At 44.0% G+C, this 105,000-nt stretch overlaps 2 protein-coding genes across 2 annotated transcripts; one reads left to right on the top strand and one right to left on the bottom strand.

Moving 5' to 3' along the window:
* Positions 1–18,723: 18,723 nt before the first annotated feature.
* On the bottom strand, positions 18,724–61,018 carry Chic2 (cysteine rich hydrophobic domain 2). The gene is made up of 6 exons (XM_052198435.1): positions 60,552–61,018; positions 45,276–45,330; positions 44,989–45,144; positions 28,238–28,294; positions 28,017–28,076; positions 18,724–24,316 (listed from the first exon to the last, which is right to left on the bottom strand). Exons 1-6 carry the CDS (start codon positions 60,668–60,670, stop codon positions 24,266–24,268), a joined length of 498 nt encoding a protein of 165 aa, XP_052054395.1. The 5' UTR covers positions 60,671–61,018; the 3' UTR covers positions 18,724–24,265.
* Positions 61,019–91,447: 30,429 nt separating this feature from the next.
* Gsx2 (GS homeobox 2) lies at positions 91,448–92,991 on the top strand. The gene is made up of 2 exons (XM_052198434.1): positions 91,448–92,024; positions 92,651–92,991. The coding sequence occupies exons 1-2, from the start codon at positions 91,448–91,450 to the stop codon at positions 92,989–92,991; spliced, it is 918 nt and encodes a 305-aa protein (XP_052054394.1).
* The last annotated feature ends 12,009 nt before the right edge of the window (positions 92,992–105,000 follow it).

Here is a 105,000-nt window from a genome sequence, read left to right as displayed (position 1 = left end):
TTGGCCAATTGTTCCAAAGAAGGGGGAAGAACGGGCAGGTGACCAGCAGTGTTCCGGCCTCTTCACTTCTCCCTCCCTGGAGGACACCGGGCCCCTTAAGTCCAGGTCCAGCTCGATTCCTGGGCAAAACAAAGGCCTGCTTCAGGGTGCCCTTCCCCCGCCCTGCAGCAGACAGCAGGCATGGCCCCCGCCCTGCAGCAGACAGCAGGCATGGTGCTCCCAGACCTCAGAGCCACCCCTATGCTGAAACAGTTTTAAGGCTAGCTCCAGTAGAGATGACACAGAATGGTAGACAATCATACTGCAGGAGCCCTCTTCCCAGAGAAACAGTCAACACAGGCAACCAATTCACGAGATGTAGCGACATTTTTCTTGAGAGTTGTGTAAGCATCTTGGGAGTCTATTGGGCCACCCACCCATGCTGCACTGAGACCTGGAGCCTGGAGTATTTATAGTGGGTTTCTCTGGCTATTGCTATGACCTAGGACACTGGTTGGCCATGACTTACTTTTCTCTAACCTCTGCCTCTGAGTGGTTCCTGGAGAATGAGTGGCAGGCACTGAGTGGATCCTTGAATATTCATCTTCTTCATCCTCTTTAGATTCATTTTAGTTTATATGTATGACAGTTTTTTCCTGCATGTACACAAGCGCACGGCATGCATGCTTGGTATCCTCAGAGGTTAGAAGAGGGGGTTAGTTCCCCGGGAACTAGAGTCCCATGGTTGTGAGCTCCCGTGTAGGTGTGGAGACTGAACCCTGGGTTCCTGCAAGAGCAGTGAATGCTCGTAGTTGCAGAGCCATCCTTCCAGCTTTAAAACTGCATAGTCTGGGGCTGGAGAGATGGCTCAGCAGTTAAGAGCACTGACTGCTCTTCTGAAGGTCCTGAGTTCAAATCCCAGCAACCATATGGTGACTCACAACCATCTGTAACAAGATCTGATGCCCTTTTCTGGAGTGTATGAAGACAGCTACAGTGTACTTACATATAATAAATAAATCTTTAAAAAAAAAAACCTGCATAGTCTGACGTGTCCTCTAGCCATATTAAGATGTTCTACATTTGTAAACAATATTAATTCATTTATTCATTTTTGCAGTGCTGGGAATAGAACCCAAGCATGCACTTTACCGAACAGAGCTGTAAACCCTCAGACCGTGACCAGGATTTACATTAGAGCAGTGGTTCTCAACCTCCCTAATGCTGTGACCCTTTGACACAGATCCTCACATTGTGGTGACCCCATCCATAAAATTATTTTCATTGGTACTTCCTAATTGTAATGTTGCTACTGTTGTGAATTGTAATATATTATACATTGATGTGCAGGATAGATGGCTGACTCCTGTGAAAGGGCGAGTCGATCTCAAAGGGCTGGTGACCCACAGGTTGAGAATGTCTGCATTAGTGGACCACGATGTTCTCAGGTTTAAACTGGAACCGACCAGAGATGGTGCCTAGCAGTGCGTGTTGTCTCGGGAAAAGGCACTGACTCCCGCCCTGTCCATCAAGACAAGGCCCCGCCTTCAATTCCAAGCTCCAGTGTGAGTCTTGGCTTCCTCTCTCCTGTTTCAGAACATCAGAGAGGCCCACTTTGGATTTCCAGGAACCTGGACGCATACAAACTTCCCACCACCCTGGGCTCTCGAAGTTAGAGGGCCCCTTTCAGCCTGTTGCAATTTCCCAGCTAGGAGGTCACCAGACAGCTCATCCTCCTAGCGTTGGGAGACAGGATGGTTGCTCTTCCTGCGGTTCTAGAAAGGCCTGCTGACAGAAAGGTCCCCGGCAGTCCTCCTCCTCCTCAGAGCCAGACCCATCCGGCAGGCCCCAGGACAGTTCTGATCACCTCTGTCACCTTTGAGTGGGGATTTCCTTTCCCGGACCCCATTCAGAGGCTTTCTGGAGGCCTTCTGTCCTGGTGCACTGAAGCAGAGCTGCCTCTTCCCCCCCACCCCACCCCCCCACCAAATGTCCTAAAGGGAAATGACATTCACCAAGAGTTTGGACAAACTTTTTTTTTTTTTTTTTGGAAGAAGAAATAGTGTGAAAATTGCCCGGATCTTTATTCCTCAAAGATTCTCAGAAGCAAACCGCAGGAAGTGGTGGATTCCGACATAAAGGACGTCGTTTGCCTGCCTTGTTATCTCATTCTCCAGCGGGGCTGACAGGACAGCTGCCTGTTATTACGGAGCACACCAGGAAGTGATTTGCTGCCAAACAGAAAAAGAAGGAGAGTGGGATTAGCGCGCTTGCTCATGCCACACAAACGGACCTCTTGCACCTGGTAGGCGCGGCTCTGTTCCTCATCTTCATAGGGTATGTTTCTTTAATCCCTCTTACAGAGAAACAAAAACAACCCCAAAGGGCGCCTTAATGTCATTGTAATTATGATAAGCATCAGCAACCATTTTTTGGTTTTTGGTCTAGGCTAAATGAACTGGCAGTAGCCCTCCGGTCTCATCATGCTAATCTCTTCCTTGGGTTCCATGATGTGGGGAATTTTTACCCTTCCAAGTGACAGACCTAACTGGTTCCAGCAAGATCAGTAACAGCTTAACCCTCCTCCATGGGCGGTGTCTCCGGGCGATAGAGTTCTCCCTGCAAGGTGGCAGAGCACCAACTGAAGTGACATTTCAAAGAAAAAAAGTAATTTCCTTCCCGGTTTCTCCATTTCTAATGCAAGGGGGAGAGGGGGCACGCTTCTTGTGAGGCATTGGACTTCGGGGGAAGACACAAAAGGGTGACAAGAGACCTTAAATGGCCTTCTTGTTCACAGCAAAAGTGAATTCAGTTCCCTCAGGCTGATCCCCAGGGAAGACTCCAATAAGTGAGGCTGAGATCCTTTGGGACTGCTGATAAGTTTTATGAAATGAATCTTTGAATTACTAAAAAGGGAAATGTTATAGGGGCTGGGGCTGGGGTTGGGGCTGAAGTGGGGCTGGGTGGGGCTCAGTTGGGACAGTGTTTGCCTAGCTTGCACAAAGCCCTGGGTTTGATCCCCCGCACCAAATAAACCTGGCCTGGTGAATCTTGCCTTTAGTCCCAGCACTCAGTAATTAGAAGCAGAAGGATCAGAAATTCAAGGTCGTCCGTAGCTAGGCCCTGTGGCAACCAAATAGACCCATTTATTGAAACAGAATTTAGGTCCAACCTTTCTACTCAGTTGCCTTGTGAAAAACTGATTAGTAAAACAACATAGCTTTTCAAAGTCCAGCAAAGGGCACGGAAGGATCCAGAAACATTGAGCAGAGAGGTACACAGAGAGTTTCAGAGTCATGAAGGGAACGTGTCAGCTCACAAGGCTCCCTGTGAGGGGTCTCAAGCCCACCCCCTTCCTACCATTCTCAAACAGGGCTCTCCCCTTGTGTGAGCACTGAGAACTGAGGACCAAACCTATGTTGTGAGTCTCCTCTACAACACCAGCTTTCCAGTGCTTTCAAACACCAACTGGGTTCTCTTTGGTTTTGTTTCTTTTAACATTTGGTATTTACTGGGGGGGAGAGGGGTCTGCATGACACCATGACCTTGGTGTGGAGGTCATCCTAGATCAGTTCTTCCTTCCATCTTTAGGAGCTTGAGAACTGAACTCAGTCATCAGGTGCGGAGGCAGCCCTCGATTTTGAAATTTAGAGCCAGAACTTCTCAATTACCAAAGCCCAGGTGACATCTAATGAGGTGCTGCATGTAGTTCATACGGACATTTATATGTTTCAAGGGGGAATGAGTTAATGTATTTGAGTATAAGAGAGAGCACGTGGGGATGTACTGGAGCACACACCACACACACTCACACACACTCACATATACACACTCACACACATACATACACACAACACACCACACACACACTCACACCACATATACACTCACATCACACACACACACACACATACACTCACACACATACACACACACACACATACACACACAACACACACACACATACACACACCACATACATACACACATATACACACATACACACACTCACAACACACACACATACACTTACATCACACACACACACACACACACGCACACGCACATGCACACGCACACGCGCACACACGCACACACACACAGGCCATGTGTGACTCTCCCATAATCTGAATTACAATTCTGAATTACACTGGCACCTGGTTTCAGGAGTGTATACAAACTATTGAATCCCTAGCAACCACCACCACCTGCTGAGCACGTGTTCCACTTTTGAACTACCCTCCCCACCATGCTCCACTTTGGCCCCCCTCCCCCATGACTCAATCCTTCTCCACCATGGGACCTTCCCTTTTTCCTTTCCATATGAATCTCCTCTCTTCTCTCCTACAGCTTCCGGCCCCACGCTGGGACCTCTTAAAAGTCCTTGCTACCCTGCCCCACCTAGGAAAGTCACAGGCCAGGGGAAACCTGAGACTGCCTGTTTTGGGGTAGCTGAACCAGCAAAAGATTCATCCTACTATGAGTTTCCGATCACAGGCCCCAGCGATCTTGCCCCAAATACTTGCACCACGAATGTTTGAGGTTCGGGTTTCTTTTATTTCAAATATTTTTAATATTTGCAGAGTCCATCCTGGTGGAAGACTCCCTAATGTAAAAATCTAGAATCTGAGCTTCTCATGAGAGTGAGAAGGTTTTGGATTTCAGGGATATTCAACTCATACATTGTCCACCCCTCTCCCTCTCCGTTAGGCCACGGTAGATGGTCACACTGCCTTCTCTTTCCCCAGACTCCAAAAACTCCTTCTCCCCTTTACTTTCACCTCTTTGCTAGCTGTGTCTGAGGCAGGGAGACACTTCCACAGGCTCCCACAACTCCACACGCCCACTTACCATACCCCGTCTTGGAACTCACTCTGTAGACCAGGCTGGCCTTGAACTCAGAAATCCACCTGCCTCTGCCTCCCAAGTGCTGGGATTACAGGCGTGCGCCATCATGCCCGGCTCTCCATCTTCCCAAGCAGGGTGTGTCTGTGCTGTCTCATGTGCTCAAGCTTCTCTCTCAGCAGCAGTCTCTCTTCTTCCTGCTCCACCAATCACCCCTCACCAGCGCCTTCACACACCAGGCCCATCAGTAAAGGAAGACCATCAGCCTGGGCTCGCTCTCATAGCCGCTTCGTGCCCTTCAGAAGTCCTCTGCCTGCCTGCCGGCTTGCCCATCTCACCCCAAGCTCTGGGAGCGGAGTCCTTGGCCTTGGCCATTCTGTGTCTAGAACCTATGGTGCTTGTCTGTCCTTGCATTTCAAATCTGTGCTCAGGCATCAGCCTCTACCCCGTCTACCCTCCCCTGCTGCAGATGCTTCTGGGCTCTGACATCCTTCTGCGTTAAAACTCTAACCTGGCACTGCTGTTTGGTGATGTCTCCCCCACCACCAGTGATCACTGATGCTTTGCCTGCATGTATGTCTGGGTGAGGTTGTCAGAAGCCCTGGAACTGGAACTACAGACAGGCGTAGCTGCCACGTGGGTGATGGAATTGAACTCACAGCCTCTGGAAGAGCCATCAGTGCTCTTAACCATCGAGCCATCTCTCCAGCCTCTTGTTAAGGCTTGTAATGAGTTAATTTTACAGTGTTGAGGATCAAACCCAGGGCTCTGCTGCTGCATCCCCATCCCTGCTCCCTATCTGTGCTTCCTATCCCTGCTCCCTATCCCTGCTCCCTATCCGTGCTCCCTATCCATGCTCCCTATCCCTGCTCCCTATCCATGCTCCCCATCCCTGCTCCCTATCCCTGCTCCCTATCATGCTCCCCATCCCTGCTCCCCACCCCTGTTCTCTGTTCCTGCTCTCCATCCCTGCTCCCTATTCCTGTTCCTGCTCCCTGTCTCTATCTGTGCTCCCTATCCCTATCCCTGTCCCTGCTCCCTATCTGTGCTCCCTGTTCCCTGTCCCTGCTCCCTATCTGTGCTCCCCATTCCTGCTCCCTATCTGTGCACCCCATCCCTGATCTCTATAGTGCTCCCCATCCCTGTTCCCTATCCGTGCTCCCCATCCCTGTTCCCTATCAGTGTTCCCCATCCCTGCTCCCTATATGTGCTCCCCATCCCTGCTTCCTATCTGTGCTCCCAGTTCCCTGTCCCTGCTCCCTATCTGTGCTCCCTGTTCCCTGTCCCTGCTCCCTATCTGTGCTCCCTATCCCTGCACTGCAAGTCTGCTCCTAACACAGCAATTTTTTTCTCTCATTTCATGTATGTTTTTGTCACATCTGTCATTTGCCTGTTTGCATCATCGTCACCCTCTTTCCTTCACTGAACTTTGTCACAGTGCAGGAAGGGCCCTGCTCCCCCCAAACACCCAGACCAGTGCTCAGCATAGCCAGCACTCAAGTCAAGCTGAAATCACACACACACACACACACACACACACACACACACACACACACACACACACACACACACTCACTCACACACATGCATTGGGCTTTATGTTATCTTTATTTTATACAGGAAAAAAAAACTGAAGCAGAAAGGAGTGTAAAAATCATGCCTGTAATCAAGTCACAAGGTAGGGAGAGCCCAGAAAGCCATCTTGTTTTGATTCCACAGGCTGCTGCCTCAACAGCCATTCTGTGCAGCCTCCCTGAGGTGCCGCCTTGTGGTTTGGAATAAGCATGTTGAATTAGGTCCACCATAACTAAGCCACCATTCAATGCAACCGTGTCTTACCACGGCCCCTCAGGAGACACAATAGCATGGTAGTTTTTATCTAAGATCAAATGCTGTTCAATTTGCTTACTCCGCAAATAATAGACCAAATAGCAAAGGGGTGGCTTTCTCTCAGTTGTCCACTCATTCGCCCCGAGCTGCTGAGGCTATCCTGGGGGCTCCTGAAATGGATGCAGCCAAAGGGCAGAGTTCCCTTTAAAATCACCGTGTAGTGAAAGGATGGCCGCATCAGTTTTAGAACAAAACCTAGCTCTTTCCTTCACACGTCAGACTTCTAAATGCTCTTTCCCCAGCTTGCTGCCCCTGGTCCCCATTCCCACAGGAGGAGGTGTGGGTTTGAGGCTGCTAGCTTGCTAATTCTGAACAGCCCTGCACAGGAATTTAGAAGGAATGTGTGCAGTGCTCAGTACAAAGCTCATTTGGCTCCAGGGACCATTTTAATTAAATTAATTATCTCTAGAAGAAACACTTAGAGCTTCTTAGGCCTAAACAATAGGTGCTTGTTCTCGGTTCTAATAAAAGTCCGTTGTTCAGAGAATCCTCCTGTGAGCTGAGGACATTATCTCACAGGATACTTAAAAACCGCACACCCCGTGTCTGCCTTCAACATCTCCTGTTCTGTGCTGCACGCAGTCGAGAGACATTTACAGACAGCTGATAGCCTGGCAGAAAAATGGTCGTGTAAACCTACAAACTCCTCCTACCCTTTTCTGTTGGTCTGCTTTGTATTCCCAATAGTCTCCTGGGCTACCTTCTGCCAAAAGAACGGAGGAGGAGGAGGAGAAGGAGGAGGGGGAGGAGGAAAAAGAGAAGATGAGATGGAGGAGAAGGATCCTACCCAAAATGGCCACCACAGCATTCCTGGAGATTTGGGGAGCATAGTCCTTGTGCTCTGGGCTGCCCATCACCTCCTCATGGACCCTTCAAGAGCATGAGTAGTTTAAAAAATATTGTTTGCATTCTGGATCAAGGCAAAAGAAAGGAGTGACAAGGCTGACTTGTGCCATCCTGTAAGCTCTTTACACTGGCAAAGCAAGGAAGTGAAATAAACTAACATCCTTCCTCCTATAACCTCTGATCCTTGCAACCAGCCATTGTCTCTGGACCTAGCCAGCCGAAGAGCCCTCCTAATGCTGAGGCCCACTTGGCAGAGCCATGCACTGTCTGGGCGAGTTCATTATACTTTTGTAAGGGCTTCGTGTTAATGTTCCCCCCCCCTCCCAAGATGAAGCCTTACAGTGTAACTCCATCCTTGTGCCCCCGCTCCCCAATTGCCTGGGACTATGGGCATGTCATTAGAAGTCCAGCTTGTGCTGTTCTTGATGAACAGAAGCTTACTCTGGGCCAAAGCTCTGCCCAGCTTGGCCATTCACAACTCTGCTAAGGAGTCCAGAGAGCTTGATGCAGTTTCTGTATAAAGAGACAGAGGAGAAGCGGTAGTGTATTCCATTCTCTTCAAGGGGAACTTAATGATATACACAATATAGAGAGGTGGCTTTTTTCCTGTCATTTCCAAACTTGGGAGACTAAGACGGGAAGACCGAGATGGGAAGACCTTGAGTTCCAGCCCAGAGTAAGCTTCTACAAGCAGCCAAGGCTTCACACTGTAAGAGGCCAGGAGAGGCTATTAATGAGGGTACACCCTTGAGCAGCAGTTGAACCCTAGGATTGAAGGGGTCACAAAGAGGCTTGCTTGGTCTCACAAAGAAAGTAAAGCCCAATTAAAGCAGGAGAAATCAGGATTTTGAAGATGCCAGGATCATCAAACAACTGGCTAGAACAGCAGAAGGCAGAACCAGGAAAGTGTCCCAGGCCCTTGGAGGAGCCCAGAAGTTCATGAGTCTAGATATTGGACACTGAGTTATTTACGTTCTTAGAGTTGGTATTGGTGTGTTCAGATTGTGACTGTGCCCTGTTTTGTTTTTTTCTTTCTTGGAACAATAACATATTTAGCTTATTTTAATTTTACAAGAGCCCACAGTTGTAAGAGTTTGAATTTTTGAAGAGTATTTGAATTTTGTGATTTTGGATGTTTTAGAGTGTGAGTTTCAAAGACTGTGAGACTTTTGAAGTCATCTATGTTTTATGTTATGATGCTGATATTGCTATCATGGGGACAACAAAAAAAGGAAAGGCCATGTTTCAACATTAATGTGTCTGGGATCAAGCTGGCTAGGGGTCGATTGTGCTGGCTAGATGGATGTCAACTTGATACAAGCTGGAGCCATTTTAGAAGTGACAACTTCAATTGAGAAAATGTTCCCACCAGAATAGCCTGTGGGCAAAACTGTAGGGCCAGGCTTGACTGCTGATTGGTGCGGGAGGCCAGCGTACTGTGTGTGATCCACTCCTGGGCCGGTGGTCCTGGATGCCACAAGAAAGCAGGGTAAGCCAGCCATGGAGAGTGAGCAAGTAAGGCTTCAGTAACAGCTCCTACCTCCATGTTCTTTAAAGTCCTGCCTCTTTAAATTCCTGTTTTGGCTTCCCTCCATGGACTGTGATCCTGGATATGTAAGCTAAATAAACCTTTTCTCCTCATCCATAAAGTCATGGTGCTTTATCACAGCAATAGAAACCCAAACTAAGACAAATACTTTGAAGTTTAATTTAAAAAAAAAAATCAAAGTTGAGGCTTGAGAGATGGCTCATGAGTTAAGAACCCACGTTCAATTCCCAGCACCCACCTATGGGGCAGCTCGTAATGTAACTCCACGGCCATCTGATGCCCTCTTCTGGCCTCTTCAGGAAACTGCACTCATGTATGTGTGTACACACACACACACACACACACACACACACAGTTAAAAATTTTAAATCTTAAAAGAATTATTAAGCTGAGCCTCGTGCCTGATACCTGTAATACTATTACTAAGGTAGGAAGATGGAGAGTTTGAGGTAGCCTGGGCTACAGAGTTAAGTTGGAAAGAACCCAGGTGTCCCTCAACAGAGGAATGGATACAAAAAAATGTGGTATATTTACACAATGGAGTACTATTCAGCCATTAGAAACAATGAATTCATGAAATTCTTAGACAAATGGATGGAGCTGGAGAACATCATACTAAGTGAGGTAACCCAGTCTCAAAAGATCAATTGTGCTATGTACTCACTGATAAGTGGATATTAGCCTAGAAACTTGGAATACCCAAGAAATAATCCATATATTAAATGATGTCCAAGAGGAATGGAGGAGTGGCCCCTGGTTCTGGAAAGACTCAGTGCTGCAGTATAGGGGAATTCTAGAACAGGGAAGTGGGAAGGGGTGGATGGGGGAATAGGGGGAGGGAAGCGGGCATATGGGACTTTCGGGGAGTGGGGAGCCAGAAAAGGGGAAATCATTTGAAATGTAAATAAAAAATATATCGAATAAAAAAACCAAAACGAAACAAAAAACAAAAAACCCCACCATGTATCTTTATGTATATACACATATACAATATACAACTGAGTAATGATGCTCAGAACACCCCTAGTATCAGTCCCTTAAAGAAGAAGGAATATTTCATGGGTTTCATGTGCATAGATATTTAGTAGGGTCCACTGTACTTAATGTTTCAGTTCTATATATACGTAAACTTAATACATAATATACTTATTGCATATTACTTCAATATACACTACTGTTAATATTTCAAATCATAAAAGAGCAAGTTTTGATCAAAAGGCACTGAGTTCATAAAAACACTTTTAGCAATGTAACTTCATGCCACTAAATAGTTAACATATTTACATTATACAATGTAGTCAGATTTAGATTATACACAAATGTTTTCAGAAACTATCTTACCCAATCATGGTGAATGGATATGTCATTATTACTGAAGACAGTCCCCAAGAGTGGGACCTTCCCTGTCATCCCTCAAATGGCAGCCTACTACACAAGTAGCTCCCAATGGTTTGGTGTCCATTCTTCCAACACTTGAGGCCCTTCGTACACAGCCTCCATGCCTCTCCACCACACTTTCAAGGGCTCTTTGTACTTTCACAGAACTTCCTCAACTATAACTAGCTTGAGAGAATGACAAGGTGGAACAGAATAATTCAACACAATACCCAGTGAGTGTGGACTGTTCACTGTTCCACGTGATGCTGCCTTTGTTCTCAGAATATTTCATTTCTATCCACATGGCTACAAAACCACAGGGCAAGTCTGTGGAGTGCCAGGCTAGTACCTGCCTGAGCAACAATGCTCGCAATACCCTTTATCACTACCGAGTCCTTATCATACACGATGTCTCATGGGGCTGCATGTGCACAGATCACTAGTGTGGCTCACTGGAATTAATGTTTCAGTTAGCTTAAACTGTAAAATAAAAAGCAAATTCAATGGTAAAAAAACAAAGGACATAGTTCACACCACATTACTCACTTGGAAAATTCACAGCGCGCACGCACACACACACACACACACCAATATCTGTGGACCTGTCTTTGTCATTTAAAATGTTAATGAAATGTAAATTTTTGGTACAAGCTTCATGAATGTTCATCCTTCAGCTGTGTTGTGCCCAACATTGTAGGAGTCCCTTTGGTCATTTGTGTCACCCCAGTCTCTCCTGTGCCTTTCCCTTCGGTTTGGGCATCTCCAAAGAAGATACACTTGACACTTACCATCAAACCAGGCACAACAAGACACAATTTCAATTTGGAAAACAAAACGCCCCTTGCATTTTTTATAATGAACTCAGTGGATTTTTTGGGGCTCCAAGCTAGTCATGGTGAACAGAATGTGTTTAATCTGATGTGAAGCTGGTTACCCAGCTTCTAGTCAGGCTGCAGAATGTTTAACGCTGGGTCTGGTAGGCTGCCAGCCATTTGAAATGTTTTCACACCACGAGCGAGAAGTAATTAAAGCTCTAAGTCACAGCTGATAGGGCTGTACAGAGGGCTGATCTCACCACTCACGGCCCAGCAAGCAGCCTTTGGGGGGAAAGCTACAGCTCTACCACGGTTGCTCCTGGGATGAAATGCCCTTTCAGTCAACTGTAGAAAGGTTTCTTTATAAATGAATAAATGAATAAATGAATGAGTGAGTAAATAAGTAAAAGGAAGAGAAGAGGAGGAGCGGAGGGGAGGGGAAGGGAAGGAAGAGGGGAGGGGAGGTGAAGGAAGAGGGGAGGAGAGGGGAGGGGAAGGGGAGGAGAGGGGAGGGGAGGGGGAGGAGAGGGGAGGGGAGGGAAGAGGGGAGGAGGGGGGAAGGGGGAGGGGAGGGGAGGGGAAGGGAGAGAGGATGGGAGGGGAGGGGAGAGGGGAGGGGAAGGGAGAGGGGAGGGGAGGGGAAGGGAGGGGAAGGGAGAGGGGAGAGGGGAAGAGAAGGGAGGTGGATGGGAGGGGAAAGGGGAGGGGAGAGGGGAGGAGGGGAGGGGGAGGGGAGGAGAGAGGGGAGGTGGATGGGAGGGGAAAGGGGAGGGGAGAGGGGAGGAGGGGGGAGGGGGAGGGAGGAGAGGGGAGGAGAGGGGAGGAGAGGGGAGGAGAGGAGAGGGGACGGGAGGGGATGGGAGGGGAGGGGAGGGGAGAGGAGGAGAAGGGAGGAGAGGGGAGGGGAGGGGAGGAGAGGGGATGGGAGGGGAGGAAAGGGGAGGAGAGGGAAGGGGAGGGGAGGGGAGGAGAGGGGAGGAGAGAGGAGAGGGGAGGGGAGGGGAGGAGAGGAGAGGGGACGGGAGGGGATGGGAGGGGAGGGGAGGGGAGAGGAGGAGAAGGGAGGAGAGGGGAGGGGAGGGGAGGAGAGGGGATGGGAGGGGAGGAAAGGGGAGGAGAGGGAAGGGGAGGAGAGAGGAGGAGAGGGGAGGGGAGAGGAAAAAGAAAAAAGGCCAACAATATGAATAAGCAGGTCAAGGTGCTTGCCAGCAGCCTGACAAGCAGAGTTTGGTCCCTGGGGCTCACATGGTAGATGGAGGGAGTGGTCCTCTGATTTCTGACCATCACCGCCATGCTCACATTACACCCACAAATAAATGTAACTCAAATTACAGAATATGTGAAGGCACATACTTCCCCGCTCCCCGCCCCCCCCAAACTAAAGACAACCCCGCAGAGTTAGTTCTCTGATACCTCTACCTCTGGAGACCAAACTCACTGTTAGGCTTCTGAGGCAACTGTCTTCACCCACTCCGCCATCTTGTAGATCCCAAAGAAAAGACATGGCTCAGGCTGACCTCAGACTTTTAATCCCCCGACTCTGCCTTAGCATAACCTACCACATGACACCACAACCAGCAAGGCTGTAAACTGTTTTTGTTGTTTTATAGTTGTATGGGGGTTGGACCACTCACGCCTGCCATCTTTGTAGAGTCAGTTCTCTCCTACTACCTGTATGAGGTCTGGGGACCGACTCAGGTCACCAGGCTTAGGTACTAGGCGCCTTACCCAATAAGCCACGTCACTGGCCCAAGGCTCTGCATGCACCCCAAGAGACAACCAGTTATTTTTATCATTCCATTCAGAAAAAGGAAACTCTCCAGATGGTAAGTACCACGGACACCTCTAGGCCCCACGTGTGAACTGGTCAAGATTCCTGGTTCACTCACTAAAACGACAGCCTCAGTTAACTTTCTCCATCTAACCAGGTCAGAACAGGAGAGAAAAATTTACCATACCTGAGAAAAATACATATGTTCTCCTTCATCCTCATTAAGTTCTCATGAGGTGGATGTGTATCAGCATGAGTAGTCAAGAGCAAAAATGAATGAATGAACGCTTCCTAGTTGGGTGTCGTTTTTCTTCCCCCCTTTGCTTTTTTTTTATTTTTTATTTTTTGGCTGAGGTGACATCCTGCCACGTAGCCTGACAATGGCTAGCTGTGACCTTCTTCCTCCTTCAGCTTCCCAGGCCCTAGGCGTAAACAACTACCATCAAGGATTAAAAACATATTTCTGTGTGTATCATAAGGACAAACGAGTAGATGCTATGCTGCACTGTCTAACACAGCCTTCAAGGTTGGTCCTCTTTCCTCTGTGCATTCTGTGAATACAACTGTGGGGTGTCAGGCTTGACGGCAGGTGCCTCTACCCACAACTATCTCACTGACCCTTAAAAAAAAGTTGTATGTATTTGAGTACACTGTAGCTCTCTTCGGCCACACCAGAAGAGAGCATTGGACCCCATTACGGATGGTTGTGAGCCAGCATGTGGTTGCTGGGAATTGAACTCAGGACCTCTGGAAGAGCAGTCAGTGCTCTTAACCACTGAGCCATCTCTCCAGCCCTCATTTTTTAAAAATGAGCATTATGGCTAAATAGCCAATGCTGTCAGAACTGGGCAAAAAGATAATGCTTTTTCACATATGCTTTCCCTGGACCAGTTTCAGGGTGCTAATTATTGATGGTTCTGACAAGAGTGATCACTCGTGCTGTCTGATATCAGATCTACCTCATCCTTGCCCCATATAAGGAATGCTATCTATCTCTGGTATCCTGAGCATCCCACAAAGGCCCACATGTGGGCTTGTTCCCAGAGAGGTAGCCGACTTTGAAGCAGTGAGAGGGATTTTCTAACCACCAAGGGTATCACTTACAGAGGACTGTGGGGCTCTAGTTTCTTCCTTTTCCTTCTCTTTTTTTTTCCAGTCATAAGCAAGGGGCTCTGCTCCACCATTTACTCTCTGCCAACGCGTTCTCTAGGCACGGACACATGGAGCCAACCCACTGTAGACTGGGGCCTCCCAACTGAGCCTAAATGATCCTTTTCTACGGTATGTGCTCTAGTGACCCAAGGCTAACAGACACAGACAAAAACACTTGCAAGACATCAAGGCAGAGTGGTTGATCTCTTAGTCTTAGTCTAGTTCATAAACTTTTAACCCAACAGGACTGGGATATACAGCTCAGCAGTGGAGTACTTGCTTAGCCAACAAGCATGACGGGACTTGATCCTTGGGTGCAGCCTCTACCCAGAAAAATTATCAGGAGTATGTTGCACACAGGAAGATTGAAAAGCTGGCTTTGCAGAGCTCAAAAATAAATAAACCTTGGAATATGTCTGTTAAATTCTACATATCTCTGTGAAATGAGTGGGCTTTTTGTTTCATTTGTTGTGCATAATAGCCCATGCCATGAATATTTTATGACCTTGGAGATGTATGTCTCCCTATGCAGGCCAGACTCTTCCAGTATAATTTTAAAGTACAATGTCAGAAAACTTTTAATGTTTTTAACACACATATCTTCATTATTTTAAATTTCACCTATAATCCTTAGCTGCCATTTCATCCTTAGAAATCTTAACTTCAGCTTTGACCCTGACCCTGTGTGGCCAAGGATGACACTGAACTTGTGGTCGGCCTGTCTCCACTTCCCAAGGGCTCCAGTTGCACGAATGCCAACGTGCCTCTCTTATGCAGTGCTGAGGACTGAACCCAAAGCCTTGTATGCAGTAAGCCAGAGTGCAGAGCTACATCCCCAACTTCAATGTTAGCTTTATGCAATAGAAGAATGGTCATCTAACTATACAAACCATTGACAGATATTACCAGAACTACCATGTTAGAAAACAAACTAAGTGTAAAAATATTACAAGGGAAAAAACCCAAACCACAGTATTTTTTTTTTTTTTTGACAATCGACAAAACTTGTGTGATTTTGTCTGGAAAATTGGATTTTAGGTACAGCAGTTGACAAGCATCTTGGATGTAGGAAAATGCACTAAAAAGATGGTGACAAGAGGAATTTCTATTTCTTAGTGACAACAGGATGTCTCTATTTATCTTGCCAGATTGTTATTAAAGAACCAATAGTTTATGCTTTACTTCTGCTGAATTAACAAACTATTAGAATTTTCTTCTCCAAATAGCATGAAGTGTTTCCTTCATGACCGATGGCTATAGCAATTTTTTCACGGTTTCCATGACTTTTGACTTTGGTCTCATGAGCCACAGGCTGGCCTTAACTCACTATATGGCTGTGTAATACCTTGAGCTTCTGGTCCTCCTGCCTCCACCTGCCCTGTGCTGGGATTATGAGCATCATTTGTGTGGTGCTGATGACTGGGCTCAGGGCCTAGTGCACGCTAGGCAAGCACTCTATCAACCGAGCTCCATCCAACTTCAACCGTCTTCAAGTTACACAGGGCTGGTTAAGACATCTGTGTTAACGTGCTGACAGGTTCAAACAGGTCTGCATAAACATGTGCCCCACAACAGTCCTTTGGGCTTTCATGTACTGCAATTAAGCCTGGGGTCCCCTGCTCAGAGTTCCTGAGTGCTGTAGTAATGAAGGGGTTTTGGTATCTGGGATGGGATATAAAGGAATATAAGACTAAACCAAATGTGATCGGTTAAAGTCTTTTTCCAAGGTGATTTGAGAATGCCGGTTCTGAGGACCAGAACTCACCCATGGAGAACTTCATTAGCAACTTAAGGTCAAAAGGTGGAGGAGGCCCGGCCTCTGCAAGCTCAGGACTCAAAGGACTAAGACTCCTCTCTTGCCTGCCTGGGAGCCTTGCTCACTTTTAAGTGGTCCTGTGCGGTGAGGTAATCTATGGTCTGTCAGTCTGGGCTCCTCAAGTGGGTGGTCTTTGCAGGCTGAGGTGCTCCCTCACTCTACCTCTGGCTGGAGCCAGTTCCTGCAGCTGGCCTGAAGGCAGCCCGCAGACTGCACTCTCTCGAATTTCTTCGTTTCTCACTTGAGTGCCCTTCTTTGGGTCCCTTTCAACTGCCCACTTTAGACTGGCTTCATTACACCGCAGCTCCATTTGTCATGTAAATCGGGGGACTCGGGGAAGTTTTTCTTTTGGCCTTGTCTACTGAAGAATACCAAGAGGTATTCAAAACGTATTAACACAAATCAATGGCACCAATAAAAGCGAAATCTCCTTAGCAACATAGTCTTGATTGCAAAAGGAGAACGGAGAGCATTTAGCAGAACACTGGCCCACATGGAAGACGCATTTGTCTGGAAGAATCCAGCACAAAGCCTAAAAGAGAGATTTTGAAAAAATCCAAAATTAACTCACAGGGAACAGTTACTCTTTTTTTCAAAAGTCCACAATTGGCTACATTAAATCTATCGTGTGCTTTAGGGTCAGCAACATTGTATCTCAGCGCTTTGCAAACTGAAATTACAACACCCTGCATGCTTCACATGAGTTACAGGGTGTTTTTTGTTTGTTTTGTTTTTTGAGGTTTTTTTTTCCCCTGGTTGATTTCTTTGGGAGAGCAAACAAAAAAGTCTTAAGAAATATTCATCACACACAATGTGAAGAAAACTGAATGGCTATTTAACAATATCTAAGACTGTAGGTACAAAAGGTCGAGCTATCTTAGGCTTTCTGCAATGGATTCTAAGATACTAACTGTATCTTAAAATGGCATTTTGCTGCAGTCTCCATTTGTGCAAAAAGAAGTAGAATACAATTCTTCGAGAATGCTCTCACTTTTGTTAGGATGAAAACAGTAAAAAGAATGGAACTTCAGAAAATAAGGTATCAATTAAAAAAAAAACAAGGTCCCCTAAACCCCTCTAATAGAGATGATTCAGCAAAACAAAAAATGCAAAACTTAAGCTTCTCTCTTAAAATGTTTCATGTAGCACTTTCATGAGGCATTTGTATCTTAAGTGAAACAATTCAGGCAATGGAGGTAAAAAAAAAAAAATCTTGTAGTGCATACTACATAATCTTGAAGTAAATGGAATGGGGTATTTCTGTCAGAATCATACCTCTACGTGGCTTACCCTACACACAAATGCACAGATGAAAACAAACACTGACCTTCTTATGTTTGGCAACTGCCTTGGTGTCTATGTGGTGTGGTGGGGAGTCAGAGCCTAATTACACTTTCTCTTGGGCTCCCTTTATCATTGGCCACTTGGTGACCATTTTGTAGCAGGTACAACCTTTCAAGTATATTAACACACCACTGGCTTCCACCAACTAAAAGGCTAAGAACGTTAACAGACAGCACTGCGCCGCACGGCTGACTGCTGTACCCCACCGACATGGTGTTCCCACCAATGCGTTTGATGACTTTCTTTGTTCTGTTACTGTAAAATGTTGAGAGAGCTGCCATATTGAAACGCACACTTTGGAGGGAGCTGCATTTGTGCTCCCAGGCCATGGCTGCTACAAAAGAAACTCACTCCCTTTGAAGTGAAAGTTGCTTTTGCATCGAATGTGTAGGTATGTCTATGTACTGGAATCTGGGTCAAATAGAACAAACCCTGTGTGGTAAGTCACTTTACACAATAACATACAGGCACGTGTGTGTGTTTACGGGGTAGTGGCTAGACTTGCTGCCGACTTCACCTGGGAACCTGAGAACCCAAACAGAGTAACTGACAATGAGAGACCTCTGCAGCCAGGGGTAAGATACAAACGACACTGTTCCACTTCTTCCTTTCTTTCACAGCAGTAGCCAGGGCCTCAAGCATGCTAGGCACTGTTTCACCACTAAGTGAAAGTTCACAAATGTCTGCTGCAAAATGTCCAAGTTCACCATGCCAAGTCCTCAACTCAAAATTCATATGGCTGTCCATGTATGTTCTCCACAGACTTTTGTGAGAAGGCTGTCGACTGTGGGTGTGTGCATGGGTGTGGACTTCACTCAGTCATGACCACAGACCTGCCCAGCCCATGAGTTTCCTTTGAAATGATCTGGACAAACTCAGTTTTACGTCATCTCCTATGTACGTTCTGCAAGAATAAAAGCTATGCTTTAGTTTAATTTGGCCACACCTTACCTGTTGAAACCACATCTTACAATTGATTCTGCTAAAAACAACACGTTTACACCAGCTGTAGCAGTACATGTCCACAACCCCTAACTTGGAGGCTGAAGCGGGAAGAGCATTAGTCTGTGGCCAGTTTAGACTAGAGTGAGCTTGTCTTCAAAAAAAAACAAACAGAACCTTCAGACGACCAGTCAGAGCAAGCAAACTGACATAGCATAAACTCGTAATTCTCCAGTTCATATTAGATTTGTCTGAATATTTAGTCCAGAACTCACTTTCGTAGCCCAAGCCTGGGCTAGCTTTGAACTTGAAATCCTCGTAGCTTAGCCTTTCAAATGTGGGCATGACAGGTGTGCATCCCCACATCGGATTTGAAGAGTTAATTTTATAAGAAAAGTTTATAGTTCATGACATTTAATTTTATTAAAATTGTTATACATTTTACTCTAACCTACAAGAGATCACAAACCACGCAACCGTGACGACAACCCAGCAACATCACCCATCTACGGAACTTCTCAATTATGGATCAAAGTCTTAACTAACCAAAAAGAAAGTTACTGAAGAAAAACAGACCATGTTTATTTAACAATGGCTTTAATTTGTTAGGAATGATAGTAAAATATATATGCTTTTAAAATTCACCTTTGGGTACTTTGTCAACTTTGAAAAGTGTTAGCAGCCTTCCTTCCATGCTTGAGTGAGCTGGACGCTTCAGCAGGAAAGGCGTCTTTACTCAGCAGAACCGCCCGCTCGGCGGGAGTTCTGAAAACTAGCTGATGCCCATTTGAACATCCAGAATGAGTTCCCTATAATCTACTTGAAGGTTTTTCTGTAAGTTATCACATTTAAAAAAAAAAAAAAACAATAAAAAAGTATTGTTTCCAAGGTGGCCACCTACTACCCCCTCAAAGGGCATCAACAGTGGAGGGAAACTCCGTCTGCAGCAGTGTAATTCCAAATAATTTCTGTTATGAGACAGTACAAAAGAAAGCAAAAGGCTTTGTGCACTCCTGGCCATCCTTGTAAGCTAGCCCAGGGTAACAGTGCAGGGACTTCTCTGGGTGGGAAGGGGGATTTTGGCATCCTGTCTTCTAGTTCTGCCAGCGTATTTCTATTGCCACTACTAGTATGTTTATAATACTGGAGTTTTGTTGTTGTTGTTTTGTGTTTGAGATGGATCCCACTATGTGGACGAGGGTGGTCTGGAACTCTCTATCCGGCTGCCTGAGTCAGACTACTCAATGCAGGGACTCTAATTTGTCTTCATTCCTGGTGATGGTTGGCTCTTCTGTGAAGCCATAACACTAAGAGCTTCAGCAAATGGAAAGAAACAGGATTGAAAGGGTTTGCTAAAGTAAGAGAAGGCAAGTCCTTTTTATGAAGACTCCATTCACAGCAATGCTATCACCTAGTTAAATCAATCTTAATGGAGGGAATGACCCTATCAATTTAGTGTCTTCTAGGGTTTTGTGGGGGTAATAAGAACCTAAGACAGGTTCTCACTCTGGAGCCTTGGCTGGCCTAGCTACCGCTCAGTACATAGACTAGGCTGGCCTCCAAGTCATAGAGAATTTCCTGCTTCTGCCTGCTGAGCTATGGCATGAATAGGCATGCACCACCATACCCAGCTTTTCCTTCTAGACTTTTAAATCTGCTATGTCAAGAGAAAAAGCTGGACGCGTCTCACTGCTCAGAACCAGGAGGAAGCGAGCGCTCTCTTGCTCACTGTGTAAGACTGTCAAGCCTGAACTACACCACTGAGCCACAGCCTCCGGCCTGGGGGAGGGAATCTTCTTTTGAAGGTTGGTTGACACTGCTTCTTTACACAGAAGTAACAGAGCAAAAGTTAGCTAATTCACCAAAAACTAAATACTTGGTGTTCAGTTCATTAAAATACTTGGGATACAAAGCTAAGAAGACATTATATTATTTTTCAAAAACAGAACAGTTAACTCTCAAATTAAGAACATTGTGTTTGAGACTGCAAAGGGAGAGCATAGTCTGTGTGTCTCAGATGCACCTACATTTTAAAAGATCACATTAATTTTCTTTTACTACTTTCCCAATCTTTAAACAATATAAAACATTTTAAGTACATATGGGGAGTGCCCCACTTCTAATTTTAAACACACAATTTAACAATAGTATGCTGACACTGTTAGGTACATCCAAATCATTACCACTAAACATCTAAGTAAGTACTCACACACACATAAAACTTAATAAAAAGAAAAAATAAGCAACCGCTGAACAAAGTAACATCATGAGGTAGTCAGCACCATCCTGTTCTGGCAAAGGAAGTAAAAATAAAGAGGTCAAATAATTTGATGACCTTGTCAGAAATGTCCTGAAACCAAGATGGGCCCCTTGCTGGCACATGGCCAATGCCTATAATCCTCAGTTGCATAAAAGGCTTCAGGCCACCCTGGACTACATGGAGCCCATTTCAAAACAAAACAGAACAGAACACAAAACCAGGATCAGCATCTTGAAATCTGTTTTCAGTGCTGTCAAAATAATGGAAATATCAGCCTGGCACAAACCTGTGATCCCAGTACCTGGTGGGGTAGAAAGGGGACTGAGAGGTGAAGGCTAGCTCAGGTTACACAGTAAGGCTATCTGAGAACAGAACAAAAGCAAACAAGAATGAACATTTTCAGTGTCTTCAGGAATGAAATGAAAAGCTATTCTCAACTATTCCCAGGTAGAGGTGTAAATTCTAGATTACCAAGAGGGCAGCAGTGCTTGAGAATATAGTTCAGTAACAGGGCTACGGATCACCAACCATGCCTTCGGAACACACCCAGCACCACAAGTTTTACGAGGACAGAAGGCCCACGACTGGATGCTGGCGTAGTGTCAATAGCAAGTCAAAGCAAATCTGTATAGAGAAATATCAGGCATGCAGCTAAACTTCACAGGGCAAACTGTGAAGCCAAACACCATGGAAAGTCTAGAGTCACATATACACCCAGTGTAAGTGGGCTCATGCAGATAAAGGTCCAACTGCATACCTCACCACTAGCATCCTACATGCGACTGCACTGGGAGCTTTCCAAAGCATATATGGCTAGCTTGTGTCTACAAGGAAGCAATCAGATACACTCCCTAACTACGATGAAACTACCATAGGGAAAGCTATGGTTCTAACTGACTGAAAATTGTTCACTTAGAAAACTATTCTTATAATTAATGGAAATTATTTTTTACTATTCAAGGTTTTGTTAAATTTATTTTGTAGATTTTTAAGACAAAATTATGTGGTTTATATTCTAAATGACTAGAATCTAGTCATTAAATACTGTTGGTATTGTATCTGCTGGTAACTTGGATAGATACAGTGAACCCTTCATGAGGGAAGAGCAAAGTCACCTCAAAGCTAAAAATGTCACATCAGTTTTATCATTGCTACTGGATTCTGCAATAGCTATTTTAATCCAAATATACACAGTTGTGTGCAAAATAGTTTGTAAAATACATTTTCTGAGAAAAGAGTTTATATACAATAGTGACTACCTGTAAAAAGCCAGTGGTATACAAAAGAAGATAATAGGTAATTTATTAGCTTATAAATAAACATTGGAATTTCTGGCCAGTAATCCTTTTTTAATTTAATTTTATTTTATCTTATTTTTTATTTTTTGGCCAGTCTAAAAAAAACAACCTATGTTTCATGATTTACAAACCTAAAATCAGAAAACAGGAGCTAAGGAACATTTTAAATATTTCCTTGGCTACCAAGGTTCATTGTAACAAGTGTGCCTCAGACATGTACACACTTAGATTCAGGCTTTAAGAAATGGTAACCCTGTGAGCTATTCCCTGAAACTCTATAGCTCGGGGCATGACTGGTCTGTGATATATGCCCAGAGCGCACCCTAGTTTTTCTGTGTATGTGTGAAGTATGGGAGAGTACATGTCTAAGGAATTTTTTCAGCACTAAAGACATTTTTAATTACAGTTACAAAAGTGTTTAAAATCCTATACTTAATTGTGAAAATATTCTTACAATATAATTTTGAAACTACAACTGACAATAAGGGGAATGACCTCTTAACTAGGTCAGTCTCCTCTCAAGCCCATACTGTGGCACTCTACAGACAGACAGCTGCACACAGGGAACACTTGCATAGTCTGTGTGGTCATAGTGGATTTCTTATTAGCTTATAAATAAACTCTTTCTGAAGCCTGAGGCTAACTCAGCACTGTGAATACATAATTATTTCACACTGAAACACAGAGAACACTGCATTTTGGAACCACATGACTTTGAACTGCACTAATTATGGTGGTAGGACACTCCCACCTACCCTGGCTAGACACACGTTTAAGGTGTGAAACCATTAAACTCCTTTGGACACTGAGTACTTCACAGAAGAGTTTTCTATGGACTCAAGCTGTTAAGTTCCTGTGTTGGGGGGAGGAGCTGGGGCTGGGCACAGACAGGGGACTGCCTTAAGTCAAAGTTTTAAAGACAATTCCTAAAGTCTCACATAGGATATGAGATACTGGCATTTAGCTCATTTAGGGTGTGTGTGTGTGTGTGTGTGTGTGTGTGTGTGTGTGTATGCACAGTACTTCAAAGAAGTACAAAGCAACACTTTTTAAAAATATAGGTATATAATTTAACAAAATTGGTATTTAAAAAGTTTAATACAAGGGAGAGTACCAATTCTTTTTACAAATTATTAAGCATAGTTTATATAATTTCAAACGTTATTCACATTATTGCTCTAGACCACAACTGTATGGAACAAGTTCTTAACACACATTAAAATGTGTATAATTTTAGGCTTATAAAAAACAAAGTCTACACATAGATCATTCAGAAATCTATAGTGTGGAGATATGTACAACCAAGCAGAAAAAAAATACATGTATGTGTATATTTAAAAGCAACAAGCTAACCTGATCTGAACTTAAATATTCAATTTTCAATCAAAAAAGGATGTAACTAGATGAAAGTAAATGGGAAGACTTGAAAATAGTTTTAAATGTACCCTCCATTTCTTAGTAACTATCTGCTCTATATAACTATATATCAGTGGGGTATCAAATAACAGATGATTTTTAATTCTAGAATTTTGTTTTCTTTCCAAACTATTCAGAAACACAGCCATTCTATAATTATGTTAGATTGGGACACATTTTACTTCTAACTTTAAAAAGGACAATGCTCTACTTCTGTCCATTGCTGGGCAATAGACAGTAACTGGAGCACAGCATCCTCACTGCCCCTCCCCTGGAATCAGGACACAGAAGCCGCTCTATGCTGAGTCTCAACTCTAGCAACCATAGGTACATGCACACCAGTTGGGATGTGTCTACTCAAGAGAAATTACCACTTTTGAAGACAGGTATTTTCAAAATGGCCACTAGTTCTTCATAAAGCTAAGCTGTATCTACTGGGACAAAGTATCAGGAACTGTGAGGTTTCTGGGAAAGACAGTCAGCTTAGGCCCAAAGGACTACGTGAGAAAACTTACAGTTTTCACATAACTATTGTGGCAAATTCTAAAGGGAAGAAAAAAAAAAAACAGTGCATGAGCATGCTGTAACGGATAGTATGTTTTTCTAGGTTAAGGAATTGACAAGGACTATACATGTGAACCTTGTTGACAAAATAACAAAGGCTGGCCGTTTTTATGCTAAGTTCGAATGTATTTTTTTTTTGAGAATACAAAAAGTAATCCTTGAAAATCAGAATATATAACAGAAAAGAGCACAATAACTTAAGTATTAAACATCTGTATGAAATAACTTGCAAAGTTTGACAAATATGCACACATAGAACATGCGGTTATTTAAAAAACAAAACAAACAAAAACACCACCCGATTCTGTAGAACCAGCATCATTCCACCTGCAGGGGAGCACCAAGCAAGGCACCGTTGGAAAGACAACACACTTGGAAAGTCTCTATAAATAAAGCAAATGCTAATCTGGTCGAAAAATCGGTGTCTTTGGTAAAAATTCTATGAGGATGACCTGTAAAAAGAGAAGAAAAATGTTTTAAACAACTTAAAACAGGTTTTTCTTTTAACCTTAAAACAACATCAGTGGCACAGCCATACCCACTGGAAACAGTGGGCACATCAGTCATATCCTTAAACCAAACCAGACCAGATCACCCACCCTACCCCCAAAAGACCTAAGACCAGAAGGAACGCCTGGGAAAAATAAGAAGAGGAGGCATAGTAGGGACACAACAGGGACAAGAGGAATGCGCACAGACCAGATGCATTATACACTATGGAAATGTCATAATGAAGCCCAAATATAACTGACGCATGCTAAAAAAAACACAGAATGTTCTTTTGGAATCCATGTACATTTCAAGTTTCTCTTTTATAATGGCAGGTTACTATGTGACCCTGGCTGGCCTGTAGCTTCTATGTAAACCAAGTTGTTTGCTTTCCCAGTGCTAGGATTAAAGACATGTACCTGTTATTAAAACAGGCGTTTATCTGATAACCCAGAACCTCATCAATGCTTTCTGGAGGCAGAGGCAGAGAGGCAGAGATTTCTTTGAGTTTGAGGCTAGTCTGGCCTGCATAACCAGTTCCAGGACAGTAAGGGGTCCATAGTCTCACCACTCCCCCAAATCCCTTTGACAAATAGATAAAATATTTTTATTATTAAAATTTTATTTGATGTCAATATTTTCTAAAGTTGGGAACTCATTTTTCTCACAAACTTTGTCTTGACAAGGGAGGATCTCATTATGTGCTTAGTTAACCTCTTGAGGCCAGAACTTTCATTTTCTACTGGCTTGTTGATTTGCCTCAGGAAAGAACACTTATCACTCCTTTGAAAGAAAACACTTTTCTTTCTCTAGTAGCCCAACATAAAGTCTTAGGTGTCAGCCCATGCCTTTGTCTCTGACCTACTATTTACTTGGAAGATCCTCATTATCATCCTAGGACAACAGCCCTCACTGAGAGTGCCTGCTGAGCGCTCAGCCCCAAGCAGAGTATCCCCATCCCTGGACCCACAACTAAGGCTCCACCAACACCAACCCTACAGAAGAGGGAGAAAGAGTGTAAGAGTCCTGTCTTCTGGACACCATGCTCACTGCATACCTGAACTCACACCAGCTGTGGTTACCTGCACTAGATTTTACAGGTCAAGATTCCAGGGCACATGTGGAAAAGGGATCACACAGCCTCAGCCCTTACCGAGGAGTTACTGGCAATTCATACCGAGCTGCTGGGAGAGCAGGAGTCACGTAGGCACCGGTAAGGTGCCCAAGATCCAGTAAACAGTCCTTTACCAATGCATAGGCCAGCAACCCCGATTAAACCCAGCGAGTTAATTTTAAAAACAAAGAAATGATAAGCAACCATGAACAGGAGGAAGTTGTGCTGGGAAGAAGGGTTCCTGAGGAGTTGGGAGTGGTAGAAGAAAGAGAGACTGAAGGAGAAGGGTGACAAGTGCATCTACATCGTATGCGTGTTTGAAACTGTCCAAGTGTAAGGGAAACTGATGTCACCGTTGTGTTGTTCTCGGGGCTGGAAAGAGCTCAGTAGTTAAGAGTACTGGCTGCACTTACAGGGGCCTGGGTTAGGTTCCCAGCACCCATGTCACAGCTCACAATGCTAACTCCAGTCCCAGAGTACCCAATGCCCTCTTCTGGCCTTCAATGGCACCAGGCATGAATCTAGTACAGAGACGCACATGCAGCCCAAACACTCATACATATAAAATAAAAATGCATCTTTTTCCTTCACCCTGCTTCTTTTTTTTTTTTTTTTTTGTACTCCTTTTCCCTGTTTCTCATGGTCTTCACCCATAAACAGATTGGACCAGATGGAAAGGTTCTTTGTAGATCTTTAAGTTAATGACTCAATATTTAAATGACTTGCAAGTTCACACTGAATTAATAGTTTGGTAATCAAACACATCTTCTACTGTAGTGTTTTTAAATTTCAGGCTCCAGGGGTAAACATACCATTTTACATTATAAATTTTAAAAATATAAAACAGTGGCTATTTTTTATTTTATTATTTTATGTGCATTTGCCTGCATGGATACACACACACACACACACACACACACACACACACACACACACAATGACAAAATGTGTATGCCTGGTGCCCTAAGAGGTTAGAAAAGAATGTCAGACCTTTTGGGCTGAAGTCACAGTTATACATTGACATGGAGCTGCTGATAAATGAACCTGGGTCCTCTGTAAATGTAACAAGTACTCTTAACTGAGAAGCCAACTCTCCAGTCCAACGTGGCTATTTTTGAGTTTGAGTTTATCTTAGTTTTTAAAGAACAGTTTCCTGAAAAAGATTTTGTTTACAATCCCCACAAGTACTTCATACCCGAATAACAACAACAAAATACATAGTTTTCATTGGTATTTTTGTAGATTATTTCTAACAGTCAAAATATAATTAAGTCAACATATAATCAAGGGGAAGTACTTAAACAAAAAAGTTGTATAAGATATAGGCAAAAGCATTGGGTTTCATGAAACCCTTGAAATGACCTAAAGAGCTATTGCTGTTCCCGTGACAGGTAACAGGCCTCTCCCGGGCAATGATGAAATGACAGGGCCTGCACAGGAGTCTTTCAGCTGTTCCCTTTTCATGGTTATAAAGAAGCAGCATGAGTCTTTCTCAACCTCAAAATTAATGTGATGTCATAAAAATAAAACCTGAATTACTTAGTTTGTGAACAAATAGTAAATAGGAGGTTGCAGAGAGAACACATAAAATATCTTTGATGTTCAAGAAGAGAAAGATTTGGCTATTTGATAATGAAAGAACCAGAAAATGGTTTTATGGTGATTTCCAACTATTTAAACACTTTTAAAATCAATCTTTTACACACACACACACACACAGAATTATTTTCAAGGAACAGAGAAAATTCCTCAAAGGTATAAATAGCAGGTCTTTCACAAAGACTAATTTTAGTTTCAACAATTACCTCCTTTCTTAAATCTTTTTCTTTAGTCTAATAAGTTCTTCATGTTTAAAGTAAAACACTCAAGCTCAAGGGAGAATTAATAAATTCATAATTTTTTTAAAGTATTCTGTTTCAAAATAAGAACAATTATTCAAATAAGTCAGGACATCAATAAATTTCTAAAATAATTGTGTGTATATACATGTATGTATGTGTAGGCGAAATGAGCCATCCTTTAAAGGACAGGACAGGATGACAACATCTGTTTACATTTCAGGTAACTGTACAAAGCAATGTTCTAGTCACACTTTGGGAAACCCACTATAGCCATGAGGAACAGACAGCCAGTCTATAAAGGCGTCTCAGGCTCCAGCGGCTTGGCTGAAAGGCTCTCTTCCATACTTGGAAACTCATTAGCATTATATAAAACGCCATATCTGACGTGCTGCGTAACCAAGGTTGTGGTTATTCTTTATACAGCATCTAAAATTTCACACTCCATCAGCACATGTTCAGGCCATTTTATCTTGGCAATTAATTTATTATTTTTCAGAACACAGTGAAGCCTTGTTTTCAAGTCATTCATAACTTTATAAATCAGTCTTGCACATGAAACCCAGGCATCTGTGAACCGTAGAAAATCCTTGCACTAGGGAGATTAAGCTCCTGACACCTTTGCTGATTAATAATCATGGAAAGAATAAGATCAGAAACAAAATAAATGATCATTTAATAGAGAAGTGCCCAAACAGCCCTCTAACTTACATATTCCATCATGTTGTTCGTCTCACATTTCCTTTTGCTCAGTCTCCAGTGCAAGCACAGCTAGACGTGAGGATGCAAAAGAAGAGAAATGAGCTCCACTTTCCTGGGCACAAGACTCCCCCATTCGTCCACCTTTCATATTTTCAGTCCAACAAAAGCATCTGTTTCCATACTGTGCAATTCAGACCCAACAGTACGAAGCTGCTCCCCGCAGGACTCACCTTGTGGTATAACCTATTGTTTTCCCATTCTAATAACTTCTCAATCGATCTTCGTGTCTGGAAGACAAATGAGGGGAGAGTTTACTCTTGACTGGTTTTAGAAAAGCTGTTTTGCAGCTGCTTTTTGTGTGAAAGGGGAAGAAGTATAAATTCACGACAAAGCAAGAGTGGTCTGTATTCTCCATGGTCTAGCCCTAAGCAGCAACCTCATCACAAACAGCTTTGAATTTTTTTAAATATATATCATATGTTTTTAAAGTACTTTACACTTACTAGCTTCTGATTTAAAACTATTAGCCTTAAAAGCAAATATCATTTGCCAAATTTAAATTTAAACCCCTACTTCTTTAGGAAACATTTTGCACTATTTAAATAGTAATGAACATTCTTTAATCTCTATTTTTTAAAACAATAATAATTTAAACATTAGATAACAAAAAACATTTGGCCTTTAGGGTAAGTCTAAAAACACTAATAACTGAAGGTTAATAAAGAAGGAAACGAGCTACAAAACCAAACCAATTCTAGGACTAGCCGAGAAAACCAGTGTGCTGGTTAGTGCAGTTTTCAAACAGAGCCAAATCTTATTTAAAGCAAGACAAAAGTAGTGTCTGAGACTAAAATCTAATTCGTAATCCCCTAGTACTGTTTCAGTACTGTGTCAGTTGAGCAGCTTACTTCCCCAGGGTGCTGCAATGCAGACTGCACAGACAGCATGGACTTGGGACTGTGAATGAGGAGCTAACGTGGAGCCAGGTGACAGGATGAAACTAACCCTCACTCTGCAGGTGTGGAGAGATGGCACAAACGCCACAGGATCAACTGCACCGTGTGCACATGTGGCTTAAAGGAGGCGATGGCCACTGATTTTGAATGTGACTAAGTAAACAATAATATATATTGTATATTTGCATATTATAAATAAGTAAATAGGTAAGTAAGTAAGTACTGAGAATTATATAAAAGCAAGAATGAGTGAGGTGAAAAACTGGTAGGAACAAGCTGGTTTTAAAGACTGCTACATAAAAACATTAGGATTGATTTAGTCTCTCCTAGTCCAGTCCCACCATTACATACGCTTTGGCATGCTCAACAGCTATAGTCACCAAAGTCACATAGATGCCAATTATAATTCATAGCTACCAACAAATTACCACAAGTGGTTATATTTTTCAATTTTATGTCGCAAAAATAAGAAAATCAACTACTTTCTGACAATAATATGTCAATGACTAATTTATTACAGGTTTTGAACAGTCTTTTGGCAAGAATTTTAAAGAAAAAGTGCCCTTGTTAGCAGTGATCAGCAGCCCTCACTTGTTTCTTTGTAAGATAGCCTTTTAGAGGCAGCTCTCCTTTTAAATGAAAATAGGGCAGCAGTTATGGTCACACTTTTTGTTAATTTAGTTGCCAGTCAGCCCCAAATCAAAAGAAAATAAGGCTGCAGAGTGTAATTAACATTCAGTTCAGTCGTTGTGTCCCTTGTCTAGCCCCCAAGCTTTGTTAAAATTGCCATCTGAATGCTGAAGGCTGTAGGGAAATCGATTTGATTCTAATCGCACCATGAAAAGAACATGATCTAACTGCTTTCAGCCCTCCGTAAATCTGTACTAGGTCTTTAGCACAATGCAACTTCCAATTTAAAAAGCACTGAATGTCTCGTCAATGACTTTGTGAAGAAAAAAGAACAAGGAGCAGACATAAAAATTCCAATAGTTGTTTAAGCATTAAAGTTCATTTGCATCACAGCGAACCTGAAAAGGGCTGACCTCTCAAACCGCCTCTCAGGTCTATGAAGTTGTAGCCTTGACAAGCTCTCATTGACAGAGCTCATTGACTCTGAAAGGCTACTCTATCAATGGTGAAAAATGGCAATAGGTTCTCCTATGAGCAGGCATCTGCCTGCCCACCCGCTGCTAAACCAATGGTAAAACCATTTCAAAACCTGAATCCACCTTGTAATCTTTCTTTCTAGGATCTTTTAATAATAGATTAAGATTACTATACAATTTGAGGTTTTACTTTTACTGATGGTTTAAAAGGGGATGGGGGAAGTTAAAGAAATAGGGTAGGAAGAAGTAGTTTTTGAAGTCTGTTGTTTAATATTAAAATTATATAAAAATAGTTCCTAAAAACTTAACTACATTCTGCAAATATTTATTACTCAAAGGGGTTTTTACCATACCATCAAGTTATCAGACATTAAGTGATGCTAGACAGTGAGAACATCCCATCATCATATATATACACATGACAGTCATACATACATATACACGTACACATGGCAGTCATACATACATATACACGTACACATGGCAGTCATACATACATATACACGTACACATGGCAGTCATACATACATATACATGTACACATGACAATCATACATACATATACACGTACACATGGCATTTACCAATTTAAAAGTATTAACTTTTCCTTATATCAACTACTGTACCAATATTTGTGTAAGAGATAATTACAAAGCATGAATCTGAAATTCTAAAATATTTAAGTAGGAACTTTGCGCTTATTCTTTGCCTCTAATTAGGAGTTTAATGATAGGGTTGGATATAAATAATTGTAACCAACAATATTACCAATTCTAAAGCAAACATTTGCTATGCCTAGTCTGTATAATCATGTAAATATCCAATTTTTCTATGCTGCTGGAGTATGAAGCAAAGCTGTGAATCAGCGCTTTCGGTCAGACTTCTCTCCTGCCTGTCTGACAGGTGACGAAGGCTCCATCCATCACTGCACTTGACACAGTGGCACTGACAGCGAGGGGCAGGTGAGAACACACAAAGCCAGGAGGGATCTGGATCTGAGTACAGCATTCCTAGCACACTAAGGTGACAAGCAGAGTGATTCTAGTAATATTTTTTTTTTTAAAAAAAGAAACTGCCACAAATTATTTGTTACTAACAACAAAAGATCAAATTAAATGGAAGAAAAAAAAGGTTTAACCATAAAGAGTGTTTCATACTATGCAATTATTTTTAGTTCACAAAATCAAAATATATTTTCAGGGTGAAGTACAATACCAATTTGGCAGATAGTGGGGAAAATACGACATTTCAGTATTATGAAAGCTATTTCAAAGCTTTTAAACTTCAGTGAGAAGAAAGCACATTTTAATTACAGTCATCTAGAAATAAAAGTTAAGAGTTTATGTCCACAGGGTTGTCAGATAGCTATTCTAATGAAATATAAAATTCAACACAGCCAACCCTATTATCTATTAACTAGACCAGCCAATCTAATCATATAAATACTTGTCATTTAGTTTTAAGTGATTATACTGCTTTGCAAATTCAAAATATTTTAAGTTAATATGGATCAGAAAAATACACAAATCATGAAAAATGAAATACCAACAAAACATTCTTCTAGGCCACCTTCTAAAAATAAGTCATATTAACTTTCTTAAAAGAATGTAGTGCTTGAGAAAAACACGATTGATAACCATGGGAACTAAAAAATCTTCTATTTAGCTGAAAGAACAGGAGAAAGGGCAGTGCAGGCAGGCTTCAGTACAAAGTTCCCTACAGTGGCCTTAATCCTTTTCAATACTCACACCCTGGGGTGGACAGACAGGTTAGCAGTTCTTTACCATGAATCCCCAGGCCTTTTTGCCTAGGCTGCCAACAAGAAACCTACTTTTATCACATGGAGTCTTGAGTTAAAAGGACCGAGACCACCAGCTTACACCATGTAAGCAAAACAAGTCTTTGTGAGATGCTCCCACGCAGTGAACCTGACAGAGAATGCCAGCGCCCAGCATCTAGAGCCGTCAACCTTCCTCATCAGAGCCATTTGCGACAATTTTAAACAATAATTATTAACACATTTTTCATTTCAACATCTTTACAGTTATATTTTTCTCACTGTTAGCTAGTTCTAATACAGTTGCTTGGCTATACAAAAGTGACTAAAATTCAAAAATATTTCAATTACTGAACAGGCAGTGTAGTTAAGCATTTGGCTTTATTTCGGTTGCCTTTGATACAAATTTTTGATAGACTGTGGAAAGAGTCAGAAAATAAAAATTACAAAAGAAAAAAAAGATTAGAATTCATAAGATGACTAAGAAGATGATTAATCAACAATAGTAAATATGGCATACAGTTTTCACTTCTAAAGAAGTTTTAATTACATTAAAGTAATTTAAATGTAAGCCTAAAATAGCAAAACATAAAACACAAAAGTATTACTAAAATAGAAAAATTAAGACTTCCTCAAAATTCAATTTTGATATACTATCAGGCCTTTTGTTACTGGCCCTAAATGTTCTGCCCTCTGCCATATACAAGTTCACATTCTCAGCCACTAAACAGAAGAAAGTTTTCCAGAACAAGGAACCAGTTAGATAGTTGCTTGGGGAAAAAAATGGTTTTTAAAATTTTTACAACCATTTACAAAAAGTTCAACAACTTAAACCTGCAATTAAAATTTATTTGAACTAGATTTGTTCATTATAACAAACAATTTCAAGGCAAATTTCAAATGTTCACAGTCTTATTTAAAACATTTTGAAATTCAAACTGCTAAGTTTGTAATTCATCAATTAAGAATTAACTAGAATAATACCACTAAAGCACTTGTGGTTTTATTTTTAACCCTTATGTGTTTTTCAAATAAGGATTTGTGCTTATGCGTTTATACAAATGGAACTGTAGAAATAAGTGAGACAACAATGGTTTTGAGGCTTTCAGAAGGAAACTGTACATAATCTGGAGTGAATTATTTCAACTTAAAGAGACAATTAAGTGATTCATTTCTGTTTGCTCTGGATTAATGTTAAATCCCACATGCCAGTGATAAGCAGAAAACGAAAAAGTATATCTCAGTATGATTACACATACAAAACCTGGAATGTGCCAAGATAAACAAAAATATGAACTGATTCCTCAAAGAAGAGTTCTTTCCTATATGTGAAAACTCCTCTAAAAATCTACATATGAACACTGACTTTCAAATAGTGTAGCCACAGTAAGGCCACCTTGCCCAGCGGTTGGACATGCCCTGGGGCAGTTAGATGGGGAGACCCCAACAACCAGAGACAGGTGCCCAGCAGGACACTCAGGATGACTGTAAAGGAGTTCAGTAATGCACAGTCCATAACATTTCATCAGGTTAGCAAGTGAATCTTATTTTTTTTAAAGGTTATACTGGTACTTTATGAATAATGAAAGTTTTGAACTTTTTCCAGAAAAGGACACATGAACACATTCATATATAAAATGCTGTGCAAAATTTTAAGAAAATTGATATTTGAGAATAATATTTGAAAAAATTCCTTGGTAAGATTTTTTTAAACTGAAATTTAATTTCAGGTAACAGCAGAAAATTAGAAAAACTTCAAAAGTCAAATAACTTTCATTAAGACAAAAATGCCATTAAGGAGTTGCAGGTTTTGTTCTGTCTTAGAACTGACAGTGAGGAAAGGCTGACAAACTCAAGGCGCTGCTGACTGCCTGCAGTAAACGACAGGAGCAGCAGGGCTGGGGGCAGCAAGGGCCGGCTGTCACTCAGTCTGACCAGCTAGGTGCTTTCCTCCAACAAGACTATTAGGCAGCTTGAATAACTTTCATTTTACATACAAAAATGGAATCTTTAGGACAAGGAACTTAAAGCTACAGTGAACACAGTGGTGCTGTGATCTGAAGCCAAGGTCATATTCTAGAGCTACCAACCTCATGTCCTTTCCACCACAGGACAGAACTATGAATATGTAAAGAATATGTCTCTGAAGCTATTCTAACAGAAATGCCAACTATTACATGCAAGTTACCTAAGCTACTAACCAGGCTATCAGCATTAAATAACCAACTCAAACTAAAAGTATGATTAATAAAGTCGAGAAAATAGAAGAGAAAAATGAATGAAAACAGAACTTCAGAAGAGAACAGAAATGTATAAAACCATATGGACATCCTAAGGACTGTACAATATTTGATAGTAAAAATGTACTGGTTATCCGTCAACTGAACACAAAAGAGAGACCACAACTTTCTACAAGCCACCATGTCAACAATATCATACTGAGACACATGTTGAAATCACAAATGCTGAGTTTTAAGCGTTCAGTAAGTAGTGTAACTGGTGTCTTACAGATGCATTTCAATCTGAGAGCTAGGAAAATGGTTCCCTTGGTAAAGTGCTGTAAGATTCCAATAACACTATTAAACATTTACAATAATTTTACTTAATTAAAAACAGATGATAAAAACTGGACATGGAGCCGGGCAGTGGTGGCGCACACCTTTATCCCAGCACTTGGAAGGCAGAGGCAGGCAGATTTCTAAGTTCGAGGCCAGCCTGGTCTACAGAGTGAGTTCCAGGGCAGCCAGGGCTACACAGAGAAACCATGTCTCGAAAAAAACCAAAACCAAAACCAAAACAAACAAACAAAAAAACTGGACAAGTTAATGAACTAAATATTCCAGCACTGAGGAGGCTGAAGCGGCAGTGTAGGCCAGCCTGGGCTCTATAATAAAACTCCATCCCAAAGCATCAGTACTATCCACAGGAATACCTAAGTTATGTAAGAGCCACGTCCTTTAAAATGAAGCAACGGTAAATACGCTGTTCAGATACAAACAGTCTTTTATAATAGTACTTTTCTGTACAAATTTAAGACTTCAAAAAAAATCTCAAATAAGATTTTAAAACTACTGTTTCTCTTGCATTTTAGGCTGAGAAGATAATAAGGGAAGAGCAGAACCCCCAGAGCCCACACCCAGAGTTAGATATGGAGCACTCCCCATCCTTCAGTTTGGCCTCCTGTTCCTCTTGCACTAAATTATCATTACATGGCATTCTCAATCTCTGCTTTCTCTCTGAGATGATTTTTATTATTTTGAATTATGTGTAGATGCATGCATCTGTATCTGGGCATGTGCACATGAGTGCAGGTGCCTGAAGAAACCAGAGTCATTGGTTCCCCTAGACTTTATTCCCCAGACAGCTCCACTAATAGGTAATGGGAACTGAACTCAAGTCCTTTGGAAGAGCACAAGTGCTTTTAATGGCTGAGTCTTCTCTGCAGCCCACACTCACCTCTGTATGAGTTTGCTTTGTTTTTATAAGATTTTGCAAGTTTTTTAAAAAAGACAGAATTGGGGGGGAGGGTGCTTCCCAGGAAAGCATGCATGCTTACCGTCATAAGAACCTGTGCTTGTTTAAATAAAAACATAAGGCCATCAGAGGCTCATACATTTGAAGGCTCAGTCACCAGGGAATGGCCTTGCTTGAGAAGGATTGGGAGGTGTAGCCTTGTGGGAGTAAGTATGACTTTGTTGGAGAAGTGTGTAGCCGGGGGTAGACCCTGAGGTTTCAAAAGGCCACACCAGATCCAGTCAGTTTCAGTCTTAGCCGTTCTCAGCACTATACACACAATTCAAATCAGAAGAAGCTCTCCGCTATTTCTCCAGTGCCTCAACTGCTAGCCACCAGGCTCCCAGCCATGATGACAATGAACTAAAAAGCCTTTGAAACCTGCTAGTCCCTAAGTAATGTTTTCTTTTACAAGAGTTGCTTTGGTCATGGTGTCTCTTCACAGAAATGGAACAGTAACTAAGACAGAGTCCAAGAATTCCTAAACCAAGCATTATAAAGTAAAACAAAGCCAGGTATAGTGGTATGCATCTATAATCCCAGCATTTAGGAAGATACAAAGATTGGAAATTCAAGGCCAATCTGTAGTATCTGAACTACGCAAGGCTATTTATTTATTTAAAACAAACTAAGTTGTAGTTTATTGGAATCGAAGGCATGCACAAAGCCTTAGATTCCATCTCAAGCCCTGCAAAAATAAAAAAATAAAAGCAAGCATAAAAAAATGACAGAAGCAAAAGCCATGACTAACTCTTAAGTTGTCTCAGATCATAGTCTGTCTCAGATCATAGTCCGTCACTGAGCGAAGTCGGCAGAAACATGGAAGTGGGAACTGGAGGGAAAGCCAGGGAGTGCTGCTTACTGGCTCACCGCATAGCTTGCTCAGCCTTCCTTATACCACCCAAGACCACCTGCCCAGTGGTAGTGCAGCCCCCAGTGACCTATACTCTCCCATATCAATCATCAATAAATAAAATGCCCTCACACACTTGCCAACAGGCAAATCTTATTATAGAGATATTCTCAGTTGGGTCCCATTTCCCAAATGACTCTAGCTTGTGTCAAGTTGACATAAAACCAACCAACATAATAGCAAAACTTTGTCTCAAAAATAAAATATCTGAAGGCTGGTATCACCCACTCCAGGTAGAAGCTAATGGGAAAGGACAGACTTTCCTCCTGAAAGACGGAGGTAGAAACCAGGGGGGGGAGGAGGGGGGGGAGGATGAACACTCTTTTGTCTTCCTGTTTTAACAGCATACTGGTCTACAGAGCTGTGGCTATGGCTGTGAGAGTGCTTTATTTCTTCCTCTGTTACTCAAACACGATCTTCTCTAGCACATCTACTCTTTCCAACTCCACCAATGTCAAACCTCCAAGTCTTTGGTTGTGGTTGCTAGTTTCTCCTAAGAGACCACGCACAAAATGTCCAGTGTTGAGTTTGAGAATTGCCCAGTGATACAGGAGAAAAAGGAGGGAGAACACATGGAGTTGGGTGGGTAGAATGATGGGGAGAAGATAAAAGAGTTGGGGGAAGGTAAAAAAAAAAAATCAAAATACATTGTACAAAAAATGTAAGTAAGAAATCTTTTAAAATTTTGTTTTTAATTATGGGGAGCTAGCCCATGAATGTGTGTGCTGAGTACAGGTGGCAATGAAGGCCACAGAGGGCCACGGATTCCCTGGTGCTGGAATGACAAGTGGCTATGAGCTGCCTGACATAGGTGCTGGGTCCTCTGCTCTTAACCACTGAGCCATCTCTCCAGCCCCTGAAACCCTTTCTTCCTCAATGAAAACTTGCCCTGTGCTATCATCTCCCACAATAAGGCTTTAATATATAATTTCTGTCTTTACATTGAGGACCCCAGTCTACAATGAACTATTTTCCAAGTACCAATAAGGCTCAGGATCTTCACAGGACCAAGAGTGTTGACACTGTTGCAGGGGAGACATCTCTTTACAGGACATGATACATAGACAAACACAAGGCAAACTTTACTCATACACATAAAACCTCAAAAAAGGCAGTTGTAACTGTTAACAAGCTGAACTTAATATTTACATGTAAAAACTAATCAAAAAAAATCTTGAAAAATAAAAAACTTCCAGGGCTAGAGATGTAGCTCAGCTGATAGAGCCCTGACTCAGGCGCATCAAGCAGGGCGGCCCCGGAGCCTAATAAACACATGCCTGCACTTCCTGCACTGGGGCAGTGAAAGCAAGGAGATCAGAGCGTTTGGTCATGTTCTGCTACACTAGTCTGGGCCACATGAGACCCCAACTCAAGGGGTGGGGGAAATGACACACAAATTTGCAAGAGTCACATCACTGAACATTATGCTAAAGTAAATAAAAACAGTGTGATAGTAAGGTTAAGATCAACACCAATGGAACATAATGAAACCCAAAAAGAAACTCATACAATTATGACTTATACATTTGGCATATGACCTAGTGAGTCATATGCCAAAACATGAACTTTGACCTCCTCTCCTTGTCTTACCTATATAAAATATGGGAGAGATCAAAATCATGTTACATTAGGCAAAATAGTAGACATGATAGTAAAGGCACAATTTTTTTCTTTCTTTCTTTTTTTCTTTTTCTTTTTGGAAACAAAAATTCACTATGAAGCCCTGGCTGGCCTGAACTTACAATATAGACCAGGCTGGCCTTGAACTCACAGAGATGCAAGCCCCTGCCTAATACTAGGATTTGTGAGCCTGGCATAAAAGCACAATTTTTTAAGTGATAAACTAGACCACCAAATCCAAAACTTCAGCTCTGCCAAAGACATTGCCAAGAAACTAGAAAAGCCAGGCTATATACTAGAACAATAATCCTGACACAGACCTAAGGAGGTACTTACATCAGAATTATATTAAATATTCTTACGCCTGGCAGTGTAGGACATGCTTTATTTATATTGCCAACACTCCAAAGGCCGAGGCAAGATAATACTACGTTCAAGCCTCAGTACAGGTTACATAATGAGATACTATCCAAATTCAACAAAGAAAACAACCATTTTAAAAAGTCAGAGATTCAAGGTTGGAGAGATGGTTCACAGGTTAAGAGCACTTACTGTTTTTGCAGAGGACTGGGGTTCAATTCAAAGTACCCACAATGAGGCTCACAACCACATGTAACTTTGTTCTGACGCCCTCTTCTTGCCTCCATAGGCTCATGAATGCATGTGGTACACATAACCCACACAGGCACACAGAGAGACACATATACACACAAATAATAAAAGAACGTTTTAAATATTCTTTTACATTCTTTGCCCTGCTCCCTCTTCAATGCTGGGGTTCAAAGACAGGTTATTCTGAATGCTAAGTAAGCACTCCATCACTTTAAAAAATAAAAATCTCATACCAACAAATAACCACTTTTAAACAGGCAAGATGCCCTTTCCTCCATCTTGGAGTCATGAGGTCTGCTGAGAAAAGGACTTGGAAAGGCAAATATGTCTAGAAGCCTCCAAGGCTCTTATTTGTTAGCTGCTGGTATGGAGTCTCCAAAACCAAAGGGCCTACACAGATGGTCTACAATAAAAAGTATTTATGTCCAAGGTGAAATCAAATTCTACTTGGGTAAAAGATACAATTTATTCAAAGCAAACAATAACATAATCCTCCTGGTGACAAACTGAGAAAAACCAGTATAATTTGGGATTATCAGAGTCCAACAGTGGCATAGATTGTGTCAAATTCCAAAGTAACCTTCCTGCTTTCTGCTAAAATCTTGAGAAAATCTGTGTGATGCTACATCCTTAAGGATTTAAACTAATGACAAGTAGATAAATAAAAGTAGGTTCATGCTCAATAAATAAATAAATAAATAAATAAATAAATAAATAAATAAGAGGGCTGAGTGTGGTGGCATCACCTTTAACTCCATGTGCTGGCGTGGGAGTTGAGTCAAAAGCAGGTAGATCTTTCTGAGTCTGAGGTCAGTCAGAGTTATACTGTAAGATGCCATGTTAAAAACAGGGGGAAGAGGGCAATTTGTTTCAACTCTTTCATTTCCTACTTTGTTTTTGCGGTGCTACAGGCTGAAAACCTTGCACATAGTAGGAACTGTACCACTGAGAAACACTTCACAGCCCTCAAATACTAAAAAGGAGCACGTACAAGTAACAAATAAACACAGTATCATTATTTAACAAAGGCCCGGCAACTAGACAAACCATGATATATCCATCAGAACAGCACTTGTAAACACTACCCAGCCCTGGCAAGGACAGAATGACTACAACTCCACACAATGCTTGTGTGGATGCAAAATTACTTGCCACTTTGTAAAAGAGGTTTTTTTTTTTTTTTTTTTTAACAAGTTTCTCTTAAAATAAAGCACACAATTACTACGTGACCCAGTAATCCCACTTTTATATTACATGAAAATAAAACAAGCCTTACTCAGAATCAATAAAACCACACACAATCCAATATCTTCCAACTGACAATGGATAAACCAACTGTGAAAGGTTCATCCACACTGGAGAAGAAAAAGTAAAAACTGCTCACAATGGAAAAGGGAATAAACCACTAATAAATAAAACAAGAAAGATACATTTCAAATGTGCTGAGCTAAAACAAAGACGTCAGGATCAAAGGCTACATAAGCTAGATAATTTCACTGATACAATACTCTAGAAGACAAACATATACGGATAGGTAGATCAGTGACCATTAGTACAGAAGAAATGCCGTGTACCTTGATTGTAAATAGCTTTGTAATGTTGCATTCATAAACATTCTAAAGCATTACACTGAAACTTTATTTCTTTTAAATTATAAAAGATAATTCTCAAAAACTAAGGTATTATTAAAAGAAAGGCAATCTAGAAGACATAAAAATAATAACAGATTGTTGACAGACTGTGGAACAAGATCTATGTAAAAGGGGAACCAAGCTGGAGAAAGGGCTTTTTTTGGTGGGGGTTTGGGGGTTGTTGTTCTGTTTGAGACAAAGTGTCACAATACAGCCCTAGCTGGCCCCATTCTATGTAGGCCAAGCTAGCCTTGAACTCGGGAGATCTAACTGCCTCTGCCTCCTGAGTGCTGGGATAAAAGGTGTGTATCACCACCTAGCATCAAGTTTTAAAGGCAAAGTAATTTAATTACTTAAATTAGTAATTATGGTGAGGAAGATGGTGAGCTTTAAATTGCATAATAAAGTATATTTTTGGTCCTGACTTATATTGGAGTCAGAGACTATCACAGAAATGTAAAAAGATTCTGGGTCACAAATGCAGAGACAAGAGGGGTTCACAAGCTAAAGATCAGGCAGCACTCTAGTCCACTTTTTAAATTCTAATGTCAAGTAGGTTATATGTGTAGGTGAATAGGTGTGTATGCAGGTGTGTAGGTGTATAAGTATATATGTGTGTGTGTGTATGTATTTGCGTGTCATACTGGGCAATCAAACAATGGACCTTGCAATCTTGGTCAAGTGTCTTACCACTGAACTACATCGCTACCCCTTCAATGCCTCTTAGTAAGGAATGCCTAGACAGGACTGTCAGAGTCCACGAAACTGACAGGAATAAAAATGCATCTTGATACTGACTGACTGATTGATTGACTGACTGATTGATTGACTGATTTTATGAGTACACTGTAGCTGTCTTCAGGCACAGCAGAAGAGGGCATCAGATCCCATTAGAGATAGTTGTGAGCCACCATGTGGTTGCTGGGAATTGAACTCAGGACCTCCAGAAGAGCAGTCAGTGCCCTTAACAGCTGAGCCATCTCTCCAACCGTACATCTTGATTTTTAACCTCTAGTTGAAATGCATTTCATCAGTTATCAATGTGAACACTAACTATAGTGACCTAACAGGAATGATGTTTTGATTACTTGTAGAAATCTTAGATTCTTTCCATCAGACCAGATTACCAGGGAACTGCTATCTTATTTCATATGTGTTAATAAAGAACAATTTGATAAACTTATTTTAAAGCATTTTAGGTTTCTTAGTTGTTTTGTGGCACTTTGGTTTGTTTTAGAACAAACAAAGTCTATTTTTATCTGGCAGGAAAGTGCACACTTAGAGTAAGCATGGAGCAAGCCAAGATGGAGGGACAAGTCCCTCAAAGCTAGCCCTAGAGTTCTGGTCTACCATCTGTCTTCCTCTTGCCTGCACTGTAGGGTAGGCACTTTCCTGGAATAGGAAGAGGCTTCATAGACACCATCCTTACCTACAGTTCATTCTGTTACAATAGATGCCTAGGACTTCATATAAAAGTGTAAATACTACAAAGTTGAACGTGCTGGAGGAAAGAGCAAGAATTCCTTACTATATCTTCAGGAAGGGGCCCCACAGAAGCCAAAAGGAACCTGCTGAGAGCAGTTGTTTTTCAGAGGTCTGTCCTTCCTCTGCTCCGCTTACTTTGGCTGTCTCATACCCCACCTGCAGGCACTCATTTCTACTCCTAGTACTGGTTTTAACCCTATCATTTCCCCTTCAAACCCCTAGGATTTGAGATTCAACTCATTAGCTGCTTCTGCTATAGGGGGTGGGGTGGGGAGACGTCACTTGGTTGGGTTCTCCCTGAGTCTTGTTATGAGGAGAAGACTAAATGGGACATCCAGGATGGATGGGCCTGGAGTATATTGTAGCTTTTGTCTTCTTTTATGAAATCCTCCTTTCCTAGTTCTCAGTGAAGACATTCGCAGCCTGCACATTACCAGCAGGTTGTCACTGCAATCACTGAACAGCATTTTACATGTCTTCAAAGAGTTTCCAGTTTCTTATTTTAGTTGTTTGATACCTAATTGGTTTTTGTAATCTAAACTATTGTTTAATGTAGTGTTTAGACTATACTAAATGTTATACTAAGATAGTATTTATAGGCTATAGTAACTACCAGAGTGATCTGTGACAATGAAGGGTCAGAAATTCCTGATATCCTGTCCCCATCTTACAAAGGTGTTCTAGTACTCTACATACATTCATGACATGGTACAGAGAAGTTTATATTCAAGGCAGGGAAATATATAGAGAACTATATGGTGTTCACTTCTGTTTTTTAAATATGGCATCCACATATTAAAATATCTTTTATTATTCATTTAAAAAGTAAAAGAAAAGAAGGGGGAAGGAAGGAGGGAGGGAAAGAAAGAAAAGAAAAGATCAGATCAGATCTCAAAATCAAGGCCAGATTCAAAAGGCAAAGGCCACCCCAGTCACATGAACTGGACAGACAACAGTAAGGCCTGAACTCAGGAAGGCAGTGAGAAAGAGGACCTAAAGAAGACCGGAAAATCCAACTGTGGATCCAAACACTGTCAGACAGTTTGTGTGGCCTAGAGACAAGAATTATGGGGGTAAAAATTCTCTAAGAAAGTAGGGACGGCAAAAATTTCAGCTACACAAGCTCAATGGCCTGAGATTCATCCTGAAAACCATTTAAAGGCAGAAGAGAACTAACTCCACAATGTCGTCCTTTGGCCTTTACACACTTGCTGCAGTGCTTGCACCTCCTCCATTCAACACACAAATAATAAAAATTTTTATAAGAAATATAAATATTTTCAATATTATAAAAAATAATACACAATTCTATTATAAAAGTATCATTTCCTTTCTAGCAACAAATCAGCTCAAGAATTTTTGGTGGAATATACCTCTAACTTTATAAAAGAAATCAAGTAACAGATTAAATGTGGTTTCCTCATTTCCTTGCTATTATTTAACACAAAAATTAAATGTTTCCACAGAAAAACATTCATGCCAACTTGGTTGACACCTGCCTCCTCCTTTAATTTTCCAGGCTGGCCTTAACTTGCTATGTAGCAGATTCACAATCCTCCTGTCTCAGCCTGAGTGCTAGGATTTCATACCTGAGTTACCCCACATGGCTGAATATTGCATCAATTTCACACGTGTAAGTATAATATTTAAAATAACAAACACAAAGGTGCTATGTTGGCATGGTAGCACATGCCTAGAGCATTTGGGAGGCAGAGGCAGGCAGAGCTCTTAGTTCAAGGCTAACCTGATACATACAGTGAGTTTCAGCTAGTCAAGTTCAGGGAATAAGACAATGACTTCAAAAAAACAAACAAAAAAACAACGTTTAATTTATATTATTTTGGCATATCTATAACTAACATCTTGGAACTTTTTCATTATGAGCAGTGAAGATTAGATCAGTTAGGTCTTCAGATTATTTTTCCTAATCAGAGTCGGTGTATATTCATCATAGAGAAACTGTAAAGTACAAAAATAAAATAACCCGCATTATTTTAGTAAGCATTTTATCTCCTCTACAGGTGTTCTCATAGTATTAGTAGTAATATTAGTCACTCTTTACTGACAACTTCTGTTATGGGTTGGATTTGAAGTTCCCCCTCCAGAAGCTAGTATGTTAGGGGATAGAGAAGTGATTCAGTGTTTGGGAGTACTAGCTGCTCTCACAGAAAACCAGGGTTCAATTCCCAGGACCCACTGGCATCTGTAACTACTTCCAGGGAGTCTGACACTCTCTTCTAGTGTGGAGAGACAACAGATGTTCAAGTAACAAACATGAATGCATACAGAACACAGATGTACGTAATATGACATTTAAAAGTAAAGGAGAGTGGTAAGATTATGAACAGTTGACAGCAGAGCTGGGGAGAGTGTACACTGGAAGGTGACTTGGACCACAAGGAATACGACCTATGCAACAGACTAAGTCACTCACAGATTCCTTTTTTGTTTGTTTTGTTTTGTTTTATGGATTTGGATTTTTTGAGACAGGGTTTCTCTGTGTACCCCTGGCTGTCCTGGAACTCACTCTATAGACCAGGCTGGCCTCGAATTCAGAAATCCGCCTGCCTCTGCCTCCCAGAGTGCTGGGATTACAGGCGTGCACTGTAATCCATACCCGGCTCACTCAGAGATTCCAAATATGAAGGTGTTTTAGAGAGTGGTTCAAATGTCTAGACACAGAACCTAGTGAAATGGGAAGGCCGTCCTCTGCTCTCAGGGCTACAGCTTGTTCCAATCTCCTCCTTCCCTCCCTGACACCTGGTGGCATGAGACACACAGCTCTGCTCAGCCACCATCATGTTTTTGCTTGCTCAGGCAGAGAAGCAATGGAGGCAGCACAGCAGTGCGTGGACTAAAACCTCTAAAACCATGTGCCAAAGTACATAGCTCTTCCTTTAAACTGTTTCTTGTACTTAAAACAGCATTGAAGCTGACAGAATTTCTCATAAGCTGTTCAGTCAAGAGCTTTATAAATACTATTTTATTGTATCCTTACAACAGTTCTATTCAAATCACAGGTAAATATTATCATTTTATAACTGTATCAATCAGATTTAAAGAGGTTAAGAAGTATGTCCATGGACACAGAAATAAATGGTACCATTCTAGTCCGTATTTAATGTATACAGACATAGTGCTACACTCTTTGGCTATAGTTTCCTAATGCATAAAAATTATGAATAGTGTTACCCAGCTGTTTTATAATATTTGAATATATAATTTACTCAATTAATCCTGCTTTACTATATCAGATTATTTCTATATAATATTCAGAACAGTGTGGTTCATTCAACAGAAAAAGAAAAAGGTAAACAGGAGACTTGTTTCACACTTCTAAATGTAAATTAAAGATCAATTCAACTTACCCTTTTACTGAGGCAAATCACTGGCCACATACTGCACCCTAACGTGCAGCAGCAGCACAGGCAGCCACAGAGCAACCACCGCACGTTGACGGGAAGGTTCTTCCGAAGACAGCTGTTAACTCTGTTGATGCTGGCTTTGAATTCTTCAGGAGCTACCTAAAGGAAGGTAAGAAACATAACACTGAGATGCTGAGTGACAAAAAATGGTCTCAGCACACATTTTTCTTATTTCTATGAGAAACTAATTTGAGATATATAAATAGTAGATCAGTAAGAGAGATACTCACTTTTCCAGTTAAAGAAGAAGGGAATTCTGATTCAAATTTGTTGCTCAGTCCAAATCTGTTTTCAAAAAGAAAAAAATACGTTATTACATGTCACTGTACCAATAACACAGAAGCTTAAACCATCTCACTTAGAGGGGAGTGAACGGACTGCGGATCCCTCCACGGAGTGTCCGGGACAGAATGAAGGTCTAAGACACCCTTCGTGAGATACTATTCATAGGTTGTCATTAAGATAATCAAAATGAGTAAACTACAAGATGTAGCTTAGAGAGAGCTTCCCAGCAGAACCAAAACGTCATGAACTGATGAAGTACAACATTAAACAGCCAGCAGTATGTATGGAAAGAGGATGGTTTATTTCAGGAGCTACCTTAGCATCAAAGCATAACAGAGTAATCAGACAGCAAATTTTCTAGCTTTCACTGTTTTGAATTCCTACTGCATTTTGTCTTTTAAATACCAAGTTAGCAGTATCCACTTGCTTCAATTTATTTCACTCTGAACCAAAAATATTTGTTCAATGTTTATTTCCCTTACTTCTATACTGTAGTGCTATTTTTAAGAATAAAAATCTTAAAATAGAAACATTTTACAATAATATTGATTATAACATACGTAATAATGTATTACAGCTAAAGCATACACTAACTAGACAAGAAAGCCTATTAACCTACTTCCTGAACAACTACCTAGGACCTCTCCACTCTGGATAGTGAGCCTATACTTAATCACAGGACTGGCTAGCAACACAGGAGGTGGCAGGACCCAACAAGGCTGCTCAACTGAGACACCGGTTTTTCTTCTCTCTTGACACATATGAATATATGGTATTAATAAATAGATGGTATTGTGGGTAAGGGTTGAAATATACAAAAAGGGTTTAAATTCAAGTCAAGATACAGTAAAATTATGAAGCCTGAAAGTCAAAAATGAACAGCAGTCAGTAGGGAGCAGAAACTGTCAAGTGAAGGAGAGGTGGTCAGCAGTTCCCTCTGCTGCAGCAGCAGAAGCTGGGAGGACTAAGCAGGCAGCTCACCGTGAGAAGCGAAGCCTTAGACCAGGGAGCAGAGGGAAGTATCAGACCCACTGAAGTGCAGCTGTAGACAGGACAGGAGAGTCCTGTCTCTAACACTCCCTTGAGTACTTCGGTTCTTTAAAATCTAAGAGTCTACTATTCACATTTTTAAGATCCCATAATGATAATGGTAAATGCTCCCAATATAACCCTTAATGAAAAATGCAAAAAACTAAATTTTAATCTAATTATTTATATATGAAAACAAAAATCAAATCCATCTAATAGCTAATCCTAAAGAAAAAGACATTTTTATTCTTGTCATTCTATGGATGGCATTTCTTATTTTCATGTTTTCAATGACTTCTCTAATAAAATCTATTAATATTTAAGATTAAATTTAAAGACTAAGGATAGACTGTGGAGAGTACCCTGAGCCTGCATTTGGATCCCCAGGAACACACCTTAAAAAGCCAGGCATAGCACCCACAAGCCCAGCACTGAGGGAGATAGACACGAACAAGTATGTGAGCTTCAGGCTGTGTGAGTTTACATCTCAGAAAATAAAGGTAGAGTGACAGTGATACAGGAAAAGACAACCCACATCTACCACATGCGCACACTATTAAAAAGAACATATGACACACATGGATGCACACATACCCCCAAATGCATACTTGTACACATTTTAAAAGTACATGTAACTCATACAACACATATATGCACATCAAAAAATAGGAAAAAAAAACTAGGAACAATTACACAAAAAACATGAGTCCTTTTGTATCTTAGTGATCCTAAGTTTCATTTTCTACTTCATTGGAAATACAACTTCCCAATTTGGAAGTAGTCTTTATGCCTTTCTTTATAATTATAAAAAGAATTAAGATATGAAGAAAATGAGTTTAGTTTTTAAGACAATAAGGACATGTATTACAAGAGATATGCCAATATTTAGAGACAACTCTACTAGCTTTAGAGTATACTTCACGGCTGGGACTGTAGCGTGGTCAATAACACTCATAACACTGCCTAGCATACACTCAACCCTGGGTGCAATCCAGAGTGCTACAGAAACTAGGTGTGGGGGCGCACATCCATAATGCCAGAACTCAGAAGTGGCAGCAGGAAGATCAGGAATTCAATGTCACCCCAAGCTACATGAGAACCTGTCTAAAACAACAACAGCAAAACACCAACCAAAACCAAAAGAGGGCACTTAAAGCACTTGGCTTGGGGTTTTCTATGTATCTGTCTCTGTGTTCTGCATCTGCACACACACGGAGGCCCAAACAGGAAGTCAGCTATCCTCCTTCACCCCTCTCTACCTAGTCTTTAGACACAGTATCTTTCTTCCTGAACTTGGGAGTTGGCAATCTCTGCTGGCCCAGTACCAGAAAGTTCCCGATATTGTCCAGTCTCTGCTCCCCTTGCAGCCCAAGTCACAGCATGTTCCTAGGCGCTGAAGTCCCATCTATATCTAGCTTCCACACTTCTCCATTGTTTGTTTTTAAAAATTATTTATTTTTATTGTATGTACACTGGTGTATTGACTGTATGTATGTGTGAGGGTGCCAGATCTCCTGAAACAGGAGTTACAGACAGTTGTGAGCTGCCATGTGGGTGTTGCAAATTGAACCTGGGTCCTCTGATAGAGCCGTCAGTACTCTTAACCACTGAGGCATCTCTCAGTGGTTTTGTTGTGTTTTTTATAAGATTTACTTATTTTATGTGTGAGTGTTTTGCCTGCATGTATGTCTGCACACCGTGAATGTACAGGATATCCAGAGGTTCTGAAAAGGGTGTCAGATCACCTGGACCTAGAGCTAGGGATGATTGTGAGCCACCGTGTAGGTGTTGGAAACTGAACCCAGGTCTTTTATAAGAGCAGCAAGTCCTCTTAACTGATGAGCCCTCCCTCCCCGTCCATCTCTCATGCACCTCAAAATTTCCAGCTTTTTAACCAGCCAAGGTCATGAGGTACACTGTAGAAAAGAAGATATGGAAAACACGTTGATTTCAAGAAAGCTAAGCAGTAACAGCAGGCTTTCAACTGAAATGGTGAGCTTGCGGCCAGCAATCCAATTAGGCAAAGCAAGAACTGGCAAGTACAGAAAGCTAATGTGGCACGGCTGGAAGAGCAATACAATGCAGAGGGAATGCCTGAATTCTAATCCTGGTTTTAATATCGATTCAATATATTATCAGAAAAGTAAATCTTCCCTTCAGTTTTATTTGTCTCAGAGACAGCAGACCAAAGGGCAAATGCTGTGCTGTCCTCCTAAGTTTCTGGTTTTTACAGTGCTAAGGTTTTTACAGTGCTAAGGTTCACATCCAGAGCCCTGGCAATCACTCTCTCATAAAAGCTCCATCCCAGGGCCAGCTCTCTCTCTCTCTCTCTCTCTCTCTCTCTCTCTCTATCTATCTATCTATCTATCTATATCTGGCAGGGTCTTACTATATAGGCCAGTGTGGCACAGTAAGCCTCCTGTCTCAATCCCTCACCCTCACTTTTAAGTGTTATTTGTGTGTGTGTGTGTGTGTGTGTGTGTACTTTTGGTATGGTGTTCATGCTGGCCGGACACAAGCTAGAGTTACCTAAAAGGAGGGATTCTCAATTGAGAAAATGCCTCCAGAAGATCTGGCTGTAGGGTATTTTCTTAGTGAATGACTGGTGGGAGAAGGCCCTCCTGTGGGTGGTGGTCCTGGATTCTCTAAGAAAGCAGGCTGAGGCAAACATGAGGAGCAAGCTGTTTAACAGTGCCCCTCCATGGCCTCTGCATCAGCTCCTGCCTCCAAGTTCCTGCCCTGTTGAGTTCCTGTCCCAACTTCTGTCAATGATGATCCGGATAGCACAGTGATATGGAAGTATAAGCTGAATAAACCCTTTCCTCCCTAGATTGCTTTGCTCATGATATTTCAACAGAACAACAAAACCCAAACTAAGACAGTGTGTACTCTTGGACACAGCTGTGTCACAGAGCTCAGATGGAGGCAAGGGACGCCGTGGCAGACTCGGGTCTCTCCTTTCACCTTTACTTGAGTTCCAGGGTCAAACTCAGGTTGCGAGGCTCGGGTAGCAACCATGTTTATACACTGAGTCATCTCGTGAGCCCAACTTCCCCGGTGTGTTTTGTTTTTTTGAGAAAGAGTCTCTCTGGATAGGCTTGGTTGTCTTGGAGTTTGCTAGGTAGACCAGGCAGGTTTTGAACTCATAGGAATTCTCCTGCCTCTGCCTCCCAAGTGCTGAAATTAAAGGAGTGCCTCACCATACCCAACTCCTCAAATTAAAAAATAAAAATAAAACCCTGCAAGATTTGGGCTTCACTTTACACATAGGACAGTTACTATACAAAAGTAAATGTTTTAAGAAATTATTTACTTATTCTTATAAAAAAAAAGTTTTACTAAGGTCTCTTTTTTACAGGAAATTTGTCTGAAGCTTATATTCTAGAATAAGATGTAAAGGTGTACACCTACTGTAAACCTAGGATTAAGATGGATGAAGAGGATTTGAAGTTTAAGGCCAGCCACAGCTACATAGTAAATCCTAACTGCATATAAATAAATAAGTAAATAAATAAATAAGAGTTTGTGCTCTAGCATGTTCTGACAAAATACAACTATGAAAAAAGGAAGATGCTGTGCATGGTAAGGAGAAAGGGAGAGCTCTGAGTTTAAGTAGGAGAATGAGCTTCTCACTGACAGAGGTCTGAAGATAAGAACCTAGTTTCTGGATGCTGGAAACAAGGATTGATAAAATAGAGCTAGCCACTACAAAGGGCCTAGGTCAGAAATACACCTAGAATAATTCAGAAATGGAAAAGAAGCCAGTACAACTAGAATGGAATAAGTAAGCAGAATAAGAAAGAAGTCAGAGACATGTTCACACAGTAGGTAGGCCAGGTCAGGGAGAGTGCTATAGACTACCCAAAAGACTCTGGGAGATGTGGTTCCAGGAAGGTAATACAGAAGACATACAGCTGAATTACATTTCACAAGCATTTTCATGGCAGATGTGCCAGTGAGGCTGTAAAAGGAAAAAAGCAGAGCACAAAAGGAAATAGTAGTAAGTCTCAGGCAAAAGAAACAAACCTTGTTAGGTTTCAAAGAGAACTAATGGGTTGCTTGACACACTGGATTCAGGAAGCCTTCTAAGATGTGTCAAATTTTCTGGTCTATGAGGCACTGTACTGGCTAGTTTTCTGTAGTTTGACACAAGCTAGTGTCATCTGGGAAGAGAAATTGCCCCCATCAGACTGACCTGTAGGCAAGCCTGTGGGCATCTTCTTCACTAATGATTAATGCAGGAGGTCCCAGCTCCCTGTGATGGGGGTGATGGGGTGGTGGCATGCCTAGGCAGATGGTCCTGGAGTATATAAGAAAGCAGGCTGAGCAAGTCATGGGGAGCAAGCCAGTAAACAGCATGCCTCCATGGTCTCTGCTTCAGTTTCTGCCTTATGACTCCCTAGAAGACAGACTGTAACCTATAAAACAAATAAATCTTTTTTCTACCCAGCAACAGAGACAGAATAGGATAAGTGCCTACACAAGTGGCTACTAACTACCACTCAGAGAGTCCACCCACCACTTCTAACCTCTGTGGCACACACACAGACACTCATACACACACACATATACATTCAAACAAAAATCTCTCAAAGAAAGTTTTCAGTTATGCACTCACTGATAAGTGGATATTAGCCTAGAAACTTTGAATACCCAGGACATAATCCACAAATTAAATGATGTCCAAAAAGAATGGAGGAGTGGCCCCTGGCTCTGGAAAGACTCAGTGCAAGAGTATAGGGGAATTCCAGAACAGGGAAGTGGGAAGGGGGTGGATGGAAGAATAGGGGGACAGAAGAGGGCTTATGGGACTTGCAGGGAGTGGGGACCCAGAAAAGGGGAAATCATTTGCAATGTAAATAAAAAATATAAAATAAAAAAAAATTGAAAAAAAAAATAAAGTTTTCAGTCTAAATAATGCTAGGTCTACCATCAACTAAAAACAAAAAAGCTACACTTGAAGCTGCTTTAATCAGAGGATTATGTATTCAGTTTAGGATAGAAGAAACCCCAGCCTAGCACTCCTCTCAGACACTCAGCCTGCATAGAAACCCATATTCACAGAATTTTATCTTCCATCACTACGACAAAGACCTATTATGCACAAATGAACTAAAAATTTCAGACTCAAACTAAACACATGGGTTATACAGACAGTAAATGAAAAAAGAACATATTTCCTAATGTTGGACTTTGAGCTTAACAGAATCATAGTTTTTTGTTATTTTTAGAGATGAAATCATAATCATGGAAGAAATTAACAGACTTTGATGTTTAGAAACCACGCTTTAAACACCAGCCATCTCATATGTGTTTGAATATCAATACAGCTAAACAAGGACTGAAAGAAGATACAAACCCCCTGCAGTTGTACAGACTAACACAGCGCGCGCACACACACACACACACACACACACACACACACAGAATGCTCTCTTCCAGAAGACACAAGCCCCTGCAGTTGTAGACTAGTGTCATTTTAACTTTGCAACCACATTCTGAACCATGATTAGGCTCATCTAAGATATTATTAGATCCTCTGAGACCAGAGTTAGAGCCAGTTGTAAGCTGTCCTGTGGGTGATGGGAATCCAGCCCATGTCCTCTAGAAAGCAGTAAGAGGACTGCTGGTAGAAAGGACTTTTAGGGTCAGTCCTCCTTCACTCTCTCCACCCCATGAATATGCCAAAATATAACTAAGTTAATTACTCTAGGCATTTTGTTACAGAAATGGAAAGCTTACTAGCACAATAGACCACCAAAAACAGTAACTACAAATAGCATCTGCTACTATAAAAAGGCAGATAAAGAAGGCTGAATATATAAAAGTCCCTTCACTGAACAAACTCAGAACTGACTTTCATAACCACATTGCAAGATTAAAGAAAAGACAGAAGACCTTTGGCAGTCAGTGTGGCACACACCTACAATTCCAGCACTCGGGAGGCAGAGGCCGGAGGAAGCCTGCAGGTTTCAGGCCAGCTGGGACTACAATGAACTCCAGCCCAGAGGAACTTTGTTACATTCTTGTGATCAACAAAAGGGGAAAAGGGAAATTATATCAAAGTCTAGCCATCTCTACCATAAGTAAACTACATGAAAGAACTTAAAAAAAAAATAAAGAAAAAAAGGGAAATGGAGAGATGGCTATGCAGTTAATGGCACTGGCTGCTCTTCTGGAGGACCTGAGTTCAATTCCCAGCACCTACATGGCAGCTCACTCCTGCAACTCCAGTTCCAGGGCGGACACCCTCACATAGACATACAAGCAAGCAAAAAGAAAAATGGGGGAAAAACACACATTATAAATTAATAAATTGGGGACTGGAGAGATGGCTCAGCAGTTAAGAACACTCACTGCTCTTCCGAAGGTCTGGAGTTCAAATTCCAGCAACCACATGGTGGCTCACAACCATCCATAACAAGATCTGACTCCCTCTTCTAGTGTGTTTGAAGACAGCTACAGTGTACTTACATATAATAAATAAAATCTTAAAAAAAAAAACTCTCCTTTGAGGGTGGTTTAATAATTAATTAATTAATTAATTAATGAGGAAAAGATACTTTTTTCCAGGACAAATCAGAATGTTTCAGCCCTGGGGACTCCAAATCAACTTTAAATATAGATCTTTCCCTGAAATCTAAGAAACAAATAGCCATCAAACACCACACGTACCGTAGTGAAGAATGTCATTCCACAAACATCCTCACTTCAAAATTATGAGGAAGCTCTGGCATGTTAGCTGCTCTCTTGGCATATTAACACCCATGGCAACAGGAGATCCAAATATGTCATTAAAAATCGTCCTAAAGCATTAATGGCAGACCCAGTTCTTTGACTTCATCCATCACAGAGCCAAAATCAAATCACATGAATCACATATACACACGTGGAAAGGTAAAGGCAGTCACTGCTATGATCTGTAAAATGGGATGGCTCCCACCTCAGACTGAAGGCCTCCTTTCCAAGCCCACACAGCTAGCCAGGCACATCAGGTCTCCCCAGCCTTCTGCAGCAGCCTCTTCAACTTAACGCTGACCTTCTCCTCAGCAGTGGAGCCGCTATGGTACAGAGTGTGCGCTTACAGATGGTCTTTCATTCATAGCCCTGGGAGGAACCCTAACTGTCTCTGTCTCTCACACACACACCTGAGTGGGGGAGGAACCTTTCAAACCACTTTACATCCTCTCTGGCCCACACTGAACTCTCCAATCTTGTTTTAAAACACAATCCTGTTTACTGTAAATTCTAGCTACAATGTAACTCTTCTTCAGACTTCCTGGGTTTCCATCTCAGCATGCTCTTCATAAAAAATGTTTTACCCTCCCCCAACCACATTACTTCCCATCATAGCACCCTTCAATGGTCATCTTCACAGCAATTCTTTATTTATAACTCACCTAACTGTAAACCACATGACAGAAAAGTCTTCATATCTTTTGAAAGCTTGTATAACACCTGGCATGAAATGGGAATTTAAGGAACACCTGTGGAGCTGGAGACACAGTTCAATTGGTAGTACTTGCCTAGGGTAGTACTTTTCTACAGTAAATGAAGCCCAGGGCCTGCTCCCCAATACCACATAAAACACATTTGGAATCAACAATGAAACAAACAAAAAACATATGCCAAATATAAGGTGGTGATAAAGAATTAGAGCCAGCCTTGGTGGTGTATACTTTTAACCCCAACACTTGGGAGGCAGAGGCAGGTGGATCTCTGAGTTCGAGGCCAGCCTGGTCTACAAAGCTAGTTCCAAGACAGCTAGAGATACACAGAGAAGCCCTGTCTAGAAAAACAAAGTAAACAAACAGACAATATGTAGTTCTTATTGAGTATGTAGAGTACCATTTTCCTTATGCTGTGCTCCTGTAGGATGGATGGGCTGTCTCACTGGCAAGTACTCCAGCTTGGCTGGGGAGGGAGCAAAGCAGCCGCCCACACAGGTGGACAGTGCCGTTGGAAAGGGCAGGTCTCAAACCAGCACAACCTCCAGGTACCCTCGGATAAGGTCGTCTGTGGATTAATTATTCCTTTAGTTGATCTGGTCATCTGCTTTTATGTTCAAGATCTTGTTTCAAAGTAGAAAACACAGCACCCACCTAAATTCCCAAGAAGGGAGTGAGGGATCATAAATCAAAGATAACCAAAGCTACAAAGAGAGACCCTGTCTCAAGAAAGAAAGGAAGGAAGGAAGGAAGGAAGGAAGGAAGGAAGGAAGGAAGGAAGGAAGGAAGGAAGGAAGGAAGGAAGGAAGGAAGGAAAGAAGGAAAGAAGGAAGGAAGGAAGGGAAGAAGAGAGGGAGGAAGGAAGGAAAGAGAGAGAGAGAAAGAGAGGGGGAGGAAGGAAGGAAGGAAGGAAGGAAGGAAGGAAGGAAAGAAGGAAAGACGGAAAGAAGGAAAGGAAAGAAAAGAGAAGAGCGAAAATAAAGTAGGAAAGTAATATGTCGCATTTTGGATGATTTCTTTTTTTCAAATGGTAAAAAATAATGAAATCATGTGGATAAAAATCAAGTCATGATAAAAAATGTGTTGACTCCCTATGATGAGCGAGGTCATTACAGCTGTATGTGTGAATCTCATACCTAACCTCCAAAGCAGGCATTATCCCCTTTGCAGATGAGCACACTAAAGTTCAGAGATGTTCATCTAAGGTCAGTTGGATCAAAACCATTACTGGTATCTTTCCAGGGCAACACCCATTACATATGAAATATGTCTGATACAAGAAACACTTAGAGTCTCATTAGATACAAAACACTTAGAAAAGAGGACAGTAAGAGAGAGGTGCCTACCCTCCCAACAACTCAGAAGGCCAAACCACCATAATCAGCTCAGGAGTTCAAGAGCAGCCTATCAAGATCCTACCATATACATAGACATCCCCTAGGCTCTTAGCCTGAGGATTCTGGCTGGGTCAAGTGAGCAAAATAATTTTCCACAGAAAACAGTAGTGTATAGATACTCAGGAGCATCAGTTGTTCAAGTTATATTTAAGGCTTAACCTTTCTGAGAAAAAAGTCTAATACAGCTGTCTAATAGATCAAAAACCTGCCAGGAATGGTGGCTCATGCAGCACTCCAGAGGCTAAGGCAGGAGGATAGCTTGAGCTTTGATTCAGGGTATGCTACAAAAAGAGACACATGGAGACAGGCAACAGACTCAGAGACAGAGAAACAAAGACAGAGAGAGACAGAGGCAGAGAGGCAGGCAGGCAGGCAGGCAGGCAGGCTGACCAGCCCTCTAGTCCAGGCCTGTTTCAAGCTCTCAGTCATCCCCCTACTCCACTGGGATTACATACATCAGTCACTACAACCAAATTAAAAGATTCCTGAGCTGATCTCTTACTCAGCTCAGGGCCTGTAACATAGTAACAATATGAACTCAAGGTATCTCTCAAATTTTTAGAGCAGTATTATTTAAGTTATTGTTTGGAGTACTGTTTATCAACATAAATAAGTATGCACAATTTACTTTTCATTATTTAGTCCCTGTACTCTTCTTAGCCAGTCATATAAAAATTAAAGTGTCAATTTCACAGTTCTAGATAAGCCAAATCTAACTAAAACTCTGAATTCAAACCATATGTAAAATTTCCAGTTCAAATACAGTAAACCTTTGAAACCTCAGCTCATTACCATACATCTTACTTCTTTTGTTTGTACGGGTGGGAGGGGATATATACCAGAGTGCACATGTGGGTCAGAGGGCAGTTCTGTGGAGTCAGTTCTTCCCCCCACATGTGCATGGCTCCAGGGATCCAGGGACCCCACTCAGGTCACAGGCTTGTGCAATGCGGGCTTCCAGCCACTGAGTCACTGGCTGGCTGTGCTGTTCTCATTTCTTCAACAAAGTTCACCCATTAAAACGTAGCTGTCCTGTTAAAACACATGCACAGCTTGCCTTCCTTCATATTCTTCATCAAACTAATTGCCTCTATAATTTATTTTGCTTAAGTTTATTTACTTACTTTTTTCATTTTTTCCTAAGCTAGGATTTCTCTTTGTAACCATGGCTGGTCTGGAACTTACTAAAATAGACCTACATGGCCTCGAATGCACAGAGATCTACCTGACTTTGCCTGAGTGCTGGGATTAAAGGCGTTTTAATTTTACTTAACACATTAATGAGAAGACTTAAGTTCAAAATCAAAGATGATGCCCACTCTAGGAGAGCCTCGAGTCTGGTTCAGATTACGGGATCATTCTGAAATAAGATAATGACTATTATACAGTCAACAATGGTAGGTTACCCAGCTAAGGAAAGCTTTGAATTACTTTGAAATTCATTTCCTCACTTTTAAAACTTCTTTTATACTAACACATTCCTTAAGAATTATCATCAAACTATGATACATCAAACTAAGGTTGGAAAGATGATGGCTCAATAGCCTGACAAGAACCCATAGGAAAGATATCCTCACCTCCACAAGATCACATGCCCTCGCACACAAAGTAAATAATACTGTTTAAAAACCTTGAAATCGGAGATAAAGATCTACAAAAATTAAAATTGTAAGCCAGTGCCATCCAGCAAACCATTTGCATGTCCCCTTCAGTTTCTGGGCCTGGCCCCTGGCAGGCTAACTGTTCTTCAGCATGGTCAGAGTGGCCACCAACTACTAAACCTAACTGGCTAGAAGCTGGCTGACCTTGGTCACCATGGCTTTCCTGTGGTTCTATCCCATCAAGAAACATAATAAAGTTATTTTAGAGTATAAAAGAAATGGATTGGAGTAAACTTAGTAAACACTGACATGTGATATGTCTTGTAATGATCACACTGGTTCCTCTAAACTCAGCAATCTATTGAACTGTAATTGTCTGTAAATACCGATCAGTTACTTCAGTGTGTTTTACATTACTTATACCCTTCCACTAAAAAGAGTATTAATCAGTTTGACCAACAGTACCTAGTAAGTTTGTCACTTTTTTCTTCTTCTAGTCTTCCAAGTTAATTGTATGTGCATAATATGAAACCATGGGGACTTATCATTTTCTTTTCCATACAGGACTTTTCTTCAATATGTTTCTACAAAAGATTTTTCCTATTACATGCAAATCAAAAATAAAAAATGTTACTCACCTAGAATATCAAGAAAGAATATATCACAAAAGAATAAAACGATTTCTCAAATTAGAGTAATAGTAAACTTCAGTCTGACCTGGATTACAGACGATACTGTAACTGTTTATAGTATCCTTTCTTTCAAAGTGACAAGGGAAGAATGCTTTAACCAATTCCTTAGCAAAAAGGAAAGTAGGCTTATGTGGTTTACTATAATTTTAATTTTTTAAAGATGTATTCATTTTATCTTTGTGTATGAGTGTTTTGTTGGACTTGCTGTAATTGGAGTTATGGATGGTTGTAAGCTGCCATGTGGGTGCTGGGAACTGAACCTGGTCCTCTGCAGGAGCAACAAATGCTCTTAACTGCTGAGCCATCTCTCTAGCCCATGGTTTATGGTAACTATTAATTGCTTTTCCTGTTTATACTTGAAAAGGAAAATGAAACACATTTATAAGTTATAACAACATATGAGCACAAATTTCAAAACTTTATGCAGGTGTAAACATAGCTATAAAGTCTAGGATGCCTAGCATTATGCATGATGGTCATATATAAGCTTTACATTATTATAGAAATCTATATCACCACGAAACAGGATTGGCTTTTCACTGACCAAAGATTCTTACATACATAACAAATTGATTCAGAATAAAAAAGGAATTAGCTAAATGAATCCCTGTTTGGTTTGAAAATGGCAATGCTGAATTCTTAATCTATATTTTACACAAATGTTTCTCAAAGTACAGAACTACCTGAGGAGAGTAAAAACCAATAAAGGCAAGTGTTCCTAAGCACAGCAACACAAACTCCTGTGTTCTCTGAATACATTACCTCACTCCTTAATCTGGAAAGGTATGTACTAAAGCTGTCATCCTGTGAACTGAGAGACACAGGTGAGTAATTTACATAAATTACTACCTATCAGAAGTGTCTAAGGAAGATCACAAACATATTAAGGCTTCCTGCTAAGGTGGCAAACACCACCATCACTAGTGTCTGCAGCAGAATCCTCGACACAAATCAGAAACACCTACAAGATCTTCCTCCCACCCCATCAAAACCTACGCATGAGCCAGAGCTCCGCTCATCTGTGGCCCACTGCCTGGCGAGGGCTGAGACAAAGCTGGGTTCCCAGATGATTTCAATGAGCAGAGCAACTAGACTAAATGATGTTAGTTTTGCAAATGGAAGTTCTTATTTCCAAGGCTGATAATAATAAAGGCTAGTATTTCCTGAGCACAAGTCAGGTGACTCTGAAAGGCAGGATGAAAAAGGACTAACAATTGCTTTACTCTCTGCTGGCCAATCCAAATAGTCAGCTACAACCAAACTTTCTGAGCACCTTGACGATTCTATTTCCTAATAAAGTGTTTAGCTTTTCTTCTTCTTGAACAGAAGAGACATTACAACTGCACTTGAACCTTTTTATTTGGTTACTCTGAACCCAGGACAAGCACTCTACCACTGAGCTACATCTCCAGCCCTAGCTGAACCTCTGTAAATACAATTCTGCCAGCTTTGATTCGACAGGAGGAGTTTAAGGAAGCGTACAGACAACATGAAAAAGTTTGGAAACCCTTTATGTAGCCCTGAAGACCAGGGGAGCCTGCAACACACAGACCCACTTGCCTCTGCCTCCTGAGTACTGGGACTAAAGATACAAACCACTGTACCCTTTGTTTGTTTGTAATCACTTCTAAAAGCACCCATAGTCCTTATGTTTAAAATAAAAATAAAAAAGTCCTAAGAGTTAAACTAAAAATTAAATAGCAGGTTATGACACTAAAAACATGACAATATACATTTAAACTGTCTTATTCATAATTGGCTATATTCCTTAATTAAGTTTGTGTTGACAGTTAAAACAGAGCTGTTATTATTATGGTGTGAAGACCCATCTCCTTATCCAGGGACTGGGACAATGATTATGCAGTGTTTTTGCCCTGTTAAGTCACCTAAATACACACGTTAACAGGTGCTAAGAAACCAAAGCATTACATAAGCACATTCAAACAACAACATGGCTAGGCAAGATGACTGCCCTCAACACCACAGTGACAATCTCTGAGGAGCCTCCCGATGTCACTGCCTTGCTCATAGCACACTCCACTCACCCTACACCAAAACCCAAGGAAAAACGCTCCAGACAGCTTCAGACTCGCAGCCTTTTTATATCAGTGATAAAGTGACAGGCAAGGACAGGAAGTCTGAGCTTTGACTTTTTAGCTGGAGATAGCAGCTGCAAAGGAGTATCAATACCCTAAGTTGTACAAACTCCGGATTTTATCAGGGAAATGTTACAAAACTTCCTTCTTCCGGACAGCTCATTATTTGCCTCAAGTCTACATTCCTTTATTAGTCATGACCTTTCAGAATGCTTTCATCCCTTATTGTTTGAATAATACTGGACTTTTGATGTTGCTAATAAACCTTACAGAAGCCCTTATCAAAGAAGCCAACCTAGGTCCGTGCCCCAAAGCAGACCGGTTACAGGAAACTCAGTACTTATAATTCGTTGTAAACGAATGTATTCTCCTATTTTTACGTCCACTTGTACATTTCTATCACACATAATTGACAGCAACTTGAATCGGTTTTGCAGAAATTTACTCTTGAGGGACTGGGAAGCCCTGTGTGTTTCTAAGTGTGACAGACACACGACAGTGAACTTCATTTACCAATTGCCACTGGGATCTCACACCTCAGATCTGACCTCTGAGCCATATGTCAAGCAGAGTCCCACAGAATAACGGGGGCTAGGGGGAGGCGGGTTACAAAGATGGATCCCATAAGATCTAGATGCACCTCTAGCCTGCACGGATGGCCCAGAAGGTAAACCTGAAGAGTCATCTTCCCAGCTGGGACCCCCACACATCCCGCGGGCCGTGTGGCCTGCTCCGGGGCTGTGGGAGGGAGGGGAGGCAGTGTCTGTCCCCACTTGGGAGTCCTAAACAAATGGGAGACAGAGCAAGTTCTCACTTCCTGATCGCCGGAGCTTCCCGAAGGCCCCCGTCCCGCGCCAGTCACCGGGGACGGGGGTTCAAGGAAGGAGGACCCCGAGGGGTCCTGGGGCCCACCCAGCCCGCGCCTCCCGTCCTCGTCCGAGCCCTCGCAGGGCCTTACACGGTGACGTGACCGGAGCCGCGGACCACCACCGGGTCGGGCGAGTACTTGAGCAGCTGCTCCTCCAGGGCCCGCTCCTCGTCCTCCTCCTCCTCGTAGATCTCATCGAAATCCGCCATCCCGCGCCTGCGAGCCCCGCGCCCGGGGCCCTGGCTCTGGGGCGGCCGCGGGGAACGGCTGGGGAGGCGGCGGGCGCGGAGGCCGCGGAGCTGGCGCTCGGCAGTGTCGGCTCTGGCTACTGAGGAGACCTGGTCCCGGCCGCCGCCGCCGTCGCCGCCGCCATTACCGTGGGCAGGAACAACAACACAATGTCAACATCCGCCGGGGCCGCCACCCCCGCCAGCGCCGCCGCCGCCAGCGCCGTCGCCGCCGCCGCCGCAACTCCGGCAACCACAGCAACAGCCTGAGCCACCCGCAGCAGGAGCAGCCGGCTACCGCATCGCGAGACTTCCCGGGAGCGCGGGCGGTGCGGGCGCGGGTGCGAGCGTGGGCGCGCGGGCGGACGGGCAGACGGGCAGACGGGCGACCGGGCGCGCGCACGCGGAAGGCCCCCCCCGCGCGCTCCCGGGACGCCGGCCTCTTCCTCTGCTTCCACCCGGCGCGGCCCCGCCCTCCGGCTCCAGGGTCACCGACCCGGAAGGCGGCGTCTGTGAGGACCAGGGCGTTGACCCTGACTCGACTCCGAAAGCCAAGCTGAAGTAATCTCTAGACCAAACAACGACGGCGGACCATAGAGAATCTGTCCTGAGAGAACCTGACTGCCGGGTTAATAATCCGTTCTTAGTCCATGGTGCGAAGCAGAGTTGGTTGACTTTGCCAACTTGAGACCAACAAAGCAGTGCATTCTTGTCTACTGTTCTGCCTGATTTTCCAAAATATCTCCAAAGCCATTTTGTCCTTTTAGCCTCTCAAGTACAGTCCCAGGTTGGTTGGTTGGTTGGTTGGTTGGTTGGTTGTTTAAACAAGAAATCTCACCATCATACTATCAAAGTTGACAAGTTCTCCGGGTTCCAATTAAGAAGGTGCACTTGTATGTTTCACCTCTCTAATGAAAGATAATGTTTTCTCCCATAAACCTTCCCAGTTTCCTCCACAAGAGGTGGGGGGGAGGGGGAAGAGAGGAAGGAGGAGCAGTGGACTTAATGGATGGGTCACCTTGGGCTTGCTTTCATAATCAAGAGTCCGCCCGGCATCCAAACAGCATAGGAACAGGACTGGACTCCTAAGGACAATCTGGACAATGGGGTAACAAGAGTTCCTCATTGGACTGGGAAGGAAAGAATAGTTGTACTGGACCCAGTGTTCACAAACAGTTCTCTACATAGTGTTCACAGCCTTCAAGTTGTTTACGGCTCTTTGTCCAAGCAGAAAACGTACAAAGGTTAATGTGCGGTGGGAAATGCTGGACATCTTAGTCCTGGAAAGAGCTGAAGAAAACGGGCAGCAAGCTAAGATGGAAGAAATAGTCCATGTGTCAGACCTTTCTACATTTCTTCATTCAATAAACACTGAGCCGGCTACGCGGTGAGCTGTGTGTGTGTATCCGTGTGCATGTGTATGTTACAGTCTCTGAGAGTAACTTATCTGTCATTAAGGAAAGCGATCGTAATTCTCTGTTGGGTTCAGAGGGTATGGCAAAGCCTCCAATGGAGCATACACACAGGAGGCAGCTCAGCTTGGTAGTTCTGAGGGCTGACTTTGAATCCTCCTCTATCACTTCCTATGGGACCCTGGACAAGTCCTTTACCCTCTTGGCCTTTGACCTGTAACAGAAAGACAGAAGTAGGGCGTGGCTGCTCACATCTATAAAACCCAGCAGGAAAATCAGGAATGAACGTCACTCTATATGGCCAGTTTGAGCTCTAAAACAAAGATAACAGCACCTATCCCCTGGACTACTCTACAGATTGTCTTGCTGTATGTGGAATGCTTAGAAGAGGACCTGGCACTCGGTGAATAGAGTCACAAGAGGAAACATTCCTGATTCTTCCCAGATTCTCCACCATGAAGACCACCACGTTCCTTTCGCGTTGTGTAATGTTTGTGTCTGTGAAGCATCATTTGTTTCAGAAAGCCTACGTGAACTCGCTCTTGGTCGTGTGTGTGTGTGTGTGTGTGTGTGTGTGTTACACTCTCATTCAGGACTTCGACTTTGACATCCTGGTTACAGAAAGCTCCTGAACCTCCCTCTTGACAGCAATCAAGAGACCAGTGGCCACATTCAAAGAGTGGCTGCAGAAAGGACCGGGAAGAGGGGAGGAGGAGGAGGAAAATGGGCCTGTTCCGGTCACAGGCCACACCCTGCATGCTGTCTGTGACCCAGAATTCTCCTATCAGTAAACACAGCCGCTGATCATCACCCTGCTGACAACCTTCCAAGGATGGATGGACAGACGGACGAAACTGGAAGAGCCCCTTCCTGCTTCCAGCACCCTCCACAGATCTGGCTTCAGAGGTGAACCTCCATGGATGTTTTCCTGACTGGACATGGGTCGTGGCTGGCACTGCTTGCAGAACACTGGGAATTAACTAGGCAGCAGAGGATGTGCAAGAACCTCACTTTCCACACTGACATGTGGGAGAAGCATTCTTGCTGGACTCCACGGAGAGATTGTTCTAACTCCCGCTGGCGAGGTGTAAAGAGAAGTCTTTGTTTTCTTTCTTTTGCACTCCGCTTCTTCCGGTTTCGAAAAACCTGCTGGTGTCAGTAAAGGGGCTCGAGGTCCGGGAATGAGGCCAAGAGGGTGAGGAAGGATGAGTCAAGCATTTCTCTGTAATAGTTGACATCATAATTCCAATCTCCACCCCCAATGCCCCGGGATTGTTTCCTGCCAAACAACTTCCTCCACCTTTCCTGAGTATGAACCAACATTTTCCAAAATGTTCCCCTCTGCCGTGCTCACAGTACACCCCTCCCCACAAACATGTTCCTTCAGACTCACTGGCTTAGAACCATCAGGACAGCTCAGGAACCCCAGGAGACAAGACTTTAGTTGTTATTTGAGGCAGGGAGCGGGGTCAGGGGTGCAGGTTGAGGGGGTGGGGAGAGTTGGGGGGTGAAACAGCAACTCACTTCATAGCCCAGGCTGGCCTAGAACCTGTCATGTAGCCCAGGTTGGCTTCAAATTTGTGGCAATCCTCTTGTCTCATCCTTTTGGGTAGTGAAGAGTCCATCATTCATAGATTTAAAGACCTCCAACTAGTCCGGCAGTGGTGGCACAGGCCTTTAATCCCAGCACTCAGAGGCAGAGGCAGAGGCAGGCAGATCTCTGTTTGGTCAAGGTCAGGTTGATCTATAGTCCCAGGGCACCTAAGAGTAGTAGACAAAGTAACCCTGTCTCAAAACAGTCCCATGCATTTTATTTATTTATTCATTCATTTATTTATTTATGCATTGGTGTTTTGCCTGTGTGTATATTTGTGTGAGAGTATTGGAACCCCTGGAACTGGAGTTACCGACAACTGTGAGCTGCCATGTGGGTGTTGGGAATGGAACCCGGAGCCTCTGGAAGAACAGCCAGTGCTTTTAACTGCTGTCCCTCCAGCCCCCACATCTATCTTTCTGAGTTTCTTCACCCTCCTGGAACCTTTGCCATGGTTATGAGGGATCACATGAGAGAGTGCATGTGCTGTGACCTTAACCCTTCCTAAAAAACATACGTCAGCTTTAACCCTCAGTGTCATGGCAGTCTTTGGACATGGGCCTTTGGGGTAGCTAAATGGGTTTAAAATACAGCGTGGGAGGTTTCAGAAGAACATTCATATCTTGATAGAGACAGCAGAGACCCTGCATTCTTCCTGTCTGCTATGGAAGAAGATATCGAGAAGAAGGCTACGTGAACACCAGGAGAAGGCCCTCCACAGGCTGGTCCCTGGCTCTTTGACCTCCTCTCTCCAGACTGTAAGATAATTTCCTCTTATTTGAGCCACTCTGAATCCAGGTGGGCAGCCTCCTCGCCCCTCCCACACATATAGCCCCAGGATTTCTCCCACACCCGTTCTGGCCTCACCAGCAATCACTGGTGACCATAGGAAGCAGCCTTTGTCTACTCAGTAGAAGACCATGACCAATGAGGAGTACAAAATATGGAAAAAGAACACCCTTTCCTTTACAATTTTGTGGTGATCCATGGCCTGGGCTTAACTGCCCAGTGACTTCCAGATATAACCAAAGCAGACTTTAAGGGAATGATTTCAACACTCATTGACATGTCCTGGGGACACAGACATCAGATGAACAACATGAACACCTTGTGATTGCCAGGGTTTAGCTCCCTGATGGTGATGCTCAGTTCGATGCATCGCACCACCACAGTGAGGAAGGAGAATTTGGAAGTTTGGCCTCTGTCAGTGAGAAACTGAAGTAGTAAACAGGGCTTGTTATCTTCCCCCAGAACCCTTGCTTGAATTGTTGAGGCAAAGACTCCATCCAGTGATGTTCTTGATTTTGACTGCACAAAGCACCCTTCTGAACCAGACACCCTTGGAGAGTGGAACATCTGAAGGGAGGCAAATCTTAGCAGGGACTCAGATCTCCAGATGACAGTAGCATCTGCCTAGGGGACAGCAACTCAGCTTCAAAGGAAGAAAAAGTGATGGATGCTGAACCCATCGTGACAAGACACACAGCTGCAATCCATGTTCCCTGGCATCTGGCTTGGTCAGTTGTGGATGGTCATAAACGTAAGACTCATGATAGCTTCTCAAAGAATACTTCCGAGCCACTCAGAAAGTGCTCCCACTGCTTGAGGTAAAATGCTTTTCAATCCTTACAGTGAGCTCATTCTTACCATAGGATCTGCTGAAACCTGTGGGATCTGAGAAACCTGAAACTCAAATAGTAATCATTTCAGGATGAAATAGTCCAAGATCAGTCGTCACCTCACAGTGAGACTACTTTCACTTCTGGTCATAGATGGGATGCCTGGGATTAAGTAAAACTAGAGAGGAACAGGCCACACAAGATGCAAAGGATAGCCCACCACGGAGGTCACACAGCCACGATCTCTGAGTTCTCCTGGAATCCCGGTGAAGCTGGACTGATTTGTTCCAAATCAGGAAATAATATCATGCAAGGGAGGCAGGTGACCGAAAACATTTATAGTGACGGATCCCCGAAGGCAGCGTGGATCCAGAGGACAAGGATCCTAGACATGTCTGCATTTGTGACTTTTAGATTCCCCCTTTTCCTTTGAACCTTGAAATCAATTAGCACAGGTTTTGAGATTCCGACTTTGTTCAGTTCTCCCTTTAATAATAGTGTCGCCAAAAATTATTAACCCGAACTGGGTGTCCTCTAATCTTTTCTCAAATCGCTTTTAGATTTTACTTATTTTATATATGTGAATGTTTTCCTGCATGTGTATCTGTGCACCATGTGTATACCGTGCTCTCAGAGATCAAAGAAGGCATCAGATCCTAGAAGACTAGAGTCAGACTGTGGTGGAGCACCATGTGGGTGCTGGGAACTGAACCCCGGTCCTCTTGTCTGGACTGAGCCATCTCTTTCAGCCCCTGTTTTCTAACTCTTACCTGGGGGGCCTTTATTAAACAAAGCCACCAAGTTATATTTAAATTTTCTGAGGAATTTTCTAGTAACAAAGCCAGGTCTACAGTGGCTTCAGAAATGGGGCACATGATGTGTGGTTATTTTTCTTATTAACCTAAATGCTCAAGATTTTCAGGCCTTTAAGCAAAGGCTAGGATGAATGAGGGGGGCCAGGGTTTCAAGTTGTCAGTTTTATACATGAACTTGGGGAGATTCAAGTCATATAGATCCCCACCTTAAGGTCCTTCAGTGGACTCCCCCAGATGCACTTTCCTGTGTAGACCAGTCTCCATTTGTTTTTTCATTAAGACTGCATGTTGTTCCCTCCCCAGGGATTTATTTTTTTGCCTCTCCATGTATTCCTTGAGCTGTTTTCATATTGTTCTTTTCCTTTCTGTGAAATGCTATTGTTGCTGTTGTGATTTTTCCTATTTTTAAAATTTGGGACTACCAAGTTTTAAAGATGCATGTTTTTACCTAGAAGTTGTACCACAGGTAAACTCTCATTGAGAAAAGTGAACTGATAGTTGTATGTTTTAAATTATATTAATCCTTGATAAGAGTTTATTTCTCTTGGCTGGAGGAGTCTTTGAACATTGTAGTTTGATACCATCTCCATATTGGCTGGCTTACCCACCATCAGACCTGTTATTCTCCCATGACGAACTGTGTAAGTGCTGATAATGAGAATAAATTGCTTTTCTATATTAAAAAAAAGTCACTAATCCCAAGGACTACATGTTCATATCCCCACAAAACTTATATATAGGTCCAGATGTGGTGGCTCTCACCTGTATCTCAGAATTTGGGAAGCTGAGGCAGGAGGATCAATGGGTCTGAACCATCCTGGGTTACATAGTGAGACTGTCTCAAAAGCAAAACAGGAGCTGCAGCAGCAGCAGCAAGCCTGTACCCTGGGTCCAACTCCAAAGCTGTGCCCTTAGATCGAAGTCCCCAGAGAACTGTCCTGTCCTGTTGCAGGAAGACACAGCCAGCAGACACCTGTCTACACTTAAGAAAGGAACCAACTCAAGAATCTGAAGCAGGAGCCGGGCAGTGGTGGTACATGCCTTTAATCCCAGCACTTGGGAGGCAGAGGCAGGTGGATTTCTGAGTTCAAGGCCAGCATGGTATACAGAGAGAGTTCCAGGACAGCCAGGGCTACACCGAGAAATCCTGTCTCAAAAAACAAACAAAAAACCGAACCAAGCCAAACAAACAAACAAAGAATCTGAAGCAGGCCTGAGCTACATAGGAAGATATCATATGTACTTATTATATATATATATATATATATATATATATATATATATATATATATATATATATAGTTATTAAAATGTATCACATGTTAATATAATATATATATATATATATAATGCGATACATTTTAAAAATAACTCAGAGTTGGAGCTTCAAGAAGGCAGAACTTTTAAATGTTTTAAATGTTTATTATAAGTTATAATGTAATAAAATAAACATTTTATTACATTATAACTTATAATAAACATTTTAAACATTTTATTATGTATTTGTGTTCTTGTGTTTGTATGTGTGAGCCCATGGGTGGAGGCTAAGAAGAGTTTCTGGAGTTTTCCTTCTATCACAGAGACTCCAAGGATGGAAATCTGGTTGCCAGGATTCACACGTGCCTTTACCTGATGATCCATCTCCACAACCCCAGAACTTATTTAATGGGACAAAAGTAAATACTTAAAAAAAAAAATTCCAGGCACTGTTCCTTTCTCTCCTTTTAAAAATCTTAATTTTGAAATGAGCAAAGCGTTAGGTTTCATTTTGACATTTTCAAGTACAATTTGTTTTCTCATTTTTTAAATTGATTTGTTCGAGCCTTTTTATTATTATGTTTTTAATTTACTTATGTGCCTGTGTCTGTATGTGAATGTATGCAACATGCCTACAGGTGCCACAGAGGCCAGTGTAAGGCCTAAGAGCCCCTGGAGCTGCAAGCCACCCCACACAGGTGCTACATATTGAATTATGGTCCTCTGGAAGGCCACAAGCCCCCTTTACCACTGAGCCATCTCTCTAGCACTTCCATTTTTATGGTTTTAAGGTAAGAGCTCACATAGCTGGGACCGGTTCTGAGCTTTCCATATAGTCAGTGATAACCTTGATCCTCCTGCCTTAGCTTCCAAAATACACATAGTTATGAACCACTGAAACCATACCAGGAAGGCACTATTTTAAGCACTTTACCTATTACATATTACCAAAACTGTTGGTTCCTAGCATGCATGAAGTTGGTGGGACTGTTTTTGAAGTACAGAATAAACCCCAACTAAATGGTCTCAGTGTTTCAAGATGTAGGGGGACGTGGCTCTGGTGTTCATGGTCATTCTTGGCTGCATAATAACTTCAAGGCTAGCCTATGCTACAAAAGACTACCTAAAGAAAAGGAGGTGATGGCAGTGATGGTAGTGGTGATTGCGGTGGAGGTGGTGGTGGTGGTGATTGTGGTAGTGGTGGTGGTGATTGTGGTGGAGGTGGTGGTGGTGATTGTGGTAGTGATGGTGGTAGAGGTGGTGGTAGTGGTGGTGATGGTGGTAATGGTGGTGGTGATTGTGATGGAGGTGGTGGTGGTAGTGGTGGTGATGGTAGTAGAGGTGGAGGTGGTGATAGTGGTGGTGGTGATTGTGGTAGTGATGGTGGTAGAGGTGGTGGTGGTGGTAGTGGTGGTGATGGTGGTAATGGTGGTGGTGATTGTGGTGGAGGTGGTGGTGGTAGTGGTGGTGATGATGGTAGAGGGTGGTGGTGGTGGTGGTGGTAGTGATAGTGGTGGTGATGGTGATGTTGGTAGAGGTATGATTAGAACCAAGTCTTGGATCTAAGTAGGATATTTCCTACTGGTTTAGATACCAGTAGAATCCAGGTGTGGGGGCACACATGTATAATTCCAGTACTTGGAAGGTAAGGGCCAGAGGACTGCACCAAATTTCAGGTCAGCCTGGGAGGGAAAGCAAGTTCTAGGCCAGCCAGGAATGCACAGCAAGACTGTCTCAAAATAACAAACAAATGAAACACCAGACAAATATGTGGGTTACTTACACCTCTGTCTTCCTCACACCAGCAGGATAATTAACTAGATTAATAAAATAAAAGGTGGCTATGTATGTGAAGTCATTCTTTCTAGGTCATCTCACACTATGAATACATATTTAATTCAGATCCTGTCTCTAAGATATTTTCATCATAAATCCAATAAAACCCAAAGGGTTCTCTCACAGTCTTTCAATACTATCTGATTAAATATTACCTGATTTAAATCCAACACTATAAACATAAAATACGAGCTATATTCAGTTTTTATTTCTCTGCAGTCTTTTAAGTTCACACAATAATGTCTCATAAGGCAGAATGGAAACAGAAGCCATTTGGTCTCCACTGCTCTTCCAAGCCATATATCAAGGCTAGATGTAGCTACGTCAGAGGTAGAGGCAGGGGGATCCCTCTTGAGGCCAGTCTGAACTACAGAGCAAGACTCCCTCTTTCAAAGGAGAAAACAAAAGAGGTGGGGGGCTGGGTTTGTAGGTCAAACCCTGGCCTGGCGTGCATGAAGGCATGGGTCTGACCTCCAGCATTACACAAACACAGCCAGCAGTCCCTGCGCGCCAGAGGTGGAAGTAGGGGGCTCAATTCCAGCTGATCCACTGCAAGTTCAAGGCCAGCCTGAGCTACAAGAAGCTTTAAGAAACAGAATAAGGAAAAGAAGAAAACCAAGCATAAATGTGTTAGACTGGGTGATTCTTCTATAGCCAAACACTTTCGTTCTGATGTTAAACATCATGTCTAGTTGAGTATATATGAAAGTGGTGTCTGTTCTGCCACAGGAAAAGCTAGATTCTTGAAGGTGAAGACTGTCTATTATTATTATTATTATTATTATTACTATTACTATTATTACTATTACTACTACTACTACTACTATTAGCCTTTGCATACTTCCTGGATCTAAGGTCACTCAATACTTGTTCATCTGTTACGTCTCATTATAATCTCTGAGATACAAAACTGTTACATTTCTATATGAGCCCACCATTGTAAAGATATCCCCATCCAAAATCTTCATTCTAGCCGGGCGGTGGTGGCGCACGCCTGTAATCTCAGCGCTCTGGGAGGCAGAGGCAGGTAGATTTCTGAGTTCGAGGCCAGCCTGGTCTACCAAGTGAGTTCCAGGACAGCCAGGACTACACAGAGAAACCCTGTCTCGAAAAAACCAAATCCAAAAAACCAAAAAAATCAAACAAAACAAAACAAAAAACCCAAAAAAACAAAATCTTCATTCTTTGAGTCAAATATGCCCATATATTTCAACCATATTTCTTCCAAGTGTGTAGAGTGAGGTAGCTGCCTCTTTGCAGAGGCTGCATCTGATTCCCTTCAGCCTGTATGGTCTATATCCTTCAGTATGTTTGGACTCCCAAGTGGATACACCTTGATTTAAGGAGTTTGATGGGCAGCCTCCAAAATGGTCCCTAATGACTTTCTTCCAAGTGGTGGGGCTGTAGGCCTGTGACAGCTGGCTGGCCCAATTCTTAAACATGACTTAAAATAGAGAAGTAGGGGCAAGTGGGAGGGCTCAGCTGGTAAAGGGCCTTGCTGCAAGCCTGAAAACCCTTTGCTCCCACATGATAGAGAATCAACTCTTCTCTGACTTACACACACACACACACACACACACACACACACACACTGGAGAGAGAGGCAGGAGCCTGAAGGACAACTAAAATCCAAAATTGCTGAGTCTATGATTTAAAATTTCCATGAAAGGGAGGTCACGCATTTGCCTCGAGATAATGAAACATTGTTAAGTGGTTATAACAGAATTCCTGTGCTTCCTTCCTCTTGAGGTTTTGTTTCAAAAGTAGGTTTTTTTTGTTGTTGTTTTTTGTTTTTTGTTTTTTTTTTTCAAGCTGGGCCGTGGTGGCGCACACCTTTAATCCCAGCACTTGGGAGGCAGAGGCAGGCATGTTTCTGAGTTTGAGGCTAGCCTGGTCTACAGAGGGAGTTCCAGGACAGCCAGGCTACACAGAGAAACCCTGTCTTGAAAAAGAAACAAACAAACAAAAAGTTTAAAAAAAAAAAAAACAACTTGAAAGTCAGGTATAATGCGTAATAGAGCATTCCTTTAATCCCAGCACTTCAGGAAACCAAGGAAGGTAAATATTTGAGTTCAAGGTCAGCCTTGTCTACAAATCGAGTTCCAGGACAGCCAGGGCTACACAGAGAAACCCTATCTTATAATAAATAAACAAACAAAGTAAAATTAAAAAATATTAAAAATATGTGAAAAAAGAAAACTTGGAGAATAGTTGAGCCAACTCCCATTGTCCTCATCTGTGCTGAGAGCTAATTACAAAGTCCTCACTCCTAAGGTTGTTGCAACGGTGGGACGAGATGATTCGTGTAAGGGAGGAGAAGCACTCGGTACATGTCGGTTATCACTGATGATGTTGTTTTTAATCTGAGTGGGTAGGATGCCAGAGAGAGAGGAAGACATAGGTGTTTCCATGGCGACCTTCCAACTCTGAGTTCCTTTCCTTCAGTTCTGTCATCTAAACAGTGAAGACAATGTTACCAGCTCCTCTTCCTTCTCAGAAACAACTCGCCATGATGGGTCCTTCTCCAAGCACCTACAGAGGTTTGTAGAAATGAAAGATGTCCACCGGAGGGCAATTGAAAGCTCTGGCCACTCAGTGGCCAAGCCAGGCTCAGTACCCAGCGCCCACATGATTGATGTAACTGTCACATACCTTGAGCTTCAGGGGGTCTGATGCCCTCTCCTGACTTCTGTGGGTACCATGGTATGCATACATATATGTAAGTGAGACATTCATACTCATAAAACGACCAGAGAAAAGATCTTTATCTTCAAAAGGAGAAAGTAAGTTTCTGCAACATTGTCTCCCAATCTTTCCCTAAGTGGAGCAGAATCTGGCTGTAGGGCAACATTGTGTCCCTTCAATCTTCCCCTAAGTGGAGCAGAATCTGGCTGTAGGGCAACATTGTGTCCCTTCAGTCTTTCCCTAAGCGAGCAGAAGCTCGCTGTGGGGCAGTGGGAGGGGGATGAGCAGCCACCAATTCAGACTTGTGCAGTAGTCTCACAGTCCTGACCAGCAAAGAATGGTGAGCCTAGCTTTATCATTTTCCACAACTCAAGTAAGCAGTTCACATTTCTATGATAGCTTTGCTGGGGTAACAATGTCCTGGTCATCTGAGAAATGTCTAGGGTGTTATTTAGCTGCTGGTTACCATGGTAATTAGCCTGTAAAAGAGGTCTCCGAAAAGAAGATGCACTCTCCAAATGTACTCTTGAGGCTGACAAGGATGCTGCTCACCCTCCATATGATCCCCATGTGTCCCTGAGATCTCACTCAGTTGTAGTTTATCGCATTGGAAACCCCTCGATACCCTACTGTCAACACAAGGACCAGGGCTTCAAGGCCATGTCCTGAGTAGCTGGTTATGTGTGCTGAGAATATGATTCTAGTTAGATCAAGTACCACTGGGACCCACTATACCTTGTAACATCTAAATGTGGCTCTATCCTGACCTTTCTGACTTAAAAATGCTTTAGGAATAACATTATTTAGCAAATGAATCCTAAATCAAAACATTTTGGGATGAAAATCTGGGATCAACTCAATCCCGGCTTTTTCCAACCAATCCCATGTTTTTCCACATTGATTCATTTAGAGGACTTTTGGTTTTGTTTTGCTGTTCTTTTCTTTTTTTAAATTTCCATATAATTGCAATGCATTGATAGACCTATGTCATCCAGGGCACTGTCACAGACAGGAGTGACCTGTCTGGTGGACAGACACCAGTGCAGAAGAACAGAAGTTAGTTTCTGTTCTCATTGCAAGCTGATCAAACCTACATTGGATGACTTGGCTGATCAAGACAGCTGAGTCCAATTTCATTCAGCCAGGTTCCTTTGTGCCATTGGGGATAATTCTATGATGACTTCAAATCCCTCATTTGTTTTGGAATTATAATGAGGATAATACAGGAAGAATCTTATTAACATAGTCTGAAATATTTATCCAGGCAGGCAGTGGTGGTGTATACCTTTAATCCCAGCACTTGGGAGGCAGAGGCAGGCAGATTTTTTAGTTCGAGGCCAGCCTGGTCTACTAAGTGAGTTCCAGGACAGCCAGGACTATACAGAGAAACCCTGTCTGGGGTGGGGGGTGGGAGGGAATATTTATCTACATTGTGATTTACATTTTACTTTCCATCCAATCTTTTTCCTTATTTAAAGAGCCTCAAGTCACCCCAGCAGGCTTTAAATTCCTTTTTGGATTTGGTTTTTTCAGAGACAGGGTTTCTCTGTGTAGCCCTGGCTGTCCTGGAACTCACTCTGTAGACCAGGCTGGCCTCGAACTCAGAAATCCACCTGCCTCTGCCTCCCGAGTACTGGGATTACAGGGGTGCGCCACCACCGGCAGGCTTTAAATTCCTTAGTAGCTAAGGGTGTCCTTGAACTCCTGCCTCCGCAGTGCTGGAATTCCGGGCGTGTCTCCAGACTCACTTATCTGCTCAAAAGTAAGAGAGCTTTTGTGACTTATTATTGTTTTTTTACATTTCTCTTATGTGACATCACAAGTCTCACGCTCTACCAACTGAGCTAGCTGGGTTGTAACATTAAATTATAAAATATGGAAATTTTACTGTATACTTTCTTCTCCAGGTAGGAGTTAAAACTTCCTCCTTGACTTTTATTTGTCCTTTCTGGATTTTTTTCCCATCTTTTTCTTATTTTCTTTTCTCTGATCTATTTCTTCCCTTTGGCTATTATCATGAAACCTTTTGATTTTCTCTTCTTCTCCTTTACTGATAATGCCAAAGGTATTTTAGTTGCTCACAGAAAATGATCTTAGAACTTAAACCACATGCCATTTTTGAGGATTAATATTTAAGAAGATTTCTTTTGTACAATAATAGATATAAAAATATTTCTTTAAAAAAAAAAAACAGGATAAAAAAAGATCCTGGTCAATTTGAGTCACTTTTATCCTTTCTGGAATATTGGTTGGCAGTCCTCAACTGACAAGATTAATGCACATGAGGTGATAACTGTTAACTAGCTTGACTATGGTGATCATTTCATTTATGTACACAGATGTCAAATCAGTAGTGTTGTTCAATTATGTCAGGTGTCCGACCCCGACCTCTATCTGATGGCAGAGCCTACCTTCAGAGGTGGAGCTTTATGGCAACGCTATACTTGGAAGATAATGAGCGTAATTAGCGCAATTCTTTTGGGAGCCTGGAGCCACCTCACACACTGGGCCTTCCTGCACACAGCTGGCTTGTTTCCTGCTTTTCAACATGCTGTAATTTCCTGTGTTGAAGTCAGTACGCAAACATGCATGTCAAAAGAAGCCTCTTTGGGTTGTTTTTGAGGCAAGGTCTCACCATATAGCCCCCACTGGCCTAGAACTCTCTACGTAGACGAGGCTGGCCTCAAATTCAGAGATTCCCCCAAAGGTGCATGCCACCACAACCCCACTCTAAATAAATCTCTTCATTTGATCTGCAATCAAATGTTCCACCCTGAACGGCCTCTCCTCCTTTTTTTTTTTTAAGATTTATTTATTTATTATATGTAAGTACACTGTAGCTGTCTTCAGACACACCAGAAGAGGACATCAGGTCTCATCACAGATGGTTGTGAGCCACCATATGGTTGCTGGGATTTGAACTCAGGACCTTCAGAAGAGCAGTCAGTGCTCTTAACTGCTGAGCCATCTCTCCAGCCCCCATCTTTTGTTTTGTTTTGTTTTGTTTTGTTTTGTTTTGTTTTGTTTTGTTTTGTTTTGTTTTGTTTCAAGACAGGGTTTCTCTGTGTAGCCCTCGCTGTCCTAGAACTCACTCTGTAGACCAGGTTGGTCTTGAACTCAGAAATCCACCTGCCTCTGCCTCCCAAGTGCTGGGATTAAAGGCGTGCTCTACCACAGCCCGCCTCTCCTCCTTCAGATGGCTAGTTACAAACAAACATTTGCTTTGTTTTGCTCATTACATTTGTATTGATTTGGGGATAGGGCGGGGCACATGGAGGTCAGAGGCCAACTCTCAGAAGTCTGTTCTCTCTTCCCACCATGAGTCCTGGAAATTGAACTCAGATCTTCAGGCTTGGCAGCAATGGCCTTTACCCTCTCAGCCGTGGAACTGGCCCAGCCTCGGGGTATTTTGATATGGCAACATAAAATGAAAAGTCAGAACTGAAACACATACCATTTCTGTCATCTGTACCTCAATAAAGCTAGAGAAAAAGGACACACACTTGAATCTAGTCACTGCTTCTTAAACAAACTGTCTCTTTCCACTTCAGTATCCTCATCCGGAAAACAGAGGTTGAGAGCTTCCTAAGTCTTGATGGTGGCAATCAAATGTAATAACATAAATAAATGCTTAGTGCAGTGTTCATCGGTGTTATTCTCATCTGAGAATCATGGTTCGGCATAGTCAAATGGCCATAAATAAATGCTTAGTGCAGTGTTCATCGGTGTTATTCTCATCTGAGAATCATGGTTCGGCATAGTCAAATGGCCCATTCACCTCATCCTTCTCTGTAAGTGAAGCTGAGGAGCAGTCTGAGAGCCCTAGGCACCCTCAAGTGGACCCCGCTCAAGTGTACCCCACTCAAGAACCAAACAATCGATATCTCGAGGTATAGTATATATAGAGAGGCGTTACGGTCGCTGATATGATCACAGAAGAGTGTGGAAGGATGACAGGTTTTTAGGGAAAAACAATACTGCAGAGAAGGTACAGTTTGGGGGTAATACCTCAAAGATTTAAAATATGGTAGTGAAGAGAAGGTAGAAGCACGATAAGGGGAAAGGGTAGTAATGAGGTCACATATGGGAAGGCAGCTTGTGTTCTGCAAATGCCAAGGCCTAGCGGAAGTGAGGGTTGGCCTACACTTGGTTTTCTCTAAAGGTCATGACTTGATGGATTGATTATCCAGGGTGCCAGGAGCTGAAGGCAGTTACCCAGATGGCTGTTGACAGAATCAACAGCTACAGCTGGGGGTAGTGATACCATATTTCACCTTTCCACTTCTCCCTCCTTTCCTCATCCACACGGGATCTCAAAGATGGCTGCTTTCCTCCCTGGAGGTGGACAGGACAGACCATGTTGCAGGCACTTCAGCTTCCTCAGGAAATGGGAGCAAACATCCTATGACCTTGAATAGCCCCTGAAGATTGACTCAGCCTGGGGAATGTGACGGTAATTAGCCAGAGGAAGCCCTGGAATGCTCAGCTGATAACAGGTGTGTCAGACATCAAGTTGACCCAGTCAGAAAATGTGTAAAGAACACAGGGACAGGGAATCTTTTGGGAAGAGAAGAAGGCAAGGAATCTGATTTCCCTTCTCTGTGCTACAGGATGGAGGAGGAGGAGGACACTGCCCCCAATTTCCCAGGGCACCTGGAGGCTATTAGTAACAGATCAGCTGGCACCGGGGTGCTCCCGCTCCAATCCCACATTTGCACTGAACTGTCTTACAATTTGGTTGGTATCCCAGTCTACGCCAGGCCTCTGGTCACATGGTAAATACTGGATTAGCCCTAGACAGGCTCACCAACAGATCACATAATTCCTGGAACCAACAAAGTAAAACCAGAACAGACTCAATATCCTCTCTTTTTTAACTGAAAATTTTGATTAGCACACAAAACAATGGGTCTCAATTCCATATTTTATATAATTAGACCACATTGATATTCAGCCCCAAACGCAGATCTCAATAAATATGTCATATACTATGAGTCAACTACTGAACAGGTAGTGAGCCGTGTAACTTTAAGGCCTTTCTTAATCATCATTCCAACCCTGGGTAAATTTACCTTACCATTTCCAATATTTCATATATTTTAAGCACTGTGGGCTGCTGCCATATTTATTGCCAAATCCCAATCACCTTTAAAGTCAAAGCTCTATTTCCAACTGCTAACATATTAATTAAAATTATCCTAAGCGCTTCTTTTAAGAAATTTGTTGCTTCTGGAAATCAGTCTGGCGGTTCCTCCGAAAACTGGGCACCTCACTTCCAGAAGATCCTGCTATACCACTCCTGGGCATATACCCAGAGGATTCCCCACCATGTAATAAGGATACATGCTCTACTATGTTCATAGCAGCCCTATTTATAATTGCCAGATGCTGGAAAGAACCCAGGTATCCCTCAACAGAAGAGTGGATGCAAAAAATGTGGTATATCTACACAATGGAGTACTATTCAGCCATTAGAAACAATGAATTCATGAAATTCTTAGGCAAATGGATGGAGCTAGAGAACATCATACTAAATGAGGTAACCCAGACTCAAAAGGTGAATCGTGGTATGCACTCACTAATAAGTGGTTATTAACCTAGAAAACTGGAATACCCAAAACATAATCCACACATCAAATGAGGTACAAGAAGAAAGGAGGAGTGGCCCCTGGTTCTGGAAAGACTCAGTGAAACAGTATTCGGCAAAACCAGAACGGGAGGAGTGGGAAGGGGTGGGTGGGAGGACAGAGGAAGAGAAGGGGCTTACGGGACTTTCGGAGAGTGGGGGGGCTAGAAAAGGGGAAATCATTTGAAATGTAAATAAATTATATCGAATAAAAAAAAAGAAAAAAAAAGAAATTTGTTGCTTTTGTAATTAAGTGCATGTGTGTGTGTTTCTGTGTGGGTTTGTACACACGTGTGTGCAGGTGCCTGCAGAGGTTTAAGGCCTTGGATCCTCAGGAGCTGGAATTACACATGGTTGTGAGCCTCCTGATGTGGGTACAAGGGATAAAACTTGTGTCTTCTGCAAAAGCAATATGCATTCTTAATCACAGAGCCATCTCTCCGGCCCTATTTTTAGCTATTCTTAAATTTCCAAATACATAGGTAAAACCAAATACTTTGGGGCCAGCAAGATGGCTTGGGAGATAAAGGCACTTGTCACCAAGACTGAAAAAACCTAAATTCAGTCCCTGGGACCCATCTGACAGATGGAGAGAACTAAGTCCTTTGGCTTCCACACCCCTGCTGTGGCGCACTCATGCTCTCCCATAACGTGCAATAAGTAAAATCAATCAATCAAATCCAATACTTTACCTTCTTCCTGGTCTACCAACTCCACCCACGGTCTCATCTGAAATGAAGAAAACACCTTCAATGCATAGCCAGAACATTTAACAGCAGCACAGTTATCTGAGCTAAAAACTCCAAACCTCAGTGTACAGATGCACATGTGCACACATGCAGACATGCACACATACATGCATCCCTTTCTGTTCTCCTGTTCCATCCAATTAGTAGCCAATATACACTGACTCGCACAAAGGACTCTTGAATTTACCCTCTCCTCTTCATGTCCCCTTTGCTGACGAATGGGCATCTTCTCAAGTCTAGAATTCTGCATTGTCTCCATCCTTTGCAATGACAAAGGTATATGGACATACCTCAGTTCAATTATCTGATTTACCTTTGAATGTCTGTATTTATTATAGGTGTGTACAGGTGCCACAGAACGCACACAGAAGTCAGAAGAAACTTGTGGAATCATTGTTCTCTGTGTACTCTTTACAGAACTTTTTAAGACCGTCTCATGTATCCCCACAGTTAGATGTGGTCCTGAGCTCCCATCATGAAGGACCAAATTTGGGTCCTCTGCAAAAGCTCTCAAAGGCCCTTTTTCCAGCCCCTGACTTACTTCTTAAAACTCCTTTTGCAGTTTGCTATGATAAGCTTCTGCCCTGTCGACAGCTATTGACTGAAGTCTATTGAGACACTGATGCTCTCAGAAGGGGTGCCAGTGATGACCAGGCATCTGCAGAGGACAATGCTGCTGTGTGTGCCCAGAGAATCAGGGCTATTGTCTTGCTCAATCAGTTTGCAGTCTCTGAGCTCATCAGCTAAATCCGATGGACTGACAGAGAGCTCAAACAGGAGGAAGGAATTGATAATGTAAGAAAAGGAAGGCGGGGACTGGTCTGCCTAGTGCAGTCAGAGGCAGGAAGGAATCCAGCAGAGTTACAACATTCAGGGCGGACTCCAAGTCAGCTCTAGAAAGCAAAACAATAGCTCTTGTTTTCAATCTAGCATAAATTATAAAAACAAGAAGATGTGGCTACCATCGTGTTGTCCTTTCTAGGACTGTCTTAGCTCAAGCAGCTGCATGCTACCATAGGCAGACAGAAGTTGGAAGACCCCACCTGAACCAAGCCAGCTCAGTCAGTCAATAGCCAAGAGGCCTAAAATGATGCTCAGACTCTGACCTGAGGTTCAGATCAGGACAAGTCCTCTAACTTCTCAATTCATTGTTCATTGTAGAAATAACCATTCTAAGAACTGTACTGTTATGAATATGAATGTACAATCAGGACTCCAAGTGGGAAGGAAGATGGCTCAAAGGTGGGGAGAGGAACAACAGATTATGGGAGGGAGAAAGACAAAATGTTAGATACTTTCCTCATATTTGCAATCTAAAACTATATATATGAGCATGTGGTGTGACAAGACTTTTCCTAGGGAGATGTAACTACACTTCTTAGTAGATGTGGAACCCGAGATAGGGAACCCACAACAGCCCGAAGCAGAGATACCATCAAAGTCCAACTTGGTGAAGCAATGAGTTTTATTGGGGTTACTTACAGGAGTATGGGTAAAGAGTTACCTACAGGAGCAAAAAAGGCTCAAAGACAGCTGTATCACCAAGGCTCCCCCAGCATGGGTGACAGTTCACAAAAGCTGGAAACCTGGAGCACACCTCCACAGCCCGCGGGCAGCTGAACAGGTTGGAGAGCGTCCTTTCCAAGTTCTGCTGCTTCTAGGCACCGGGTCTGGTTTCAGAGTCTCTTTGAAGCTCAGCTTCCTCCTCTGAGAAGGACTCTCAGCTTTTATTGCTTGATCTGGCAGGGAGAGGCCCAGTAATCTGGTCAGTTTCAGGGACTTCCTGAATGTGTTTCTGTATTTTGAGTTATTTACCTTCTTACTTAAGGAGCTTTCCTAAAGAACGGAATGTTTCAGTCTCAGGGGAAACTTGTGCAAGAGTGTGAGTCTATCTGTGTGTGTGTGTGTGTGTGTGTGTGTGTGTGTGTGATCCCCTGAGGGGGATGCCGGTTATTACTACACATCTTCAGAAGGCAGTGCTGCTGTCTGTGCCTGGACTATCATGTTGACATTCACATACAATCCACAGCATGAAAGCATACATGGACTATTTGGTGGAAGTGATCAAATTGTACAGAGGAGACAGGTGATAATTTTTTGTTTCCTTTTGAGATTGCATTTTAATTACATTTCTCCCCTTCCCTTTCCTCCCTCCAAATACTCTCCCCTGCTCTGATTTTATACTGTTAATACTGTTTTTTTATTTCATGATGGAAAGTCTCTGTCTACCGGCAGGAAGTAGAAAGAAAGTGTGCGGGATAATAGCAGAGGGAGAGATGGTCAAGCCGATAGTCACCACACCAATATAAGGCAGGCAGTGGTGGCGCACGCCTTTAATCCCAGCACTGGAGGTGAGGGGGGGAGCAGAGGCAGGTGGATTTCTGAGTTCAAGGCCAGCCTGGTCTACGGAGTGAGTTCCAGGACAGCCAGGGCTATACAGAGAAACCCTGTCTCGAAAAACCAAAATAATAATAATAATAATAATAATAATAATAATAATAAAGACACTGATATATGTCTGATAATATCACAATGGAATCCATTATTTTGTACACCATTAGTCTAATGTAACTGTCCTTCTGGCTACTTTATTGGGATCTTATATCTACCATCCTTCTCTACCCCAATCCCTTCCAACCCCCAACACTAGGTAGGTGAGAAAAAGGTTCGATTAGAAAGGGGCCATGGAGCTCTTCACGCTGCTTCTGCTGATTAAGGGTGTCCAGTTCCTTGGAACAAGCTTGATCTTCACCATCTAGATGTGCAATGTCTTCTTCCCATTGCTTCGAGCACAACCACTTGACAAAGGGAGACAACAGGAACCAGCAGCAGGGGAAGTAGAAGGTTTTTCCTCTCTTGGGCTCTGCAACCTGTATAACCTCGGAAGAGTCCCCAGAATGCCAAATGTAAACTACCCTCAGCCAGCAAAATCATGCCCGTGCCAGAGCACAAGACAAATCATAGTCAGCTGCTGTGAACAATCTGACCCAGTCCCATAGTCCACACCTAGGATTTAAAACAAACAAACAAATCTATATAATCTATATTATATAATCTATATAATATAACTGGATTTTAAAGAAACCAAAATTGTCACTACAGTGTAAGGAGCTGGAGAGATAGCCCAGTGGCTACGAGTACTTGCTGCTTGCAGAGGACCTGAGCTTGCCTGCCAGCACACACACACACACACACACATACACTTACACAGTGCCTCACAACCATCAGTAACACTGCTAGGGGATCTGACGCCCTCTTCTGGCCTCTGAAGAGCACTGCACCCACATGGTACACAAAAACTCATGTAAAAACACATAAAAGAATACATTCAAATTTTTTAATTTAAAAGTCAAAAACAAAGAGAGCTGTAGTAAATTAAAAAGTCTCAGCGGAGCACCATGACTTAATTCTATAACCTCAGCCCTTGGGAGGTCAAAGCAGGAGGATCAGGGGTTGAAGGCCAGCCTCGGGTACAGAGCAATCCCGGGCCAGGATGGAGAACATGAAAATAAGGGGGGAGGGAGGGGGGCTGGAGAGATGGCTTAGCAGTTAAGAGCACCAGCTGCTCTTCCAGGGGACCTGCACCTCAGTTCCCAGCATGCACAGTTCCAGGAGCTCTGACCCCTTCACACAGTTCCATGAAACACCAGCGCACATTAATAAAAAGAAGAAAAAGTCCGACATAGTTTATAATAATTGTGCATATTGAATAACATAACTTTTCTGAGAGTCTTTGTACACTGCAAAGATGGAATTGTGCCTCAGCAGGAGCTGAGGAGAACCCCCTCTCCTGCCTATCTCTTCTCCATCATTGAATGAGTGCCCACTGGACAAGGCTGTTTGCAGTGGCCCTTGTGGGTCTTCCTCTCTCTCAGGAGCGTTCATCCTGGAGGGGGATTCACACAATAAACAAACCTACTCAGCACATTACATTGTATGGAGAAGAAAGAGATTACTGTCTTTTTTGTTTGTTTGTTTTTGGTTTTTGAGACAGGGTATCTCTGTGTAGCCCTGGCTGTCCTGGAACTCACTCTGTAGACCAGGCTGGCCTCGAACTCAGAAATCTGCCTGCCTCTGCCTCCCAGAGTGCTGGGATTAAAGGCATGCACCGCCACCATCCAGCAAGAGATTACTGTCTTAAGAGAAAAGGACTACCTGTACAGTAAGACAGAGTGTAGAGTAAGGATTTTGATCTAAAACAAAAACAAAAACAAAAACGTGTGATAAAGTGATATCTGAGGCAACACCTGAAGATATATATATATATGTATGTATATATATATATATATATATATATATACATTGTCTCTGTCTTATTAGCTACTTCATACTCCTTTATTACAGGCAGAAGGCAACTTTTGTGCATCTCACTGACATCTCGCAAAGCAGTCACACAGAAACAGGAAACCCAAAATTTCCAGTATATGCAGATGATGCAGATGATGCATTACCGCCCGCCCCACCCCCACCCCCACCCCCAGCGCCTAACGCCGACAGTCTGGCATCTGTTGGCACACCATCAAAGCATGCCATATAAATGAATGAAAAGATGATCCGCCAGGCAAAGAGCAAACATGGGGCCGTGAAAGAGGTGAGCCCCAGTGGATGCACCTCAGTCTCTTTTCCACGTGGCGCATCTGGGCTCTGACTAGAGGGGAATTCCCTTTAGATGCCAAAGTTACCAGCCTCCAAGGCCTAACCATGCCCTCAACTCACAGGTCCGTCTGTCCCCTTCCCCCCCACCCCCCACCCGCGCTCACCGTGTCCACCTCGCACTGGCACTGGCACGCTCACAAACTCGCATCGCTTAAAGCGCATCCATCACCAAGCACTCCACACAGCGCCGACACTCCCCTCAAACACACTATGACTCATCTTCACACCGATTCTCAAGTCTGTGTACTCACTCTACTCTTCCCTCCCCCAACACACACTCAATAGTTTGCACACACTTGCCAAAGAGCTCAAGTTCTCCGGCCCCACACCCACGCATGCGCACAGACTCTGTGGGTGGTGGGGAGCATGCGCACGTGTAGTGGCTCTGCCGTGCAGAGCAGACGCTCGGGTGGCTTTGGGATTGATGCTGCCTTGTTTGGGGGGTTACGGGTCGGTGCAACCGTGTGGATTCACTTGTTTTATCCTCGAGGGTGACTAGGAAGAGGAGGAGAGCCGGAAGGGCGCAGCGAGCGCCCGGGGCGCAGGGGGACCGCAGGTTACCCTGCCGCTGGGGCGACTGTGTGAGCCTCTGCGTCCGGACTTGGGACCAGTACAGCTGCACACTGGGTGGTCAAGCTCTGTCCATTTTGATCTTTGGGGACACCGTCCACTGAGAGCAGTGAATTGCGTGAAAAGAGAAGAGGGGCTTAGGTTAAAAGTGCAGCACTTGGGAAGCTGAGGCCGGAGGATCGCAAGTTGAGGCCATTCTTGGCTGCTGTGTAAGATCTTCCCTCAGAAGAGGGAAGAAATGCTCTGGCTCTGCCATTTTCGGGCCGCAGCCTCAGTTTCTCTGTCTGTGAAATGAGGAGAACGGACTACAGACTACTGGATGTCTGACAAACACTGGGAAGAAACACAGAAGACCCAGTTTCTGCTTAAGTGTGGTTTAAAGTTACCTGGGAATGATACCCAACCAGAAATTAAACCCACAGAAATTCAGAGTGATTATAGTGAGCTTTTGAAATAAAATAATGAGGTCCATTCAGAACTTCCTGTGTTCTGAGCAAGCGTGCATAAAATCAGCCTGTCCTTTTTGTGAACCATCTGGTTGAACCTTGGACCCTTTAGTATGTTGGAAAGTCATGCTAATCAAGGGTTGGACTATACCAAAAAAAAAAAAAAATGAGTGCATAATAAATGCACCTTCCTCACTGAATCATTGTAAGAGACAAATACTGTGTAAAGTGTTCGCCTACTGCCAGGCACACAGTGGTGACCCGTACATATGGGGTGTTGTTTGCTGTCAGAATTGTCTAGAACCACACTTTAGAGAGATGAGATCTGAATCCTGGCCCTGAAATCTCTAGCTGTCAGATCTAGATGAAGCCTTTGGCCTTCCACAGGCTAGGGGCTCTGCTCCACGAACAGCCACAATAATAGCAATTTTTTTCTAGGAGGGCTGCTGGGATTAAATGTGTTACGTGGGCAAGGCTACTATGCCTGACACAGAAAGCACTTGGAGATGGTCATTGTGAGGACCGTTATACCCTCAAACGGAGCCCTCCTTCGTAAGTGGGTGAGCATACAGCTGTTTTCTTGCGGGGGTGGGGGTGGGGGGAGTTTTGAAGTTGAGGATACAACCCCAAGTAGGGAAGGCAGGAGTGGGACTTTGGTAGGGAGTGGGATGTGGTGAGGGATCCCCCCTTGCACACACACACACACCCTGCATACACACACACACACATACACACACACACACACACACACACCTCAGGTCTATGAGGCTGCTGCCCAGAAATGGAAGGCTGAAGCAGCCAAGGAGAGATGCCCTCCAGGGTGAGTGCAAAAACTTTAAAGCATAAAGATGACGGGTCTGGAAGAACAGATAGCTTCTGCTCCAAGGACTCAGAAAGCTGCAGGTGCTGAACAACAACAGCCACAGTAATCATAGTTAGACTTTAGGCATGGCGAGCAGTCCTAAATTCCTCACAAACTGTCAAGGGCAGTGGCATTTTTTGTACCTTGCAAGTATAAAAACTGAATTTCTTCTTTCACAGTCTGACTTCTTTTCAGCTCTCTCAACTCAAAGAGAGAGAGAGAGAGAGAGAGAGAGAGAGAGAGAGAGAGAGGAGGGAGGGAGGGAGGGAGGGAGAGAGAGAGAGAGAGAGAGAGAGAGAGAGAGAGAGAGAGAGAGAGAGAGATTCAGGGTCAGGGCTCTATGTCCTCTCCCTAAGTTCTTGGATGGCCTGAAACTTAGTCCTCATGGTCCTGGCAGGTCTCATTTTAAATGTCATTTCAGGCATCGATTTTTGCCAACACCCAGAGCCTTCTTTCCTTTTGCCTGGGGCCTTTGGTAATCTACCAGCTCTAAGTTGATTTGTTGATTGAGTTAATAACGGATTGGACACTCCCAAGGGGCTGGTCTTGTGTGCTACTGAATTCTCGGCGCTGAGCCTGGTATAGAGTGGGTGCTCAATACATACTTTTGGGGTGGGGACATGATGCTGGGGACCAGGCAGAGCACCCCTTTGCCCACCAGACAAGTACCCCACCACTGAAGCACACCCCTAAGCTCTTCCCATTTATCCAAGGCTTGAATGAGGTTGGGAAGGTGGGGGGAGTGGGGTGTGAGGGGACTGGGGGGTGTTGGGGGGTGTTAAGTCAATCTCTTCAGGTTCCAGGATGGGAGAGGATGGAAGAGGCCTTTCTCAGTACCTGTTCAGGCTGCCTGTCCTGAAAATCTGTAGTATCTTGGTGGGGTTTTTGTTTGTTTTCTGAGACAGGCTTTCACTGTGTAGACCAGGCTGACCTGGAACTCACGGAGACTTTGTCTGCCTTAAAGTGCACTACCATGCCCAGCAAAACTGGGTAACTTCGGATGTTTTTGTAAACGCTCACTAGGTGGTTTTGGTAGATGACCAAGGTTGAAAAAAAAATGAGAAAGGCTGAAGAGTTTTTCAAGTACAAAGATTCGCTCTCTTTTGGGTAAAATGAAAAATAAACGTGACAAGTCCAGGGACTTAGCCCTGTCCTAGACTCCTTCCTTATCTGGCACCCTAGAAGGAAAATTAAAAAATGAAAGTGGGGAGAGAAGGTGGGGAGGGAAGAAAGAAAAGTGTTTGACCACCATAATTAAGCAACCAAGTCAGCCCAAAGCCTGCAGCAGCGAATCTAGGCTGAGGGGAGTAGAGAGAAACCAGCCCCTCTGCCTTGCCTGCCCAACCCCCGTTTTCGAAGGCAACGTGGCTGAAAAGAGTTGTGAGGCTGGGAAGCGCCAGAGGCACTGGAGCGGGAGGGAGAGAGGGAGGTGGGGCATTTGCTTCAATTATCCGGATAATTGTCCCCCCCACCTCAGGCCATTGTCACTAGAATGAAACAATATTCTATTGGATACTGTCTCGGCCTTTTTCTTGGACTCCCCGTGGTGCCTCGCACACGCTGGGCACAGAGTAGGCACTCAATAAATTTCATTCCAATGACAGAGCGAGCGCTTTGAGAGTGGGAGAGGGATGCCTGGTTAGAATTTGGAGGTGGGCAGATCATAGTTAAAGTGAAGTGGGGAACGGGGGCGGGGTGCACGGGGGGGGGTATTTGCTGCCATCAAAATTCTGTTCCTAGGGCTAGAGGGCCCGGAGACAGACAGGCAGCTTTTCCTGAAATTCTGAGCTAAACCCCTGACTCTTTTCTCAGAAGACACCCCCTCCCTTTCTCAGAGGGCCCGATTGAACTCCTGCAACTGTATCGAGCACAAAGGGGAATTCAGGTCTCTCAAAGGCCCATCTACTCTGAATAAACACCAGGCAGAAGCAAAAGCACTTTGGATCCTGCCTCAGCACAGGGTCTGCGACCTGTTACCTCTCTGGATTGGGCCACATCCTGATTTACATTAAAAGCAACATCACCAGGGCCTTTCAGAAGCTGTGCAGGAATGTGGGGACCCGGACCCACGGCTTTCAAGGTGGGGAGGGGAGAGAGAAGGCATTCGCTAATTGCACCCTTGCCTTTAATGAGATTCTTTTACTCCCTACTAACTGGTTTGCAGGTTACAGCCTTATCTGGGGACCCACGTTTTCCACTCTGGCTACACATCCTGGGAACAATCACCACTCCAGAGCCTGAATGGAAAGCGAGCGCCCCATTTCTGCTGAATGGCTGTCTCAGTTCATCTGAGGCTGGAGGGCTTTTGATGACCACAATACAAGTTACGCCCAAAGAGTGTCTCTTTGGTCAGATCGACAACGCTTGGTTTCACGTTTGCAAGTTAAACGGGCCAAAGCCTGGCTGAAACTCCCACGCCAGACGCCAGGGACATTTCCCTCCACCCTGCACAGAGCAAAACTAGGAAAAGGGACTGGGCAGGGGGAGGAAAGGGGGGGGCGCTGGCGGGGGTGGGGGGAGTGGAGGAGGGTGGGTCCCGATCTCAGCAGCAGTCTAGGAGTAGAGGGGGGCGGCGGCATTTTTCTTGTTTTTTATTTTATCTTTTTTTTTTTTTTTGCGTTGCTGACAGCTTTACCCCCAAGAACAACAACAACAAAAAATAAACCAAGAGCAATTTCTCCTTGTCTTCACCTAGGTAGCTGCTTTCCTCCAGCCCGTGAAAACGTGACTCCTTCATAAAATCAAAATTTATGATTATTCAAATGTTGAGGACTGTGAAAAGAGAGGAAGAAAGAGAGAAAATTAATATTGCAGCTGTTCTTCTGATTAATGAGAGATAATTGCTCATGAAAAGTCACCCCTGTGGCATTTTGTTGTCTCCTGGATCTTTGTTCTTTTCCACTATTATTGAGGACTTTCTTGAAGACTAAGCGGTTCTTTTCAATTTTGGGGTATTCAGAAAGGGTTGCCTGGTTACAGAGAATGGGGAAATCTCGGGCTATATCGGGTAAGATGTGCCACAGACAGCAATACCACAATGCCACTTAGAGAAAAGGATGGATACAAGCTAACGATGCGCTTTCAATAAAACATTCATAGACTTGTTCACGCTTTGATAATGACCTCATTAAAGGGAGCTGGGGGCGAGTAAGTCCTGTCTCCTGTTTGTGTTTGGCTAACAAAACCCAGCCTTGAGATCATTCATCGCTTTGGAAACTAATATGAAATCAATGTAACAGGAGCAAATAAATCCGAGGCAGCCCAGCCGACTCCCCGGCTGTCCGTCCACCGGCCCGCCCTGCTTGCGGCTTCAGTTGGTAACTGGAGAACTATAGAGGCCAATGCTAAACCGGGGTGGAGGGTGAGGGGGGGTGGCTGAGCATTGGAGGGGGGAGTGCTTTGAAGGGGACACGGAGGGGGCGCAAAGTGAGAGTTATGCCTGAAAATAAAACCCGACCGGCTAAGCACATCGCCAGGTCAGAACACTGGGGCCCCCCGATGAAAAAGCCACGCCGCTTTGCCCATGAAAGGAAGTTGGAAAAAGAAAGAAAACTGAGAGGGGAATGTGAGGTTTGTGTCAGGTTCCATCACACGCGGTGGGGCAGGCAGGGGGTGGGGCGTTACTATAAAGCCATTTGAAACCGAGAATCCAAGGGTTCAAGTCTTAAGGCTGAGCTGGACTGAGCCCAACCTCAGGGCCCAGTGGCAGGAAGGCACTGCTGTTCTTTTTACAGCTGCTTTGATTCTTTTTTTTTTTTTTTTTTTTTCTAACTGGAAGGCAGGATGAAGGATGCTCTCTTGTCTTGGAACAGAGAAAAGCAACTTTGTTACCTTTGTAACGTTGTCTCATCCTCAAGGGAGGCAAAGCTGGCCCCTAGATCCCCAGAAAAGGAGAAGGAAGCAAAGGGCTCCCCTCCCCTTAAAGGAACTAATTTTCTCCTTGAATTATGAAAGTAATGGCTAAGGTAACAGCCTGTACTCTGTACCCGACTGCTTAATACCGAATAAATCCTTCCACGTGGCTCCCCGAGTCCTGGCAATTAGAGCTCATTATAGGCTCATAAGAGCCCTCATTTTAGGGCTTACTTAATGGACGATGAAATTTTATCAGACAGAATCACTGAGAAATAAAATTGTGCACTGGAGCAAGCACTGTGAACGCGTGGTGTGTTGCCAGTCTACCGGCCAGCTTGGGAGAAAGCCCCCTCTGCTCCGAGCAGTGTATAGTGCTGCTCCAGGAGCAAGGGTTGCAACTCTGCCCAGGCTGTGGAGGGTGAGCTGGCTTGGGGAACAGGTGGGTGGCAGGGGTGGAGCTGACTTCTGGAAAGGGACTGAGGAAAAGAAAGACCAGAGGTGACAGAGGGAATACACCCCCCCCCCAATAGTTGTTCTTGGTGGGTCTAAGCAATTAGTGAAGGACTTCGCTCAGACACAGTCCAGTCCTCAGCTCAGTCAGGCCTGGCCTGACATGTTCCCCTGAAGGCAGCCATGAGCAGCCCCTCCCTCCCAGCCCACTTGCCCTCTCAAGATCCCTTGACTGGGGAAGTCGAATGCATCCACAGTCCAACATAAACCAAATAGCATGTAAGCTGTCTGACTGGGGGTCCCCAAAAGAGACCAGAGAATCATTTCCAGAACATTAACAGTGCAATTCTTGGAAACCCACCAGAAGCCTCGGAGAATAGTGTCAAGGGAGCACTGGACCCAGGGGACCGCAGATGACCTACCTAGCAGGCAAAAGAAAGAGTAAAAGGCTAGTTTCTCAAGGCATCAACCTATTGAACCCACTGAGCAATGTGGGTCTGAGAAAAAGCTCAACTAAGGGCACTTGTTGCTCTCTTGAAGAGGACCTGGGTTTGGTTCCCGGTATACCGATAGGATGGCTCACAACCAAGTTCTAGGGGATCTGATGGCCTCTGGCCTCTGAGGACACCAGGCACAAATGTGTGCACATACACATACACACACAGGCAAGACCCTCCTTACTTATATAAATCTTTCAAAATAAGTAATAGCCTGCCACCAGACCAATTGTTGAGCTCTAAGTACATTTCCTGGTGTTAGGAATGAACCATGAGGAATGCTGTGCTGCACTTGCCTGATCTTCTCCAGTGGAAGGAGAGGGTGGGCTGGTTAGAGCTGGCCAGGACCATGGGGGCTGGATGATAATGAGCATCTTCGAAGGCTGCCCTGGCTAACCTTGCAGTGCAGAAGTAGTTACAAGTGAGCGGGACCCCCGTGCTCAGGCCCAGACGCCCTAATTGTTGTCACAAGATGTTGGATTAGCACATTTCTGGAATAGCTGTCTGTTTACACTCTGGAGACCTACCGTCCACTAACCACTTTCTAATTGAATTCTAATCACATTCAAATAGCTCAATAACCAGCCTCAGCTGCAATTCATAAAACTTTAATTGCCATCCATAAATCCTGGGCTCCCTAGAGCGGGGGCATCCCTACAACCCAATTAGACACTTCCAGCCGGCAAGAGAGGGGTGGTCACAGAGATGGGAAGGGGAGGAGAAAGACAGGACAGAGACAGAACCCGTAGCCTCCTGCTGCTGTTCCCTTCCCTTGGTCAGCAAGTTAACCACCGTTGTAACTCACACGTGAAGTTAGTCATTTTGGTAAAAGGACAGACAGCAGAGACAGGCTGTCACCTCTGTCGGCCTTGACTTCCCCCAAAGTCATCTAGATGGCAGCCACTTAGCAGGCACAAGTCTTCCTGAGGCACCAGAGAGTTCGGCCTTTGCAGAAGGCAGAGCTGCTGGTTAGAAAGATGCACAAGGGAGGCCCATTGGCCTGAGTGACCTCAAGAGAACCCCAGATACAAAGGCATTTGAGAAACTGGTGTAGCCTGGAGCGCTTGGTTTCTAAGCTGGGTGGTCACCGGCCAGATTCGTCCAGTACGAACCCCCGGAATGACCTTGGCCAAATCAAAAAGCTGGGGAGCAAAGGCAGATGTGAATGTGGTGAGTGTTTGACCCGGCGGCCAACCTCCACTCCAAGGCCACAGACCCTGGTTCAGAGCAGAAATCTCAAGCTTTCCTGCGCAGCCAGGGTTGGTTCTGAGGAGCTAGAACGCATTGGATATCTCAATTTAAATGGCTTGGAAGTCCCTACCGGTGCTCTCAGCGGTGTGTCACCGTGAAGCGTCGGACAGAAGTCCAAGCAAGGGAGGAAGGTAGGCAGAAACTGGATCGCTGAGATTTTCTGCCGAAAGAGTGAAGGCGGGAGAGGAGATCGATCCCCTAGCTAAATTAATAGACCCTACACTTAGCAAAGTCTCCCTCTCCGCCTCGTTCTTCCCTGACTCGCCCCCCCCCCACCCCTCCGCTTCTGTTGTGACTTGGGCAGCCTATCCCGAGGGTGGGGAGCTGCGGAGGAGCTCAGCCGTACTCCGCAGCATCACGTGCCGGGGTGGGGGCTATAAAATCTTGGAGCCGGGGCTCCGGGGCGGGGGACGTGAGGACCAACCCTCTCCAGGGACCCCTTTGTTCGAGTCCCAGACACCTCAGCATCCCCAAGGGTTTGACTGGCCGCATTCGCCCAGCACTCCGGACAGAGCTCAGATCACAGACGAGGAAGGGGACGCAGCAGCCCGCAGGACAAGCCATCCATCCCCCGTCGACATGTCTCGCTCCTTCTACGTGGACTCACTTATCATCAAGGACTCCTCGCGGCCCGCACCCTCGCTGCCGGAATCGCACCCAGGGCCGGATTTCTTCATCCCGCTGGGCATGCCGTCCCCGTTGATGATGTCAGTGTCCGGGCCTGGCTGTCCGTCCCGCAAAAGCGGCGCTTTCTGCGTGTGCCCGCTTTGCGTCACCTCGCACCTGCACTCCTCTCGCCCGCCCGCAGGAGCCGGTGGCGGAGCTACGGGGACCGCAGGGGCTGCGGTGGCGGGCGGCGGGGTCGCTGGAGGCAACGGCGCCCTACCTTTGCTCAAGAGCCAGTTCTCTCCGGGTCCTGGGGACGCGCAATTTTGCCCACGGGTGAGCCACGCACACCATCACCACCACCCGCCCCAGCACCACCATCACCATCACCAGCCCCAGCAGCCCGGCTCGGCTGCAGCGGCAGCAGCAGCGGCGGCGGCGGCTGCGGCGGCGGCAGCAGCCTTGGGACACCCGCAGCACCACGCACCTGTCTGCGCCGCCACTACCTACAATGTGTCTGATCCACGGAGATTCCACTGCCTCACCATGGGTAGGGCAGGGTACCTGCGCACCTCCCGGGAAACAAACTTTGCGCGGTCAGGGAAGGAGGTGGGAGCCCGGGGGCGGGGTGCGGAGGGAGGTGGGATCTTTTGTGGAACTGTTGAGATCTTCCCCAGAAATTCCACGGAGGTTGGAAGTTAAGGGCTTGTGCAGTTAGCTCTACAGGTGCACAAGTGCCGTGTGTTATCTGGGCTTTGGGGGACCTGGATCAGGGACTTCGGAGAAATAGGAGGTTAAACTGAGACTTGGGCTGGGTGTGTTTGAACCTCAGTGTGGCATTTTAGCTTCCCGGTTGATTAAAGGGTGTGTTGTGCCTTTGGCTGAGGCTGCTAGCGGGTTTGCTTTGCTAGGCCAACGACAGAAGACAGACAGCGGACAAGGGGAAGGAGAAGGCAGTGGGTGCGAGTTCCACTGGAGTCCTTTAACTTAAAATCCAGGTCACTAAAGGCCTTAATTCCTTCTCTCTCACTCCTAGACAGGCTACGGAATGCCAGCCAGGGACAAGCATCGGGTGTGTTGGGTTAGACTGGGTTCTGGTTCTTTCCAAGGGATGTCAAAGAGGGTGGGGTCACTCTTTTCTGCGTTTCACTTCTCTGCTCTCTTTTGGGTCCATAGGAGGCTCTGATACGAGCCAGGTACCAAACGGCAAAAGGGTGAGGACGGCGTTTACCAGCACGCAGCTCCTGGAGCTGGAGCGAGAATTCTCTTCCAATATGTACCTGTCCCGACTCCGGAGAATTGAGATCGCGACGTACCTAAACCTGTCAGAGAAGCAGGTGAAAATTTGGTTCCAGAACCGTCGCGTGAAGCACAAGAAGGAGGGGAAGGGGGCTTCGAGGAACAATCACGCAAGTTGCAAGTGCGTGGGTAACCAGGCACACTACGCGCGCTCGGAGGACGAGGACTCCTTGTCCCCCGCCTCGGCTAACGAAGACAAGGAGATTTCCCCCTTGTAAAGGCTCCTTCTCCTGCTGCCTGCTCCCGGTACCCCGCCCCCCCCTCCTCCCCGCAGCACAGGGACCAAAGTTCTAGTTCATTGCCCTCATCCCACCTGGAAAAGAAACTCTGAAAAGTCCGAGGAGGATTTCAATGCTGGGCCCCGACTTTGAAGCTAGCTCCTCTTTATCTGGGACCCCACTCAGTAACCGATTTGTTTGTTTGCGGTTTTTGTTGTTGTTTTTAATGTAAATAATCTAGAATTGTAATCGGTCTCATATAACAGGAAAAACCAGGGTTGATTCAAGTTTAACACTGTATGGGGTTGGGGCGTTGGTTGAAGTCGCATGCCACTTGCCACCCTGTCTTTTCGGTACTTGATGAAATCAGGGGTTTCTTGATTGTTTTTGTTGTTGTTTTAAAATGAAATCATTGACTTTGCCATTGATATAGAGAGTTAAACTCCGTAGGTCTTGTTTTCTGAAAATTTTCATGGGGGAGAGTTTTAAGTCCAAGTCTCTGGAAGTCCCTTTGTATGTGAATAGTTTTATATAAAATGCATATTTATATTTATTTAAATAAATGAAGCAAAATAAATATTTTTAAATTCGTGGTACTTGTCCTTATCCCCCCTCCCTCACCACACACACACACACACACACACACACACACCATAACTAGAGACAGTTATGGAGTAAGGATTTAGGGGTTAAATATTAACTGCAATTCCCTCCCCCGCCTCTCCAAGACAGGGTTTCTCCATGTAGCCCTGGCTGTCCTTATAGACTAGGCTGGCCTCGAACTCTGACTGCAATTTAAATGTGGGTCACTCAGCTGATGGACCTTGGAACTAAAGGTTTTGTGGGTAGCAGAAACTTCTTACCAAAAAGACCTTCAGCCCTCATTTGAGGTGACCCACCAGCTAGTGCTCCTTTCAAAAACCAGGTGCTAGCCCAGCTGGCAGAACAGGGAACTGTGGGAGAACACTGAACAATGCAGAGGGAACCTCATAAGTAGTGGAGGGGAAAAACATCCCACAATCACAATGTTTCCGTTCTATTTATTAGAAACAGGGTCACACTATGTAGCCCAAGGCTGCCTTCCACTCACAGACATTCCCCTGCCTTTGCTGCCCATGCCAGGCCTACAGCCAGTTTTTACTTGCACTTGATCTTAGCCCCGAACCCACTATTTATTTCTCTGGCACTTCTGCCTCCTCCTTTCTGCTCTCTCGCCTTGCTCAGTACTAAAATCTGAACCCTGTGAAGCAACTCATACTAGGAATAGTTTTTAGTCCGCCAAACTAGATCAGGGTGGGGAAACGTACGAGCAACTTCTACACAAGACTGGAAACTTCAATGTGCTTGGTGGCTTCTATAACTCAGAGTTAGCTGGATGTCTTCTGGTGCCCGGGTTACAGAAAGCTAGGAGCAGAGGAGTGACTTTTCTAATATTTATAATATCATATTTCCAAAACAACCCAAAAGATATCTTAGAGTAATACTCTCCTCTGGGAGCAGAGTTTAGTATTTCTGCTGTTGTGAGGTCTACTTAACCTCACTGTGCCCAGGAGGTCATTCTTGCCAGCCATAGCAAGATCACCTGGGCTAGGTGTCTCAGTCTGGATCTATGTCTGTGGGAGAGACACAAAGAGGAGGAGTGGTCTGTGAGCCACCACCGCCGCCGCCACCACCACCACCACCACCACCACCAGTGGGATCCCTGACTGTAGAAAGATGGCACCCAATAGGCTCAAGCCTCAAACATTGTTTAACATTCCCTCCCTCCCTCCTTCCTCCTCCCCCCCCCTCATCCCCTTTAGGTCTGGCATTTTAGTCTAGTCCTCCTCCCCACCTCCAGCAAAGAAAAAAGGAAGGAACATGATCACAGTGTTTATGATTGGCACATTTTCTGGGTTAGTCACCCCCCCCAACACACACACACACACACACACACACACACGCAAACACACACACACACACACACACACACACACACTGCTCAGAACTTCAGGGACAAGATCATTTTCAGATTAGGGGACCAGGCTGAGGAAGGCAGGAGGAAGGACCAGTGTCCCAGCCAGTGGGGGCCTGTGAGCCACTTTATATGGAGGGAGGGTTGGTCCTGCTTTTGTACTGTTGTCCCAAGCCAACTCGTGCTCCTGCCTGGATCTCAGTGACTCTCACACTAGGGGAAGGAGGCAGGGTGTGTGTGTGTGTGTGTGTGTGTTACAATTGGCTGGCGGGGGTGGGGTGTGGGAGTGTGTGGGGGTGTGTTCTACGACTGGCTGGGAGAGGATCTGGCTTGCTGCATTTCCTATTTCCTAAAAATAAATAAATAAATAAAAAGAAAAAGAAAAGTCTCCCCTTTTCCTAAGAAACAGTAGCAATGGCCAGAGGCCAGTGAGAGGAAAGATGTTTGCAGGCTCTAGGAACGAGCTTTTAAAGAGGGTTAATTCCTTTACAGGAAATAAGCAGGTCACCTCCCTGCCCACTCCAGCCCAAAGCAAAGCCTCTTCTGAGGCATGGGCACACCGTCGCATTTCTGTGCACATCCTTGCCAACCCCCACTGCCTGTGCTTGAGTCTCACTCAGGTATGGCTCTCAGCCCCTAGCCTTGCTAGCCCTTTGGGGTCGCAGACCTTCTAGTCAGATCTCTGTGTCACGTGCTTGCCACTCCCGGAGCTGGGCGGAGTCAGACTCCCCAGCTACTGAGAGGGGAGACGACCAAGGCTGCTGTCCTGACTGGGAACCTCTAAGATGCTGTCGATCTCTCTAGCTTCCATCTTCAAGGAAATTCCCCAGGTCGCTCTTCCAGAGACAATAAGATTCGGCCAAAGATCCTTAAGCAGACCTCGGATGTTCTCTGATTAAAAGAAAGGTTCTCTAAAATTCTCTAAGAAGTCTGCACTTTCACCTGTCTGTCACCTCAGCAGTGGAACACCAGTTCTGTCTGACTAGGATTGATTTGGTATCCTCTTCAATCCCTACCTTCCCCCCATTGATCCCCCCCTCAAAATCCACCCCAGTTAAGATTCTTTTCATGTTTCAGAATAACACTTCTAGAATCTAGCATCTGACTGTCTATATTAGGTTAAGCAATTAAGTCAACTCTCAGACACTAGTCTCAAGCACAAAAATAATCTACCAATAACCTTCAGATCAAGATCAAACATTGTGAGTCACATCCCCTTGGGTGCTCTGGAGAAGGTTTAAGACATTGGGAGCCAACGTGGACAAGGTGTACTGGACAGTCTTGGACTTTCTACTTGGTCCCATTTGAAACCCGCAGAATACTCTTTATCCAGAGCATAGCCAATCATAATCCTTAAACACAACCAGGAAAAGAGAGATGAAAACTTGAAGTAGAAACCAGAAACTTTTTTTGACCAAAGAGGTGTCAATGAGAACCATTGAAGGTGTTGTGTCTAACCTGTGGGACCCCAGGCAGCTGGGAGTTGCAGAATAAAGGGAAGATGACCTTTCACCTTGTGTCCCAGCTCAACCAGGATGGGCAAGGAGGAGACCTTCCCCCTTCTACTCTCCCACCCAGTGACCAACACTTGCTCTAGGCCAAGTGGCTAATAGGGATTGTACCCCCAGGCAAGGAGTCTCAATTGCAGTCCCAGGCAAAAGGGACCCAATGGCTCATTGGAGTGTCAGAGGCCCAGGGAATGGAGACACTGGTGCCAGTAGACCTGTCTTCTCCAGAGTTCTAGTTCTGAACTGGTTTGGTTTGAATTATGCATCGAAGCCTCATTTCTTGCTATTTCTTTTCCCAAATGGAAATGGAATTCAGGGAAGGGCAGTTTTGCACTTCTGGCCTTCTCTGCCCCTCCCCCTCCCACACTTGCAGGCCACTTCTATCCAGTGATAACCTGATTCGGAGTCTGTCCCTTTGTTTAGGTCATCCTGACTGGTCAGACAATTGCCAGGAAGGTGGTAGGTAGGGCAAAGTGAAAGCGGTCACAAGTGGTAAAGGGAGTTCTGTGTTCACATATGTGCAGTAATGCATACATGCTTATGTGTCAGAGAGAGCACCTCTGGTTCAGGCTGACAGCAAACTGTCTTTGTAGCTAAGGACAAACTCCTCCCCATCTTTCCCTGTTCACATCACCTGGGTTATACAGTGCTGGGGCTAGAACCCAGGGCTTTGTACAAACGATGACCAGCATCCTAACTGAGCTCCTAATCCAGCTCTTTCTTTTTTTTTTCTTTTTTTTTTTTTGCAGGCCCTGCTCCTTGAGAGATGTCCTTGAGAATGGCTGCGACTTGGGGGGAGGGGGACCTGAGGTGAGAGGGAGGAGAATTCTGGGACAGGAGCCCCAGCCAGCCCACCCTTAATGAGAGGGAGAGAATGACACTTGCAATTGAACCCATTTGCTAGAGGAAATTGGGTTTAAAGGAGCAATCACTTCTTTAAAAGGAGCTCCTCCCATCTTCCCCAAACAGAAGGCTGTCCCAGAGGATGAATGCAGTTCTGTGCATCAAAGCAATTGTTCCAATTTTCATTATTCACAGAGAATCTTTGAATGTACCTGTTAAGGTGACAGACCTTTTAAAAGGGAACATTTTTCCATGCAATTAATTGGTGCATTTACTAGGCTTCTATTAACATAATTTAATATAAATCTATTTTATAAATCTTTAGGCTCACATTACTGAAATTGAGCTCTTTTTAGAAAAAAAAAAAGTGCCCACAGATGCCTCTTTCTTAAATTAGATAGAATGAAATCCGAAAACTTGCTATTCTAAGACAGCTGGAAATAAGAAAGGCAAAGGAGTCTTTTGTATTGTCTTTGTTAATGGGGGAGGTTTGGAGAAAGCGGGAGCTCATATCTCGGGAGAAATTCGAGCCCAGCCAGAGTTCTGGGTCTGATACTTGTAGGGCAAGCTGTGTTTGGGCCAGGCAGAAGGGTGGGCACTTAGAGCTATCTTAGGAACAGAGTTGAGTGAGCGCTCAGAGGAGAGACAAACAACAGTGACAAAAAGAAAGAGCAGCAGTCCAACTTCGGAAGAAACATGAAAGCAAGTTTCTTCTACCTAGAGAAAAAACTCAGAGCCTAGGAGGCCTCGAGGTCCCTAATGGCGCTCTGTGGTAGATTTGTAAACCAGGCTCCTTAGGTTCAAGTGCATTCTCCAAAATTCTGGGGGCCCCATGGTCTCTAAAAACAGGGTTTTGTTCTGGTTTGGTATACTGATGTCAGTAAGCCCCTTTCTCCACCGTGTTTTTACTTGTCTCCCACCTGAGCACTGTTTTCTTGAACCCAATTGTATCTTTGCTAAGCTTTCTTAGCTTCAAAGACAGAAAAGGGGGCTCCGGCTCCCCTCAGGGAATCTGGGCAGATCGGAAGTGTGTGCTGTGTGCTTAGGAAAGTAACTAGTTTCAGATTAATGAAGCAGTGACAATTTCAATCTGCTTGAAGGCGGAGGTTGGCACTGCCCAGGCCCAGCGTGGGGAGCTCGCCAGGCCCGGCTTTATATTGTCCTCATTTCTGAAGAGCAGACAAAGATGGATAGAGAGACATTGAAAAGGAGGGAGAGTATTTAAAACAGCTCCATAAAGCAAGCTGTCACTTTAAGACAAGAACCATGGCGCTTTGATGACTTTGTATTAGCGGCACCGTTTCAAATAAGGACTTCAGTCTATAAAGAGAGGGAGAAACTGAGAGGGGAGAGAGGGAGAGGAGGAAAGGAGGAAGAGAGGCAAGGAAGAAGAGAGAAGGAAGAGAAGAGGGGAGACAGACAGAAAGACAGACAGACAGAAGGTCAATGAGAAAAACGGACTGACAGAGAAACTGGCGCGCGCGCGCGCGCGCGCACACACACACACACACACACACACATACACACACACACACACTGTCAGATAGAAGGAGAGAGAGAGAGAGAGAGAGAGAGAGAGAGAGAGAGAGAGAGAACTCTTTAACTCTCGCGCACTGTAGCGAGACTAATTCCTGGGCAGCTACTTGATTTCTGAAGTTCTGGGAGAAACAACCCACAGCAGGTGCAGGGACAGGGGTGGGGGAAGACAGGTGGGAGTTGTCGCCGCGACAGGAAAGAGCTCCGGGCCCAGTGCAGCCGGCGACTCTGAGAGCTGCGCCCAGCTTGGTCTCAGTTTGTTGGGAAGTGCGAGAGAGCGAGAGAGAGCACGCAGCACCTCCCGCCCCACACCATTGGGGATTATAATGGAAATTTTTTTGAGAGCTTGCAGGAAAAGGATTGAGGAGGAGAGGCGGGCAGACTGCTTTAAGAGACCACCTTCACAAAGCCTAATTTAACGGACTTGGGGTCAAGCAGCAGCAAGCCACCTCTCCTTTTCCTTCCTAATTAATGACCACGATTAGTTATTAGGCGTCAACCGGCTGGCGTGGAGTAGTTTAAACTAGGAGCTGGTTTTAACTTGGGAGAAGGAAGCCGGAGTTAGGTCTGTTGTTTTAAGAAAGGGTCTTATTCTGAGGCCCAGGGTTGACCTGAAATTATCAATGTGGCCCAGGCCAGAGTAATCCTCTGGAGTGAGTGGTCGTCCTGGGGGGCTGGGGCTACACTAGGAGGAGGGAGTTTAGACAGGGCCGTGTGTTTATTGTCTGTCAGTGGGTCTGCTTCTCCTTGAGCTTGCTTTTCGCTGTCTTCATCTCTTCCCTCTTCGTCCCCGCTCCTCCTCCTCGTCCTCCTCAATCTGTATGTCTCTGTCTGTCCGTCTCTCTGTATTCCTGTCTCTATGTCTTTGTGTGTCTCTCCCTCCCCACCCACCCCACTTCCTTTCTCTCTTTCTCTCCCCACTATTTCTCTCTCCCCCCCTCCCCCGTTCCTCTCTCTTTTCTTTCCATTGAATCCATCCTGGCTTTAACTCAAGTTTCCTAACTGGTACCCAGTCTTCCACCGCTGGCCTGAAAGCAAAGGCGCAGGTGCTGCGAACCGCACTCGAGGCGGAGGCATTTCGGAATCCCCGCTAGGTCCCTGGGTGGGGCAGTTTCACTGTCTGGGTCCTTGGATCGAGCGTTACTGGGAGTTTAAATATTTTTGTCTTGGTTTTGTTTCTGCCAAGGAAACTTTTCTTTTTTACTTTCTATTTTATTGTTAAGACTTAGAAACCGGGACAGGAGACCGGGTGGGCTTTGAAGGCCGGTTAAAGGACTCCTCGGGCCGTGGCGCTGGAGGGAGCGTTTAGTCACTGTTTCATTAGGCACTATTTGAACCTTGCAACATGTGGTACTTTCTGGGCAAGCTGAAAAGGGAGGATTATGTAGGAGGGACACAAGGAAATTAGCGAACGGTTAATTTAACTCGTTTTCTGCTAGACTTTTCGATACATTCCTAATTGACTGAGGGGCAGGTGAAGCTCCCGCCCCATGCAGTCTCATTCACGGTGGGAATAAATGGCTTTTTCAACTCACACTGCTCACAATATATCATCAGGGAAAAGACATGCAATGAATATGTTGATTTTTTTTATTAATGGAATTACACCCTGCCATGCAGGTGTGAGGGTAAAAACCTATACTGAAATGAAATAAGATTAACAATGAAATTAGAATTTTATTAGCTTTATATGTCACGTAGACCTGGATTTGAAGTGTCAAAACATGCAACGAGAAAAGATAGTCTGTAGGCAGCCCTGCCAATCAACCAGGAGAACTGCCTGGTCTCTAACTCTAGATCGGCTTCCAGTTCCTTTGGCATCTCCTGATAGGTAGAAGGCAAGTGCTGGAGGTCTTCGCCTCCGGGGAAATCTTGGGACCTGTAAGAATTCTTGGGTTTGAAAGGCTGAGTCAGAAATAGGCTCTGGGACGTCTCCTAGGGCCTAGGGTGGCCCGAGGCCGCTCGGAGGTCAGCCGTGTCCTGCGGGCCTCCAGCTTCACGTCCTTCAGATCAGCTGCTGGGGCTGGCAGTGACCCCTGGGAATTGAAAGAAAAGCCCGAGGGGGAAATGAGGGGCGCGAGGCCCGCGGGGCGCCCCTTGGAAACGGCGGGCAGTTTTGTTAACTCAGGCCCCCGGAGCGTCAGCGCAGCTACCTGGGTCTGGCAGGCGCAGAGGTGCCCTATGCAAATGACTCACTATTAGACCAGAAAGAAACACTTCAAATGGCCCTTTGTAACCTTCTATAGAAAATCGAGGTACTCTGCATGACAAAGCACAATTAAGCTTTCTATTCAGGGGTTCTGCAGCTGGTAGCCCATTGGGAAAGTGGGAGGAAACCAGAATATATTAATAGTGTGGCAAAAGTTTTTTTGTGTCTGTGTCCTTTTCGGGGTTGGGACTGGGGAGGGGCGATGGGTGGACCCCAAGGGGAAGAAGGCTCCGCCTTGGATCCTTGGCACCTGAACAACAGCGCCTCGGCGTACGTGGAAAGCCCCTCTTGCCTGGCGACCAGTCTTCTGAATGGTGTGCACAACTTCCGGAGAGCTGAGCCGGGCCTGACAAATCCCAAGTCCAAGATGGGCAGGACACCGACAGGCGTCCTCAAAGTCCGCAGCCAGTTCTACTGAGCGGGAACCGGGTTCTCAGGGCACCGGGACTGAGTTGGCTGGTGTTGCGCGCCAGCTCCCAAGAAGATGCTGAGGAGGGACGGCTCACATCACAAGTCCTGTTGGGTTCATTTTGCCAAGCTCCCTCCCCCGGAGAGAAATGTTTGCTTCTAAATAAGTGAGGTTCTTAGCCTACTTTAGCATTGGCTAAAGTAGATTGTTTCCCCATCTAGATTCCCTTCCACCCGTCTCTTCACTTGTTAGAGTCCTAAGACCCTACCTTGCTAGGTTGCATTGAAATTACGAGGTAACCTGCAACATTTTGCAAGCCTTTGCCAGCGGCTTCCTTTCGGGCTGGGAAAAAAAGGAGTGGCACTCCCAGAGACCTGACACCCCAGACGAGGCAAGTCGGGGCGGGACAGGGAGTGCTTATTGGAAATGTGGCTAAGTCTCAGTTGCTGCTTCTCTCTAGAAGTTCTTTCTTTCAGAGACCTTTCCCAAGACTCCAGCTTCTAACCAGACTCCCCTCTACCCTTCAGACACGGGTGGAAATTCCTCCAGCTCCAGCTAATTTGTGAACCTAGGCCAACAGTGCCCTTTTCTTCTAAATTTGACTGCACTAGGGACCGAACACAGAGCCTCCACACAAGAGAGGCAAATGCTTAACCACTAGGCTGCATTCCCAGCACCTCCCCCTTCAACTTTAATAAATTACTTTGAAAAAAGCCTCTAGACTTCCATAGCCAAAGATGGCCTTGAACTTCTGATCCTCCAGCCTCCACTCCAATGGCCTCAAACATCTATTTATATGGTGCTGGAAACCAAACCCTGGTCCTCATGGTAAGCAAGCACTCCACCAACTGAGCCCCATCTACAGCTCATTTTGCTTAAAAAATATTGTTGTTGTTTTGTTTTTTGAGAGAGTGTTTCTCTGTGTAGCCCTGGTTGTCCTGGAACTTACTCTGTAGACCAGGCAGGCCTTGAACTCGGAGATCCACCTGCCTCTCTGCTTAGAAAGTCCTGGAATTAAAAGTGTAGACCACAACCACCCGGTACATTTAACATTAATTAGTTTAGGGAGGCAGATATGCGTGTGCCATGGCACATTTATAGAGGAGTCTGTTCTCTACTCGTGCGCGCGCGGTTAATTCTGGGGATCCAAGTCTTTATTCCCTGAGGCATCTCACCAGACCCTCATTTTACTTTAATGACAGCTCTCACTGTTACCTAAACTGGCCTTGGACTGCCTCAGGAGCTAACTGGTAGACCTCGTAGACCTCCTGTTGTTGTTTACTGTGATGTCAGTCTTAGTGGTCACTCTGGTGGTTTATTGTAGTGTCTACTGTGATGGTCAACCATGTGGTTACTGTGTGATGGCCATGGGTGTGGTCAACCATTTCAGTCCCTATGGTGGTCAGTTGTAGTTCACTGACAGCTTGAATGTGTTCTCTTCCTGTCTCAAGCTCCAAAGTAGCTGGGATTACAGGTCTAGCTCTGGCAGACAATCACTTAAGAAAACAAAAAACAAAAAACAAGAGCTGGGTGGTGTGGCACATGCCTATGATCCCAGCACTCTGGGAGGCAGAGGCAGGAGGATTTCTGAGTTCGAGACCAGCCTGGTCTACAGAGTGAGCTCCAGGACAGCCAGGGCTATACAGAGAAACCCTGTCTCGAAAGAACCAAATCCAAAACAAAACAAGACAAGACAAAACAAAACAAAAAAAGAAAAAGAAAAAGAAAGAAAAAAAAAGGTTTTCAAGACTCATGACTTGCCAATGTGGAGCATCTATAAATATCACCCTGAAAGAAGGGACAAAGGCAATGTGAGACCGGTCACCCTGATGACACGACAGAGAGATTACACCCCAGATCCCACAACGGCCATCACATCACATTACCTACACAGCATCTGCACGGCCAGGCCTGGGAGATGCCTTGTCAAGGAACCCAGAGAAGCTCCCCAGGCCTTCCCTTCCCTAATGATTTATTCTCAATTGAAGTTTGTTGGGGAAGAGGAGAGATATCTTCCTTGGCGGGGCAGCCACTGCCACAACGCTCATCTTCCTTCAAGCAACCCGATGAAGCCCACTGAGTCATCATTAGTTTTTAAAAGAGAAAAAGAGGGACTTGAAGACCGAGGGGTAGCTAATTGGGAAGAGAAAGGGGGCAGCAGCAGTGGGGTGGGGCGTGGGAGTAACAGGATTGGCTATTATTTAAATACAGTAGACATACAGGTACAAAAGTTGCATAACGAAAATATTATTTATCATCTACATACACTACAAGAAAACAAAAGACAAAAACCAGTTTCTTCAGCAACCTCAGCTGGGGACAAATAACTCAGCAACAGATCTGAAACCTCTGCGTTCATTCAATTTCCAGCACTTAAAGATAGAAAGATGATAGATAGATAGATAGATAGATAGATAGATAGATAGATAGATAGATAGACAGAAAGAAAATAGATGGATGGGTTATAGATAGAGAGATGGATAGGTAGGTGGACCAATGATCAATAGATGGGAAATAGGTAGATTATAGATAAAAATAGGGAGATAGATATGTAGATGGATAGATGATTGATAAATGGAAGGATGTGTTGATGGATAACTGGACCGATGCATAGATAAACAAACATAGATGATAGCAAGATGGATGATAAACAGATAACCAGGCTTAGTGGTCGCCTGACTACTCATCAGGCTTGCCATGGCCAACTCAATTCTTCTATAGAAGCCACGTTGATTGGCATACACTTTTTTTTTTTTGAGACCAGGTCTCACTTTATGTTACCCTAGAAGGAGTAGAACTCATGTCAACCAGGCTGGCCTCCGACTATCTAGAATTGAAGGCATGAGCTACCATACCCCGGCCGTTCACTGTTGTATATCTATTGGTTTTACCTAGGGTTTTCTCCCCACTGAGAGGCTGCTGTCTGATTCTTCCAGGTATTCAACCCAGACATCTATTATGACACAATTCTAGAAAGGTTTTCTTCCCACTGTCCAGAATGACAGATTTTCTATATAGTCTTTTTCTTCCATTCATTTGTAGTACTCGTGGAACATCTCCTATGAATGGAGGAGGCAAAATTAGTTGCTTGCCTAGAGTTTAAACACAGCCTCAAAAGTATACATGCACCAAGCTGGGCCTGGTGCATGACTTTAATCCCAGCTTTCAGGAGACAGAGGCAGGAGCATCTCTGAGTTCCAGGCCAGCTTGGTTTACATAGGAAATTCTACAACAGTTAGGGTTATACTGTAAGACTCTGACTTTTTTTTTCAACTTTATCACAACAGTAGTTTTTTTTTTTTTTTAATAAATCTTTTTTGTTGTTGTTGTTTTTGTTTTTGTTTTTGTTTCGAGACAGGGTTTCTCTGTGTAGCCCTGGCTGTCCTGGAACTCACTCTGTAGACTAGGCTGGCCTCGAACTCAGAAATCCACCTGCCTCTGCCTCCCAGAGTGCTGGGATTACAGGCGTGCGCCACCCCCGCCCGGCACAACGGTTATATTTTAACATCTGTAGCTATAATGTGACTGTATATTTACCCAGAGATGTCAT

The sequence above is a fragment of the Apodemus sylvaticus genome, chromosome 11 (genome assembly GCF_947179515.1).
Source record: "Apodemus sylvaticus chromosome 11, mApoSyl1.1, whole genome shotgun sequence".
NCBI classification, from domain to species: Eukaryota; Metazoa; Chordata; class Mammalia; order Rodentia; family Muridae; genus Apodemus; species Apodemus sylvaticus.
The sequence above is the reverse complement of the archived record's forward strand: the minus strand, read 5'-3'. Positions and strand labels throughout refer to the sequence as shown.

What these genes read in the sequence shown, in the direction of transcription:
- Chic2 (XM_052198435.1), bottom strand. Translation starts at nt 60,670, where the DNA reads ATGGCGGATTTCGATGAGATCTACGAGGAGGAGGAGGACGAGGAGCGG. An exon ending in GGCTCCGGTCACGTCACCGT is followed by an intron (nt 45,331 to 60,551) that starts GTAAGGCCCTGC and finishes TTTTGAAAACAG; the next exon opens with ATTTGGACTGAGCAACAAAT. An exon ending in CTTCTTCTTTAACTGGAAAA is followed by an intron (nt 45,145 to 45,275) that starts GTGAGTATCTCT and finishes ACCTTCCTTTAG; the next exon opens with GTAGCTCCTGAAGAATTCAA.
- Gsx2 (XM_052198434.1), top strand. Translation starts at nt 91,448, where the DNA reads ATGTCTCGCTCCTTCTACGTGGACTCACTTATCATCAAGGACTCCTCG. An exon ending in ATTCCACTGCCTCACCATGG is followed by an intron (nt 92,025 to 92,650) that starts GTAGGGCAGGGT and finishes TTGGGTCCATAG; the next exon opens with GAGGCTCTGATACGAGCCAG.